Source organism: Theropithecus gelada, chromosome 7b, assembly GCF_003255815.1.
Source record: "Theropithecus gelada isolate Dixy chromosome 7b, Tgel_1.0, whole genome shotgun sequence".
NCBI classification, from domain to species: Eukaryota; Metazoa; Chordata; class Mammalia; order Primates; family Cercopithecidae; genus Theropithecus; species Theropithecus gelada.
Window position 1 is genome coordinate 56,389,833 of NC_037675.1, and position 144,179 is coordinate 56,534,011.

General features: G+C 42.0%; 3 protein-coding genes and 1 pseudogene across 9 annotated transcripts; 1 reads left to right on the top strand and 3 right to left on the bottom strand.

Moving 5' to 3' along the window:
* Positions 1-2,349: 2,349 nt before the first annotated feature.
* On the bottom strand, positions 2,350-2,443 carry LOC112629638 (annotated as a pseudogene).
* A 24,197-nt stretch (positions 2,444-26,640) lies between these two features.
* Positions 26,641-27,283, bottom strand: LOC112628719 (interferon-induced transmembrane protein 3). The gene has a single exon (XM_025391895.1). The coding sequence runs from the start codon at positions 27,202-27,204 to the stop codon at positions 26,806-26,808; it is 399 nt and encodes a 132-aa protein (XP_025247680.1). The 5' UTR covers positions 27,205-27,283; the 3' UTR covers positions 26,641-26,805.
* Positions 27,284-45,236: 17,953 nt separating this feature from the next.
* LGALS3 (galectin 3) lies at positions 45,237-61,854 on the top strand. Of its 4 annotated transcripts, none has more exons than XM_025391060.1 (6): positions 45,237-45,317; positions 53,894-53,915; positions 54,570-54,887; positions 56,783-56,871; positions 59,093-59,258; positions 61,553-61,850. In XM_025391060.1, the coding sequence occupies exons 2-6, from the start codon at positions 53,898-53,900 to the stop codon at positions 61,706-61,708; spliced, it is 747 nt and encodes a 248-aa protein (XP_025246845.1). In that variant the 5' UTR covers positions 45,237-45,317; positions 53,894-53,897; the 3' UTR covers positions 61,709-61,850. The 4 variants fall into 4 exon arrangements, with proteins under 4 accessions (XP_025246845.1, XP_025246846.1, XP_025246848.1 ...); XM_025391061.1 differs by having other exon boundaries at positions 45,294-45,362; positions 61,553-61,854; XM_025391063.1 differs by lacking the exon at positions 45,237-45,317 and adding an exon at positions 46,804-46,949 and having other exon boundaries at positions 61,553-61,854.
* Positions 61,855-64,613: 2,759 nt separating this feature from the next.
* DLGAP5 (DLG associated protein 5) lies at positions 64,614-107,917 on the bottom strand. 4 transcript variants are annotated; one of them, XM_025391057.1, is made up of 20 exons: positions 107,342-107,917; positions 106,946-107,053; positions 104,825-105,063; positions 99,063-99,256; positions 97,860-97,922; positions 96,722-96,806; positions 96,168-96,290; positions 95,139-95,212; positions 92,239-92,513; positions 91,082-91,209; positions 90,546-90,672; positions 87,077-87,162; positions 85,798-85,958; positions 79,512-79,616; positions 75,308-75,527; positions 71,752-71,941; positions 69,395-69,455; positions 68,506-68,752; positions 67,255-67,301; positions 64,614-64,951 (listed from the first exon to the last, which is right to left on the bottom strand). In XM_025391057.1, the coding sequence occupies exons 3-20, from the start codon at positions 105,060-105,062 to the stop codon at positions 64,832-64,834; spliced, it is 2,544 nt and encodes an 847-aa protein (XP_025246842.1). In that variant the 5' UTR covers position 105,063; positions 106,946-107,053; positions 107,342-107,917; the 3' UTR covers positions 64,614-64,831. The 4 variants fall into 4 exon arrangements, with proteins under 4 accessions (XP_025246842.1, XP_025246843.1, XP_025246841.1 ...); XM_025391058.1 differs by lacking the exon at positions 106,946-107,053 and adding an exon at positions 65,073-65,163 and having other exon boundaries at positions 107,342-107,557; XM_025391056.1 differs by lacking the exon at positions 106,946-107,053.
* Positions 107,918-144,179: the final 36,262 nt, after the last annotated feature.

Here is a 144,179-nt window from a genome sequence, read left to right on the forward strand (position 1 = left end):
TCGAAGATGGAGAAGTGGAACTAGATGTTGCTGTGGTTCCTCCTAGGTTTTACATGCTCTTTCATGCCTGTTTTTATGGTTTTCCTAAAGCATATAAACACTCTAATGGGCATCTATGAAATGTCTAGTAGGGTGACTATACTCTCTTAGCAGCTCTGCTGACTACAGGAAAAAGTACTGAGCTTACAAAGCAGCATCATTAAATAACTAAAAAGAAAATCATTATGTTTGGATGCCTTTATGTTAATAGCTACTTTTCTGATTATAAAAGTAGTATATGTTAATTACAGACATTTTAGAAAATACAGACTGTGAGGAAAGAGTTAACATAGCAGGTCAGGTTGCATAACCTTGCCGGTTTCCAAGGGATCCATGATTAGCCCTTGGCCAATCACTGGGAATATAATCCTTAGAGAGTTCTTTGTGTTATTGATTGGTGATTTTGTTATACACAGCTGGAGCAATGAACCATGCCATACTGGTTTGTCAGGTTGCTTTCCATAAACATCAAGATTGAGGTTTCATTGTTAGGGTCCTGAGTTTTGCTTGCCATGGCTAATTGCATAGCAGGATATACTTACATTACCAGCTCCTCATAAAAGCCTTAGACTCTGAGATTCAGACAGTCTTTCACAGGCAAAGACATTCCACACATGTCCCTGCCGTTAACTGCTCGAGACAGTGAGTATTCCTGTGAGGCCTCAGACAACAAAAGACATTGGAAACCTGTGTTGAACCTCTCTGGACCCTGCTGATGCATGTCTTTTTCCTACTGCTCTTGCTATGTATACGTTGCTATAATAAACCTTAGTAGTGAGTACCTAACCTGCCATTTATTCTTTTTTTAAATTTACTTTTTTGAAATAGGGTCTTGCTCTGCCACTCGGGCTGGAGTACAGTGGCAGGATCTTGGCTCACTGCAGCCTCAACCTCCCAGGTTCTCGTGAGCCTGTTACCTCAGCCTCCCGAGTAGCTGGGACCACAGGTGTGTGCCACCACGCCTAATTTTTTGTAGAGACAGGGTTTTGCCATGTTGCTCAGCCTGGTCTCCAACTTCTGGGCTCAAGCAATCCACCCTCCTTGGCTTCCTGAAGTACTGGGATTTCAGGCATGAGTCACCCACCACGCCTAGCCAACCAGTGAGTCTCCTCAGTCCTTCTGGTGCATTGCTGAACTAAACTCAAAGAAAAAAGAAAATATAAATGAACCCAAATCCCTCCATCTAGAAATAACTATTTGGTTAAACGTAAAAATAGGTTTTGACCAGCCAAATTTTCTTTAAGTCCTTCAAAATTGTTAGGAAGCAAACAAACCTGCCAATTTAATTGATTATAAAAAGTTGCATTGTGGAGTATGGATTAAGTTTTATGGAAATCCATTATTAAGACTTAAAAGCTGGGTGAGGTGGCTCACACCTGTAATCCCAGCACTTTGGGAAGCCGAGGCAGGTGGATTACAAGGTCAGGAGATCGAGACCATCCTGGCTTAACACGGTGAAACCCCCCTCTGTACTAAAAATACAAAAAATTAGCCGGGCATGGCGGCGGGCGCCTGTAGTCTCAGCTACTCCGGAGGCTGAGGCAGGAGAATGGCGTGAACCCAGTGTGTCCAAACTTGGTTCCTTCCCGTGGATTCTCGCTGCAGACCCTCACGATAAGTGTTACAGTTCTTAAAGATGGTGTGTCCAGAGTTTATTCCTTCAGATGTTCAGATATGTCTGGAATTTCTTCTTTCTAGTAGGTTTGTGGTCTTGCTGACTTCACGAGTCAAGCCTCAGACCTTCCCAGTGAGTGTTACAGCTCACAACGGTAGTGCAGACCCAGAGTGAGCAGCAGCAAAATTTATTGTGAAAAGTGAAAAGAACAAGCCACGCACGGCATCAAAAACAACCCAACCAGGTTGCCACTGCTGGCGGCGGTGGCCAGTTTTTATTCCCTGATTTGGCCACGTCCACATCCTGATGATTGGTCCATTTTACAGAGCGCTGACTGGTCCATTTACAGAGTGCTGATTGGTCCATTTTACAGAGTGCTGATTGGTCTGTCTTACAATCCTTTAGCTAGACACAGAGCACTGATTGGTGCATTTACAATCCTTTAGCTAGACACAAAAGTTCTACAAGTCTCCACCTGACACAGAAGCTCAACTGGCTTCACCTCTCACCAGGAGGCAGAGCTTGCTGTGAGCCGAGATGGCGCCACTGCAGTCCAGCCTGGGTGACAGAGTGAGACTCCGTCTCAAAAAAAAAAAAAAAAAAAGACTTAAAAAATAACTTTACTGTTTTAAATGACTACCAAGATGTACTGAAGTTGGCTTTGTGACGTAATAATGCTTTCACTGATGATTTTGTTCTCAATTTGGATTTGGAATCTTCTTGCTCTACACCTTCAGAGAAACTTCTCTAGTAACAAACTATAGAAATGATCCCTGAAAGTTTAGTCTTGGAACCCAGCTTTTAAATTTGATTGATTCCTATGGGAAGAGATAGGACACTTTAGAAGAAATGTATGATAATTTATAATATACGCCAGGAATAGGTTATAGTGAAATGTCTGTGCCTGAGAGTTTTGGGAGAGAAATGTTGGGGAGGAAAGGGAACTAAACTAGCTAGCTTTCCTCACTTTGTAAATTACCATTCTGTGACAGCTTCCCACAATAATTTTAGTAACTACTAACTTTTATTGAGTACTTACTCTGAGTGAGATACTATTTTAAGTGCACATGTTTTCTTGTCTAATCTTTACAACAGCCTATTCAGCAAATACTACTATTTTTTAAGACAGAGTCTCACTTTGTCTCCCAGGCTGGAGTGCTGTAGCACAAAAAATGGCTCACTGCAGCCTCCACCTCCTGATCTCAAGTGGTTCTCCCACCTCAGTCTCCTGAGTAGCTGGGACTACAGGCATGTGCCACCATGCCCGGCTAATTTTTGTAGAAACGGGGTTTCACCATGTTGCCCAGGCAGGTCTGGAACTCCTGAGCTCAAGCGATCTGCCTGCCTCAGCCTCCCAAAGTGTTGGGATTACAGGTGTGAGCCACTGCACTGGCCAAATACTACCATTTTCTCCCGTACGTAAATGAAGAAACCAAGACTAAGCATAATTAAATAAAAGCTCATGAAACTAGTAAGTGGGGTGGGGCCGGGACTTAAACTGGAACCCAGAAGGTGAACTACTATACTTCAGGTCCCTTGATAGTTATTTAAATATGATGTCACTGCCACAAAATAGGTTTTGGAGTTGTGTTTTGTATCAGGGTTCTCCAGAGAAACTGAACACATAGGGATACACACACACACACACACACACTCAGATTTATTTTAAGGAATTGACTAACCTAGTTGTGGAAACTGGTAAGTCTGGAATCTGCAGAGCAGGCCAGCTTGCCAGAAATTCAGGTGTAGCAGGACAAGCTGCAGACAAAACTCCTCCAACACCGGATTAAAGAAGGAAGAGGTTTTTTATTCGGCCGGGAGCTTGGCTCTTAAGACGCGAGTCTGCTGAGGCTCCCGGCCGAATAAAAACCTCTTCCTTCTTTAATCCGGTGTCTGAGGAGTTTTGTCTGTGGCTCATCCTGCTACACAGGGAAGAGTTAGTGTTGCCATCTTAAATTCAAAATCTGCCCTCTGGAAACTCAGGTAGGGTTTCTATATTACGGTCTTGAGGCAGAATGGATTTTTTTCCAGGAAACCTCAGTCTTTGTTCTTACGGCCTTCAACTGAGTGGATGAGGCCAACCCACGTTATGAAGGATAATTTGCTTTACTCAGAGTCTACTGATTTAAATATTCATCACATCTAAAACAATATCTTCAGCCAGGTACGGTGGCTCATGCCTGTAATCCCAGCACTTCGCGAGGCCAAGGCAGGTGTATCACAAGGTCAAGAGATCCAGACCATCCTGGCCAACAGGGCTAACCTGGGTGAAACCCTGTCTCTACTAAGAATACAAAAATTATCTGGATGTGGTGGTGCACGCCTGTAGTCCCAGCTACTTGGGAGGCTGAGGCAAGAGAATCTCTTGAATCCAGGAGGCCGAGGTTGCAGTGAGCCAAGATCACGCTGTTGTGCTCCAGCCTGGTGACAGAACGAGACTCCATCTCAAAACAAACAAACAACAACAACAACAAAAAACAAATAGGCCGGGATTGGTAGCTCACACCTGTAATCCCAGCACTTTGGGAGGCCAAGGTGGGCAGATCACGAGGTCAAGAGATTGAGACCATCCTGGCCAACATGGTGAAACCCCGTCTCTACTAAAAAAAAAAAGAAAAAAAAAAAGAAATTAGGCAGGCGTGATGGCACATCCTGTAGACCCAGCTACTCGGGAGGCTGAGGCAGGAGAATTGCTTGAACCAAGGAGGTGGAGGTTGCAGTGAGCCGAGATCGTGCCACTGCACCCCAACCTGGCGACAGAGCGAGACTCCGTCTCAAAAAAACAAACAAAAAACAGTCTTCCCAGCAACATCTAGACTACTGTTTGACCAAACGACTGGGTACCCTAGCCTAGCCACGTTGACGCATAAAATCAGTCATCACGGATTTCATTTTTTCTTGGAAGAGAAAGGGGAGGATGAATCCTCAAATGTGATTCACTCAAGACTGATGATAACCCCAAGATGAGCCTGCCACAAGTGAAAAACCAGTCTCATGAGTTGGCAATCCTTTAGCCACAGCCATGCAAGTGTAGCATTGGCCAGAAGAGGGCACTGCCTCATACTCGTATTACTATGTACATGGAAACCAATAGGATGGATGAGATTTGGACACTACTTTCAATTAATTACTTTTTTTTTTTTTTTTTTGAGATGGAGTTTCGTTCTTGTCGCCCAGGCTGGAGTGCAATGATGCAATCTTGGCTCACTGCAACCTCTGCCTCCCGGGTTCAAGCAGTTCTCCTGCTTCAGCCTCCCTAGTAGCTGGAATTACAGGCATGTACCACCATGCCCAGCTAATTTTGTATTTTTAGTAGAGACGGGGTTTCTCCATGTTAGTTAGGCTGGTCTCAAACTCCTGACCTCAGTTGATCCGCCTGCCTCGGCCTAATTATTTTTTACAGCCTCTGATTTAGCTTAGCACAACCTTTGATAGAATAAACGCCTGTGAAATTTTAGTATCACTGTGGGACCAAAGCACCTCATTGGCAGTACTTAATGTTTATGTTCAATAATGCAAGAAGGGCAGGGCGCAGTGGCTCACACCTGTAATCCATGCACTTTGGGAGGCCTAGGTGGAAGGACTGCTTGAGTCCAGGAGTTCGAGACCAGCCTGAGTAACATAGTGAGACCCCATCTTTTAAAAAAACTTAAACACAATAATAAGAAGACATGGGATGATTTTATCCTTTGGCTTTTCTAGTGTGTTATATCTGGTCCAAAAAGGCAGAGCCCAGTTTTTCCAGATCAGGCAAACACAGGCTGATGCTGGGGGAAGGAGGAAGTTGGGGTATTTAGAGATTGAGAGAAGAAACTGAGAGGAACCCTGGACCTCCAGATAGCTGAGGAATCTTATAACAAAATAGAGAGGACAGGTTTGGAAGGTTGCACTTCATGTGGTTTGAGAGAATAAATCTGCAGGCCCCTTTGGCAATACAATGCTGCCTACCAGAGCAGTTCATCTAATCTGTGGATTCTTAATTGGAGGTGGAAATTCACATAAGTATAGTTATTCTTTAGTTCTCATTAATCATTAAAATTTCCTTCCTCCTCTGCTTCTGTTTTAATGACAGCCTACATTTGTGCAGTGCGAGTCTTTGCGCAAAGTTGTCTCATCCCACAAGGAACAGAGCAGGTACTAATTATTTCCAATTTACAGTTGAGGAGACACAGAGGGTAGTGGTTTGCTTTGGCTTCCCTGTAAGCCAACCCTGGGAGGGGACCAGAAGCCTGGGGCCTGATTTTAGCCTTGTGTTCTTTCTCCTATCAAAAACATGTTCCTAACTCTCATACACTGCGATTTCCAGTGTCCACCAACTGACTGTATGCCTACACTGTGACACAGATATTCTACTTTTAGGAATCTGGCTGACATAAATGCATGCACACGGGCACCAAAAGATAGGTGCAAGATAGTTCATAATTTGTAATAGCCAAACTGAAGAAAACCTCAAATTCCATCCACATAGAATGGATAAATACATGGTATATTTATATAATGGAATGCCATATAGTAATGAGAGTAAATAACAAGATCTATGTGCAATGTGAATAAATTCCACAAAATTAATATAAAGTTTTAGAATTTACACTTTTGGAGGCCGAGGTGGGTGGATCACCTGAGGTCAGGAGTTCAAGACCAGCCCGGCCAACATGGCGAAATCCCGTCTCTACTAACAATACAAAACTTAGCTGGATGTGGTGGCATGTGCCAATAGTCCCAGCTACTTGGGAGGCTGAGGTAGGAGAATCGCTTGAACCCAGGAGGCAGAGGTTGCAGTGAGCCGAGATCGTGCCACTGCACTCCAGTCTGGGCGACAGAGCAAGACTTCGTCTTTTTAAGTGGGCAGGCCAGATGTGGCAAACATCTTACACAAATGGCAAAGCTCAGAACTCACTACAGTCTCAACCGCCTGCACTCTTGAATAGCTGGGACAACAGATGCTTGCCACCACACCTGGCTAAGTCATATATTTTTTTGTAGACACAAGGTTGCACTATGTTGCCCAGGCTGGTCTTGAATTTCTGGGCTCAAGCAGTCCTTCCGTGTCGGCCGCCCAAAGTGTTGGATTACAGGTGTGAGCCACCGCGCCTGGCCCATATCCCACTTTTTTTTTTTTTTTTTTTTTTTTTTTGAGACGGAGTCTCGCTCTGTCGCCCAGGCTGAAGTGCAGTGGCCGGATCTCAGCTCACTGCAAGCTCCGCCTCCCGGGTTTACGCCATTCTCCTGCCTCAGCCTCCCGAGTAGCTGGGACTACAGGCGCCCACCACCTCGCCCGGCTAGTTTCTTTGTATTTTTTAGTAGAGACGGGGTTTCACCGGGTTAGCCAGGATAGTCTCAATCTCCTGACCTCGTGATCCGCCCGTCTCGGCATCCCAAAGTGCTAGGATTACAGGCTTGAGCCACGCGCCCGGCCCCCATATCCCACTTTTAACAGCCAATGACACTAGTACTATTTTCAGGAAAAGCAAGAAACCCAACTCCTGCATCCTAACGGTACAGATGGTACCTCCAAAGAAGAGAGAGATGAGAAATGGAGCAGCAAAGTAAAGCTGCTCAAAACTCCATGGCAGGCCGCAGTGAAGTCATAAATGGAACCAGATTTCCTGTTTCCCCAAGTACACCTGCTCCTCATTAGCTCTTACTGCTTCTTGCAAGACCAGCAGGCTTGAAAATATTAAAGGACAAAAGTACAACATGTTCCTTCAGGGGCTGGCTGTCTCTGTTCATGGCTACACACTACACACACACACACACAAAAACACATACACACATATACACACACATGCACACACATATACACGTATACACACATGCACATGCACACATGCACATATACGTAGACATTCACACACACGCACACTCATGCACACATACACACATAATACACACACATGCACATATACACAAAACATACACACATTCACACACACACTCCCTTATTCCCTCTGCTGGCTTGGACTGCTACTGCCACTTGAGCTCCTCGTATCCTCCATCTCGCTGATTCTCTCCCATCCCACAAGCAGAAGAGTAAAAATCCTGAAAAACATTGCTAGAAATCCACTTGCACACTTTCTCCAGCTAGATTGCTTTCAGAGGAACTGACCCTCTTTCTTTCCTTCTAGTGGCCAGAGGGGCACGGGATATGTGTCTGTAATTCTTGCACCGCTCCATGATGGGGCAAGGGGCGGTTTTCAGAACTCTCTGCCAGGCTGTGCCACAGGTGCGTTTTCAACCACAAGTGCAGGTTCATAGTGTGGGAACTGAGGCAGGCTGCTGTTCTGCCAGAGTCTAAAGGAGTCCTGCGGGCAGCAGAGATACCTTGGGGTCTGCTTGCTTAATTGGGGCCCAACATCAGGAATTTTCTGGCGGTGGCAATACTCAAAGCCAGGTAGATGGCACAAAGACATATACAAAGGTGTTCATTATAGCATTGTCATCAAAGAGAAAAAGAGAAACAACGAAAACATCCAGCAACAGGAAGTGTTAAATTATATATAATGGGCTGGGTGTGGTGGCTCACGCCTGTAATCCCAGCACTTCAGGAGGCTGAGACAGGTGGATCACTTGAGGTCAGGAGTTCGAGACCAACCTGGCCAACATGGTGAAACCCTGTCTCTACTAAAATACAAAAATTAGCTGGGCATGGTGGCATGCACCTGTAGTCCCAACTACTCTGGAGGCTGAGGCAGGAGGAGAATCACTTGAACCTGGGAGGTGGAGGTTGCAGTGAGCCGAGATTGCACCACTGCACTCCAGCTTGGACAACAAAGTGAGACTCTGTCTCAAAAAAAAAAAAAAATTACACACACACACACACACATATACATATATATACAAAATCATATACCATGGATTATTACACAGCCATGAAAAGAAATGAAGCAGCTCTATATTAACCACAATGGAAAGAAGTTTATGCTATGTTGTTAATGATAAAGGCAAGTTGGAGAAAACTACATATAGCATGATCCCACGTATGGATTAAAACAATTTGTATGCACACACACATATACACTATTTCACATGTTAGACTTGATAAACTTATAGAAAAACGTCTAGGAAGAAGGAGGAGGAGGAGGGGGAGAAAGGTCTTGAAGGATACACACTAAACTATTATCAGGTTATTTCTGGGCAAGGGAGTGGAAGTGGGGGTCAGTGAGGGGAACTTTCCAATGTTGCCATATTTATTTCTGTTATTGAGGATGCACCAATAGTGCTTCCCCATAAAAATTATGGGGATGGAGTATGGAGGAGGCATGGAGGCACATTTGACGGGGATGTTAGCACAGCCAGCGGCTTCTGGGAGTCAGGGCCAAGGGCTGGGAAGCAGACTGCGAGCTGGGGTGGAAGATCTAAGCTCCTGACTATGCACTGCATGTCCTTTTCTTGTTTTGTTTTCCCTTTCCTGGGTCTCTTTCCAAACCCAGGCGGCTAGAGAAGAACCCCTTCCTAGTAAAACTCAGAGAGGATGACTTGGCTTGACCCTAGGCCTTAAGAAGAAACCTCTTGCCCCTGCACGGTGGCTCACGCCTATAATCCCAGCACTTTGAAAGGCCGAGGCGGGCGGATCACAAGGTCAGGAGATCAAGACCATCCTGGCTAACAAGGTGAAACCCTGTCTCTACTAAAAACACAAAAATTAGCCAGGCATGGCGGCGGGCGCCTGTAATCCTAGCTACTCAGGAGGCTGAGGCAGGAGAATGGCGTGAACCCAGGAGGCGGAGCTTGCAGTGAGTCGAGATCCTGCCACTGCATTCCAGCCTAGGTGACAGAGCAAGACTCCATCTCAAAAAAAAAAAAAAAAGAAACCTCATCTTTCCCTTAGTGCCCATTTCCTTGTTTTTGTTTTCTTTTTTCTTTTTTTTTTGAGATACTCACAGACTGAGTACAGTGGTGCAATCACGGCCCACTGCCGCCTCGACCTCCTGGGCTCAAGAGATCCTCCCACCTCAGTCTCCTGAGTAGCTGGCACTACGAGCACACAGTGAGACCCTATCTCTACAAAAAGTAAAAAATTAGCCAGGTGAAGTGGTACGTGGTAACGTGTTGTGCTACTATATTACAATAGCTATGATGTCACTAGGCAACATAGTGAGACCTCAGACTCCTGGATGCAAATGATCCTCCTTCCTCAGCCTCCCAAAATGTTGGGATTACAGGCGTATGCCACCTTGCCCAGCCTTCCTTGTGGTTCTTTTCCTGGGCCTTTTGCTATCAGAGCAAAAGGTCTCCAGCAGCTGAGGAAAAGAGGGTACAATAATTTGGCTGACTTCCAGTGAAGACCACTGTTGTTTTCTACCCGGACTCCTCCTTAGAATTGCCTGGGGAGCTTTTAAAGAATACGTAAGCCTCACGTATAGTCATGCATCACTTATAAGAGACAGGGATGTGTTTTGAGAAACGCATTGTTAGATGATTTTGTCATTAGATGAACATCACAGAGTTTATTTACACAAACTTAGATGATATAGCCTACTACACAGCTAGGATATACTATAAAGCCTATTCTTGCTCCTAAGCTATAAACCTATATGGCATGTTACTGTACTGAACACTGTAGGCAATCCTAACACAATGGTATTTGTGTATCTAAACACATCTAAACATAGAAAAGGTAATGTGCCGTGCTACTACATTACAATAACTATGATGACACTAGGCAATAGGAATTTTTCAGCTCCATTATAATCTTATGAGACAACCATCATATATGCAGTTCATTGTTAACTGAGATGTCATTTATGCTGCTTAGTGTATAGACATATACGCTGAAGTATAGAATAAATGTTTTGTTATTTTAGCAAATAATATCCAATGCTAGATAAATAGAACATTTCTTTTATCCTGGAATGAGTGTAAATTGGCTAAGAACCCTTTGAAAAGCAATTTGACAATACCAAAGTCTAAAATGTTTTTTAATTTTTTTTTTTTTTTTTTGAGATAGGGTCTAGCTCTGTCACTTGGGCTGATCATGGCTCACTGCAGCCTTGACCTCCCAGGGTCAAGCGACCCTCCCAACTCAGCCTCCTGAGTATCTGGGACTGCAGTCACACGCCATGATGCCCTGCTAATTTTTTTTTTTTTTTTTGTAGGGATGAGGTTCACCACATTGGGCCAGGCTGGTCTTGGACTCCCGGCCTCAAGCGATCCTTCCACCTCAACCTCCCAAAGTGCTGGGATTATAGGCATGAGCCCCTTGCCCAGCCAAAAATGTTTTCATACCATTTTGTTCAGCAATAAAACTTCAGAGAATTTTTCCTAAGGAAGTATTTTTTAAAGAAAATGTATGTGACAGTTGCTCTCATTATGATTTCTTTTATAATTGCTAAAAATTGGAAACAAACCTTCAACAAATGGCAGGTGCTTGCTACATTGGACATTTTGCAGCAATTAAAACTGTAATGGAAATTTGTAATCATATGTAAAACATACTGATAATGAACTTGTAACTGTTTTTTTTTTTTTGGACTTAAGTGCTTTTGTGCTTTTATGAAAGTTCATTTCAAAGGAAAGAATAGGCCAGGCGTGGTGGCTCACACCTGTAATCCCAGCACTTTGGGAGGCCGAGAGGGCAGATCACGAAGTCAGGAGTTTGAGACCAGCGAGGCCAACATAGTGAAATCCTGTCTCTACTAAAAATACAAAAATTAGCTGGGCATGGTGGCATGTGCCTGTAGTCCCAGCTACTCAGGAGGCAGAGGCAGGAGAATTGCTTGAAACCAGGAGGCAGAGGTTGCAGTGAGCCGAGATTGAGCCACTGCACTCCATCTTGGGCGACAGAGTGAGATTGTCTCAAAAAAAAAAAAAAAAAAGAATAAGCATGCTTAGACCTCATCCCAGTCTAATCTAATTAAGTCAAAACTTGGGGAGTAGGAGCTGGTCATTGGTATTTATTATTTATTTATTTTTTTAAATTTTATTGTTTTGAGATGGAGTCTCACTCTGTCACCCAGGCTGGAGGGCAATGGCATGATCTCAGCTCACTGCAACCTCCGCCTCCTGGGTTCAAGTGATTCTCGTGCCTCAGCCTCCAGAGTAGCTGGGATTACAGGTGCCCACCACCATGTCATGCTAATTTGTTTTGTATTTTTAGTAGAGATGGAGTTTCACCATGTTGGCCAGCTGGTCTCGAACTCCTGACCTCAAGTAATCTGCCTGCCTCGGCCTCTCAAAGTGCTGGGATTACAGGCGTGAGCCACCACACCCAGCCTATTTATTTTGTTTTTTAAAAGATTTGTTTTAACACAGCAACATTTCGTCATGAAACGTTGGTAGTTTGTAAATTTCCCCAGATGATTCTAATTGAAGCCAAGATTGCGAGACAACCATTAGCCTTGGATCCAAACAAGACCCCCCAACAAGTTCAGCTGTGGCCCAGTCTAGCTTGTTTGGATGAAGTTCTAAGTGGTCTGTTTCCGTAGACTTGTCACCTGCACATACCTCTCAAGGAGTAGTGGGCCAGTGGTGGCCCCAGTAGGAGGCTAATCGTAAATTTGGGTTCATGGCCGAATAGTTTTACATCTTACCACAGCCAGCAGCAGGTAGACTCATTAGGAAGTAGGTGTTAAAATAATCTAGGTAAGAGTCAGTGAGGGCTATACCAGGGTCAGGGCAGCAGAGGAAGGCAGGCAGAGGCAGAACTGGCACCACTGAGCACCTGAGCAAATCTAGGATCTACAGAGTTGGAACCAAATTCCAGAATGAATCTGGCCTGTGGTGGAGGGGACCCAGCCCTACAGAGGCCCTGGTTGCCTGTCTGCTAGTGTCTGCACAGTCTTGCTAGAGGGGATGAAAGCAGAACGCTTACAGGGTTTGCACTAGGAGATCCTGGCAAGAGATGCTGGAGTCTACAGCGCTCTTTAGAAGAAGGTGCTACAGCCAATTTGCTGTTGGACTAGAGGAAGTAAACTAAAATTGAATAGGAAAGAGAAGAGTCAGGAGAGCAAAGGAGGTCCATCAGAAAACGATAATGATCCCTTTATGGCCCAACATTCTGACGACCTCAGGGAAGAGTGACACAGGGGATGTGGCATGACTGGTGAGGCAGCAAGGAGCCCCTGCTCTTCAAAGTCCTTCTCCCCCCAGCTCCCTATTGCCTGTAATTCCACTTTGGGGTCAATTCTACCTGGATTACTAAGCATTGCCCATTCATTATTGTCATCTCCTAAAACACAGATTCCTGAAATGGCTAACAATTTGATTAGCCACCATTTAGTGGAATTGGTTTATGATGTATTCAGCCAGTGTGAGTGCCTACTCACTAGGAAGTCAGATACAATAGAAACAAGAACTTGTCAAGGTGACTAAGAAGACTCAATTCAATTCAGAAGTATCCACTAGACATTTCCTGGTCACCTGACAAGATAGGAAAACAGAAAAATGCATGACACTGTCACCTCCCTTGAGGAGCTTTTAGCCTTGTTGGGAGGAATTCAAGCACACCAAAGCCACAGACAGAACAAGCAACTGCTTATTAAACTGTTAACATAGTCAAGGGCCAACATGAGGAGCAGAGCTAAGTGCCTTCGTGTCAAAGAGCCTCTTCAGAAGCTCTCATGATTGAACCACACTGACTCTTTTCATTAGGGAGCCTGGAAAATAAGGTATTACAACCCCACTGTTATCTAAATATTAATCTGGGCCTAACTTCCTGGTTCTAAGGAACTTTAGTTTCTACCCTGCACCATAGAGGTCCTGCCTTTGCACTGCTGGGAGTCATTCGTAAGCATTTCAGGGTGCGTAGGAGCCCACCTACCTTCTCTCTGTCCTCCCAACTCTGGCCACATGCCACATCTTCTGGGTGGGCTGAGTGGTTTCACATTTAGTAATCACCCACAAGACACATGGTTCCTGTCTATCTCAGTCATGCTCACAAGGAACCCTTGTGAGGAACCCTCACCAGCTGCTGTCTCAGGCTCCTGTCTCCTCTGTCACTGGAAGAGAAGACTAACCATCATGAAATTGGAAAAGAAGAAGCAAGATGTAGGCAGAGCATAGTGGCTACTGCCTGTCACCCCAGCACTTTGGGAAGCTGAGGCAGGAAGGATTGCTTGAGTTTAGAAGTTCGAGACCAGCCTGGGCAACATAGCATGAACCCATCTCTACTAAAAAAAAAAAAAGAAAGAAAAGGAAGAAGGAAGAAGCAACAGAAGAAGCAGAAAAAGAAAGAGAAGAAGAAGCAGACTCAGAAGAAAGGAAAGAAGTATGGGCCAGGTATGATGGCTCATGTCTGTAGTCCCAGTACTTTGGGAGGCCAAGGCAGTCATACTGCTTAAGCCTAGGAGTTTGAAACCAGTCTGGGCAACGTGGTAAAACCCCATCTTTACAAAAAATACAAAAAAAAAAAAAAAATACAAAACTAGCTGGGTGTGGTGGTGTGCTCCTGTAGTCCTCGCTACTCAGGAGGCTGAGGTGAGAGGATCACTTGAGCCTAGAAGGTGGTGACCGCAGTGAGCCACGGTCAACCACTACACTCCAGCCTGGGCACAGAATGAGACCTTGTCTCAAAAAAGAAAAAAAAAGTATAAGTCACAAGGGTGTATCTATTTATAAAACATTGTTGAATTGTATACTTAGGACTTGTGCATTTCTATATATATAATTTTACCTTTAAAAATGTGAGCAGGTGGCCGGACACGGTGGCTCAAGCCTGTAATCCCAGCACTTTGGGAGGCCGAGACGGGCGGATCACGAGGTCAGGAGATCGAGACCATCCTGGTTAGCACGGTGAAACCCCGTCTCTACTAAAAATTACAAAAAGCTAGCCGGGCGAGGTGGTGGGGGCCTGTAGTCCCAGCTACTCGGGAGGCTGAGGCAGGAGAATGGCGTAAACCCGGGAGGCGGAGCTTGCAGTGAGCTGAGATCCGGCCACTGCACTTCAGCCTGGGCGACAGAGCGAGACTCCGTCTCAAAAAAAAAAAAAAAAAAGTGAGCAGGCCAGGCACGATGGCTCAGGCCTGTAGTCCCAGCACTTTGGGAGGCCAAGGCAGGCAGATCACCTGAGGTCAGGAGTTTGAGACCAGCCTAGCCAACATGGTGAAACCCCATCTGTACTAAAAATACAAAAAATTAGCCGGGCGTGGTGGCAGGCGCCTGTAATCCCAGCTACTCGGGAGGCTGAGGCAGGAGAATTGCTTGAACTCAGGAGGCAGAGGTTGCGGTGAACCGAGATCCCACCATTGCACTCCAGCCTGGGCGACAAGAGCGAGACTTCGTCTCAAAAAAAAAAAAAAAAAAAAAGTTAGCAAATTGAATTCTGGTTAGGTTTACTTTTAGCAGAGCTATGGACTAGCAATTCTGAAACTACATTCTGTGTATTCTTAAGGCTTAGGTGAACCAGATTTTTCATTGTTGGGGAAAGAAGTTACCAATATGGAAAGTTTATTGCATTGGAACTGGAGTTAGTCAGTAGGAATTCATGTTTTCTAATATACATCTATGTCTCTGTAGCTATTTCTGTGTGTATATATGTGTGTGTATAATCTATTGCCTAATCCTGTCTGCTGCCAGGGCCTACAAGCAATGACACACCAATAGGAATGAGCGTGTTAAGCAGCCAGGTCTTGGTTTCTAAAATACCATGCTTCACTAAAGGAACCAGGGATCTTTGAGAAATGGTTTATTCCAAAGCTGGAGCAGGAAAAGCTGGAGAGGATTAGCCTGAAACATCTTGTGCCAAAATGTAAGGAAGTGCTCCAAGAAAAATGGGATGTTGTAAGGACTCAGAAGCCAGTTTGGAGAGGCTCCTACTAGCCAAATCTGAAACAATTGGTAATGGGATAAATATTATTTGTAATGGGCCTTATCCCATTGAAGAAAATAAGAATCCATATAGATATAAATAAATGAATGCATTTTTTAAAAATGGAAGTGAGGGGAAATCTCTCTTTTTTTCTTTTCTTTTTTTTTTTTTTTTTTTTTGAGACGGAGTCTCGCTCTGTCGCCCAGGCTGGAGTGCAGTGGCGCAATCTCGGCTCACTGCAAGCTCCGACTCCCGGGTTCACGCCATTCTCCTGCCTCAGCCTCCCGAGTAGCTGGGACTACAGGCGCCCGCCACTGCGCCCAGCTAATTTTTTCTATTTTTAGTAGAGACGGGGTTTCACCATGGTCTCGATCTCCTGACCTTGTGATCCGCCCGCCTCGGCCTCCCAAAGTGCTGGGATTACAGGCGTGAGCCACCGCGCCCGGCCTCTTTTTTTTTTTTTTTTTTGAGACAGGGTCTCATTCTGTTGCCCAGGTTGGAGTGCAGTGGTGCAACCATAGCTCACTGCAGCATTGGTCTCCTGGGCTCAAGCATTCTTCCCACCTTAGCCTCCCGAGTAGCTGGGACTACTGGTATGTACCACCATGCTTGGCTAATTTTTGTTTTAAATTATTTGTAGAGATAGGGTCTCACTATGTTGCCTAGGCTGGTCTCAACATCCTGAGCTCAAGTGATCCTCCTGCCTTGGCCTCTCAAGGTGCTAGAATTACAGGTGTGAGCCACTATGCCTGGCGGAAATCTCTTCATTACAGTAGAATGCCAACTAATAAATATAGGAGGAATGATAAAGAGAGAAAATCATCAATGAATGCTAAACTGGAGAGTACATGTTTGATAAGAAATAGGATAATTATACAGTTGCAAAGTATGCTGCCACAAATTACTGATTTGTTACAAAGGAAAAATAATAACTCCACAGTGGCAGACACCACTTTAATCAAGTCATCAAACCTTACATCACTATATTGGCATAAACCAATATCCAATATCCAATATCATGTGCCTTCCACTAAGATGCTTGGAGAAGGAAAATAAATAGACCTGGCAACAAAATGCTATTGTGTGATCCTGGACACAGGAAAAAAAAGTAAGAGCTTTGTTAGGGCAATGGATGAGACAGATAGTGGTACTGTATTAATGCTTAATTTCCTGATTATGTTAACTGTACCCTGTAAGAAAATGTAAGGGAATATAAGAGAGTGTCTTTATTCTTGGAAAATACACACCGAAGGCCAAAGTGGGAGGATTGTTTAAGGCCAGGAGTTTGAGACCAGTTTGGGCAACATAATGAGACCCCATCTCTGGAAAAAAAATGTAAAACTTTACCAGGCACGGTGGTAAGTGCCTATAGTTCCAGCTACTTGGGAGGCAGAGGCAGGAGGATCACTTGAGCCCAGGAGTTTGAGGTTACAGTGAGCTAGGACTGTGTTACTACACTCCAGCCTGGGCAACAGAGTGAGACCCTGTCCCAGCACCCCCTTCCCTTTTTTTTTTTTTTTAGAGACAGGGTCTCTACAAAACAGTAGAAGGAATTCCTATAATCCTCTATCCAGAGTCATTGATGGTTTGCTTTTTTGTCTTTTTTGTCCCAGCACTTTGGGAGGCTGAGGAGGGCGGATCACGAGGTCAGGTGATCGAGACCATCCTGGCTAACACGGTGAAACCCTGTCTCAACTAAAAATACAAAAAATTAGCCGGGCATGGTGGCAAGTGCCTGTAATCCCAGCTGCTCGGGAGGCTGAGGTGGGAGAGTCACTCGAACCCGGGAAGCAGAGGTTGCAGTGAGCCGAGATTGCACCACTGTACTCCCGCCTGGGCAACAGAGTGAGACTCCATCTCAAAAAAAAAAAAAAAAGCACACTGAAATTTTCAAGTTACTCTTTCTTTTTTTTGAGACAGGTCTGGCTCCGTTGCCCAGGCTGGCGTACAGTGGCATGATCATGGCTCACTCTGCAATGCAACCTCAACCTCCTGGGCTTAAGTGATCCTCCCACCTCAGCCTCCTGAATAGCTGGGACCACAGGCACATGCCACCACATCCAGCTAACTTTTTTATTTTTGGTGGAGACGGGTCTCCCTATGTTGCCCAGGCTGGTCTCGAACTCATGACCTCAAGCAATCCTCCTGCCTTGGCCTCCCAAAGTGCTGGAATTACAGCCATGAGCCACTGCGCCCAACCAACAATTTAGTCTTAAATGGTTCAGTGAGTGAGATATATATATATATATATATATATATATATATATATAAACAAACATATATAATAAATATATATAAATATATAGTGTATATATATATACATATTTATGGATAGAGAATGATAAGACAAAAATGCAAACCATCAGTGACTGTGGATAAAGGATTGTAGGAATTCCTTCTATTGTTCTTGTAATTTTTCTGCAAGATTGAAATTATATCAAATTAAAAGGCCCTCCTCCAACAAAGCAAACAAACCTATGAGTGTGGCCAGGAATCAGGCAACACTTTGGCACTAGCAGCCAGGAGGCCTGTGCTTCCTGCTGGGGCCAGAGCCTGCCCAAAATATGTCCACTCCAGGGCCTGCAGGAGGGCATCAATAGCCACCCTGCAGGATAGGCCTGGTTGGCAACAGCACGTATTATGCAAATTCTGTCAGCAACTAGACCACAAGCTGGGTTGCAGTTCCTGGCAGAACTCATTATGTCCTTAGAGCAGAGAGGGCTTACAGCTGTTTCATGTTAGATGATTCACAGATAACGTGCAGCAAACCGAAGTATCATTGGTGAATGTGTGACTTGCACTTGCATTTCATCTCTTTTCATAAAAGTAATCATTGTTTAAGTCTGCTTTTGTTACAGCTCACTAATAAATGGAATGTATTTGCATTATTGCATCACTAATAAATGGAATGTATTTGGAGGCCTGAACTTTTAACATCTAATCATCTTTACCAAAGAGCAAGAATCGGTTAAAGTTTTCCCATTTAGTAAGAGTAGTAATTAAGACATACACCTTCCCTAAGCAATTCCTTTTCAAAGAGGAGCACATGTTTAAAGATAATTCATTAATGTCTCTTCTGAGGCTGTTTATCCAGTTTGGTCATGGCTCTAGAGCACAGGAATCTCTTTTTCTCCTCCATCTCTTGTTTAGCCAGTCTCTGAGAATCTCTGCATTGCTAAGTACTATTTATTTCTTCCATTTTATCCCCAGGAGCTTAACAATTTTTTATTTTTTGGCTTTGTTTTTCGAGCAACTTGAATGTCCCACACATCAAAGGCCAATTAGCTAAAAGACAGGCTTCTTCACACAACCCCTAGTTGATATCAACTGTCTTTTTCTCAAAGCAACAGGAAGCCAGGTGGCCAGCTCTAAAACCAATCCCACCACGTACGTTTTTCCTAACCTCTGACTTATACCTCTGGGTTGTGCCTTCTTGTTTTCCTCCTGGGGTCAAGAGGGAGCTGCTGAGGAATGAAACAGACAAAGATCCACGTTCCTCTCTGGCCTCCTATGGGGAGCAGTTTCCAAACTCCCAACCTGGCTCACGCAGGGGCAGGGCAGTGCTGGCCTGGGGAGCACCTGGCCGACATGACTGAAGAGGCCCTGCCCCAGAAAGGCCTGAAAAACACTCATGAAAGCTAGGGCTGAGTCATCTGGGTGTGGAGGCTGTTGGGTCACATTCTTGAAACATAACAGGCAAACAGGACAGGCAGAGAACATCTAGAGTGTGGATTCTGTAAAACTTTTTCCAGGCCGGTTCACAAAAGCATTCCCTACTCTGTGAGCGTGAAATAAAAGGTGAATGCAGCCCCAGTGCCAGAACAGAAGACCAGTCAGTGCTTTACATTTCAGCTTAGCCCTGGGCTGACCCTTAAGATCAGGAAAAGGTGATGGGGTGGTGACTTCTCAGCAAGTCTTTCCCAAGTTTCTGGTGTCTTCAAATTCCTAGTTGAACAGAATTTATCAAAGCAGAAGGTAGCCATTCATACCCCGGTTTACCCAGGCAAAGAGGAATGCTTTGGAATTGAGATATTTTCAGGGCATGAGTGGTTTAGACCTCTGAAACTAGAAGACGAAAGTCCAGGTTATTAGAGATCAGCAGTACCTGAGAGGCAAGGCTTCCTGGCACCTGAAGACTCACAGACAAGTCTTGGTAGCCTGGCTTGTTTTCCTTGCAGCTCAAAACCATTTCTTTGAGGTCATGATCTGAAGGGGGACGCTGGGCCCTGAGACCTAAATTCTAGTCCCTATGAGTAAATGCTTCTGATAGATCAAGTTGGGGAGCTTCTGCTGAAGAACACTGAGACTAACACCCTGGTGTGACGGCCACACCTGTCTCCAAAGTGTACACATCACCCCGCCAGGACATCACCAACCTGACATGTAAATAGCAATGAGACATTTGTTTTCACTCTTGTGGTCAAAGTATGGGGAAATAGATGCTTTCTGTCTTCTTGCCTTTGGTTATTTTTCTCCTGCTTCCTGAACTGGGCTGGGAGCGACAGAAAAGAGAAGGAAGGAGAAACCCAGCAAGGCAAGAGCAGCTCCTTCCATTCTTTGACACATTTATGTTCCGCTCCTACAGTGGTGGAAACAGGAAGTAGGGTAACTGGCTTGCTCCACTCACATTCTGATCATTTTCTCTACAAGGCAAGGATGGCTGGCACCTCCAGTTGTGTGGAATGTTACTATCAGGGGCCTGTGTACGGTATCATTGACATCTGGAATGTCTCATTCAAGCAAGGAGGGCCAGGTGTGGTTGTGGATGGTGAGACGAAAATTAATCTCTGCCTCTGGAAAACAGTCAGAAGGCATGCCTTCCTGAAGGCAGGCATATCCTCTCTAAATCCAGCATATTGTATAGCATTATGGAATAGAGCAGAAAAGAAACCTAACATTTGGCTGAGGGCTGGCTAACTGTACTGGACATTTTAGCTATCTTCTCAATCCGCCTCCAACTCTGAGGCAGATGGCCTTGTACCCGTTTTACAGACGAGGCAACTGGGGCTGTGAATTTGACAAGGCGCTAGTTGCAGGACCTCAGGTAACTGGTAGACTTAGGATGTGAACCTAGCCTGGTACCTACTCTTCAAGCCTGTGTGCTCTGGGACCAGGCATGCTGTGCTTGACTTTTCCACTGGTTTGACATTCAGGCCATTTGTTCATCCCTGGTCACCTACCACTTCTTCAGTTTTCCATGATTTCTTGAAGACTGCCAGGGGTGAATGTGAGGTCACTGGTGATTTGAATTTCATCTTTTATATATATTTGATTTGAATTTTATATTTAAATATACTTGGATTTCATTAAAAAAAAATTTTTAACTATAATTAAAAACAACCTGGGTATGGTGGCCCATGCCTATAATCCCAACACTTTGGGAGGCTGAGGTGAGAGGATCACTTGAGCCCAGGAGTTCAGGACCAGCCTGAGCAATGTAGGGAGTCCTTATCTCTATTATTTTTATTATTTTATTATTTTTATTTTTTAAAACTAGAGATGGGGGTCTTACTATATTGGCCAGGCTGATCTCGAACTCTTGGACTCAACTGATCCTCCTGCCTGAGTCTCCCAAAGTGCTGGGATTATAGGAGTGAGCCACTGCACCCAGTCTCCATTAAAAAAAAATTTTTTTTCTTTACCTGGTGATTCATGCCTATAATCCCAGTACTTGGGGACGCCAAGGTGGGTGGATCACTTGAGGTCAGGAGTTCGACACCAGCCTGCCAACATGGTGAAATCCCTCTCTACTAAAAACAAAATACAAAAATTAGCCAGGCATGGTGGCAGACACCTGTAATCCCAGCTACTTGGGAGGCTGAGGCAGGAGAATCACTTGAACCTGGGAGGCTGAAGAGACTCCGTCTCAAGAAAAAAACAAATAAAACAAAAATGAAAATAAAAAATGTAAAAACCTACAATTAAAAACACAATATGTAGCTGTGCTAGGTACTAAATAATAATAATGCTGGCACATAACTTTTGCTGGCAGTCTTTTGAGCAAATCTTGGATTGAAACTTTCTGGGCCCTTCCTTGTTTCCTCCCTGCCTCTCTCTCTGTCCCTCTCTCTTTCACTGACTCTTTCAGCTAATAGGACATTCAAGTATAATTAATCTACAGCAGAATGCACAATTCTTAAGTGTATAGCTCATGAATTTTCCCACATATATACTCCATATAATCACTACCCATATCAAGATATAGACAGTGTCCAGCACTCTGGAAAGTTTCCTCGTGTCCCTTCCAAGTCACAAGCATCGCCTCTTGTTACCATTCTGACTTCTATCACCAAAAATTACCGAGCTGTGCCACTGATTAGGAAGGTTATGGGTCTGCCCTGGTCTTTTCTATCTGTTCCTGCAACGATGTTCCCAAGAAGACAACTGCTGCACAAGGCTCAGGATTTTTGGTTCGTATTCTTGTCATGCCTCAGTTGTGCATTCACGAGCGATGCACCCGCCCTGAGGCTCTACCGCTTATGAAAAGTTTTGGGTATTTTGTGTCCAGCTTTTTATTTAGGACAGGAAATTCAATAGTCTTTTTTTTTTTTTTGAGACAAGGTCTTCCTTGGTCACCCAGGTTGGAATGCAGTGGCACGATCTAGGCTCACTGCAGCCTTGACCTCCCAGACTTAAGTGAGGTCAAGTACCTCACCCTCCCAAGTACCACATCCAGCTAATTTATAAACTTTTTGCACAGACAAAGTCTCACTACGTTGCCCAGGCTGATCTCAAACTTCTGGACTCAAGTGATTCTCTTGCCTTGGCCTCCCAAAGTGTTGGGATTATAGGCATAAGCCATGGCATCCAGCTTCAATAGTCTTAATAATTCACTTTCAAAGTTAAAAAATGTTCTGGTATTCCTTTTCCAAATTGAATCAGTTTAAAGATGAGACAGATGATAAGGCAAGCTGTTTTTAAATATTTGTTTATCTTTTGCAACTAAAACAATAGATGGAAGTAAATTAAATGCTGAGCTTGATAAAAGATTGCAATGATTATGCCTATATTATTTCAAATTTTCGTGTTCATCAAAATGGAATTTTTTTCATAGACTGACTTTATGAGAAGTGAATGCTAAATGAATTTTAATTTAAATGTAGATTCATAAATTATTTATTTCGTGTTTTTATCTTTTATTGATTTTTGAGATAGAGTCTCACTCTGTTGCCTAGGCTAGAGTGCAGTGGCTTGATCTTGGCTCACTACAACCTCTGCCTCCTAGTTCAAGTGATTCTCCTGTCTCAGCCTCCCCAGTAACTGGGATTACAAGCGTCCACTACTACACTCAGCTAATTCTTGTGTTTTTGTAAAGGTGGGGTCTTGCCATGTTGTCCAAGCTGGTCTCGAACTCCTTGCCTCAAGCAGTCTACCCGCCTCAGCCTCCCAAAGTGCTGGGATTACAGGCGTGAGCCACTGCGCCCGGCCTCTTTGGTATTTTTTCTTTTTTAGATGGAGTGCAGTGGCACGATCGGCTCATCGCAACCTCCGTCTTGCGGGTTCAAGCGATTCTCCTGCCTCAGCCTCCTGAGTAGCTGGGATTACAGACGTGCCTCACCATGCCCGGCTAAGTTTTGTATTTTTAGTAGAGACAGGGTTTCACCATGTTGGTCAGGCTGGTCTTGAACTCCCTACCTCAGGTCATCCACCCACCTCGGCCTCCCAAAGTGCTGGGATTACAGGCGTGAGCAACGGCGCCGGGCTGGCAATTTTTAATTAGAGTTCTTCTAAGATTTACATACTACTAAAAAATTTGCAACCCACACCCAAGGACAATTTGTCTGGGCATAGAGACTTGATGGTGCTTAAAGTAGCTGGATGAGCTTTTCTTAACATGCGATTTCTCTCAGGTTTACATACTTCTTGACTGCCCTTGTTCCTTTCCTATCCTATTTGAAGCAAAATGGTTAACAGTCTTCCACTTTCACCAGGACAGCCCTATTTGCCCCTTCCTTGTCCTTGTTAGCCTGGTTTTATAAAGCCTCTTTTGGAGGGGTGGGGGCAGTTAATAGCATTGGGGATTGTCGCTTGTTCCCTGTAGGTGAAAAGTATTTTTCTGTTGTTTAAAAAAAAAAAATCGAGACCATTCTTGAAAGTCATTTCCTGAAATAAAGCGTGGGAGGAAGTCATGGGCATGAGGGTGAGTCATCAGGCAGCATCACGGGGCTGCAGGCGTGAGCCGGGGAGGCCTGGCTCAATCCTCCACAGGCTTGGATTCCTGAGTGGAGCAGGCCACTGGGGCTGAGAGAAGAGACCTACTGAGAGGCGGGGGTGGGGGGGCGGGGGGTGAGGGGGGTGAGAGTGGTTGCTTCTGACCTATAGGGCGGTGGTCAGCGTGGGCGTGTGGACAGGCAAAGGCCTACAGGCCCTGGGTCCTAGGGCCACTCAGCTGCTGGAAAATGGGGTTCAGAGTTGTTTGGACTGTCTGAAGTAGGATAAAACCAGTCTTAGCCCTGGTTAGGTAACATATGCCAGAGGCACCTGAGCGGAGACGTGAGCTGGACCATGGGCTTCCTGGCAGGACTTCCACAGAGGAGGGCGAGGGGAGAGGAGCGAGGGAGCAGAGGGCAGCTTGCCATCCACGCAGTCTCCTGAGGCCCCAGATGAGTCACCAGACAGCAGCCTGTCTTTCCTTAAAGCAACTGCTGAGGAGAAGAGTCCCTAACCACGTGAACACTGGGGAGGAGGTTCTGAAAGAGGCTGCTGGGTGCAAGGTCCACAACTAGGGCAATCCAATTTCACTCCAGGCTAACATGAGAAATTACGACTCTAGCAGCCAATCCTGTGGGCAATGAGAGAGTGGGAGAGGGATTTTCCAGATATGAGTCCCACTAGAGTTTTTTTTTTTTCTTTTTTGTTTTTTGAGACGGAGTCTCATTCTGTTACCCATGCTGGAGTGCAGTGGCACCATCTCGGCTCACTGCAACCTCCACCTCCAGGGTTCAAGTGATTCTGTTGCCTCAGCCTCCTGAGCAGATGAGACTACAGGTGTGCGCCACCATGCCCAGCTAATTTTTGTATTTTTAGTAGAGACAGGGTTTCACTATATTGGCCAGGCGGCCTCGAATTCCTGACTTCATGATCTGCCCGCCTCGGCCTCCCAAAGTCTTGGGATTACAGGCATGAGCCACTGTGCCCAGTCCAATTTCGATTTCTTTATTTGTAAAGTTGTAATATTGACAGGAACAGCTCTTCGTCAGAAGCAGTGGCTCTTGCCTGTAATCCCAGCACTTTGGGAGGTTGAGGTGGATGGATCACTTGAGGCCAAGGTTTGAGATCAGCCTCAGCAACATGGCGAGACCCCCTTTCTCTACAAAAAAAATAAAAAATTATCCAGGTGTGGTGGCACACACCTGTGGTCCTAGCTACTTAGGATGCTGATATGGGAAGATCGCCTGAGCCCAGGAATTCAAGGCTGCAGTGAGCTATGATCACGCCACTGCACTCCAGCCTGGGTGAAAGAGCAAGATCCTGTCTCAAAAAAAAAAAAAAAAGATAGGACCAACTATATGGTAGACACATCTGTGTATGGGAGACACGCCTGACAGCAATAACCTAACCATTCCCTGAGAGTCAGCCTGTATGGCAGATGCACCTGAATGTGTGTTCTCAGTGCCAAATATGCCAACTCAGAGATTCATTCCTTATCTATAAGGAACATCTGAACTCTTGTCCTGCCCACAGAAGGCTGTAGAGGGAATCAAGGCCCTTTGTGTTGGTTTAAGTGAAGGTTGCCAGGTGGTGGTTGTTAGGGGGAGGGTGTTAAGTGAAAATGCTATAAACTGCATGCATTTTTACAAGCAGTGGCAATTCTCCTGTCCAGTTCACCTCCATCGGACCACTCTGTATGTAAGTGCCCTTCAATAAACATGTGCAGTGGCTCCTGCTTATAATCCCAGCACGCTGGGAGGCTGGGGCAGGAGGATCCCTTGAGCCCAGGAGATTGAAAGTAGCCTGGGCAATATAGCGAGGCCCATCTCTAGTGAAAAATGAAAAGAAAAAGAACAACAACAACAAAAATCTATGTCTCATTTGCTGGATCTCTTCTTTGGCCTTTCAGACATGGTACTACCCCTACCGGAAGTTTTTTTTTTTAAATTTTTAATAGATTTTAAATTTTTGTCTGGGCGCAGTGGCTCATGCCTGTAATCCCAGCACTTTGGGAGGCCGAGGTGGTTGGATCACCTGAGGTCGAGAGTTCAAGACCAGCCTGACCAACATAGAGAAACCCCGTCTCTACTAGAAATACAAAAAATTAGCCAGGCGTAGTGGCGGGCGCCTGTAATCCCAGCTGCTCGGGAGGCTGAGGTAGGACAATTGTGTGAACCCGGGAAGCGGAGGTTGTGGTGAGCCGAGATTGCACCACTGCACTCCAGCCTGGGTGACAGAGCGAGACTCTATCTCCAAAAAAAAAAAAGATTTTAAATTTTTAATTTTTTTCTAGTCCCAAAAGTAACATCCTGACCTACTGGAATTAATGGGGTCTAGCATGATAGTTGGTGGGCCCAGCAGGAGGTGGGAGAGAAGCCCCAGATGATGAGATTGGGAAAGGGCAGACCCGCGGGGAGAAGTCCCAGGTTAGCTGTCCGTGTCTATATGGGGCCCGAGAGTCGCTATGCTTGATGGATCGGGCCTGATGTGTGAGTACAGGGATGCCCTGAAAATGCTGAAAGGTCTGGAAGGGTAGTTGCAGGGGGTGGATCTGACTGAGCAAGGCTCAGATTCCTGAGCTGTGGCGGCTGTAGTTGGCTGGCCGCTTCTGACCATGCTCCAAGCAGCCCTAGAGGCTGAGCTCACAGCACAAGCAAGGGTCCAACTAGGCACAGATGGTGGCTTCTCTTCAGGACAAGATGGACTGTTGAGCCTACAAAGAGCCGCCCCTCTCCTCCACCAGGGGCCTGCTGTGTGGCACATCCAAGATGAGCTCCCAAGAACTTGGGAGAACCTTCTTTCGTATCCGTTGCTCTTTTTGTTGCGGTGGTTTGTGTTGCTGCTGCGCTGGTGCCAGTGCTCCTCTGTATACCTGGCCCCAGGGAATGTGATGAGACTATGAGAGCCATTCAAGGGTGTGCTGGGGTGGGGCGTATGGTAGATGCACCTGTGTGTGGCAGATGCACCTGACAGTAATATCTTAGGCCTACCCCGAGAATGACCCTGTATGGCAGATGTACCTGAATGTGTGTTCAGAGTTCCCAGTGCAGCCAACCCAAAGATTCATTGTATCTTCTTTTTTTTTTTTTTAACCAGAAACACGTGCACTTTATTGAATGCCATTGTAGAAAAGTGTGTGAGGATAAAGGGCTGATACAGGACTCCGCTCCGGGGGCAGGGTGAGGAATGGAAGGTGGAGCATGTGGGATACAGGTTATGGGCAGAGCTCCTGGCCTGCATGATGTCTCCTGATCTATCAATAGGCTTGGAAGATCAATACTGGGATGACGATGAGCAGAATGGTCATGAGGATGCCCAAAATCAGGGCCCAGATATTCAGGCACTTGGCGGTGGAGGCATAGGCCTGGGCCCCAGTCAGGTCGCCAACCGTCTTCCTGTCCCTAGACTTCACGGAGTAGGCAAACGCTATGAAGCCCAGGCAGCAGGGGTTCATGAAGAGGGTGTTGAATAGGGACCAGACGACATGGTCGGGCACGGAGGTCTCGCTGCGGATGTGGATTACGGTGGATGTCGGGGGAGCAGGGTTGTGGGGCGCCCCCAGCACAGCCACCTCATGCTCCTCCTTGAGCATCTCATAGTTGGGGGGCTGGCCGCTGTTGACAGGAGAGAAGAAGGTTTGGACCGTGTGGTTCATGGTATCCTGCGAAAGCCAGTGGTGGTCGGGTTAGTGGGATGGTTCTCAGTGGGCCCTCCCTTTCCCCAGTAGTTTCGATTTCTCCAAGATTCATTATATCTTTTCTTTTTTTTTTTTCTTTTTGAGACAGAGTCTTGCTCTGTCACCCAGGCTGTAACCTCTGCCTCCTGGGTTCAAGCCATTGTCCTGCCTCAGCCTCCTCAGTTGCTGGGGCTATAGGTGTGCACCGCCACGTCTGGCTAATTTTTGTATTTTTCGTAGAGACAGGGTTTCACCATGTTGGCCAGGCTGGTCTTGAACTCCTAACCTCAAGTGATCTGCCCACCTCGGCCTCCCAAAGTGCTGGGATTACAGGTGTGAACCACTGCGTCTGGCATCATTATATTTTATTTATGAGGAACATCTGAGAGCCTGCGTCATCCTGTGGAATGGGCTGTGCAGGGGATCAAGGCCCTTTGTTTTGGGCTAAATGAAGGTTGCCAGGTGGAGGTTGTTAGGGGAAGGGTACTAAATGAAAACACTATAGAAACTGCCTACTTTCTGTAGGTGCTGGTGCTTCTCTGGCCCAGCCTGCTGCCACCTGACCATCCTGTATAAGTTCCTCTCAATAAACCCCATGTTTCATCTGTTGGCTTTGGGTCTCTTCTTCAGCCTCTTGAACCTGATGCCATCCCTACTGGAGTTAATGGGGGTCTGGCATGACACCAACTCTTTTTTTTTTTTTTTGAGATGGAATCTCACTGTGTCACCCAGGTTGGAGTGCAGTGGCACCATCTTGGTTCACTGCAACCTCTGCCTCCCAGACAAGTGATTCTCCTGCCTCAGCCTCCGGAGTACCTGGGACCACAGGCATGCACCACAGCGCCTGGCTAACTTTTGTATTTTTGTAGGGATGGCGTTTCATCATGTTGGCCAGGCTGGTCTTGAACTCCTGACCTCAAGTGATCCACCTTCCTCGGCCTCCCAAAGTGCTGGGATTACAGGCATGAGCCACCACTCCCAGCCCAACACCAACTCTTGAGGTAAAAATGTTTAAATGAGAATGTGTATAAAGCCCTTGGCATGGGTAAGGGTGATGGTGAGGATAGAAATAATAGTAGCAAGAGAAACAGTGATAGTGACAAGCCAAATAGCAGTTGTGTACTGGTTTGGGGATGGGAGAGTGGACGGGAAGGGCTGTCCTGCAAGCTTGGGGCCCAAGGGAATCTGAGAGGAAGAGCTTCCTACTGTGGTTAACCTCTGAGGGCCTCATGATCCCAGGCTGGTTCCCTTCAACCTGCCTACAGCTCTGGAAATCCTCCCTTCACTCAGGACTCTTTTATTTTGTTTTGTTTTTTTTAAAAATTTTTATTTATTTATTTGTTTTTAGATGGAGTCTCGCTTTGTCGCCCAGGCTGGAGTGTAGTGGCGTGATCTCAGCTCACTGCAACCTCTGCCTCCCGGGTTCAAGCGATTCTCCTGCCTCAGCCTCCCAAGTAGCTGGGATTACAGGCACCCACCACCACGCCCGGCTAATTTTTGTATTTTTAGTAGAGGTGGGGTTTCACCATATTGGCCAGGCTGGTCTCGAACTCCTGACCTCAGGTGATGTGCCCACCTCAGCGTCCCAAAGTGCTGGGATTACAGGTGTGAGCCACCGTAATCTTCATTGAAGCCATCTGAGTGGATTCTGTTGGGACCTCAACTGATCTAATACTTGACGATTGCTGTGTGTCCTTCTGTCGGTCTTTTGAGATGGTCCTCAAATCCGCGCCTTCTCTTGGCTTCTTCCCTTGGCTGTAGACACTAACATTTCCTCAAGCACCCAGGTGTGACTTTTAGTCATGCCTGATTGATGCTTCCCTCTCCCTGAGCCCCCACATCCTGACACTCTTACCCCCGCCAATCCCTCATGCCCACTCCTTCCTTTCCCTTCCCCTGGCTTCTCCTTCCCATTCAGACCTTACTTCCTCCTGCTTGGGCTGTGACAGGAGTCTCCTTCTATACCCTCATTCAGATGAATCTCTCTAAAGCTGGGGCTTTCTTGTTTCTTTCTTTTTCTTTTTTGAGACTTTTTTAGACAAGGTCTCGCTCTGTCACCTGGGCTGGGGTGCAGTGGCACGGCTCACTGCAGCCTCGACCGCCCAGGCTCAAGCCATTCTCCAGACTCAGCCTCCCAAGTAGCTGGGACTACAGGCACATACCACCATGCCCGGCTAATTTTTTGTAGAGACAGGATTTCGCCATGTTGCTCAGGCTGTTCCGGAACTCCTGAGCTCAAGTGATCTGCCCACCTTGGCCTCCCAAAGTGCTGGGACTTATAGGCACGGACCACCATGCCTGGCTAAAACTGGAGCTGTCAAGCTTTTTTGACCATGACTCATAATAAGAAATATATACATATACTTGAGACAGGGTCTCGCTCTGTTGCCTTGGATGGAGTGCAGTGGCATGATCATGGCTCACAATCATAGCTCACTGCAGCCTTGACTTCCCAGGCTCAAGTGATCCCCCCAGTTGCTGGGACTACAGGTGTGTATCACCACACCTGGCTAATTTTTTATTTTTATTTTTAGTAGAGATGAGGTCTTGCTATGTTGCCCAGGCTGGTCTCAAACTCCTGAACTCAAGCGATCCTCCCAAAGTGCCGGGATTACAGACATGAGCCACTGTTCCCAGCCAAGAAGTATGTTTTACCTTACAACCCAATACACACACACAAAACTCACAAAGCAATACTGCATTCTGTTTTATTCATGATCCACTAAATTGACTTTGTGGCTCAATAATGGGTCATATCCCACAGTTTGAAAACACTGCCCCAAAGCATAGCTCCGATTATGTCACTGCTCCAGGGAAAGCTTTCAATTATCTCTAGCACCCACTGAATTGAGTACAAGTTTAACCTGGCATTAAAGGTCTTGTATAGGATGACTCCAAGCTGTCTGTCTAAACATTTCTCTCCCTACCTCCAATTATGCCATTTAAACTGTCGGGGTCTTAGTGGTCTAATATATTGCATGGGAATAAAAATACTTCCCTAGGCTGGAAGCTAGGGGTAGACCAGATGGTCCGTTTACTTTCCTTTATCTATAAGAGCTATGACTCTGGGATTGTAAGGACCCAATATCAATGACCAAGCACATCTCCTCTCTGTTGTCTGTGCATTCTCATGTCTTTATCTGTGTTCATGTCGTTCCCTTTAGTCACTGTCCTCCATCTCCCTCTATCTTCCTGTGTTGAAATCCCAACAAAGTCCAACAAGAGCAAAGGACACAGGAAGGAAAGGTAGGAACTTACCTGAGGAATGAAATTAGCACTGAGGCTGGAGACACGAAGGCTGGCATGTTACCTGAGATGGGCTGGGCTACATCACACCAAACCAAGAGCCTCAGGCTGAGATTTTATCTTAAATTGAAGTCATAGGGAGTCAGGGCTAGCTTCTGGGCAGGTGTGACATGTTCAAAGGTGAGGTTGAGCCAGGGTCGGTGGCTCATGCCTGTAATCCCAGCACTTTGGGAGGCTGAGGAGGGTGAATCATTTGAAGTCAGGAGTTTGAGACCAGCCTGGCCAATGTGGTGAAACCCTGTCTCTACTAAAAATACAAAAATTAGCTGGGTGTGGCAGTGGGCGCCTGTAATCCCAGTTACTCGGGAGGCTGAGGCAGGAGAATTGCTTGAACCGGGGAGGCAGAGGTTGCCGTGAGCCGAGATCACGCCACTGCACTGCAGCCTGGGCGACAGAGTGAGACCCTGTCTCAAAACAAAAACAAAAACAAGAAAACATGGTGAGGTTGAAGGCTGATTTACGTGGAGCTGGGGACATAAGAGTTTACTTCAATAGTACAATGGACACAGCCGGGATATAATTAGTATCAGGCCAGACCACGGATGAATCCTAGAAATCTAGGCAAGCAGCATCTGGGAGCTTTGGCTACAGATGAGCGTGCTGGAAAGCAGGAGGGACACTGTGTCAAGGTAAAAGAGACAGGCCTGAGCAGTGAGTGCCTGGCTGGAACATAGTGCAGGGACACAGGCGGGGACTGGGACTTGGGAGCAGGAGGCCATCCCTGGGAGGGCTGATGAGAGCTGAGCTTCTGACAGCAAATAAAATGTGTTCCTGCTGTGACAGGATACCTAGAAAGCACTCTAAGGGGGGCGGGGGAGGGGAGAGGGATAGCATTAGGAGAAATACCTAATGCAAATGATGAATTAATGGGTGCAGCAAACCAACATGGCACATGTATAAATATGTAACAAACCTGGATGTTGTGCACAGGTACCCTAGAACTTAAAGTATAATAAATTAAAAAAAAAAAAAAAGAAGAAAGTACTCTAGGGAACCCATTGCTTGTCATCCATCTGGCACCAAAACCTAAGCTCTGAATGATGCCAAATTACCACCAAAGTCTCTAAGGGACAGATGCAAATTCTCTCTCCTGGGACCTAGCACAGTGCTTGCACAGAGCAGGTCTTGACAGGTTTTTGTTGAGTAGAATTGCAAAGGGATTATCATCGTTATCATCCCATGGATAACACTGTTTGCTTCTTTGCCTTCATGGGTTGACTTTTTTTGTGTCCTGGGCCTGAGTTGTCTTCTAAATACTAGAGCTCTGTGGCTGATTATGTTAGCATTCTGATTTCATTAACCTAAATGCATTTCTAGATGAAAGCTTTGATATGCAGCTTCAACAACTGGTGCCGGTGTGAACTGGCAAGGCCCCAGCGTTACTGTGCTGTCGTCGTCTTTCATCCCAAAGCCCTTGAGGAGCAGTGAGAACTCAGCGCTGTGGTGAAACATTTCCTATGAATAGTCATGAGACTTGCTTCCTTCTGGTGCAGAAGAAACTGTTACCAAGCAAGGGCTGGAGAAGCCAATACTATGGCAATGGCTTCTGAGATAAGAAAAAACCTTATCACCAGTTGACTGGCAAAGACACAGGAGGCAACATTCAACTCGATTGCCAGGATCTGGGTGGTTGGGTCAAACTTTTGTGGCATTTCTAACTAGGCCCAGTCCCCCATGGCAGCCAGTCTGCTATGCTGGCAGTGCTAACAATGAGGAGGTTAAACTCATCCCATGGCACGTACCAGGGCAATTTTGTCTGTGTGACATAGTCAAAGGTGAGGCTGAACACCCTAACAGCTGTTCAGCTGAGGCTGTAACAACTTAGGCAATGGTTAATTGGTTTGAGCCGGTCCCATGGTTACAAAACCAGCACTATTATTTTTCTTTTCATATACTCTCTTCCAGATACGCCATAAACGTTCCGGTCCCTCTCACCAACGTGTCAAGGGGCTCAGTTGCTGAGTGCGTCCACTCAAGGAGCAGTGTCAGGAGGAAGCTGAGTCCTGCGCTGGAGCTGCTGCATCTGTGTGGCTCCCACTGTCATTTCAGCAGCCCCGACACAGGTGGGGGAAGCTGGCTGGGGTCTGTTTGGAGCAGCATACTCTTGGGGTGAACAGGGAACATTCGACTGCCAGGAAAAGGGTGTAAAACACTTTCCCTTGGTAATTTCTCCATGAGCACGGGTTAGTCAGAATCCATGAGTCCTGCTTATTCATTCACACTCGCTAGAAGCTCCTTTGCTAACACAGAAGCAGAGGGAAAGCTGGCCCATTCCGCTTTTGAGGCAAATAGTATACTAAAAAAAGAAAAAGTATAATTGGGCCAGGCACGGTAGCTCATGCCTGTACTGCCAGCACTTTGGGAGGCTGGGGCGGGTGGATCACTTGCAGTCAGGAGTTCAAGACCAGCCTGGTCAACGTGGTGAAATGCCATCTCTACTAAAAATAAAAATTAAAAAAAAATAGCCGGGCATGATGGCACATGCCTGCAATCCCCGCTACTCGGGAGGCTGAGGCAAGAGAATTGCTTGAACCTGGGAGGCGGAGGTTGCAGTGAGCCAAGATCACACCACTGTACTTCAGCCTGGGCCATCTCAAAAAAAGTTTTTTTAAAAAGTACAAATGACGAAACAACCTTTTTAAATTGTGGTACATTTTAACGTTTATTTTTAAAATTAAAACTGTATAATGAATATTGCCTTTCCCTCCTATAGGTATACCTCTGTGTCTGAGTTCATAACCTCACTTGCAGATAGCTCAAAAGCCCGTATTAGAGGCCCTTTATAAGTCTGGTGACTGGATCTATCCCCACCCATGGCTGGTCCCTTGTTCCCATCCCCATCATGTCCCCTGCCATGTCATGATGGTCAGAGGGCTGAACTGTGGCTTTTTACGTATGTCTTAGACTAATGCCAGACTATCCACTTCCTGCGCAACCACAGAGGAGACTCCCTTTGACTTCAAATTGAGCCTGGAGCTTTGATCTGCCCTGAGAGGCTCACACTCAGCTGCAGGACTCTGTTCTGGTCTGAAGCAACTCTTCCGGGTTGGGAAAGTCTTTCCTACCCAGCCGACAGTAAACCATGCTATTTGGCTTGAGTTATATCTATGGTTTCCCCACATGCGTTAGAATTGTGGGGAACACCCTCTATGTATATGCTTGGACATGCTCATCTGCAGCAATAGGGAAAGAAGGGATTCCCCAGGGAGCCTCTTTGGCTTGGACACGTGATAAACTCCTCTAAAGCCACAGAGTCAGGAGTAGGAGGTGCCGTGATGTCCAAACACAGAAGCACATGATTTGATTTTCATTGTGATAATATGAGGAACTGCCAGCGCCCTTTTTTTAAAACAACAGAGACCACAATACGAATACATTTACCAGATTTTGGTTTTAGAGAACAATGGACCTGAGGGACTCATTTCTTTGGAATCTGCTTCTTCTACAGCTTGGAGTTTTTGGGGGACCCAAACTGGGGCTTCCCATAAGGCCAACCGATGTCTGAGGCAAAACCTTGCTGGATTTCCTTTCTAAGACCTTTTCTCTAAGAATTTCAAATTTGTTTTGAGAGAGTTAAGGAGTTAGCACTTCCCTGACAACACTGAAGAAGAAAAGGGCTTCCATTTCTTCTGGAAGTGGAAGATCTTGAGCCCTGTGGCCTGTTCTGCATCCTTGGTGGTGGACTGATTCCTACCCCAGCGTTCACAGACAGCTGAAAATGTGAAGCGATGCTGAGGAACAGGGAGTGACGCAGTTAGAGCTCGCTAAAGAACTCGGTAACCCAGAAATTCTTCATGTGTAAAAATGCCTACCCGTTCAGAAACAGCAGATGAGAAGGAGCAGGCAAAATACCATAGAGTCTCTAATATTGCTAAAGGAATAAAAATACTTTTTTCACATCAATTTCATCTTAATTACAAAGATGCATGAATGTGATGATGTAGCTGTTGCTATTGTGTTTTCTGGCACTCAGCTATGTTATTTTGTTTCCTCATGGGCTTGTAGCAAAGGAAAAAAATTAAAAAAAAATTTTAAGTCTACAGGGGAAAAAAGACACAAGTGGAAGGAACATTTTTTTCTTCAGACCAGATCACACTTGCATTTGAAAAAGTAGCACATCTCTTAACATATTTATCTTAGGAAGCTTCCACCCCCCAGGAGAAATGCTAGAAATTATGGCGAGTTACTTTGTATTTATCTTGGGTGTTAGCTATTGAAAGAAGAGAAAATTATAATGGAAGTACCTGTCTGTTATTAATTACTGAGCTTCAGAAATCCTGTCACATGGCTTCTAGTGTCTCCTTCTAAAGGAAATAATGACCATGGCCTCCCCTTCCTTACTTTGCCTTTAAGAATGAAAATTCTGGTATAGCTTTTATATTAATTCTGGGGAAGTTGATCATGACTATAGCAGTCCCTTCACTGCTGTTCCCATCACCCTCTTTCTCACCAGCTAAGGTGATTTTCTCCATCTCCCACCATCAAGGACATTGGCAGACTGGGCAAAGTGGTGCACCCTGTAATCCCAGCACTTTGGGAGGCTGAGGCAGGAGGATCGCTTGAGCCCAGGAGTTTGAGGCTGCAGTGGGCTGTGATTGCACTCCAGCCCGGGCCACAGAGAAAGACCCTGTCTCTAAATAAATGGAACACTGGCCCTGGTGACTCCTTCATATCTAGGAAAAAGAGATGTTCTGGCATTTATTCACTTTATTTGGCATGTATAAATTCAGTGCCTGGTATTCTGCTAGGCACTGGGGATAAAAGAGTGACCAAAAAAGGACAGAGCCCTATTATTAAGTGGTAAGAATCATACCAATAAATATGACATGAAACTCTGACAAATCCTATTCTTTCCAAGGAGAAATCCTCCTTATTCTTAACTCATCCCTTCCTAACCCCCTTGTCCCTCTGCAACTGCAGTCTTAACCTGTTCACCTTTTCCTTCCTCCCAGTCAGCAACATGCTCCAGTTTCCCCTTTTAACCCTGCGTCCGAATAGTCTTACCTTCCTCACCTTTTTAGCCAATAAACCGTGTAAGTTGGTGCCCACTGGCTTTCTCCAACCTACTGGAAATGGCCACAAAGGCCTCCGCGTTACTGAATCCTCACCGCAGCCTTCATTATTGCTCCCGATCTCTCCGCAGTGTCTGACGCCCTGACTACCTCCACCTGGAAACGTTCTTCCCCCATCACACAAGCCTCTCTTCTTTCTCCTTACACCACATGTGGACTGGTGTTCCCCCACGTTCTAGTCTTGACCCTCTTCTATCTTCTGTCCATTCTGGGAGATGGCACTGAGTTTCAAGCCTTCAATGACACTCTCTCCTACACCTCCAATTTGAGTTTCTCCTGAACTCAGACCCATGTTTTCATGTCAGCCTTTACACTTGAATGCCCTGTTGGACTTCAGACCTGAAGACATGCAAAACAAGCCTCATGGTTTTCCCTCCCATCCCACTATTTCTCTGTTCTCCATCACCATCCATAGCATGGCTTTCCATTGAGGGACCCACGGCAGAAACCTCCAAGGTATCTGTGACTACATTTTTTTTCACCTTATTGGGACATTCTATCTGCCATCGTGTCCACCGAAAATGTCTGTCACAATGAGAGATGACAAATAGGTTTCATCTAATGTACCAGCTGTGACTGATTGGCAGTGGCTGCCCGGAGCACTGTGTTGAGAAAGATTCTGAGGCAGCATCCGACCTCAGCAAGAAAAAGTAGTGTGATTTGTTATCAACATCTGTCTTGGGTGGTAGAAGGCATGCCAGGTATTTGCCATCTGGCTGCGAACTTAACCAGTAAGCAAATAGAGATAAGCTCCTCTAGGTCCCATCTCCGCTGCCCTGGGTTCTCTCTTAGAGTGTTGCAATAACCTCTTTTGGTCTCCTCCTTTCTGTCTCTCTTCCCCTCCACCCATCCAGCCCTTGCATTATTCCTCTAGAGCAAATTTATCATACTAGGTTAAAGTACATGGCATTAAAGGCCATTGTGAATCTGACTACAGCACCCCTCCCTTCCTCCATGTGTCCCGTGTGCTCCTGGATCAGGTAGTAGAGCATCATGGCTCACATCATGGACTTGAGGCCTTCCTGCCTGGTTTCTTTTTTTTTTTTTTTCAGACGGAGTCTCGCTCTGTTGCCCGGGCTGGAGTGCAGTGGCCGGATCTCAGTTCACTGCAAGCTCCGCCTCCCGGGTTTACGCCATTCTCCTGCCTCAGCCTCCCAAGTAACTGGGACTACAGGCGCCCACCACCTCGCCCGGCTAGTGTTTTGTATTTTTTAGTAGAGACGGGGTTTCACCGTGTTAGCCAGGATGGTCTCGATCTCCTGACCTCGTGATCCGCCCGTCTCGGCCTCCCAAAGTGCTGGGATTACAGGCTTGAGCCACCGCGCCCGGCCCCTGCCTGGTTTCAAACCCCAAATCTTACACTTACCAGTTGTGTGACTCTGATTAAGTTATTTGACTCTCTGTGCCTCTGTTTTCTCAGCAGCAAAATGAAAATATCTACCTCATAGGGTTGTTGTGAGCATTAAATGAGTTAAAGTATAGAAAATGCCCAGAATATCTGCGGGCATATGATAACCCAATGTCAATGTTCAGTCTTATTGCTACCACACCCGCACCCTAATCCTCATTGGCTTTGTCAGGCTGTTTCCATGGGCCCTGCCCCACCTTTCCTCACACCTAGGAAGAATGAAGTGTTCCTTGTGTTGTCCTTCTATAGCAGGGGTCATATTCCTCTACTCCAGCAGTTACTGCATTGCACTGGGGTTAGTTGTTCATGTGTGTGTCTGATCCAACAGTTGGGGGATCCTCGAGGGCAGGGAACATGTCTTTCCTACTTTTGTGTCCTCTACTTCTTTTTTTTCTTTTTTGAGACGGAGTCTCACTCTGTTGCCAGGCTAGAGTGCAGTGGCACGGTCTTGGCTCACTGCAAACTCTGCCTCCCAGGTTCAAGGGATTCTCCTGCCTCAGTCTCCCTAGTAGCTGGGACTACAGGCACTTGTCACCACACCTGGCTATTTTTTTTTTTTTTTTTTTTTGTATTTTTAGTAGAGACAGGGTTTCACTATGTTGGCCAGGCTGGTCTCGAACTCCTGACATCGTGATCCGCCCGCCTCAGCCTCCCAAAATGCTGGGATTATAGGCGTAAGCCACCGCGCCCAGCCTGTGTCCTCTACTTCTACCAGAGTAGAAGTCTGGAGGACAGTAGACATGACAATGTGTGAATGATGACATGATAAATAACTGAATGAATGAATGAATGAATTGGCAGCAGAGGAAGAACGAGCACTGGGTGCTAATAATGATTATAGTGGACACTTGTTTATCTCTTAAGTGAGATAATAAACAAAAGTTTACTTCCTGGAATACTATCTCCATGGTAGATAAATTCTTTCTTGAATACCAGTACATCTCCAGTAATCAGTTACCCAGCTCTGACTTTTCCTTTGCCCCTAGAAAGGGCTTTCGTTAACTAAAATGTAATCGTGCTCATTCTCATCTCTATAAACATAAATTGTACTTTTTATGGCCTAGTTCCTCCCCCACCTGTAATTCTATGCTAGGTATAGAACAAACAGGAACTTCTAACTTGATTGTAAGATCTCTGCCCTTTACTCTCAATGGCACCACGGGCCAGTAGTGCTGAGGATTTCTTGATTGCTGCTAATGATAATGAGGCATTTGGAGAGCTCTGACTTGCAACCTGGATGAGAAAGAATTAGCTCTTTTCTGAAAACTACCTGCCACCGTTTGCTGCTCCATGCTCTTGATATGATTTAGATTGTGCATTTGTAGTCAATAGACTTCCACAGTTTATAGTAAACAGCCAGACTTAACTAAACATCTGACTTCTCTGTGAGGTTTGCAACCTTGGTTCTGCCCTTGGCAGAAGCACGTGGCACGCTCTTCAAAAGTGCAGAGAGGGGCAAATCCTCCTCCATGTTCCCTGATTTTCTGCACAAACCAGATCTCCCCAGCTCATTCCACAGAGATATTTATGGTTGCTGGCTAGCAGACATATTGAAAATATGCATGGCACGTTGCCAATGTGCAGATCTGGAAGAAACAGGAGCCTGTCAGTCCTGTTCCACCCCACCCTGCCACAGCCCTGGCAAGCCCCATGGGTCAGTTTGCGCTGTGAACCCTCCCACTCCATTGCAGGCGATGCTTATCAGTAGCGACCGTGGCCTCCTCCCTCTGCTCTCTGTAACATAACAGGCCGGCAGTGCCCAGAGAGGATTTTGACTATTCCAGTTTTAGTAAAAGTCTGGGGGAAACCCACATAAGCAAGTCTATTGTTCTTGAGGAGAAAAAGAGTATGACTTTGGTGTAGAGAAAAGAGGAGGACAGAATCTGCAGAGGGGTAGGAGGCAGGATGACAGTCTTGGAGAATGGCACAGGTGGAGGCCAGAATATGGTGGATCCAGGCAAATCTGAACTGACAGTGGGCCAGGATGCGCTGCCTCGCAGGGAAGGTGCAGTCCAACCCCAGCTTCCCAGGAAAGACTTCCCCCTGAGTTGTAAGCCGGCAGTGTGGGATTCAGTGGGTGGACAGTGTGGGATTCAGTGGGGAAATACTACAACATGAGTCAAACAGCAGTAACCATGGTGACAACACTGAAAACCAGCTCTCTCTGGCTCATGTCTCCACCAGCACACACACAGGACCCAGCCCTCCACATTTAGGTGGCCTGCAGTGAGGCCCCATTCGGGTCTATATTCTGTATGAGGGCTCCTTGGTGGCAAGTGACAGAGATCAGCGTCAGCAAGCCTGAGCAGAAAAAGGACGTGAAAAAGGGAGGTGGGCCGGGCGCGGTGGCTCACACCTGTAGTCCCAGTACTTTGGGAGCTGAGGTGGATGGATTGCTTGAGCCCAGGAGTTCAAGACCAGCCTGGACAACATGGCGAAACCTCATCTCTACAAAAAATACAAAAATTAACCCGGCAGGGTGGTACACGCCTGTAGTTCCAGCTACTTGGGAGGCAGAGATGGGAGATTCACTTGAGCCCAGGAGGTCAAGGCTGCAGTGAGCCATGATCGTGCCACTGCACTCCAGCCTGGGCAGCAGAGTGAGACCCTGTCTCAAAAAAAAAAAAAAAAAAAAAGTGTTGGGGGAAGTTGGGGTTGGATTCCTTGGATTTAGAATCTGAGGAAAAAAGAGGAAGGGTGTGGGGGCAAGAGCAATACACAAAATCCAAATGCAGACGTGAGACCAGGCCTCAGGAATTTAAATGCTACAGGACTCTCTCTGTCTTGTCCCTTCCCTCTGTACAGCTTCTCAACTTACCTCTGCAGACCGTCTTTCTCTACTCTTCCTTTCTCATGGCAGAATGTGCATGGCTCCCAGGCCGACACGCTGCAGATGCAGCCACACATACCAACTGACTCACAATCCGTCAGGGGCCCAGACTCAAGCTTTCAGGCGAGAGAAACCAAATACTCAGCTGCGTTCGGAGTTCCTTTTTATTCTTGTTGCAGGTGAGCCGTGACTATCAGGGGCCAGTGGCGTGAGGGTAAAAGGAATTTATCAAGACAGTTGTAGGTAAAGAAAGGCAGATTTATTAGAGAAAGTATAAAAATATGTTGCAAGGAAGCAATGGGCAGGCTGGCAAAAGAGAAGCTGAATGAAAGGAGACAAAGGCTTGGTGGGGATTTTATAGGATAGAGCTCGTGCTGTGTGCTGAAGAGGGTTTTGTGCAGTACTGATGATGTCAAGGTTGCAGTGAGCTAACTTGCATTCTTTCTATCAGCCGAGGATCTGGAGATAGCTGGGAGCAGGAAGATTGTGTGTTATTTACGCAAGAGGGCTATGTGTCCTGGACCATGAAGAGAGGTAGACTTATAGCTTATCTGCTTTTTTTTTTTTTTTTTCTTTTAGACAGAGTCTCACTCTGTTGCCCAGGCTGCAGTGCAGTAGCACAATCTTGGCTCACTGAAGCCTCTGCCTCCCTGGCACAAACGATTCTCCTGCCTCAGCCTCCCGAGTAGCTGGGACTACAGGCACCTGCCACCATGCCTGGTTAATTTTTGTATTTTTAGTAGAGATGAGGTTTCACCTTATCATCCAGGCTGTTCTCGAACTCCTGACCTCAAGTGATCCACCCATCTCCACCTCCCAAAGTGCCGGGATTACAGGTGTGAGCCACCGCGCCTTGTCTGCTTTCTCTTTTTGCTTTCCCTTGATCCCACCAACCCAATTCTCTACTTCCCTCAGCCCCCAGTTAGGACTCCACAATTCTCCCAACTCCATTTAAGGTGAGAGGTCATGAAGTACTAGCTTGGCTGCTGGGCCACTTTATGAGGATGGCAGGGAGGGGATTCTGAGGAGGTGCCCCATGGGTGTCTATGCTGGCACAGGTCCCTGTTGCCACTCACAGTGTTATTCTTGCCATTCCCACTTTCTCAGATCTCTACAAGCCTGCCCCTACTCCTTATTTAGGTCTCAGCTCAAATACCACCTCCTTGGAGAAATCTCTGCTGACCACAGTTGCTGAACTGACAATCGGCTCCTCCCCTGCCCTTTTCTGATATGGAATGAATTGTGTCCCTCTCTCTTTGCAAAAAAATTCATATCGGTACCATCCTAGCCCCGGGCACCCAGAATGTGACTGTATTTGGAGATAGGGCCTTTAAGGCGGCAATTAAGTTAAAAGGAGGTCTTAATGTAATACGAATGTGTCCTTCTAAGAAGAGGAGATTAGGACACAGACAGGCATGTAAGAAAGACCATGTGAAGATATAGAGAGACGTACAAGCCAAGGAGAGAGGCCTCAGAAGAAACCCACCCTCCCAACATCTGATCTTGGACTTCTGGCCTCCAAAATTGGGAGAAAATAAATTTCTGTTATTTAAGTCACTCAGTTCCTGGTGTTTTGTTACAGCAGCCTTAGCAAGCTCGCACACTCTCTATCCCTTTCCCTGGTTTTATATTTCCTCAAGAGGCAGGTGGTTCAGATCAGGCAGCATGGTTAAGATCATAGCCCTATAGCGTGGTTAAGAGCATAGCCCTGGGCGTGGCTGCAATAAGGGCAGTAGTAGTGGCAGCAGCCAATTCCTGTGTGTAGACAGGAGAAGTGACTGGTAGGAATGTGGGTGTGGTGGTGGCTAGTGCTGAAGACAGGCCTGGGTTAGGCTTGAGGGACAAACAAGGAAGGTTAGGCTGAGGTGGCCAGGGCTGAGCCTGGGCTGGAGAAGGGGCTTTGCACCTGCGGTGGCACCTGGGACACCTCTTCTCCCTGATGCTGTTGGCCTGCCCATCCAAGGCAGGAGGGGCTGCCTCCGTTCTAAGCAGGTTCTGGCTCTCACTGTTCCCAAGGGGCTCTAGTTGCAACCCAATTGGTAAGACCTCATAAACCATCATTGGGCACATTACTGCCACCGACCCTATTTCATTTGTTGACCAGGTTTTGGTGAGCCTGTTCATTCAGCGAGCTAGAAGGGGTGGATTTTGCAAAATAGTTGAGGCATATATTAGGCCCCCACTAAAGGCCTTGGATATGAGTAAGTACATTCAGATAACTGGGACTAGAAACAGCAGACAGCTACAATCATTTCGTTCTGGAATTGGAAATTGCTTTGTCTTCAAGGCATAAATGGTTCCCCAGAACACTCAGCCTCTCTTTCAGTCCCTAAGTCTGCCAGCCACCCAGAATCCAGTTGTTGACACCAGAAAGACCAAATGCCCTGAGGCCTGACCCAACTCTTCACTTGTCACCCAGATGCATTAACACCATGTAGACACAGAATTGCCAAACTTGCCTGGGCTCCCCGGGGTCCAAATGTGAAAACTGGAAAGCTGCTCTTTGCTCTTTTCTGGCTCTTCCTGTATTCTGCTGTCTACAAGACTTAATACCAACATTTTTGTTTACATTTCATAAGAACTTCAGCTTTTGTGAGACATTCTTTCCCTATTTGGCCCACTGTAGTGCTAATTTCTGGGAAATTTCTCTCCTCTTTTCTGGCTTGTTCCAGGTTCACTCACTTTTTATATTTTCATAGTTCTTCTATTCTCCTCTTTCTTTCCTTTCTCTCTGGTTCTATTTTCCTATTTAAAAGGTGACTTTAAAAAATTGGCTCTGCTGCCGGGCATGGTGGCTCACGCCTGCAATCCCAGCACTTTGGGAGGCTGAGGTGGGTGGATCACCTGAGATCGGGAGTTGGAGACCAGCCTGACCAATATGGAGAAACCCCGTCTCTACTGAAAATACAAAATTGGCCGGGTGTGGTGGTGCATGCCTGTAATCCCAGCTACTCAGGAGGTTGAGGCAGGAGAATCGTTTGAACCCAGGAGGCGGAGGTAGAGGTGAGTTGAGATTGCGCCATTGCACTCCAGCCTGAGCAACAAGAGCGAAACTGCGTCTCAAAAAAAAAAAAAAAAAAAAAAAAAAAATATATATATATATATATATATAGGCTCTGTTTTCTCCTCCAATTACTGTCTTTCTTTCTCTTTTCTGCTCATCCTTAAAGACTTTCCCTTTTTGTTCTCATCTTCATCTCCTACTCTTCTGGCTCTAACTGAAGTTCTTACCCAGTTTCCCTCCTGACCTTCTGGACCGCCACCTGCTTTCCCAAGGTTCCTCCTTTCCCTCCTGTGGAGATGCCTCTCTTAGAACCCTTGCTTTTATCAGGGGCCTACAATCTCTGCATCAGTAGAAACCAGCCAGCCTATTTGTTTGAGGGCTAACACTGCCTTGTGCCTTATTTCAAATAACACAGTGATCTGTACATAGAAGTTACTCAATGATATTTTAATTGATTTTATTAGGTTCCTTTTTACGCTTATCTTAGAAGAGGTATATGACTTTGGATTGGGTAATAAAGAGCTGTTTATTGCATGTGTACAAATTATAAATTTCCAGGCACACCTTGATCATATCAGGATCCTTTTGTTAGCTTTATGGGGCATGAAGTTGGCACCAAAGTATTCATGGGGATGCACAAGTAAGGAAGTGAAGCCAAAAGGATGTCTGATCATACAATCAGGTGTAAGCAAGCCCCCTAAGTAGCCAGGGCATGAACTTCGTCTATCTCCGAAATGAACAGAAGAAAAGGCAAGAGTGTGTTTCTTCCTTTGCCTCCACAGCGATTCATTTGGCTATCTACTTTTTTTTTTTTTTATTTATTACCAATGGCTAACCCTCTAAGGGTACCACGCCTGGCCATGAGACCTCATGACTCAAAGTCTTAAGATTTATAGCATTTTCCTTGGAGACCAAGGGCATTCCTGTGGGTGACACCTTTTTATTACCCAGAGGTTAGTCATTTACTATGGTGATCTATTCAAATAAATTGGTTGCCAGGCCACGTCTTCAGGTAAGAGTTCACACTTTCATTAAATAATCCCCAGCCACACTGTGACTTCTATGTGCAAGCCTAGAGGGGACAATGTTGCAGGAACAGTGCCAGCCACTAAGACACTTTCAAATTTATCCTAGAGAATGCCAAGACAGCTTCTCAATTCCATCAAGTGAGTCCCTTACAGGAACATATCCCTAAGCTGAAAAACTGCAGGAAATAATTTATCTTTATGTTATTAATTGGTTACTATAAGGGCTACAGGAATTATTTAGGAACCAGATGATAACTGGTTTTCTCCATAGGTTACATAAGCCGGTTCCTGCAAAGATTCTTCCCCTACCCCCCTTAATTTTTTTTTTTTCCTCAGAGATCCTTGTTTTGACCTGCAAGGATTCTTTGACCTGGTGCTTTTCCAGATAAAGTTTAAGAGTCAGGATTTCTGGATTTTGTTCCTAGACATGAGTGAGCTTGGATAAGTAAATCATTTTCTCATTTAGTCTGTTTGGGCTTCTGTAACAAAATATCATAAACTGGGTAGCTTATGGATAATATACATTTATTTCCCACAATTCTGAAGGTCGGGAAATCCCCAGGCCAGCAGATTTGGTGTCTGGTGAGGGCCTGCTTTCTGGTTCACAGAGGGCGCCTTCCGGCTGTGTCTTCACATGGTGGAAGTGGCAAGGGGTCTCTCTCCGGCCTCTTTTATTAGGGCACCGATCTCATTCATAAGGACCCTGCCCGTATGACCCAATCACTTCGCAAGGCCTCCACCTCCTAACACATCACCATGAGGGTTAGGATTTCAACATATGAACTTTGGCGGGATATAAACATTCAGACTATAGCACCCTGAGAGTAAAAATGAGTTAATAATACTTATCCCTTTCTTCCAACAAAAAGATAAGGTGAAGTTAAAAGGAGGGTATATAATAATGTGAATTTCCTGTGCAAAATGTGTTAAAGAGTTGTCTGATTAATTGCTTCATAAGAGAATTGCTTTAAGACTAGGCCTATTGATCTAGAATAAGTAGTCAATTTGTAGTCAGTTCCCTAGGCAATAGACATTGAAAAGGTTTTTGGTTTTGTATTCTACAAATAAAGCAACCTATTAATTGAATTCCCCTCAGTGAATTCTTCACTCAGGTGATTCTGGAGAGGGCGGGGGAGAGACGCGGCCGCAGCCCAGGCCCCCGGAGCGCCACGGAACCGAACGGTGGTGGCGGAGGGCGCGCCCCTCAGCCCGCGCTCTGCCTGTCGGGAGCTTCCTGGTCGCCCCTGCGGCGGCGGCTCGGGGTGTCAGGCGGACGCGGGGCTCCCCCAGCATGGTCCGGGGAGAGGCTGGGCTGGGCAGGGGAGCCGCCCCGCCTCGGGAGAGGCGGGCCGGGCGGCGCTGGGAGTATTTGAGGCTCGGAGCCACCGCCCCGCCGGCGCCCGCACCTCCTCGTTAGCAGCCGTCCGGAGCCAGCCAACGAGCGGTGAGCGGCGCCGGGCGCTGGGGACGCGGCTCCGGCCGGGCAGGGGTGAGGGCGCCCGGGTGCTGCTTGGGGCGCGGCTCGGAGGGGTTCGGCTCCCCGGGACCAGGCCGGGACGCGCGCGGAGAGCCCCACAGCCTGTGCTCTGCCCTCCGGGTGCGGGGCGGCGGGCCTGGGGCGGTCGCCTTTGATTCTTGAGGGCGCTGGCGCTCGGGAAAGGTTGGCAGCGCCTTCCGAGACCCACACACGTCCCCGCGGCGGCACGGGCCACCTTCTGCGGAGCCTCGGGGGCTTCACCGCCGTCGCACCTCCGCCGGCTGCGCTCTGCGGCCCCGGAGTAAGCCCCATCCGGTGAAGAGCCGCGGTCTGGTCACCCCAGTCCTGCCAGGTCCAGCCGCGAGGGGAGGCGGAGGGACTCGCTCAGCAAACCAGACGGCCGCTCCAGTTTCTCTAACTGGGATTGGGGCCGGGTCACCCTTCCCCAGAGCTCGGCCGCGGGGGAGCGAAGGGACTTCTGAGGACTGCATAGGGCGCCTCCCGGGACCCACAGCTTGGCTCGCCCGGCCCCTTTTGAGCATCAGCTGAGGCTGGACTCGGAGGAGATCTCTCTGTGGGGCGCGAATGAGTTCTTCCACGAGGACCAGCTGCGGCCGGGCTGCAGCCGCTCTCTGGTTGCTGATCCCACAGAAATGGTGCTTGCCCCATGGCCTGAGTGGGCATGACCCGGCTTAGCGAAGACTGCAAACTCTAAGCTTTTCCGAATCAAATGCCCCTCCCTGCCCAGACTGTCTGTGCCGAGGAAGTGTTGGGTGTGGCAGAATGTTGGTCCTAGTGTGCAGAGCCCTAGTGGGGGACTCCCAAAACATGTATGAGAGTTTATTCTGAATTATTGGGTGCTCAAATAGAAACACTAAAACGATTGCCCTCTGAGAAGTAGGCGCTAAGGGCCAGGGAATCGGGGACGCATGGTGGAGGCTGGGACTTAGGCTTCAGTCTTACCCTTCAAGTTAGCCATGCCGATTCCACAGACTGCGGAATGTTTGTAAAGTGACTCTGGGAGTTGGGTTGCTGCACAATGAGGACACCTGGACCTCAGTGACCCAGGCTGTTTCTAGGATTGTGGGAAAGGAATGGGAGAAGGCTCAGTTAATTCTGAAGAAAATGAGGCTGATACAATGAACCACTTGGGCACAGAGCTTGAGAAGAAAAAGCTGTCGTCAGCTTCCAAAGTTCTGATTTGTTTACTTCAAGGTTTTTGTTTTTTGTGTTTTTTGTTTGTTTTTTTGAGACTCAGTTTCACTCTTGTTGCCCAGGCTGGAGTGCAATGGCACGATCTCGGCTCACTGCAACCTCCGCCTACTGGATTCAAGCAATTCTCCTGCCTCAGCCTCCCGAGTAGCTGGGATTACAGGCATGCGCCACCATGCCTGGCTAATTTTGTATTTTTAGTGATGGTGGTGGTGGTGATGGGGGTGTCTCTCCATGTTGATCAGGCTGGTCTCGAACTCCTGACCTCAGGTGACCCACCCGCCTCGGCCTCCTAAAGTGCTGGGATTACAGGCCTGAGCCACTGCGCCTGGCCTACCTCAAGTTTATAAACATTTCATGCTAGGAAATTGTGTGTTTCCATGAAAGGTAAAGTTGAATAATGATCATTTACTTTTCTCCAACAATGGTCTCCCTTTTAGACATTGACTCTAAATCCTTAGGGTAGGGTCTCTCATTCTAGGGATGATCATACCCCATCCTTGATCTTTGGGGGATTTAAGCAGCTTCCTAAATTCATATTTAGAGGTGACATTTAAAATCAGCACTTAGTCCAGATTCTGGGGAGAAGTTTGATGATGGTCCTTGAATATTTAGCACTTAGAAGTGCTAGGAGGATGCCTCACTAAGTTACGTAAGAAGCAGAAGAGGACGAGTACCGCCTGATGGATTGACCCTGAAAACTAGTTGTGTCCAAGTAGAATAGGTGTCTTGCTCTGTTAAGGGGTCTTTAATCTATGATAGTTCGCTGTGCTACAAATATGCATAGGTGCTTTATAAAGACTTTTCACTTAGTGAGGTCAAGAGGCTAATGCTGGTCTCATGTATAATTTAGGTACATTTTTACATAGAACTTTCATTAGCCAGACTATAAACCTTAACTGCAGCCGAGACCTATGTTCATGTAGTATGCCTTCAGAATCTCGTGTTGACCTTAAATGCCAAGTGACTTGTAAACCTATGTACTTGATACTTGTGGTAACTGATCTCAAACATAGCTCTTCTTTCCTGTCGTTTGGGACACAGGCTCCCACTCAAGGGTAGCTCCTTGTGTCTGGTGCCTGAACTGATCTTCTCATTAAATTCTGAGTGGGTAACTTGAGAGCCAGGCTAGGCAGTGCTTGCTGTATACTTCCAGTTCGCTATTGACTAAGTGTCATGTGTTCTCTTTTGACCCCTGTTCAGCTTTTCCATAGTGGGAAAAAATCAGTCACTGAGAAGCAGAAAGTAACTCTACCTTCCTTGATGCCAGGGAGCTATGATGAGAAAGAAATCCTAGGAAAGGACCAGTTCCCTTTATTCCAGCTTAGCATCACTGAATTTGTCTTTGGAAAATGGGCTTTCCTCAAGTCCTGCTCTGTGTTTCAGCAAGGACAGAAAGTAGACTGCCTCTTGTGCTACTTGAGGAGCAGTGTGGGGCAGTGCCTAGGGGCTCAGGAAATCGTCTTCTTCTGTTACGGCTTGCGTACAGGTCAGGGACCTTTATGAGCAGAAATTTCAGAAGTGTTCCTGGGAACCCAGACAACCAGACTGATTGCTGGGTGGGCCTAGAATAGCATAGCGCGGCTACGCTTTGTTAAAGGGAAAAGCTACCAGTTAACAACCGATTAAAATGGTCTGTATTCTAACTCATGTTTAAATTCCTTATTCCAAAGGTACACTGAACTGCTTACTGTAGGTGTTTACAAATGTGGAGACCCAGCTAGTATTTCTCTACTTTTAGTTTATTTTTTGAAGTGTTGTTTTTTTTTTTTTTTTTCCCCTCTGACTCTTCAAAATTCTCTGATCCTGGAAACACCAGGATGGGGTTCACATATCTATAGTGTCTGTAGAGTGGGAGGATTGCTGACATTTGATTGTATGTCTCTCTCTGTAAACTACTCATCTGAAAAGAAAAATGAAAAAAATTTTCAGGCAAGTAAGGATGATATTTATCTGAATAGATGTCTTTTTTGTTTTCCTGGAAGTTTTGAGGTTAATAATCTTGATTTCAAAACAGCATCAGTTATAATGCTTTTTTTTTTTTTTTTTTTTTCCTTTTTTTCTTGAGATGGAGCCTTGCACTGTCTTCCAGGCTGGAGTGCAGTGGTGCCATCTTGGCTCACTGCAACCTCTGCCTCCCGGGTTCAAGCAATTCTCCTGCCTCAGCCTCCCTAGTAGCTGGGATTACAGGTGCCTGCCACCACAGCTGGCTAATTCTTTGTATTTTTAGTAGAGATGGTGTTTCACTATGTGGGCTAGGCTGGTCTCGAACTCCTGACCTCATGATCCTCCTGCCTTGGCCTCCCAAAGTGCTGGGATTACAGGTGTGAGCCACTGCGTCCGGCCTATAATGCTTTTCAAAAAAGAAATCTCATGGTTGGAAGTTGACATAATCAAAACCGTACATACCCAATTTTTGGAAAAGTACACTTTATTGGTTAAAATGTGGTTATAATTAGCAAAGTGACTACACAAAATGGCATTCTTGTATTAAATATTCAATATTATTTTGTGCTTGAATGAATCACCCAGTTAGTTTTCTGACCAAAACACAATCCTTTTAAAATTTTGTTTACAATTTCAGTGTGTTATGTAGTTACAGATGAGTCAGAGAATTAATTTCCCAATGAAGTAATTAACACTTTCAAAGGACTGTACTTTAAAATTTCAAAGTGTTATATTTTCTATTGGTGTAGAATGAGCCTAAATAAGGAGTAAAAAGACACGAGCCCTACTCCTTGATCTGCCAATGACAGATGACTTTGGGCCACCATGTTCTCTCTCTGAGCCTCAGTTTCCTTATGGTGAGAACACAGGAGTCTCCCCCTTATTTTCAGGGGATGCATTCCAAGACCCCCTGTGGATGCCTTCAACCATGGATAGTACCAAACCCTATATATACTGTTTTTTTGATCTGATAACCAAGCCTGCTACTAAGTAACTTGTGGGTGGGTAGCATCTGCAGTGTGGATAGGCTGGACAAAGGGATGATTCATGTCCCAGGCTGGACAGCGAGATGGCAGGACAGTACAAGATTTCACCACAAGGATTGTCATTATAACTAAAATAGATAAGGTATGTGAACATGCTTTATAAGCTGAAAAGCACCACACACATGCCAGGTTTTGTTCTAGTGGCCTTGTCTAATATGTCGAGACAGAATCTATACTGCTCTCCGAGGTGGTGTTGAAACAGTGGAAATGCAGTGAGAGCTACTTTGTTTCCCAAACTGGATTTGGTTAGATTGGAAAATAAACTAAACATGCTTGAGCGGAGGCTTTGAAAAGAATAAATATTAAATTATGGAAATGCCTTCTTTATTTGACTTTCTGGTTGGAATCAGCCTTTGAACACATCTTAATTTGAATAGAGTGATGTTAGGACCCTTTATAAAGCAAATTCAGGCTAGTTTGAACAATTGAAACTACCTTTTTGGTTTTGTGGAACCACGTGTGTACATTCATGTAGGGATACACTGCTAACTAGCTAGATTGGCGGTCCTCAACTAGCCATGATTTTGCTCCCAGGGGATATTGGCAATGTCTGAAGACATTTTTTTTTCCTTTTTTTGGTAGAAACTGGGGTTTCGCTATATTGCCCAGGCTGGTCTTGAACTCCTGGGCTCAAGCAGTATTCCCGCCTCAGCCTCCCAAATGACTGGGATTACAGGTGTGAGCCACCTCACCCGGCCTGAAGACACTTGGTTGTCACAAGTTGGAGTGTGGTGTGCTGGAGTTCTGGCAGCATATGTAATGAAGTCAGCAATGCTGCTGAACATCCTATAGCGCACGGGACAGCGCCCCACAGCAAAGCATCTGACCTGAAGTGTCAGTGGTCCTGAGGTTTACAATAAGCTCCTGTGCAATGAGGACATTTAAAAGAAATCAAAATGTTGATAACATTATTGCTGGGTCTTTGATATGTTGCCTTAGGCTGGAAGAAGTATGTGTAATTAAAGGAACTAAGCTTTCTGCCCACCTTGAAGTTCAAGATTGTTTCCTACTGGCATCCAAAATGAGGGAGACTTTCTTTTCCCGAATTAAAAATTTTCATTTATTTTCCTTTTCTGTAACAACTCTTCTCTCAAGTTCCCCCTCCTGTAGCAACACAGTTTCTTATACAATAGTGTGGCAGCCTTTTGGGGAAGGAGGCACATGCAGAGGAGCTCACAACTTTTGCTTTAAAAAGCCAAGCACTACAGGATGTAAAAAGTAAATGAAAGATGCAGTAACCGCTGGAGTCACTGTGACTTCCCTGTCAAGCTGCCAGCAGTTCTCTAGGTTGGAAAATGGGCATGGTCATAACCTAACCACTTCTGAATAGGTTTCAGAATGACCATGTTCAAAAAGAGATGTGTGGCTGGATGTGGTGGCTCATGCCTGTAATCCCAGCACGGTAGGAGGCTGAGGTGGGAAGATCACTTGAACCCAGGAGTTTGAGACCAGCCTGGGCAACATAGTGAGACCCGGTGTCTACGAAAATAATAACTCAGCTGGGTGTGGTGTTGTGTGCCTGTAGTCCCAGTTACTTGGGAGGCTGAGGTGGGAGGATCACATGAGCTTGGGAGGTGGAGGCTGCAGTGAGCCCTGAAATCATGTCACTGCACTCCAGCCTGTGCAACAGAACAAGACCCTGTCTCAAAAAAAAAGAGGTGCAAAAATATTTTAGTCAAAGGTAATGTCTGACTATAATATAAATAATAGCAGTATAGTACAGGATGAGCATCCCCAGAGCAGAAATCTGATATGCTCCAAAATCCCAAACTTTTTGCATGCCTGCATGATGCTCAGAGGTAATGCTCTAAAGAAACGCTCACTGGAGGTCTTGGATTTTGGCTCTTCAGATTAGGGATGCCTAACTGGGTATATGGACATATTCCAAAATCTAAAAAAAAAATGGAAATCAGAAACACTTCTGGTCCTATTTCAAATAAGGGATACTCAACCTGTATAAAATATCCAGTGTGTATAAATGAAGCATGTTAAGCTCTAGGAGGAGCTCTGCCTGTTTGAGTTTTACCACAAAAAATGTAATATTTTGTGCTTTTCTTTCTTTCTTTTTTTGAGACGGGGTCTCGCTTTGTCACCCAGGCTGGAGTGCAGTGGTGCAATCACAGCTCAGTGCAGCCTTGACCTCCTAGGCTGAAATGATCTTCTCACCTCAGCCCCTCAAGTAGCTGGGACCACAGGCTGCACCACCACACCTGGCTAATTTTTGTATTTTTCTTTTTTTTTTTTTTTTGAGACGGAGTCTCGCTCTGTCACCCAGGCTGGAGTGCAGTGGCCGGATCTCAGCTCACTGCAAGCTCCGCCTCCCGGGTTCACGCCATCTCCTGCCTCAGCCTCCCGAGTAGCTGGGACTACAGGCACCTGCCACCTCGCCCGGCTAAGTTTTTTTTGTATTTTTTAGTAGAGATGGGGTTTCACTGTGTTAGCCAGGATGGTCTCGATCTCCTGACCTCGTGATCCGCCCGTCTCGGCCTCCCAAAGTGCTGGGATTACAGGCTTGAGCCACCGCGCCCGGCCAATTTTTGTATTTTTCATAGAGACAGGGTTTTGCCATATTGTCCAGGCTAGTCTTGAACTCTTGGGCTCAAGCAATCCGCCCACCTTAGCCTCCCAACGTGCTGGGATTACAGGCATGAGCCATGCCCAGCCAATATCTTGCATTTGAATCAAGTAGTGGACATTTATTGAATCCCTTGGGGCAATGTCATTTCTAAAAGTGATTGAGTAAATATCACAGGTAGGCAATCAAGGATATTCTGGTTGTTTCAAGGTCTACGTAATTCAGGCCATGGCACAGGTGATCCTGAGCTTAGGAAGAACTCACTCATGCCTCAGGGGCCCAGCTGCCCTCCTCCCCTCACAGCTGGAGCACCTGCAACAGCTGTGAAGCATCTTGTGCTTTAGGAGCCTTGACATGGGAAGGAACAGGAGAAAGCAGGATTGATGTCTCCAGACCACCCCTTGTGGCAGCTTTGGGCAAGGCAAACCCTCTTTGGTAGCATCTTACACCCAAATATTTTTTTCTTTCACGTTGCCTGAATTTTTTCACCTTAGTTTGTTGTACTACCAAAGATTTTATTTGGAATAACAAGTACCTTTTAAAAAAGAAAGCACATACAAACTTCAGCTGCCCTTTGAGGCTTAGCTCCAACAGCACCTTTCCTTTCCTTCTTAGAAGTAAGCTTTCTGCGTTTGAATTCCTACAGCACACATTCTGACTCATAGCATTCGTGACTTGTTATTTCACATTTCCATGGATGCATCTCATCTGCCTTGCTGGACTGTGGGCCCTTTGGCTTTTTTTTAAATTCTTAATCTTTATGGGTACATAGCAGGTATATATATTTATGGGGTACATAAAGATGTTTTGACACAGGTATGTAGTGCATGATAATCACATCACGGAAAATGGGGTATTCATATTCTCATTTATTTGTGTTACAAACAATCCAAGTATACTTTTAGTTATTTTCAAATGTACAATGAAATTATTGACTATAGTCACCCTGTTGTGCTGTCAAATATCAGGCCTTATTCATTCATTGTAACTATTTTTGTCACGCATTAACTATCCTCACCTCCCTCCCACTCACCCACCCCCACTACCTTTCCCAGCCTCTGGTAACCATCCTTCTACTCTATACCTCTGTGGGCTCAATCGTTTTGAGTTTTAGATCCCATGGCCCCTTTGACCATGCAGATCATGGCCTATTCATCTTCGCACCTAGACAGGAGCCTGCGCAGTGCCTGACCAAGAGCAGGCATAAGTGTGTGCAAATAGAGGAATAAGTAACAGGGCAGCAACTATGTCTGGAGGTCATTGTCTTTCCTGTCTCAGTAGCAATCAATCACTGCTGATCTTCAAAAACCCAGAGGAGGGGATGGGGCAGTTAGTGGGGACAGAGGGCAGATGGGCAAGATGAACACACCAAACCCTTTATTAGGGGTAAGGAAGGAAGGTGAAGAAGAAACAAAGAGAAACCATGACCGTTTACATTTTTCACCTGGAAAAGGGACAGGACCTTTTCTTCCTCCCTGCCTCCTCCTCCCTCATGCATTGTATGGCCTCTTGGTCTCAGGATTCAGAGCACAGGCTAGTGTGATGGAAGTTTAAACTTGTGAGTTATATTTAACTCACAATCTAGCTGGAAAGCATCCCTGCCCCTTGAAGAGATGTTGTGTGGTCCCACACTACTGACTTAGGCATAATGCCTAGAGATTGACTAGAACTGCACAATGAACTAGTGGTGAGGTTCAATTTAATGGAAATCGGTAAAAGCTTTCAGGATCAAATGATAACCTTTGTCTCTTTCTTTCTCTCAGGAAAATGGCAGACAATTTTTCGGTAAGTGTTTTATGCCTGTTTCTTACCCTCGATCAACTCCACATGGTTGAGGGTTGGGGGTTTTGTTTTTACCATGACTTTCCCTTTTCACTCTCCCACTGTGTGGCTTCCCCTAGACTCATTTGTCCAACGAGGGCTTGTGAGCTGGAGCCTTGTTTTTCCAGCAGCAGATTTGGGAAGAAAGCCAGGCAGAGCAAGGCCTGGGACTAACTCACAGTAACCCTTTCACCAAAAGGCCCAGGGCGGAAGGGAGTGGACTCTGCTGGCAGGAGCTGAGAAATCCTCTGAGTAGCGGGAAGCGCGGTACAGTCTGGGCATTCTGATGTTTGTGATTGTTTTTCTCACAGTGATTAAAAAATATGTGCTGTAACTAGAGGCGCGCTAGCTCCTGACTTGGGCTAATTATGAAAATGCAGCCCTCCCTGATCTGAGACGTTGGGAGGCAAGAACAAAGTGAAAAAGCATATGTAACCCCAACGTCTAATTTTAGTCTTAGACACTCAAAACTATTAACAAGTGGAAAAAGTATAATGATATGCATGTAATGCCTTTGCCATATTCCTCTCCTTCTTAGATCACATATTCCTATTTCCCTGAAAATTCTGCTTTTGAGAATGCTTTCTGTCCTGTAATTGTTTATGTCTTTCTTTACAGCTCCATGATGCCTTATCTGGGTCTGGAAACCCAAACCCTCAAGGATGGCCTGGCCCATGGGGGAACCAGCCTGCTGGGGCAGGGGGCTACCCAGGGGCCTCCTATCCTGGGGCCTACCCTGGGCAGGCACCCCCAGGGGTTTATCCTGGACAGGCACCTCCAGGCGCCTACCCTGGAGCACCTGGAGCTTATTCCGGAGCATCTGGAGTCTACCCAGGGCCACCCAGTGGCGCTGGGGCCTACCCATCTCCTGGACAGCCAAGTGCTCCTGGAGCCTACCCTGCCACTGGCCCCTATGGCGCCCCTGCTGGGCCACTGGTGAGATGGCATTCCTCCTTTCATGTACTTGGCATGCAGAGGGCTTCAGGGAGACCCTGAGCTTTAAACTTGCTGTGACAGCCACTTCTCAAGGGCCAGCCATGGGCGTATGTTGGTAGAGTCGAAAAATTAAGTGTTCATGTTGAGCTTATTGTGTGTGGTTAGTATAAACAGAAGGTAATGAATATTTTGAAGGCACTGATAAAGCTGCTTATGAATATAAACCAAAATTGTAGTAATGGAGAACATTTTGGTTATTATTAACACTTACTGAGTACACGTCAATAATATGCATCTACCTGGATGATCTGATTTAACCCCATTACCACCCTATAAGATACTGTTAATAACCCCATTTCACATGTGGGGAAATGGGGCAATACAGAAGTGATATAATTTGTCCAGGGTCATTGAGCAAACAGGTAGAGGAAGCAGGGTAATCTGGTTTTGAAAAACCTTCTAAAGATAATTTTGTGATCTAAGGGTTGAATTTTCATGCAAATTAAAATATGTCTTAGCAAGTGAATTCTAAATGTAAAACATAACTCCGTGGGGGATCCAGATACATCTCAGCCACAGGATCCTTCCTTTCCAGATTTATAGTCTAGTTAGATGATAAAACATATAATAAATATGAGGAAAGAGCTAAGTACCAGTGTGGGATTAGACCATTTCAGAACTATGCAGAAGATGGCACAAGATAGCATTGTTTCCTTTTAGGTCAGTTCAGAGTAGAAAGACTTGGGGGAGTGGGTGGCATTGAGATGGGCCTATACCAGAGATGGTTAGTCTGTTGCAGAGAGAGGGGGACATGAAGGCTGTGGAAAGGAACAGGCAGATGTAAGAGAGATGACAGAGGAAGAACCCCCAGAACCTACTGATTATGTCTTAGAAGACATAGAAGACTCTGACTTTTCAAGGCTGAGCAATTAGAGCCATCAGCAAAGCTTTAGCCCAAACTGGGAACTCATGAAGGGGAACTGATGGGGGAGGGGGAGGGAAGACCATTCTAGTTCACACTTGTTGAATTTGAGGCACTAGCAGCAAATCCAGGTGGGAAGAAGTACAGGACTAATACACATCAGGACTAGAAAGAAAAGATTTGGATAGGCTGGCTGTGGTGGCTCATGCCTATAATCCCACCACTGTGGGAGGCTGAGGCAGGAGGATCACTTGAGTCCAAGAGGTCGGGGCTGCAGTGAGCTATGATCACACCACTGCACTCCATCCTCAACAACAGAGACCTGGATTTTTGAAACCTTGTCTCAAAAAATGAAAAGGTTGGGGTGATAGTTAAACCCAGAGGGAAGCCTTAAAAAGGGAAAGAAAAGAGGCCATAAATAAATAGAGCTTTGGGGATATTCACAGTACCTTGAATGTAGATGGTCAATAAACATTTGTAGAATGAACCTCAGTTTTAACAGTGTTCATTCTATAAATATTGAGTATCTGCCACGTGCAAAGCACTCTGCTGGAGCCATATGAGTACAGACCATATGAGAACCCACAAGCCCAGTATGTGATATGCTGCTTGCCCCCAGGAAGCAGAATAACCACAGTGAAGCAAGTTACATGACAGGGCCTTAAGAGTGATACAAAAATGTTAATGTTGATCACAAGATCTAGCTTAAGCCTTTCCAAAAAATAGCCAACATGAATGAGTAGATTGGGATGGCCATAGTAATAAGACTTACTGATGGCTTTCTTTTCAATTATTTGTACATGTAAGGAACCTTATCTCTTTGGCCCCTGGGCAAAGTGGCCTGAGAGTCTGGACAGATGGCATATACTAGAGTTATGTGTTTTTCACACATATTAATAGTAATGGAACTTCAGCAACATCGTTTTCTTTCCCTAAAGAAACATGACTCTCATATGTACTTGTTCATTCCCAGTCTGTGCCTTATAACCTGCCTTTGCCTGGAGGAGTGGTGCCTCGCATGCTGATAACAATTCTGGGCACGGTGAAGCCTAATGCAAATAGGTAAGGAGAGCAAAATTAACAAGCCTACCCTATTTGTAGACTGGTTTTTGAATAAAGAATGGCCTATTTTGATTTTTTTTTTCTTGCCCTGTCTTATGGTGCTATTTTGAATTTTAATAAAATTTTAAAAAACTACATATTTAGAATCTTGGCTATACCATCATATAGGATTATCCCATAAATCTGTACATATTCCCATATAATTTTGCTAAGCATCAGGGCACTCATAGTAAATGGTAACACACCTTATTCTATACTTTGATATGTATTATGTCAGCTAATCTCCATGGTTGAAGGCAGGATAAGGAATATTGCTTTCCCCTTTTTATAGACAAAACTGAGGCTCAGGTTCTACAGATGATCAGTGGCAGGCCTGGGAACCTGTCTTTTGATTAGATACTATTTGCTTATGGGTTTGAAGAGATTCTTCAAGTTAAAAACTTCATCATAATAAATCAACCTTTGCTATTGGAAGTGGTTTGATTGATGAGGTGGGCTAGGATGGGGTAAGGCTTTATTTAGGAAAATACATGCTAATTATGGCTGTCCTGGGCCACTTGGCCCTGGTTGTCACCACTGGTTATGTAGTATTTGCATATTATACAAAGAAGCTGGCCATGTCCTGAAACCATCCGGGATGCTTGCGCCTGAGTTTAGTGGAAGAATCTCTAGGTCTTATGAACAGTACCTAAATGGTACAGATTCAAGCCATGTAAACAGGTTTATGCAAGAATCCATAAACAGTCTCAGTGTCTGTCACCTTGCTCCACATCCTGCCATCAAGAGATGGACTTCACTTCTGATCTGATAATTTCACATTGAAATGCTCATTCGCTCCACCTCAGCCAGCCTCCCCTGTTTCTGCAATGGTAGTCACTATCCTAAGCCAACCCATCTTTCCACACAGCCTAGACAATTTCTGTAAGCACAGAACTTCCCCATACAATAATGCCCGTCTCATAGCAAATTACAAAATATATATATCCTCTATGTCCTTATCCGTATTTCCTCCCAACATCACATAGAACCCAGCACACCTTATTCTGTGCACACAGCACTCATGATTTATTAAATATCTGCTCTCCTCCTCCCACAACCCCTAATGCACACTGAATACCCAGTGTGGTATCCTTGTCTTGTTAGAGTCATTTCACTGGAAAGTTTAGTTCTAATAATGCTAGAGATGTAGATTGAGACTGGCAGATCAAAACTAATTCTGGTTGAAATGGTTAATGGTAGTAAACTAAAAAAACTTGCTTAGTCCTGCAAATTCTATATGACGAACTGCATAGAAAAAAAAAGTGCTTAAGGTGACAGAGATGACAACATTGTATATTTAGTCAAATGCAAATTCTATTGCTTTTTTTCCTTACAAATTTAATCACTGGAAGATCATTTGTGGTTGAATGTGACTTTTACTGGGTGAATCAAAATACAGAGAATCTTTGTTAGTTGGTCTCGAGTGCAGACCTGGCTTTAAAATAAGAATACCTACTGATGATTCTGGTGTTACTGCTCTATAGAGCACACTTTGAGAAACTCAGGGATGGGGTTAGTCAAAGAGGACTTGTGTTTGCATTAACATCCAGGGAGAAGGAACAGGGTCAAAAAGCTAAACTAGCAATTTCATTGGTTCCAGCTCACATCATAGAATGTTTACTACATTTACTATCATGACTTTACAACTTAGCAACAAGATACTGAATATTAACTACCTTATCTCATCCTTGCTGTTTTAGAGGAACTAGGGCTTCTGGTTAATTACGAGGAAGCCAGGCATTTGATGGCTGTTAACTATATAGCTGGCTTGCCTTTACCAGGGATTGAAAGCAAACTGGAAGAGCAGGAAAGAGATAACCATTATCTATAGTAAGGGATAAAGTATCCTCAGAGTGGCTCTAAACCTCTGTAAGAAAACCTCGAAGGGTTTTCATGAGTCTGTAAAGGAGGCATTACAGATGAATGGAAATATGATCGAAGACAATGAGGCAAAAAAATTCAACATATATTGTCTTGCTTACCTTTAGATTTTATGATAGTACATAGAATATCAGGCGTAGGATACTTTCCAGTTTGAACCCATTCTGATTTGCTTTCTGTTCAGAAAAATTTCCTAGGTACTGTATTATGAAATTATTTGCTTTTTAGAAAATTGTATTCTTTACTTCGTGTAGATATACAGTTTTAATCATTTTAATAACTGGTCTTTGGTTTAAAACAGAATTGCTTTAGATTTCAAGAGAAGGAATGATGTTGCCTTCCACTTTAACCCACGCTTCAATGAGAACAACAGGAGAGTCATTGTTTGCAATACAAAGCTGGATAATAACTGGGGAAGGGAAGAAAGACAGTCGGTTTTCCCATTTGAAAGTGGGAAACCATTCAAAGTAAGTTATTGCTACTATTATATATTGATAATGTGCATTTCTCATGAGGAATCACTCTAAAACCACAAAGCACTTGAAGTGAGTTTTTATCACCTGTCCTAAGGTGCCTAACCAGTGTATCTTCTCCCTGCCCAGGGGACCAGGCTCAGCAGGCTGAGAACATGGCCAGGAGTGGCACACTGCGCACTTCTTTCAGGCACCTCACCAGCATCACTGCTGCCACCCTTCTGAGTTTAAGCCTTTCTAGAGATGAAAAGAATATAATCTTTAACAAAAAAGGCAAAAGTCTTTATGGTACAGTTGTACTGCAACTTTGTTGCTTAAAACAACACAGTTGGGCTGGGTGCTGTGGCTCACGCCTATAATCCCAGCACTTTGGGAGGCTGAGGTGGGCGGATCACAAGGTCAGGAGATCGAGACCATCCTGGCTAACACGGTGACATCCCGTCTCTACTGAGAATACAAAAAATTAGCCGGGCGTGGTGGCGGGCACCTGTGGTCCCAGCTACTCGGGAAGCTGAGTCAGGAGAATGGCGCAAACCCGGGAAGCGGAGCTTACAGTGAGCTGAGATCAGATCGTGCCACTGCACTCCAGCCTGGGTGACAGAGCGAGACTCCATCTCAAAAAAAAAAAAAAAAAAGTTGGCATAGAGATCAAAACTAAATGTTTTTTATTCTAAAATTAAAGTTTTATGAAAAGTTTATAAATTTTAAAATTAACAAGGTTTCCTTTCCTTTACTCCTTCCCCCATCCTCACAAAGATTGCAATTTGATGAGTATCTTCCTAGTGTTTTCTGACATACAGCACGCTTTTTATTTGTAAGCACTGCTTCAACAAATATTAGATCCACAGCATTGAGTTAGGGTTGACTATAGAGTGGTAAATAAAACAGCTGGACTGTAAACTCTTCAACAACAGGGACAAATAAGGACCATAGTCTACATTTGGTGGACATCTTTTCATATCAGCATATTGTTACTTAATAGCTTTTTTTTTTTTTTTGAGATGGAGTCTCGCTCTGTCGCCAGGCTAGAGTACAGTGGCACGATCTTAGCTCACTGCAACCTCTGCCTCTCGGGTTCAAGTGATTCTCCTGACTCAGCCTCCCGAGTAGTTGGGATTATAGGCGTGTGCTACCATGCCCAGCTAACTTTTGTATTTTTAGTAGCGATGGAGTTTCACCGTGTTGGCCAGGATGGTCTCGACCTCTTGACCTCCTGATCCACCCACCTCGGCTTCCCAAAGTGCTGGGATTACGGGCATGAGCCACCACGCCCGGCCAATAGTATTTCATTTTTAGATGTGATAATTTAACTAGTACCCTACTGATATAAATTTACAGAATAGAAACCCTCCAACCTGGAAATGTTTTACTAAAATACTGTAATAACTATCCTTACAAATATTTTCTTCCTAGAAGCAAATCTTCTAGAAATCTTTGCTTTAAATATATATGTTTACAATTTAGATATTATCAAATTGCTGCTTCCAAAAAGATGTAGGAATGAACATCCACTAACTATTGGAAGAGTAGATTTCTCCTACCCTTGCCAAAACTGATTATCACCAATCTTTACAATATTTGCCAAAAGAATCCTACTTTTGTGTTTTTCTTTCAGGTGTTTTAGGCCATACCAGAACTTTTGGTTGTTTTGAGACAGAGTCTCACACTGCCACTCAGTCTGGAGTACAGTGGCACGATCACAGTTCATTGCAGCCTGTCAACCTCCCAGGCTCAAACGATACTCCCACTTGAGCCTCCTTAGTAGCTGAGACCACAGATGTATGCCACCCACACCTGGCTAATTTTTTAATTTTTTTTTGTAGAGATGGGATTTCACCATGTTGCCTAGGCTGGTCTCAAACTCCTGGGCTCAAGAGATCTGCCCGCGCCTTTGCCTCCCAAAGTGTTGGGATTACGGGCGTGAGCCACCACACCCAGGCTCTTTTAAGTTTTTATGCAGGCAAATCCTTACCCTTCACCTTTATGGCTTCACTTATATATCCTTGTAATAAATTTGTTGCTTTTAAAAAAAATCTGAATAACTTGGAATTTTTGCTGTAAAGTTACTTTCCCTGGATCTTAACTGGTCCCACGAATGATAAGGATGAAATGTTGGACATCCTGAGTTCAGGCCAGACTGGTTTGAAATTAATGGACTTTTTTTTCCCTTTCAGTTGACAAAAAATTGTTTCTATCATGTACATGAAACATGTATATATTGTGGAACGGCTAAATCCAGCTGACATATGCATTACCTCATGTAATAGTTTATGTATATGCCATTTCAGATACAAGTACTGGTTGAATCTGACCACTTCAAGGTTGCGGTGAATGATGCTCACTTGTTGCAGTACAATCATCGGGTTAAACAGCTCAATGAAATCAGCCAACTGGGAATTTCTGGTGACATAGACCTCACCAACGCTTCATACACCATGATATAATCTGAAAGGGGCAGACTAAAAAAAAAATCTAAACCTTACATGTGTAAAGGCTTTATGTTCACTGTGAGTGAAAATTTTTACATTCATCAATATCCTTCTTGTAAGTCATCTACTTAATAAATATTATAGTGAATTACCTGTCTCAATACGTCATTTAATTGGAGTGGTTTATTCTCGATAATGCACAATGGAAAAAATATGCAGCAATATTAATACTGCATTGGGGCCTCAAGGTTTCCTATACTTGTTAAAATCTTTTTCTTAAGGAGAGGAAGTAAATACTACCTCAAGATTCTCTCTTCCAGAATTTCATAAAAATCAGGAGATGTTCCAAGGAAATTATTCTCTCATTTTCCAGGAAATATGTTCAGGAAATGAGAATAGCATTAAGAAAAAGTTTACCTATAGATGACCTATAGACAATTATTGTTAGGATTCTGGTATATTTCTTGACTGCTTTTTAATCCCATTTCTCCTTCTAAACTCTAGTTTGCTGCTTTCAGATCAGTAATTTGATATCAATAAAGGAACATCTCCCTGGTTTTTATGAAATCTCTTACAGAGAAAAAAGGTATCTTATATAGTCAGCTTTCAAAATTTAATTGTTCCCATCGTCAACATTCTTACCCATGCCTTTCTACCCTTATTAGCAGCAAGCCCAAAGATTAATAAAATTCCAAAACTAGAATGTGGCAAAACCACTTCATCTTATAGAAGACCAAATTTTTTTTTTTTTTTTTTTTGAGATTGAGTCTCGCTGTCACCCAGGCTGGAGTGTAGTGGCGTGATCTCAGCTCACTGCAACCTCCGCCTCCTGAGTTCAAGCAATTCTCTGCCTCAGCCTCCTGAGTAGCTGGGATTACAGGTGCCCGCCACCATGCCCCGCTAAGTTTTGTATTTTTAGTAGAGACGAGGTTTCACCATTTTGGCCAGGCTGATCTTGAACTCCTGACATCATGATCCACCTGCCTTGGCCTCCCAAAGTGCTGGGATTACAGGCGTGAGCCACCACACCAGGCCCAAAATATTTTATACAATACTACCTTTTCACATCTGTTAAATTAGTAATTGTCACAGGTTGGGTTTCCCAGGAAGCAGAGAGATTAGATCTCAAGAGGCTTGTGAGGGAGTGTACTTGCAATCAGTACATGCGGGGATGGGAAAGACATGATTGGGTTGAGGGAGAAGTTGAGCAGCAATAACTTAGCCTACCCTATGGGAGTTCTGAAACTGGGATTCTTCAGAGCTGCAAGGGGGCCAGGCCTTTTTATACCCCCACTTTGATCAGTCACTGACTATAGGACAGCTGGGAAAGAGAATGTGACCTGAGATAACATGGCTCTCTTCAGCTGACACAGCACAGTCCTCACAAGGGATGTCAGCTGAGGGCTGCTGCCAGCAGCACTTCCTGCAGCTCAAGGAGTAAGTCCTCTATTGCTAAAGAGGGATGTGGGCAGCATATCATAGCATATTTCAAAAAATTCCTTACCCTAACATTTGGGTCTTGACTTCTACTCTTATTAAATAAATGGAAGAACATAGCTTTGGAGAAAAGAGAGAACTTGGTTTACACAAAATTACTTAAATCCTCTGAGCCTTGGTTCCTTTGTCTATCAAATGCACAGCTCTCATAGAGTTACTGTAACATTAAGTAAAATATTGTTTGCAAAGGGACTGTCAAATAGTAGGTCCTCAATAAATAGCAATTCCCATTCTATTTTGGTAGAAAAGAACTTTTTTTTTCCTCTGACAATACACTGCATTAAGAACTCTTGCTCTGTCCAAAACAGTTTTCTTTCATTTTGTCTCTAAAAATTTTCCTAATACCTCATAATTCTAGACTCCAATAGCCAAGCACGTTATGTAGTAGGGGACACTGATGGTTGCCTACCCAAATATCTATTCCTTGTTTCCTAAGAGCCAAGGTTTTATTCAGGTGTGATCCCAGATTCAACAGGGAATTCTGATTCATTTAAGTCAATCCCCTGCTGGCTTACTGATCTGCAGATGGGGATGTGGCATTAGTTGGTCTAATCAGGCCAAAGGGAAGGACATAACTCTAATTGCCAATAGCAGCCATCTTATGACCCCAAAAAGACCCAGCTGTAGAGGAGAAGCCGACATCAAGGATAACAGAATGAACTAGGAATAGAAAGTTGGACCTTGATGTGATCACTGAGCTATTGATTATAAAGTACCTGGAATCACTTTGATAACTTGTGAAATAATAAATTTCCTTACTGTTAAGCCAGTTCGAGTCCATTCCTTGTTTGAGTAATTCAAACAAGCCATGTAGGAAAAAGAAATATACATAAACTAGGGTTTTCTAATGGCCCAGGGCCATGAACAGCTGAAAGCTTTCTAAACAACTCAGTGATACATCTTATTAAAGATCACATTTACTGACATTGTCTTATTCTGATCTGCTTTATTTTTGAGAGCAAAATATTGTTGTGTCGCATATTGCTTTGTATTAACTGTAAATCTTGGGTTTCTTTGTACCAGTTTTTTAAATGTTCATGTGACTGATATGTTATATGATTGATACGATTTTTTTCAAAAGTAAAAAGCATCTCCTCAATGTCTCTTGGGCATGCCAATGGGAAAATGAAAACAAAAACGCAAGGACTTAATGGGTACCTCTAATGATTGAACTGTTTGAAACCGCAGCATGTCAAACTGACTTCGGAATCCAGAAAGCTCATGTAAAGAAACTCAGAATACTATGGAAAAATGTAATACCCAAAGCTGTTCAATGTCAACAAATTTAGGATTTCAAACTAAGAATAAAGTGTAAAAAGATGCAAATACTTCTGGCACAGGTTAATATTTCAATTAAACTAAAGAATGTTTATAAGTGCTAAGTATACTTAGCCTTAAGCTTATTCCTTTCAAACAAGAGAGGCAAGGCACAGTATATTTTTTATTCTGTGTTGAAAATGTACAAAATATCCCCACTTCCCTTGAGAAAGAGTATATCTAAAATACACTTTGATGAACAGAGTATTAAAACATTATATGATACTATAGAAGTGAACACAAATACATTTTCTCCAAAATTTCAATAGTCTAAAGAATATATAAGCATTGATAATGTGAAGGAAAATGGATTTATTTTTAAATTCAAAATTCTCCTTGTAGAGGTGAAAAAGTAATCAGGTTACCACCAAAAGAAATGTGTCTGGCATGCTCTTGATGTCTCCTCTCCAGCTGAGTAAATGGATTACTGCACTGTAGACCTGGCTGGAGAACAAATCCAGAGAAGTCAGTAAAGTATCCATCACGAGTTTCACCAAGTAATTCTTCAACATTGCTATAGTAAATTAATAAATAACATAAATAAACCGGGTGCGGTGGTGCACACCTGTAGTCCCAGCTACTCGGGAGGCTGAGGTGGTAGGATCACTTGAACCCAGGACTTCAAGACCAGCCCGAGCAACATAGCAAGATCCCATCTCAAAAACAAACAAAAAGAAACATGTAAATATTTTCCCTATATAACAATAAAATTATAAACAACAATGATTATGCTACTTTCCAGCAGATCTTATTTCAAATGTATATTAGTTTTTTTTTAAATTGGAAAGGTATATTCAGAATATATGTATAAAAATGTGAATAATATGTAAATGGACTCAACCAGTGTATGCAGAATGAATAAAACTGAGGCCATATCTTAAGGCACTTACACAGATTCCATAAATCCTAAACCATATAATAGCACTTAATAGCCCTTTTACTACTGTGTGATCCTGCTGGGATCTTTTTACTCCCTCAAGCCCTGCTTCAAGTTCAAATTATGCTACTGGGGCAAGCAATAATTTGGGTCTAAAATAGACATCTAAATATTAATATTTACAGAAGTGAAAAAAATCAGACTAAATGATAAGGTACTAAGATCTATCAATGAGAAAACATAATTGTGATGTACTTTTAATCACATTACTAATATATTAAAATATTATGATTTGGTAATCTCTGGATTTACTTATAACAACATATATTCTCAGAATCAATCATTCAGAGTTTGATCTGGGAACAGGGTTAAATCAGGTTTACATAAGTTGGCCTTATTCTAAAAGCCCTGATCCTCTAGGTCTCAGTGTATGATTAAAGAAGGCTAAAACCAAGAAAGAATGGTATGCAGGTCACAGTAACACATTTTATTCTGCTCCTGAGACACAGGACAGCCCAGGGCCTGACCACAAAAAAGGCAGCTTTGAAAAATAATGAAAGCCAAGATACACAAGGGTCTTTAAGGAATTCATGGCTTATGGAAGCTAAGTATTTGCCAGGTTTCATGACGTTAACAAAAACTGTGGTTGTTTGATCCTATATTTGCTTTATGAATGAATTTCTTACATTCTGAGATTAAAGAAGATAAAACCAAGGCCATTTTCTGATCTACTGTAGTAGTTAGTCCTGGAAAATTCCAAGGTAAGGCTGTAAACCAGAGGTGTAAACCATAAGAATCACTGATGAAGAAAAAAATGACAAATCCCTACTCCAGATCTTTGAAATAAAAATATCGGCCAGGCACAGTGGCTCACCTGAGGTCAGGAGTTCAAGACAAGCCTGGCCAACATGGTGAAACCCCGCATCTCTACTAAAAAATACAAAAATTAGCCAGGCATGGTAGCAGGCACCTGTAATCCCAGCTACTCGGGAGGCTGAGGCAGGAGAACTGCTTGAACCTGGGAGGCAGAGGTTGCAGTGAGCCAAGATCACACCATTGCACTCCAGACTGGGTGCAAGAGTGAAACTCTGTCTGCAAACAACAAAACAAAACAAAACAAAACAAAACAAAACAAAACAAAACAAAAAAATGTCTGGGATGGGGCTGAAACCAATGCTATATATAAACAGCAGGAAAGAGAGCACTTTTAATTCGTGCCATATCAAAGGTATGAATCGGACAGCTCTACTTAATGTGGAATTTACAGTTAATAAGGAATTAGATTCCTGAAGTTATATTTTTGGAATGCATTCATATTATACCCTGAATAAGAGATGAAATGTAAACACTGTATGCCTATGTGCATCTGTAGCTATATATAAATTAACATGGGAGAGATAAGAGCTTTTACAGAATGCTTCACAAAAGGACTGTCTGAACTAGATTTAGAGGCAAGAGGTCACCAGAAGTAAAAGCAGGGAAGTAGTCACTTAAAATAGCAGGACATAAATAACCAATGACGACTGAAGGTGGGATAGACATGATTTCCCCAGAAGGGCAGAAACTGCCTTATATTTTTCTTGAATCACCTAGAAATATATTTAGACATTCAAGTATCCAGTTTATCAGAGCAAATTTGATAGAAAAACCACATAGAGAAACATATCTTCAGGGTTTAATATTAAAACATATTATATTTTAAAGTATATAAACACCAAATTTTTTCTTCATTCTGTGAAAAATAGTGAGTAAGCAAAACAATGACAAGATATACATTTTAAGCCTTGTACACAAATAGAAAAGCAATATTCATTTTATAAAACAAATCTAGAGTATAAAGGGACTTGTCAAATTAAGTTGGAAAACTTACCGAATCAAGAAGGTGGCATTCAGTAGTGAGACTTTTATCAAATAGTACTGAAAAACAACAAAAAAAATTAACTTTTTAAAGAATATTCTCACGTTCGAGGGTCTTAGAAATGGACAAAACCTTGAAAAATATGAAAAGTTCCACATATCAAATGCTAAGACAAAAATATAGACCATTTTATGCTATACTTTTTGAAAGTAGTTACATTTCTTGGTTAAATTCTTATCCTTAACTTTGGTATAAAAGGAGTCTTCTGTAAACAAATCTCATACTTGTAATATTAAAAGTACCCAGAAGATGCTGATGAAGAACAGCTGGAAGACATTAAATGTCTGGCCAAGGTTATAACCTTTTGTTTTACCATAGGCCCCAGTTAGATCAGCTACAGAGTAACTGATGAAGATAGCAGGTGGAACTGGCACACATTATAACAAAAATACAGGAGCCATTTCCTATTGCAGAACCATCACAACAATATAGGTAGAACTAGGCAGTAGGGAAGAAAAATAGGATATTTTGAAGAAAGACTTGGGGATATGTGTTGAAAAGAAGGAGAACTGAAAAAAAGCCCAGCCTGACCAATGTGGTGAAACTCTGTCTCTACTAAAAATACAAAAATTAGCCAGGTGCAGTGGCACGTGGGGAGGCTGAGGCAGGAGAATCGCTTCAACCTAGGAGGCGGAGGTTACAGTGAGCTGAGATCACGCGACTGCACTCCAGGTCTGGGCGACAGAGTGAGATTTTGTCTCAAAAAAAAAAAGCTTGGCCGGGCGCGGTGGCTCAAGCCTGTAATCCCAGCACTTTGGGAGGCCGAGACGGGCGGATCACGAGGTCAGGAGATCGAGACCATCCTGGCTAACACGGTGAAACCCCGTCTCTACTAAAAAATTAAAAAAAAAAATTAGCCGGGCGAGGTGGCGGGCGCCTGTAGTCCCAGCTACTCGGGAGGCTGAGGCAGGAGAATGGCGGGAACCTGGGAGGCGGAGCTTGCAGTGAGCTGAGATCCGGCCACTGCACTCCAGCCCGGGCGACAGAGAGAGACTCCGTCTCAAAAAAAAAAAAAAAAAAAAAAAAAAAAAAAAAAAAAAAAAAAAGCTTGAGGGAATTTTTCTAATTCATGGTCTTCACTAACAGTGAAAGTTCCTAAATAGTTAGCTCTAATGTAAAATGGACCTTATAGGATAATTTATACCTTAATCCAAGTTCATTTCTTTAATAAAGGCTCATTTAAATATATTTTAAATATCTCACCTGACTGAGAAATTTTAGTTTCCCCTTCTTCTAAGATGCTATTTTGTGAAGCTGTATTTTTTTCAGGGCTACTCATCAAAACATCCTGTGATGTAATCGAAGAATTCAGTTCCATTCCTTCCACAACATCTGAAATTCCTTCTTTTTTGTTAGTATTAATATCATCTGCTACTCCACCAGCAAGAAGAGGCAAACTCATTCCCTCACTGGGTAAACAATCCACCTTCAAGTTTGTCTTATTTACATCCTAGAAGTAAAAATGGCATTAAATTTAATTATCAATTACTTGGAACAAATTTTAAAAGTCTTGTTGCTATTAAATGTAAGAAAAACAGAAGGATGACATCCTGGACACAGGCTTAAGAACATTATAAATCCTACTATCCTGCTTCTTCAACAATTAGTTCAGATAATATAGAAATAGTATGATTGAAGGCAAGTTTCTCAGCAAGTACCTATACTCTAGCTCAGGGACTGGCAAACATTTTCTGTAAAGGACCAAATAGTAAATATTTTAGGTTTGTGAGCCACAGGGTCTCTGTGATAAGTACTCAACTCTACCACTGTATTGCAAAAGCAGCCAGATAGAATACATAAACAAATATGTAGTTATGGCAATAAAATATGATTTGTAAAAATAGGGGCCAAAGTTTGCTGATTTCTGCTCCAGTTCACTGGTTCCATATTCATCCTGATATGAGTTGAAGAATACAAAATGACACTATGGTTTTAAATGACCCAAATGTCATTGAAACAAGAACCACCATTCTATATGACTGATTTAGATTTCCAATGGAAATTTTGGGGATGGTTTATGAAGTTACATTCTATAATGATATAAACATATGACATACTGGGGGCTATCTAACCACACTGGAATTGTACTTACATGGTTTTCTTCAATTAAATCTGGTAATCCAGGACACTGAGCATCTTCCACTATGCTGTTCCTAAAGAAGAAAAAAAAAACAGCATTACACTCATAATTAAACATATTATTGTTTCACTTGTGTTTTGAGTCCATCCTTTATAATGGCAATTAATTTAGGGAATGGATCAAACATGGAGCCTGGCACAAGATCAGGCCTGATCCAGATAGATTAGTTTTGGACTACAGCTACTGTGGGATGGCCTTATAAACTAAATGCATTCTTCTGCAGAAAGCTCACAAGTCTGTTACCATGGTGGTCAGTCAGGCTCAGGTGGCTCTACCAGCAATACTCTGAATCTCAGCCAAATCCAGAGCTATATACTAAAAAAAAGTCAAAAGGAAGGTGACTTCTGGAGACAGAAGCAACAACTCAATTATTGTCTAGCTGGAGTTAGCTACATTTACTGGTTACTTGTTAATCCATGAGCTGGAGTAAAGGTACCTGCTAAGAAACTTGCCTTCAATCATACTATTTCTATAATTTTATCTGAACTAATTGTTCAAAAAGCAGAACAGGAGTTACAATATTCTTAAGTCTGTTGCTTGTTAACAAGTAAATGTAGCTAACTCCAGCTAGGCAATAATTGAGTTAGAATACAAGGTATTCTAATCCTGAAGTTACTAGCTTGTATCTTATTAGAAAGACCTGTCTTGGCCAGGCGCCTTGGCTCACGCCTGTAATCCCAGCACTTTGGAAGGCCGCGGCAGGTGGATCATGAGGTCAGGAGATTGAGACCATCCTGGCTAACATGGTGAAACCCCGTCTCTACTAAAACTACAAAAAATTAGCTGAGCGTGGTGACACGTGCATGTAGTCCCAGCTACTTGGGAGGCTGAGGCAGGAGAATCACTTGAACCTGGGAGGTGGAGGTTGCAGCGAGCCGAGATCGTGCCACTGCACTCCAGCCTTGGCAACAGAGTGACACTCTGTCTCCAAAAAAAAAAAAAAAAAAATCTATCTCCGTTTCTTCCAAGTTACTTTTTAAAAAAGATATGCTCTATTTTTCTAGTGTCCAGCTTTACTTTGCCTTTATTGCACAAAGTTGCTTATTTGTATGATGCCCTTTGAGGGCGTTTTGGCGAATCCAAAACATTTTTAAAGAGTACTTATGGCCGGACGCAGTGGCTCAAGCCTGTAATCCCAGCACTTTGGGAGGCCGAGACGGGCGGATCACGAGTCAGGAGATCGAGACTATCCTGGCTAACACGGCGAAACCCCCATCTCTACTAAAAAAAAAAAATACAAAAAACTAGCCGGGCGAGGTGGTGGGCGCCTATAGTCCCAGCTACTCGGGAGGCTGAGGCAGGAGAATGGCGTAAACCCGGGAGGCGGAGCTTGCAGTGAGCTGAGATCCGGCCACTGCACTCCAGCCTGGGCGACAGAGCGAGACTCTGTCTCAAAAAAAAAAGGGGGGGGTACTTATAATATGACTCAAATGCAATTATGAAGCTTATTAGCAAACAATAGTAAACTACAAGATATACAAAGTAGGCCGGGCGTGGTGGCTCATGCCTGTAATTCCAGCACTTTGGGAGGCCAAGGCTGGTGGATCATAAGGTCAAGAGATCGACACCATCCTGGCTAACATGGTGAAACCCTGTCTCTACTAAAAATAGAAAAATTAGCTGGGCATGGTGGCACGTGCCTGTAGTCCTAGCTACTTGGGAGGCTGAGGCAGAAGAATCGCTTGATCCTGGAAGGCAGAAGTTGCAGTGAGCCGAGATCGTAGCACTGCACTCCAGCCTAGGTAACAGAGTGACACGCAGCCTCCAAAAAACAAACAAAACCTAGAATCATATCTAGCCAATAATAATTGTTCAGTACACATTAACTCCCCTTTCAACATGCTCTGCCATCTGTCAAGACAACAATCTCAAGGTACTTTCTACAAAGGCAGGTAAAAAGTGTCTATCTCTCAACCACCTTGGGGAGGCATTAGCATTGCTGCTTTGTAGATGATGAAAGTGAAGCTAAAGAGAATTGATTATTCGCCCCAAAGTTGCATAGCTAGTAAGTCACAGAGCTCTTCTCAGCTCAGAACTGTTGAGCAGTACGTTTAGCACCAAAGGATACCATATTGCTTCTTTTCTTCTTAGTGCCACAGAATTTACCGATCTAAATGTAACCATTTAGTATCCTGAAATCTTAAGCTTTAGTTTTCTCATTTATAAAAAGGGAGTACTGCCTATATGTTGCAGAGTCATTATGAAATTTATTAACAATATATGTCTGGCACCTTTTACCATCTTAACAATCTGAAATGGCATTTAATATCAGCAACTGTTAAACTCTTATTAACATGTTAAAGAAATACCTGCTTTCAGGAATATTCAAAAACAAAGTCTTCTTCACAGGTTCACTTTTAGTATTCTGAGGACCGGCACTTTCTGGTGACGTAGTTTGTTGTGGAAGGCCCATCTCACTTCTACTCTGAGATACAGCTTTGCTGACAGACTTAGGTGTTCTAAGTCTTTGAGAAGGGCCTTCAGAAGAGACAGAAATTCCTAGAAGATGAGAGAAATCGCCTCAATACCAAATAGTTATTTTACTTTTCATAACTAGGAATACACTGAAAATCCTATCAGCCTCTTTCTCCTGTCAAATAATGTCTGTTAAAGACAAATGCCTGGGACTTTCTGTTTAAGACAGTATTGAAATGCATATCAGATGCTGCTTCCATTTGACATCCCACTACTTTTACATGAACAGAGATAATTTTGTTGTTGTTGTTGTTGAGATAGAGTCTCACTCTGTCACCCCGGCTGGACAGGCTAGAGTGCAGTGGTGTGATCTCTCGGCTCACTGCAACCTCTGCCTCCCAGCGTCAAGTGATTCTCCTGTCTCAGTCTCCCCAGTAGCTGGGACTACAGATGCATGCCACCACGACTGGCTAATTTTTGTATTTTTAGTAGAGATGAGGTTTCGCCATGTTGGCCAGGCTGATCTCGAACTCCTGACCTCAGGTGATCCACCTGCCTCGGACTCCCAAAGTGCTGGGATTATAGGTGTGACCCACTGCGCCGGGCCTGAACAGAGATAATTTTTTTTTTTTTTTTTTTGGAGATAGAGTTTCATTCCTGTCGCCCAGGCTGGAGTGCAATGGCACGATCTTGGCTCACTGCAACCTCTGCCTCCTGGGTTCAAGCAATTCTCCTGTCTCCGCCTCCCGAGTAGCTGGGATTACAGGCATCTGCCACCACGCCTGGCTAATTTTTTGTATTTTTAGTAGAGATGAGGTTTCATTCACCATGTTGGTCAGGCTCGTCTCGAACTCCTGACCTCAGGTGATCCATCCGCCTCAGCCTCCCAAAGTACTGGGATTACAGGCGTGAGCCACCGTGCCTGGCCAGAGATAACCTTAAAAAGCAGAACTCTACAAGGACAAAGGAAACTAAAGAAGAGACAGCAACAATAACAACATTTTGGAAGCTATAATGTAGATTGTTGAGTGGGACTTAGACTCAAGAAAACAAATTCTAAGCCACCAATCAAGAAAAAAGAGAATCAATCCAATTTCTAGCACATAACCCCTCAAAATAACTGGTGGCTCTAAGTACCTTTGCAAGTGGAGATGAAAATGGAGCTAAACACAGAAGGAATGGCTCAAAGTCAGTTTAAACAAGGAGAGCTCAGAATCCTTTCCTCATTCTGCACAGCAAAGCAACTGTCATTACCCACCCCCATCACCAAAAACAGAAGGGTCTCTAGTTTAGAGGATACCAGATACAGTTGAGAGACAGGGTACTGCATGGAAAATAAGGGAAATAAGTGAATATTTACACATAAAATGTTGAGACACTTAGCTTTCTTCCCCCACATGGCCCCTGAAAGACTGGCAGCCAGAATGATACCTTCCAGGAAGCAGATGGAAAGCATCTTCTCTGGGGAATCTGAGTAGACTATGAGAAAAGTCTTAAATGCAGTGACGTGTAGGTTCCCAGCATAATGGCCCCGCTAACAGTAGGGCCCCCACAGTAAAGGTCCTACCCATGTGCAGAGAGTTTCCAGTCAGCTTTTTAGTGCCCTATTCTTAACCATGTGCAGGCAGTGAGAGATCACCAGATTCCTGAGGAAAGCCTCTAATACAAGAGACAGAAACCAAAAACAACTAGACGAAAGTACCCTGAAACAAACACTGTCTATAGTGGATGAAGAACACATAAAAGCTATCATTAATATCCTTGGAAAGATAAAACAATGCACTTATGAAACAAGTGCAGAATGCTATAAAATGAACATTTGGAGAGTAAGAAAGGGCTCTTGGGAATTAAAAACATGATAGCCAGCATGAAAATTGAGGAAATCTCCAGGAAATAGAAGAAAACAGTAAGTACATGAAAGAAAGATTAAAAAGTCTACCAGAAGAAAACTGTGTTTTCAAAAAAGATCAAACCTTGTGAAGAGAGATGGTGGTTAACAACAAAACACTCCAGTAAGAATTGAAAGTAGTTGCTTCTAGGGGCTGGCAAATGGAATGAAAAGGGCTTCCTCAGGGACTACTGTTTTGTAATTAGCCTCATATAAACTATGTGTTCTGTAACAATTTTAAAAGACCAATTTTTGCCATAAACCTTAATCTCCCTATCTATAAGGACTGAGTTGAGTATGCAAAAGAACAGAATGATGAGCTCATGGCTGTAAAAACCACGAAGATCCTTGACAGGTAGTAGAATGGGGCCACGTTATTAGCAGCAGTGAGAGATTCCTGGGTATCCAGGGAGTATAGCTGCTTAAGGAAACAAACAAAAGTGCAACAGATTTGATACCTAAACCAACAAGAAAGTTATAATATACTTGAGGATCACTGTAAATATCAGATAGCAGGTATTAGAGAACAATTTAGGTTTATTTTGAAAAAACTTCCTGGTGGACATCTATGGCTTATAAATAATTTCAATTGAGATAAATTCAATTCAAGAAAAATAGTCTGTGAAAAAAAAGCTATTGACAAATACAATTAGAAAGTCATAAAAAATGATTTCCTAAAGTATTAAAAACTGCTTTTACTGGAATATTTTTAAATTAGAAAATTAGTACATTTATTGCCTCTCAAAAAGATTTGAGCAAAAGTTTTAATACAAATGCAAACAAAACCAAACCCACTTTGCATAAACTCCTTCTGTTTTTAGAGATAGACTCTTGCTCTGTCACCGAGGCTAGAGTGCAGGGGCACAATCATAACTCGCTGTAACCTTGAACTCCTGGGCTCAAGTGATCCTCCTGCCCCCGCCTCCCGAGTATGTGGGACTACAGGCATGTACCGCCAGGCTCGGTTAATTTTTTATTTTTTTGTAGAGAGGGGCTCTCACTAAATTGTCCAGGCTGGTCTCAAACTCTTAGCTTCAAATGATCCTCCTGCCTTGGTCTCCCAAAGTACTAGGATTATAGGCATGAACCAACACACACAGCACATAAGCTTCATTTTAAAGCACAGCTAGAGAATTGTGATAGCTGGATGCTCAAGTTTCCTTTGCAGTTTAAACTCTAACCAAACTTCTAACTGACCTGAAGGAAATCACTTTACTTCTTCATGCTTCTGTCACTTCTCTTACCTCTTGGGATCCTGTGACCTTTCTCATAGACTGTAGGGTTACATGATAATTACATTACAGATGTGAAATTACTTAGAAAGTAGAAAAGCAATCTTAGAAGACATCACACTTAAACTAATCTGATCATACCCATCAAAATGTGATTTACATGTGTTTGTGAGTGAGCGTAGTCTATTTTCTAAAAATCACAGAAAAACTTACGTCTCTTAATGTAAAAACTATTTTTCACCTTACACAAGCCCCCATCTATCCCAAATATTTATCTTAAGTAGTCTCAGGAAAAAACAACAACAACAAAAACCAAAAACAACAACTAACCTGAGAATGCTTTAATAGGACTTTCAACTCTGAAAAATCCAGCATCAAATACTATTTTATCAACTTCCTTTGGTATCACAGAGGCTGCTGTTTCAGCATGTTCTTCCTGCTTAATTCTCTCTCTCATTGCATTTTTTATGGCAGCTAGGCGATTTCTCGCTGCAATTCTTCCAGCATCATCCTGTTTTGGTTTACTCGCTATACCTGAGACAACTTTTTTCTGCAAAGAGAAACTGACATATAGTAAAGCTGCCCATTACCATCTTATAAGAAAAACACACAACAAACACAAATTATCACTTACAAATTTAATTTTTAAAAATAAAGTATACATAAAATATTTCACATTCATCATGTATTTATCAAGTTCCTAGTATGTGCTAAAAGGGTGAAAAGGTAAAGGACACAGTGGCTGCCCTCAAGGAGTTTGCAGCTTAGTGGAAGATCTGGGAAGTAAAGTAAGAAGGATAAATGTCCCGTTAGAAATAAATGTAGGGGCATCCTTCAGATTATAACCATGACAGCCCCCTCCAAAAAAAAAAAAGTAAAGAAAGAAAAAAAGTAAAACATTAAAAGAAAATAAATAAGGATGACATCTAAACCAATCTTCAGACATCAGGAAAGGTTGTAGGAAGTAGCACCTATGCTGAAACCACATTTCATCAAACTAAAAGATGGGGTGAGGCAAGGGCTAGAGAGATGTTTCCAAAGCCAGAAATGAAAGAAAGCAAAGTGGAGTTAAACAATAGCTAAATTATAAAATCACCTGCATGTAAGTTTTAAGAAAATCACATTTACACAAAGGACAAAGGAATAGAGAGTTATTAGTGATTTTTAAGCAGAAGATTAACATTATCAAGCTGGTGTTTTAGAAAGATCACTCAGACTAAGGAGTAAGAGATGAAAAAAGTGGATAGATTCAACAGATATTTGAAAGGTAGAATTGAGAGGACTTACTCATCTATTGGATGTCTGTGGGGTGGAGATGGTGAAATAAAGAAAGCAAAGGACCAAAAGAGATACTGAGACTTCTATCTTGAACACCTGGTGGGATGGTAACAGCATTATGAGACAGGGCAACATTGGTGTGTGTGGAGATGCTGTCAGTTTGGAATATATTGATTTTTAAGGTATATTGAGTCATGATATACAGAATTAGAGCTTAGTAAGTATGGTCTGCAATACAGACTTGGGAATCATTACAGGTTGGGTAAGATTGCACAGAAAAATTATGGAAGGAAAGAAGAGAGTAGAGGTAGGAATTCTAAGTATCAAAAACATTTAAGGGATAAATGGAAAACGAATATGCAAACATGACTGAAGAATAGACAAAGAAGTAGAAAGGAAATATAATTTCAAAAACAAGGAAGTAGGTCAGGTGTGGTGACTCATGCCTGTAATCCCAGCACTTTGGGAGGCTGAGGCGGGTGGATCACTTGAGGACAGGAGTTCCAGACCAGCCTGGCCAACATAGAGAAACACCAGCTCCACTAAAAATACAAAAAATTAGCTGGGCATGGTGGCACATGCCTGTAGTCCCAGCTACTCAGGAGGCTTGAGATGGGAGATCGCTTGAACCTGGGAGGCAGAGGTTGCAGTGAGTCGAGATGGCGCTACTGTACTCCAGCCTGGGCAACACAGCAAGACTATCTCAAAAAAGTAGACCATATTTAATACTGCAGAAAGGTTAGATTTATTTATTTACTTATTTATTTTATTTTTGAGACAGAGTCTTGATCTGTCGCCCAGGCTGAAGTGCAGTGGCATGATCTCGGTTCACCATAACCTGTGCCTCCTGGGTTCAAGTGATTCTCCTACCTCAAACTCCTGAGTAGCTGGGATTATTGGTGCCCGCCACCATGCCTGGCTAATTTTTTATTTTTAGTAGAGACAGGGTTTCACCATGTTGGCCAGGCTAATCTCGAACTGACCTCAGGTGATCTGCCTCCCTCAGCCTCCCAAAGTGCTGGGATTACAGGCTTGAGCCACCACGCCTGGCCTAGAAAGGTTAGATTTTAAAATTAAGTACCTAATAACTTAAGCAACTAGTGGATTAATAATTTAGATAACTATTCTAAAGTTATAGAGGGGGTAAAACTGAACTGCAATGAGTTGGAGAAATAAAGGAACAAAAATAATTGAGTATAGACAACAGTCAGCTTGTCAGTGACTGGGAAGAAAGAAAAATGGGGGTATACAAGCAATTAAAGGGAGAAGCAGACACCACAGGTTTCTTTGTTTTAATGTAAACAATGATAAGACACTTAAACATGTTTAAAAACTGATGGAAAAAAGGGGGTAGGGAAAACAAGACTAACTGATGGAATGAGGGATTAATAAATAAGAGGTAGTAGGGAGTGGTATCCAAGTATAGTATAAAAGATTAGCTTTACTTTGTTTGATTATCTTAACAGTAGCCTATAAAATAAAGTAGGAGAGAGACACCTGGTGATAACAGGCAGAATTACAAATCTCTCTAGGACACAGCCATGATCTGCATCACTGATGATATTAATATTTCCAGGACTAAATCCTTAATAAGAAATGCCCACAGTAGCTTTAATAATGAAGTAGCATCCTTCACTATTTATAGTTTTGAAATCCATTCCATCAATTTAGTTACTGTCCTCAGGGTCCTTGTCGTGAGACTTTATTAGTAAAAAAAATTTTTTTTGAGACGGAGTTTTGCTCGTTGCCCAGGCTGGAGTGCAACGGTGTGATCTCAGCTCACCACAACCTCCGCCTCCCAGGGTCAAGCGATTCTCCTGCCTCAGCCTCCCGAGTTGCTGGGATTATAGGCATGAGCCACCTTGCCCAGCTAATTTTTGTATTTTTGGTAGAGACAGGGTTTCTCCGTGATGGTCAAGCTGGTCTTGAACTCCAAACCTCAGGTGATCTGCCCACCTCAGCTGCCCAAAGTGCTGGGATTACAGATGTAAGCCACTGCGCCTGGCCTAGTAAAATATTTTTTAAGGCCGAGCACAGTGGCTTATGCCTGTAATCCCAGCACTTTGGAGGCTGAGGCAGGAGAATCACTTGAACTCAGGAGGTGGAGGTTGTGGTGAACCAAGGTCATGCCACTGCACTACAGCCTGTGCAACAAGAGCGAAACTGTCTCAAAAAAAAAAAAAAAAAAAAAGCTTAAACATAAGGTTTAAAAAAAAAAAAAACACTTTAACAAGTTAAACTCCTAAGATAGGATTCAAGAGAGTTTTTATTTGGATTACACAGTATAATAAAATACCAATCTAGACAAGCTGAATTTATAACTACAAGCATTTTTCTCATATCACAAAAAAAAACTGAACGCTTAGTTTGAAAAGTGTCCACCCAAACCAAAAACTTTGAATTCAAAAACATTACTAGAAAGATAATTACTAGAAACAAATAAGAACAAAATCTATCATGTTAACAAAGCAACAAGGATAACAGCTTCCATTTCATATAACTGTTGTAAGAATTAAGTTAATATATATAAAGTACTTGGAATATTTGGCACATACTAAGCATTATATAAATTACCTACTACTACTATAACAAAATGTGTAAGTACAGTTTAAAGAATAAAACCAACACTCATATATCACTATGTGGTAACTTAGAAGCCCTCTGGGTACCCCAATTCAATCACAGCCCCTCCTTCTCTCTAGACATAACTATCCTAAATTTTTTTTTTTTTTTTTTTTTTTGAGACGGAGTCTGGCTCTGTCGCCCGGGCTGGAGTGCAGTGGCCAGATCTCAGCTCACTGCAAGCTCCGCCTCCCGGGTTTACGCCATTCTCCTGCCTCAGCCTCCCGAGTAGCTGGGACTACAGGCGCCCGCCGCCTCGCCCGGCTAGTTTTTTTTGTATTTTTTAGTAGAGACGGGGTTTCACCGTGTTCGCCAGGATGGTCTCGATCTCCTGACCTCGTGATCCGCCCGTCTCGGCCTCCCAAAGTGCTGGGATTACAGGCTTGAGCCACCGCGCCCGGCCAACTATCCTAAATTTTATGTTGATCGATTTGCTTGCTCTTTCTTCAACGGCAATCAATACACTGTAAGCAATATACAGACTTAACTTTGTAAAATGATGAGAAATCTGAAGTTAAATGTTTTTAAAACTTAAAAACAACAAATAGAAGAATCTATATTAGAAATCTGGATGTATGTAGAACAGTTCCTTAACTAGAAAAAAAAAATTTGGATATAAAACCCACAAACTTACCCTAAAGACATTTTTGTTCATATTATTATTCATGTTATTATTGACTTGCCACCCAGATTCCTCAAGTTTGATCAGATTGTTGAATTTGTGGATTACATCTTCTATCTGTTAATAAATAAAGCACAAATTTAACAGATTAATGATAGCCATATTAAAGTTATAAACTAATGAGTTGAAGACTAAAAAATAAAAATGGCGATTCAGAAATCGCCAGTTATTAAGTCCAGTTATTAAAACTGGACTGAGTCATTCTCAATTTAGTGTTCAAATCAAGAATTTTTATGGTAAAGTTTTTCATTATCTTTCGTCTTACAAACCTCCAAAATCTACATAAAGAATATCATATATGAATAACTCTCCTAGATTATTTTTTACTAAAATGCTAAAATGGTAGAAAATACATCCTAAATGTTTTTGTTTCTTAATTACACAATGTGAACACAATCCAATTTCTTTTTATTTATCCATTCCTCCACTGAAGGACATCTTGGTTGCTTCCATGTTTTGGCAATTATGAATAAAGCTGCTATACTGCTAAAAACATCCGTGTGCAGGTTTTTATATGGACATAAGTTTTCAACTCATTTGGAGCGCAATTGCTGGATCGTATGGTAGGAGTATGTTTAGTTTTGCAAGTGACTGCCAAACTGTCTTCTAAAGTGGATATAACATTTTGCATTCCCATAGGCAATGAATGGAAAGTTCGTATTGCTCCATACCCTCCCCAGCATTTGCTGTTGGCAGTGTTTTAAATTTTCACTGTTCCCTAGTAGGTATGTGGTAGTATCTGTTGTTTTGATTTGTAGTTCCCTAATGACATATGATGTTGAGCATCTTTTCATATGCGTATTTGCCATCTGTATATCTTCTATGGTGAGTTAACAGTTCAGGTCTTTTGCCCATTTTTAATTGAGTTGTTCATTTCCTTATTCCTGGGTTTTAAGAGCTCTTTGTATCTTTTGAATAATAGTCTTATCAGATACATCTTTTGCAAATATTTTCTCCCAATCTGTGCCATTTCCCATTTTCTTGACATAATCTCATTTTAAAAGATACAAATATATTTAATAGGATGGAAATATAATCTCCATCTTTCTGATACTTCCAGTCTCCTACAAAGAGTTAGTTACTGTCAACAGTTTGGTAACCATGCTTTGAGTTTCCACGTCATGCACTTATACACACACATCCTCTCAGCTTTGCTCTCCCTTAAAAATATGTAAATGTTTGTAGGCGCTGTGGCACATGCCTATAATCCAAGCTACTTGGGAGGGTGAGGCAGGGGGATTGCTTGAACCCAGAAGGTCAAGACTAGCCTGGGCAACAAGTGAGACCCCATCTCAAAGGGGGAAAAAAAAAAAGTAAATGTCAAAATGACTCAGATTTACACTCATGACCAACTGATTTTCAATAAAGATGCCAATACAATTCAATGGGGAAAAGACAGTCTTTTCAACCAGCAGTGCTTGGAAAATTGGTTATCCACAAGCAAAAAGACGAATTTAGACTCACAATCTCGTACCATATACAAAAACTAACCAAATGGATCATAGACTGAACTGTAAGTACTAAAATCATAAGACTGTTAGAAAAAAACATAGGAGAAAATCTTTATGACTCGTGGTTAGGTAAGAGTTCTTAGACATGGTGTCAAAATCACAACATAAAAGAAAAAAAAAATCTGGCCGGATGCAGTGGCGCACCCCTGTAATCCCAGCACTTTGGGAGGCCAAGGCAGGTGGATCAGTTGAGGTCAAGAGTTCAAGACCAGCTTGGCCAACATGGTGAAATCCCATTTCTACTAAAAATATAAAAATTAGCCGGGCATGGTGGCATATGCCTGTAATCCCAGCTACCTGGGAGGCTGAGGCATGAGAATTGCTTGAACCTGGAAGGCAGAGGCTGCAGTGAGCCGAGATCACACCACTGCACTCCAGCCTGGGTGACAGAGTAAGACTCCACCTCAAAAAAAAAAAAAAAAAGAAAAGAAAAGAAAAAATTCGAAAAAGTTAACTTTAACAAAAAAAAAAATGGCACTTCAAAAGATACCATTAAGAGGATTAAAAGTCGAGCTATAAACTCAAAGAATATTTGCAAATAATATTTCTCGGCCGGGCGCGGTGGCTCAAGCCTGTAATCCCAGCACTTTGGGAGGCCGAGACGGGCGGATCACGAGGTCAGGCGATTGAGACCATCCTGGCTAACAGGGTGAAACCCTGTCTCTACTAAAAAAAAAAAAAAAAAAAAAAAAAAAAATATTTCTCATAAGGCACTTGTATCCAGAATATATAAAGAATACTTAAAACTCAATAATAAAGACAATCAAATTTAAAAATGGGTGCAAAAGATTTACACAGACATTTCAGTAGAAGATACATGAATGGTGAATAAGCTCACAAAAAGATACTTAATATCATTACTCATTAGAGAAATTCAAATCAAAACTACAATGAGGTCAGGCATGGTGACACCTGTAATCCGAGCACTTTGGGAGGCAGAGGAGGGTGGATTGCTTGAGCTCAGGAGTAAGACCTGGGCACCTGGGTAACATGGTGAGACCCTACCTCTACAAAAAAATACAAAAATTAGCCAATCATGGTGGCACATGCCTGTAGTCTCAGCTACTTGGGAGGCTGAAGCAGGAGGGTTGTTTGAGCCCAGGAATTGGAGGTCACAGTGAGGTGAGATTGTGCCAATGCACTCCTGCCTAGGTGACAGAGTGAGACCGACTCAAAAAACAAACAAAAAACAAAAAACCCTACAATGAGATACCTCATACCCACTAGGATGGCTATGCAACAGTTCCCCCTTATCTTCAAGGAATCTGTTCCGAGGGGATGCCTGAAATGCAGATAGTACTGAACCCTATATATACTATGTTTTTTCTATACATACATACCTATGATAAAGTTTCATTTCTAAATTAGGCATAGAGATTAGCAATGATAATCAACAATAAAATAGAACAATTATAACAATATTCCGTAATAAGTTATGTGAATGTGGTCTCTCCTCCCTGCCAAATATCTTATTGTACTATACCTCAGGTAACTAAAACCACAGAAAGCAAGACTGCTGATAAGAGGGGACTACTATAATAAAAAAGACTGACAATAACAAGTATTAGTGAGGATATAGAAAAACAGAACACTCATACATTGTTGGTGGGACTGAAAATGGTATAATCACTTTGGAAAATAGTTTGGGCAGTTTCTTAAAAAGTTAAACATAAATTTACAATATGACCTAGCAATATCTAGGTATCTGCCCAAGAGAAATTTAAAAAGATATGTCTACACTAAGATTTGTGTGGAAATATTCACAGATTCTTAATAATCACCAAAAAGTGGAAGCGATCTAAATGTCCATCAACTGATAAATAGTGATATATCCATACAATGGAATACTACTCAGCAATAAAAAGGCATGAAGAACACAGGGCAAGCTACAATATGGATAAAACTCAAAAACATGGTAAGTGAAAGAAGCCAGATGCAAAAGACGACATAATGTATGATTCTATTTATATGAAATATCCCAAAAAAGGCAAATCTACAGAGACAGTAAATAGATTAGTGGTTGCCTGGGTCTAGGAATAGAAATGGGGATTGACTGCAAACAGGCAGGAGGGATCTTTTTATACTGATGAAAATGTTCTGACTGGGTGTGGTGGCTCACATCTGTAATCCCAGCACTTTGGGAGGCCAAGGCGGGTGGATCACTTGAGGTCACGAGTTCAAGACCAGCCTGACCAACATGGTGAAACCCCGTCTCTACTAAAAATACAAAATTAGCCAGGCGCAGTGGCACATTACTGTAATCCCAACTACTTGGGAGACTGAGGCAGGAGAATCGCTTGAACCTGGGAGGCGGAGGTTGCAGTAAACTGAGATCGCGCCATTGTGCTCCAGTCTGGGCAACAAGAGTGAAGCTCCATCTCAGAAAAAAAAAAAGTTCTACATTTGGATTGTGGTGATGGTTGCACAACTCTGTAAATTTACTAAAAATGATTGAACTGTACATTTCAAATGAATAAATTTTATATGTAAATTATACCTTAATATAGTTCCTTTGTGTTTAAAAAAAAAAAAAAAAAGTGCCCCAACTTGAAGTGGCTCCCACTAAGCCAAAGCTGGGAAATGAGCATCGATCAAGATAATGACTATAGGCTGGTGTGGTGGCTCACACCTGTAATCCCAGCACTTTGGAGGCCGAGGCAGGCAGATCACTTGAGGTTAGGAGTTTGAGACAAGCCTGACCAACATGGTGAACCCCATCTCTACTAAAAATACAAAAATTAGCCCGGCGTGGTGGTGGGCACCTGTAATCCCAGTTACTCGGGAGGCTGAGGCAGGAGAACTGCTTGAACCTGGGAGGCAGAGGTTACAGTGAGCCAAGATCACGCCACCGCTCTCCAGCCCGGGTGACAAAGTGAGACTCTATCTCAAAAAAAAAAAGACTATAAACAATGAAAACACATCATACTTTTAAATCCACAACTAATAATGATACAAAAATCACCACAGAATCATATAATCAGAATTGAAGGGTGCTAGTGAACCAACTATTATGAAAACTGGTGAATACATAAAAACTGATCATAAAGTAATGCTTAATTATAACTACATAAACACTATTCATGTCTGGGCCATACAGTTGCTGAGATTCCGTTTCTTTCCTCACAACGTTTTCTTTAGACTTAATAAATGTTTTGCCTTTTGTTTGCTCAGGGTTTTCATTTGGTTTTTTTGAGACAGGGTCTTGCCTCTTTCTAGGAATGGAGCCCACTCCTCTTTTCTTGGGTAACTCCCTCATCTTTGTGAGGGACATTCTCAGTTTCCTGAGAAAGGGTACATGGAAGGAGGTGAACTTTGAGATCTTGCGTGTCTGAAAAGTGCCTTTCCACCCTCATACTTGATTGGTTCAGAATATAACTCCAGGCTAGAAGTTAATTTCCCTCAGAATTTTCAGAGTATTGTTCTAGCTCATAATATTGCTGTTGAGAGATCAATGCTACTCTAACCCTTGATGCTTTGTATAAAATTTGTTTTCTTTCCCTGGATGCTTTAGCCTACCCTCTTTATCCCAAGAGTTATATAACGGTATTTAATGATGTAAGTTGCTGTGGGTCTACTCTGATTCTCAGTGCTAAACACTCAACGGGCTCCTTCATTGTTCACTTCCTCCCTAGTTTTTTTTTTTTCTGTTCTCTTTTTCTGGACTTTCTATAATTTGGCTATATTTCCTGGACTGGTCCATGTAATTTTCTTATCTAAGCTCTTCTGTCTTACAGCTTATACTACAGGCATGTGCAAACATACCTGGCTAAATTTATTTTCTGTAGAGATGGGCTCTCACTATGTTGCGCAGGTTGGTCGTGAACTCCTGGGCTCAAGTGATCCTCCCACCTCAGCCTCCCAAAGTACTAGGATTACAGGCTTGAGCCACCGTGCCTGGCTGAAATTTCCTTAACTTCATATTCTACCTATTGTATCTGACATTTCTGTTCTCATATTGCTTAACTTCAAAAAGCTATTTATTCTCTGAATGTTCTTTAACAGGTATTTTTACTTGACAGATGAAATGTCTGGTCTCTTTGAGAATATGAATACTTGCATTTAAAAGTCCATCCAAATAGCTTTCTTCCTAGATGTTTGCTTTGGCCTTTTTCTTTTAGCTTTGAAGCTTGGTTCGATGTCTATTGTTGACTGTTGGTTCTTGAAATGCTATTTTATATGCTTATTTCTAAAATAAGTTCAAAAAGCTAGAGTCATCTTCCCCCATACCTTTATGGATCTTCCTAGTAATTTCTTTTATCACAGCACTTTCTACATTAGAATTATATTTTGTATCTCAGTCACTAATCAAATTACAAACTCCTCTGGGATAGGGAATGAACTCTTTTATCAACTCCTAATACAATACTCCTAATACAATAACAGATTAATACAATATGGGCACACAACAGGAACTCAGTAACTGCTAGCTGAACTCAACTACCAAAGGCCAGTTGACTCATTTCTCACGGGTGGAATCATTACAGACTATTCAAGAATTGAAAATAACTTCAGTTTTCAACCTATATAGAAATTATCCTGAGAATACATGGGAGAAGAGTACATCAGTCATAAAATTTAGATGTTTTACAGTTTATAAAGGTGCTTTATAACATCTCATTTCATATTACAGGTACCTAAGCAGCGACTATTACCCCATTTCACTCCTGCTACTTAAAAAAAAAAAAAAAAGTCCAAAGTTAATATATTAAAAATATTGAACCACATACCTGAAAACTAATCATATCCCAAAATCCATCCAGATCTGAACAGGTAGTCTCCTTTACACCTCGTTTATATTCACAATCACCAACCAGTCCTTCAAACTGTTTGAACCTTTCCTTCATAAGGAGTCTTGTTTGACCAACTGCTGTGCGAATAAGATCTTTAGCTGAAGGAAATAAGAGGTTTTTCAAAATTAAAAGACAAAACAGAACATTCATTGCAAATCAGCCCAGTGATAAGACTTCACTCCAAACATCCTAAGGCTTACAGGTTGTTAAAGCAAAACAAAAAATATCTACCACAAAACTTTGTCATACAAATAACTGAGTATTAACTATTTGCTTCAATTCCCGCTCAAAATTAACAATATATTCTCATACCTATTGCTATATACTAAATAGCATTCTACTTTTTCTTGTACTTTATAAGAAGTCAATGTCAGCCGGGCACGATGGCTCACACCTGTGGGCACGGTGGCTCATGCCTATAATCCCAGCACTTTGGGAGGCCGAGGTGGGTGGCTCACCTGAGGTCAGGAGTTCGAGACCAGCCTGGCCAATGTGGTGAAACCCCATCCCTACTAAAAATACAAAAATTAGCTGGACGTGGTGGCAGGCACCTATAATCCCAGCCAACTGGGAGGCTGAGGCAGGAGAATCACTTGAATCCAGGAGGCAGAGGTTGCAGGGAACCGAAATGGCGCCACTACACTCCAGCCTGGGCAACAAGAGCAACGCTCATTTTAAATTAATTAATTAAAAAAAAAAAAAAGTCAAACAACTCACTGCAAATAATTATCTAAGAAGGACTTCATACTGAGAGCACATAATTTTTTCTAAACAGCTTCCCCAAATAAATCAGATTAAGGAACTCTTCAGAAAATCTTTCCCATATTGATTTAGGTAATTTTCATTCAGAATATATTTTTGTGTAAACAGTATCAGATATTGATATCACCCATAAAGTCTTATTAAAAAAGCTAATAATATTCACTGTTACTTGCTTGGTTAGAAAAATGTCTAAGTCAAAGGAATGATAGTCAATATTCTAATTTCTTAAATCTTTTAAGTTATATACCATTTCAGCACGGATGTTAGGGAACATATGTTGAGATATGAAAAACACTTGCTACTTTATTGTAGACATCAGGTTAAAGAAGAAAAATTCTTGCTACTTTGAATAATAATGAAACTATAAAGTTAGGCAATGCTATATTTTTATGCTTCAGATAAACATAACCATAGTAAAAGAAAGCAAACACAAAAAATATAAATGTTGCCTCACCATCATCTGGAATGTCCAATTCAAGCTTCCTGTCCCACTCGAGGCAATGTGAAGTTAATTTCTCAGTTTCTGATTGGAGGATATTTCTAAAATGATGACATACATTTCAGTTCTACAAGTAGTTTTTACACTACTGTCTAAGTATTAGCATAACATCATGATACATCATATTAGGAAGTTATAAAAGGGAGCCATGATATTTTCCCATAGTTGATACTGAATATTTATAAACTGTGATATATTAAAATCCATAAATACAAGTCGATACCCTGTGTATGTACATCCTTTTACACCTAAAACTTATGTGGAAGGATAATACCAAGAACCTACTTTTTAAGCTAACATTTCTAGTTTGTTCTGTTCTTTTTCAGAGGCTGATCAAAGTCAGACATTTCTAAATGTGCATCAGATTCTCTGCACTGTCTATGAAACTAAAGCCAACTCAACTGTCAAGAGTAAATTAAAGCTAAAACTGTTAATTCCAGGATTACAGTGATAGGGCCTCACAGATCCTAATTATTAGGCTTTGCTTATTTAAAGGCAGTGGTTCTCAACTGGGTCAATTTTGCCCCACTCTAGGGAACATTTGGTGATGTTTGGAAATATTTTTGATTGTCATGACTGGAGGAGTGCTACTGGCCAGGGATGCTACAAAACAGCCTATGATGTATAGGATATATACCCACAACAAGTATACAATCTAAAATGTCAATAGGGCCAAGGTTGAGAAACCCAGGCCTAAAAGAAGTTTAACTTGTGTCTACGTAAAAAGTATCCAAGCATGTAGAGGGAAACTGGAACCCTTGTAAGCTGTTGGTGGGAATGTAAAATGGCAAAGCCACTATAGAAAACAGTATGGCAGCTCCTCAAAAAATTAAAAATAGACTTACCATATGACCCAGCAATTCTGCTTCTGGATATACTCCCAAAAGAATTTAGAGCAGGGTCTCAAAGGGATATTTGTACACCCATGTTCATAGCTGTTCACAACAGTTAAAATATGGAAGCAACCCAAGTGTCCATTGACAGACAAATGGATAAGCAAAATGTGTTATATACATACAATGAAATATTATTCGGCCTTAAAAAGGAAAGTCTGACACATGCTACAATGAATGAACCTCAAGGATATTATGCTAAATGAAGTAAGCCAGTAACAAAAAGACAAATACTACATAATTCTACTCAAATAAGATACTTAGCTGAGTTAAAATCATAGAAACAGAAAGTAGAATGGTATTTACCAGGGGCTGGGAGGGAATGGCTGAGGAATGGGGAGTTACTGTTTAGTAGGTACAGAGTTTCAGGCACCTACCACCACTCCCAGCTAATTTTTGTATTTTTGGTAGAGATGAGGTTTTACCATGTTGGCCAGGCTGGTCTTGAACTCCTGACCTCAGGTGATCTGCCTGCCTCAGCCTCCCAAAGTGCTGAGTTATAGGCGGGAGCCACCGTACCTGGCAGGTTTTGTTTCTTAAAAAAAAAAAAAAAAAAAAAATTAGGGCCAGGCTCAGTGGCTCATGCCTGTAATTCCAGCCAGCACTTTGTGAGGCAGAGGCAGAGGCAGGCAGATCACTTGAGCCTAAGAGTTCCAGATCAGCCTGGGAAACATGGTGGAAACCAATCTCTACTTTAAAAAATTTAGCCAGGCATGGTGGTACTCTCCTGTTATTAAAAAAAAAAAAAATTAAATTTAAAAGATAAATGAAAATCACCTAACATCAGTTTCCCTCCACTATATTAAGGTTATAAATATTTTAGTTTGGGTTTTAAATGTCTAGATATTAATACAAAATTCTTACACTAGAAACAGACATAGTCCCAGCTCCTCAGGAGGCTGAGGTGGGAGGTCGGGAGGTCAAGGTTGCAGTGAGCCAAGATCGAGACTGCACTCCAGATTGGGTGACAGAGTGAGACCCTGTCTCAAAAAAACCGAAACCAAAAAATTTGAGTTGTTTATATTCCATGACACACATGATGATTAATGAGGAAGCAGAGGGTCGGGCATGGTGGCTCTTGCCTGTAATCCCAGCACTTTGGAAGACTGAGGCAGGTGGATCACGTGGTCAGGAATTCGAGACCAGCCTGACCAACATGGTGAAATCCTGTCTCTACTAAAAATACAAACATCAGCCAGGTGTGGTGACACGCGCCTGTAATCCCGGCTACTCAGGAGGCTGAGGCAGGAGAACTGCTTGAACCCGGGAGGCAGAGGTTGCACACAGCCAAGATCAAGCCATTGCACTCCAGCCTGGGCGACAGAGCGAGACTCCGTCTCAAAAAAAAAAAAAAAAAAAAAAAAAAAAAAAAAAAAGAGATAGCAAAAATGATTTAGCCCTCACATTGTCTAGTTAGGTAGACTGCTTAATATTTCAATAACTCAGTGGAACGACAATGGATTAGCTACCTCTAAAATCCCTTATAATTCTAAAACCTAGTGCTCTGAAAAAGAAATCAAGCCAGACATAGTGGCTCATGCCTGTAATCCTAACAGTATGGGAGGCCGAGGCAAAAGGATCGCTTGAGCTTGCGAGTTCGAGACCAGCTTGGGCAGTATCGTAAGACCCTGTCCTACAAAAAAAAAACAAAAAACCACCAAAATTAGCCACCCACTGGTAGGAGGATGGCTTGAGCTCAGGACAGAGAGGCTGCAATGAGCTGAGATCACGTCATTCTACTCCAGCCTGGGCAACAGAGTGCGACCATTTCAAAACAAAAAAAGAAATGAAGTCACTCAAAAAAAATATTCATAATAGAACAAATGAATAGTAAAACTATAGTGAGATACCTATCTATTTTGATTTGTAAACAGAATAGTGTATATTGTATGATATTGTCTAGATATATATATATATTTTATTTTTTTTGAGATGGAGTCTCACTCTGTTGCCAGGCTGGAGTGCAGTGTGCTATCTCGGCTCACTGCAACCCCCACCTCCCGGGTTCACGCCATTCTCCTGCCTCAGCCTCCCCAGTAGCTGTGACTACAGGCGTGTGCCATTATATTTTTAGTAGAGATGGGGTTTCACCACGTTGGTCAGGATGGTCTCGATATCTTGACCTTGTGATCCTCCCACCTCGGCCTCCCAAAGTGCTGGGATTACAGGTGTGAGCCACCGTGCCCAGCCTATTGTATTTTTTAAAAAAGAAAAAAATGTGTATGCCTATATTTGTCTACATAAGCATTAACTATCCATGGAAGTATTCACAAGAAATGAGTAACACTTGCCTTCATGAAATGTTCAGACTATGCAGTTGGGTCACAGTGCTGAGAAGACTTCTCACTTGTACCTTTTCCTACCCTTTGAATTAGGAACCACATGAATGTACAAAAGAAACTAAAATTTAAACGTGAAAATCACCTAATATCAGTTTCCCCCCACTATATTAAGGTTAAAACTTTTTAGTTTGGGTTTTAAATGTCTAGATATTAATACAACATTCTTACACTAGAAACACACAGACATACCTGAAATATGGCACATCATGGTGGGGCTGAGTTATTTGACCTTCATTTCTTTCAAGTGGTGGGACTTCTTTTATCAGAAGGCCATTTGAATTTTTAGTAGTAGCTTCGTTTTTATTTAAAACATGTTCTATAAATTAAAGAAAATCTTACATGTAAATTTCAAAGCGACAATTCCTAAAATGACAGCCCCTAAAAAGACATTTTAAATATCCTTCAATTCTTTCCAATGTTTAAAATTTTATTTCCTCTAAAGTAGCTCTCAATATTTTTTTATTTAAATTTACATTTATTTCCCCTCTTCTGTCTGTATTCTTCATTCCAAAGATCTCTTCAGGTATCTTTACCCATGCTTTACTGTCTTTTCTGACCCTGAGTTCATATCTCCAAATGATATGGTGAAAAAGAGCTCCAAACAAATCTGACAAGTAATAATCCAGAAAAGTAAAAATTTAATTACTATACCTGAAAGCAAAATATTTTTTGTATTATTGATAAACATTATTCTAAAAAATGAATAAATTAATTAAATACTATACCTTCATGCCAAACTGTTAGAGGACCCAAAGGACATTGCAATTTATTTGAATCTTGCTGTATTGTCTTGGTAGAGTAAGTTTTACATTTTTGTGCCAATATTTCTTTTGTTGCTTCTTGAGACTCATCACTAAAAACAATAGCAAAAATATACTTCATGAAACGTGAACTCCATATATCTAATATAAAGGGTTTCAAAATTGTGTCACTTTTTATAGATCTGGGCTAAAATAGAAATGTTTCTATTTTTTAAAAATGTGTATTCTGGAGGGGAGAAAATGTAAACACCTATAGTGTGAATGTCCATCTTTAGTAATTAATTGTAATGAGATTCAAAGATTTTGAAGATTTCTTAACAGAACATAAACACTTAATAGTCTTAGATGATGCTGAGTAGTTTTTAGTATATTTGCTGCCAGCCAGTCTTTGCAAAATGATCTTGCTTTTTCTTTTAAAGGTTCCAACTGATTTTTCCATTGTTTTGCAAATTAATCATGTTTGTTTTCAGAGGCAGTTTCTCTAAATACTAAGCCAGAATAAGGAAAAAGTCGTATCTGAGTTAAATTAGTATAGCAATTTTCTTCTTTTGAAAAATGTATTTGTGTTATAATTAAGTCACTTATTAAAAACAAAAAAACCCAAATTGTATAGTGAAAATAACAATGCATAAGAAATATAAAAACTGTCAATTACATTATTGTACCTTCTGAAGAATTTTTTTTAAAGAAAAAATTTCATGATTCCTAATTAACATAGTTCACTAATAACTTTTTAAGAGCATAGACCAAATATAAGAAAGGCATTTATGGCCAGGCACGGTGGCTCATGCCTGTAATCCCAGCACTTTGGGAGGCCAAGGTGGGCGATCACGAGATCCGGTGATCCAGATCATCCTGGCTAACACGGTGAAACCCCGTCTCTACTGAAAATACAAAAAATTAGCCAGGCGTGGTGGCAGGCGCCTGTAGTCCCAGCTACTCGGGAGGCTGAGGCAGGAGAACGGCATAAACCCGGGAGGCGGAGCTTGCAGTGAGCAGAGATCGCGCCACTGCACTCCAGCCTGGGCGACAGAGCAAGATTCCGTCTCAAAAAGAAAAAAACAGAAAGGCATTTATTACCCATCTTATCAAGGGACTTATCATTAAGATCATAGTCTTACACTTCTGTTTTTAAAGGAGTCCAGGTGTAACTGGGTGTCAAAAAAGCATTAGCACTTCCGGGAGTCATAGGTGTTACTTGATAGGTCTTCAGACCATCCAGTGGCTGAAACATAAAATCTTTAGGTGCGAAGGAATTCTTCCCTTTTATTTTTGCAGTATTCATCTCAGGTAGGTTTTCCATTTTTGATAAGACTCCATCTGGATCCATTCCACTTGTTGCACTAGTTTGTGAATTCAAAGTATTTTCTTCACTATCGACTTTACAAGAAATACCCTAGGATGTGAGTTAACAAAGTAGAGTAAGATTTCTCTCTTGTGAGGATATATTCAACCAATTTTTATAGGTCTGAAAATATGACAACAGAAATATATGTCCTATGTACATAATTTGAGAGATAAAAACAGATACAATTAAGTGTATACATGGAATCAGAAGACCAGTTATGCTAAACCCATTGCTATTCCCTGGGAATATAATCAATTATTTCTTTTTTTTTTTTTTTTTTTTTTTTTAGAGGGAGTCTCCCCTCTGTTGCCCAGGCTAGAGTGCAGTGGCGCCATCTTGGCTCACTGCAAGCTCTGCCTCCTGGGTTCACACCATTCTCCTGCCTCAGCCTCCCAGAGTGGGTGGGACTACAGGTGCCTGCCACCATGCCCAGCTAAGTTTTTGTATTTTTAGTAGAGACGGGGTTTCACTGTGTTATCTAGGATGGTCTCGATCTCCTGACCTCATGATCCGCCCGCCTCAGCCTCCCAAAGTGCTGGGATTATAGGCGTGAGTCACCGCGCCAAGCCCAAATCAATTCTTATTAAAAGACTAACTAATACCTTTCAGGTATTACAAGAAATTAAAAGATAATGGAAAATTAATATGGAAAAACTTATTCAACAAATATGTATCTTTTTACTTAAATTGATAATCATGGCCGACACAGAGGCTCATGCCTGTAATCCCAGCACTGAGAGGCCAAGGCGGGTGGATCACGAGGTTAGGAGATCGAGACCACCCTGGCTAATACAGTGAAACCCCGTCTCTACTAAAAATACAAAAAATTAGTGGCAGGAGCCTGTAGTCCCAGCTACTTGGGAGGCTGAGGAAGGAGAATGGTGTGAACCCAGGAGGTGGAGCTTGCAGTGAGCCAAGATCGTGCCATTGCACTCCAGCCTGGGTGACAGAGCAAGACTCTGTCTCAAAAAAAAAAAAAAAAAAAAAAAAAAAAAAAAAAAAATTATGTTGATATTTACAATGGTTTAAAATCAGAAATCTAACATTATGGAATGACTATTAAGGACCAAATCCTTAAATAACCTTAGATTATAAATAGTCTTATCACAACAGCAATACTTTCAATGTGACACAGAAGATTAACCATATAAAATACAAAGCATATTTACTATTTCAAGTCAATGTGTTACTTGGTATTTAAATAATTTCTAGAGATTTCTAGGTTTCTGATTTTTAGTAAGATATGAACTCAAACTCAGGTATTTCAACCTGGACAAGAGTTTAAGTGGTAACACTGTTGAAGCCAGCATGGCAGTCAAAGCAAAAACTAGTGATAATCCTTAAGGGTTAATCTTAAGGGAGGACCTATAAGGTCCAGCTGCTTTATCTGTGAAGATTCACTGTATATGTCCTTTCTCAATCTGTGTTTGATTTTTTACTAAGAATCTAGCCAGGTTACTTAATCTTTGATTCTTTTTTTAAATTAAGAAATTATTCTGGCCAGGTGCAGTGGCTCACGCCTGTAATCCCAGCACTTTGGGAGGCCGAGGCAGGTGGATCACCTGAGGTCAGGAGTTCAAGACCAGCCTGGCCAACATGGTGAAACCTCATCTCTACTAAAAATACAAAAATCAGATGGGTGTGGTGGCGTGTGCCTATAATCCCAACTACTCAAGAGGCTGAGGCAGGAGAATCACTTGAACCTGGGAAGTGGAAGGTGCAGTGAGCCAAGATTGCGCCATTGCACTTGAGCCTGGGCGACAGAGTAAGACTGTCTCAAAAAAAAAAAACAAAAAAACAGAAATAAATTATACCATAGATTATAAGCCAAGGGGTTGGGTCCTCAAATGGGGCATCTTTTTTGAAGACCTTATTAGAAACCATGCTAGATGCAGGCAGAAATTTTAGTTTATTTAATTCTTACAACTACTCTATGTAGGTATTCCATGTTAGGAATAAGAAAACAACCTCATAAATTACATAACTTGCCCAGGGTTATGCAGCTAATTGGAAGCAGAGGGAGTATTCAAACCCAGGCCTAAATGAATCCAAAGTCAATGCATTTCACCCCACTTCACCCTATGTCTTGGCTAATTCCCACATACAGGTTTCTCTCAGCTGTGTTTTTATTATTTTTCTCCATCTTCTAACCAAATTATGCTCTCTCTACCTATAAAGCTCTGAAAATAAGATACCTGAAAAACAACAAGAGTAGGCCGGGCGCGGTGGCTCAAGCCTGTAATCCCAGCACTTTGGGAGGCCGAGACGGGCGGATCACGAGGTCAGGAGATCGAGACCATCCTGGTTAATACGGTGAAACCCCGTCTCTACTAAAAAGTACAAAAAAAACTAGCCGGGCGAGGTGGCGGGCGCCTGTAGTCCCAGCTACTTGGGAGGCTGAGGCAGGAGAATGGCGTGAACCCGGGAGGCGGAGCTTGCAGTGAGCTGAGATCCGGCCACTGCACTCCAGCCTGGGCGACAGAGCGAGACTCCGTCTCAAAAAAAAAAAAACAACAAGAGTAAATCCTCTTGATGCTTTCTTATGGTTCAGGAAGTTTTAACACACATGTAGGTTAACCTCTTGAAGCAGTTCTTTATGTTTAATTTCAACTTTATGAAAGCAGCAATGAGATTTTCAAAGCATCTAGAAGTAAAAACATGTTTATTCTCTACCTTGTCAGGTTTTGTTCCTACATTTTTGGCAGGTCTTCCTTTATTACTTGGCACCTTTCTTTCTGGTTCGTTTTCTAAAACAACAAAATTATTTATTTTACTAGATAGAAATGCTACATTAAAATACTAGGTAACTTGGGAAAGGAAAAGAAGCAACAGTGGGAATATATGTCTTGAAGGATTTTTATGATTAAAAGCCATATTATAAAAGGGGTTATGGAATTTCCTGCCAAATACAAACCATCTGTTTTCAAAACCAGAGTGTTTTATCTTTTTCCTCTGAATACCAAATACAGATTGAGTATCCCTTATCCAAAATGCTTGAGATCAGAGATATTTTAGATTCCAGATTTTGGAATATTTACATTATACTTATAGGTTCAGCATACCTGATACAAAAATCTGAAATGCTTCAGTGAGCATTTCCTTTGAGCATATGACCTTTGAATGTCATGTCATGTTGGTGTTCAGGATTTTGGATGTTTTGATTAGGGTTGCTCAGCCTGTACATATTTATTACAGACAATTAGAAAAATACAGAAAACTACAAACAACAACAATGACAAATCACCCAGGATTCCATTACTCAGTTGTCACTTCGGGGTATGGTTTTCCAGTCCTATGTCCACATATTCACAAACTGCTTTTTAGAATTGCGATCCTACTGTTCAGAGTTTGACATGCTCTTCTTTGCCCACATAATATATCATGAACCACGTCACTGAGTGTTCTTTAATAATACTGTTCTTAATGGCTACATTATATTGCACCAAATAAATGAACTGTGATTTATTGGGAGCATTAATTTTTCACTTTGAAACACTGCTTATACTAATTAAGTTCTTCAATGTTTGGGCACCCATTGTGTGCCAACCAGAAGTCAGGGCACAGAATCTATTTTCAGGTATTAGAATTTCCCGTTTCCTTCTCTCCTACTCAAAGAAGTACTTGTTGATTTTTGAAATGGAACACAAAAACCTCAAGGACCAAATATTCTAGTTCAGTCACTGATCAAGGAATAGTTTTTACCATTAGCAGCTCTTGTGACTGGCTTTCTTGCTGTGGTAGATGAGACCGTTCTGGGAACCTGCTTTGCCGCTTGAGTAGCTGATCGAGTCATTCTCAACGACATGGGCATTACAGGCTGCACGACTGTGGGGAAAAAAAAAATAACCAAACTGAATGTCCCTTGTAGTTATTAAATTACGGCTGTGAAGCCAGGCACGGTAGTGCATGCCTGTAGTCCCAGCTAATCAGGAGGCAGGAGGATCACTTCAGCCCAGCAGTTCGAAACCAGCCTGGGTAACATAGTGAAACCCCGTCTCTACAAAAAATATAAAAATCAGCTGGGCATGGTGGCAAACCTGTAGTTTCAGCTACTCAGGAAGCTGAGGTGGGAGGATCACTTGAGCCCAGGAGGTGGAGGCTCCAGTGAGCTATGATTGCGCCACTGCACTCCAACCTCGGCGACAAAGCAAGACTCTGTCGCAAACAAATAAATTCCAGTTGACCTTCTGGACACTTAAAAAAAATTATGGCCATGGTAGCCTCAGAGGATTTATAGTAATTGCTAATATTCCTACCTTTTTTCTCTTTGTTTGACACTTTCTTTTCAGAAGTTTGTCTTTGACCAGGTTGGATTGCTCGAACATCACTCTCATTATCAATCTATTTAAGAGATTAGGTGCTACATGATTTAATTGCATAATGAATCAAACCATCATATTTTTAATCTGTAAATTGATTCCTCATCTGAAATCTGATCACTGTAAATAACCCAACAACAAAAAACTACCCCAAATAAAATGAGAAAGAAAAGCTTTCCCTTAAGCTTCCAAAAAAGGTTACATCCTTTTTCAGAATCACAGAACTAAGAAAATGCGAATAACCCAAGCTTTTAAAAACAGCTAACTATAACTTGCCTTCTGAAGGTCCTTAAACACTCCTAGACATGTTTTCACTTCAAGACCTTCTAATTTTGCCTAGGAAATGCTTCTCCTGGATAAAAAGCTCTTTCCCATGGTCTCTCCTCCACTATCCATGACTTCACTCAAAAGGCTTTCATCTCAGGGAGGCCTTCCTTAACTGCCCAATCAAAATTCTACCCCACACCTACTTCTAGTACACCCCATCTCCCCATCTCTTCCATAATACTTATCATCTTCTGACATATTATGTATTTATTTTTTCTTAAAGCCTTACATGTAAGTTCCACAAAGGGAATTTAGTTTATTATATCCAAAAGCCTACAACACCAGGTACATCATAGCAATGCAAAATATATATGCATATATGGAACTTAGCTTCCTCATCTGATAAAGAAGTATACTATTTCCCTTCTTGCCCACTTCACTTTGTTTTAGTAACCCTCCTAATATCTCTATTACAGTATTTTGAAGACCCATAAGTTTATAACACCTACCCTGTGTGCTTTCCTCCCCATCTGCATTTCATGCAGGTAACTTGGAATGCATAATAGGAGCCCAGTAAACAAGAGTGTGACACAAAGACAGTTTGCCATGGATCTCATAAGGAATGTTGGAGCAAATATTTTAAGTGAAATTGCTCTACGTCACCATACCAAGAACAGTGACTTTGGTACCTGTTAACTCTAGTAAATTAATCATTATGTTTGATTCTGATACTAGATTGAAAATGAATTTACTTACTAAAAAAGTACACTTTATCATTTTAGTAACAATTATCTGCTATCAACTATACCTTAGTCTGCTCCATTTGGTCTTTGGCCTTTGACCTTGTAATCCGTACAGAAGATGGAATAGCCTTAGAATAGTCAAAAGAAGATAAACTTAAAAAAAAAAAATGAACTGGTAAAGGTTTACTTGCATAACTTATTACAAAATAAAGTTCCCATTTTAAAGTTAAATTTTATCCTTAATCTCTTATAGCAAAAAGATACTTAAATTCCTTTTTCTGGTTCTAGCTTGATTTAAATTAAGTTAGTAACTTCAAAAATTACTCATATTTCCCAGTGAGAAAGAAATTTCAAACCATATTTTCCAGGTATTGGAATCATCATTAATATGAGCTTCTATCCTCTCTTTTAGTTCTCCTGCCTCTCTGACCAGTCCTCAGCCTGGTACCGGACTTCTGCCTACCTAAAGGTGCTCTCTAGAGCCCACTTTTTCATAATTTTATATATCCTTATTGGAATGGTCTCACTTAGTCCTACAGCTTAAACACCCATCCATACTCCCAATATTATATCCTAAATCAACATCTTAGCACCGATTTCCATTCTGCTTTCCAAATGTTTGCTAATATCTAGGTGGCCCACACAAGTTTAAGATTTTTTAAAAGGTTATTAACATGCACCCACTTAAGCCTGTTCCTTTTCTTATCTTATCTCTTTTAGCAGCAGAGCTTCTCTCTGCTTTTTCAATTTCCTTTACCCCTCACCATCTACTTGGCCACCAGTCCTGTCAAATGCCTTTATTTAGATGTCTTACACCTATTGTTTCCTTTTAAAACCCACTGCCCCTTTCCATCTATTCTATTACAATAGTCTCACAATTGGTCTCCCTATCTATAAATGTTTCTCTTTCCAGACCAAAATCTTTAGGGCTATGGTATTTTCCTGAATTATTAATTTGACAATGGCACTACCCTCATTTATAAACTTCTCCTGATTCTGCATAACCTACAGGATAAACACCAAATCCTTTGCACAACATTGTTTTAGCCTGGTTCTACCCATTTTCCTAGTTTTATCCTATCTCAGCTTACCTACAGCTATCTTAAGGGACCTGATTTTCATTCTTGTGAGCTACTATTATGTCATTCCCACCTTTTACCAACCAGTTAATAAAGAGACTAAGGGAAAGGGGTTATTTTAGTCACTTAATGTCTTGAAGAAAATTCCAAATAAAAAACTATTCCTTTATATTAAGACACTAAATTTACCTTTTTTGGCTCAGCTTTCACAGCATTCTGGTTTGATAAAAGAAAACAAGGCATATCAGGTCTATAACGACCCACTTTAAATATTCCTCGTTTAGCTTTCTCTCTCTGCTCTTTCAATTTTTGAAGCTGCTTTTCTTCTTTGTATTTTTGGAGCATCTGTTTTCGTTGATCACCTAGAATAGTTTTCATTGCCCCTAGGCAGAAAAAAACCAAAACCACACAGTATATAACACATTTCAGATGAAAAGTTATGCAAACGTATAAACAATTATTTTTGTGTCATTTCAACTGCTGCTAAAAAATGCTTTCAGGCCGGGCGCAGTGGCTCACGCCTGTAATCCCAGCACTTTGGGAGGCCAAGGAGGGCGGATCACCTGAGGTCAGGAGATCGAGACCAGCCTGGTCAACGTAGTGAAGCCTCATCTCTACTAAAAATGCAAAAATTAGCTGGGCGTGGTGGCAGGCACCTGGAATCCCAGCTACTTGGGAGGTTGAGGTAGGAGAATTGATTGAACCCAGGAGATGGAGGTTGCAGTGAGCCAAGATCGCGCCTTTGCATTCTAACCTCGGCGACAGAGCAAGACTCCATCTCAAAAAAAAAAAATGTTTTCAATAAGCCAGGCACAGTGACACATCTGTAGTCCCATCTACTGGGGAGGCTGAGGCGGAAGGATCATTTGAGCCCAGGAGTTCAAGTTCAACTTCAGTAACACAGCAAGACCTCTCCGCACAAAAGGAAATGCTTTTAATATTTCTTGTTAATTCTTTAGCACTCTAACCACAAGTTTTTTCAACCCCTAGTCTTTTAAAATTTGTATTCATTTTGCCTTCATGTGTTCAAATATTAACTGCTTGCTATGCTTCACTTTTAAATTAACTAACTTGTATGATAGCCAGCAACCAAGCTGCCCTCTACTGATCCTCACTTCCTGGTAGTCTTGCCCTGTGTCATCCCCTCTCACACTGAATAGGGCTGACTTGTGTGACCAAGACAGTATCACAGGAATAATGGAATATGACTTCTAAAACCAGGTAGTGTTTGCCTTGCTCTCTCTTGAAGAGTCGCTTGCTCTGGGAGAAGCCAGGTGCCATGTGGGGCCTTACGAAGACTCAAGTAGTCCTATGGAGGTGTCCACATGACAAAGAACTACAGCCTCCTGCCAAAAGCCAGCATCAACTTGCTGTTCATGTGAGTCAGTCATCTTGGAGGCACATCCTCCAGTCTCAGTTAAGGCTTCAGATATATCTCTGGATGACATCTTGGTTGTTACCTTCAGAATCACCCAGCTCAGCCATACCCAAGTTCCTGACCCACAAAAATTGTATGAAATAATCAATGTTTATTCTTTTAAGCTGCTAAGTTTTGGGATAACTAATACAATTATAGGTGCTATTTATTATAATATATGTACTCCATTCCTTCTCACCTATTCAAGGACATTCTTCCAGTAACTTATCCTCTCACGCATTTATTTTTTCCTCTACTGAATTGTTGCCATTATGAAGTTACAAACATGCAATAATTTCTCCCAACCTACATCCTCATCTAGCACTTATTTCTCTAGTCCCATTTAAGGCAAAATTCTTCAAGAGAGTTACCTGTATCTCTACTATCAACACTTTTATTTATTTATTTGAGACAGAGTCTCGCACTGTTGCCTGAGCTGGAATGCAGCGGCATGATCTCAGCTCACTGCATCCTCGGCCTCCCAGGTTCAAGTGATTCTCCTGCCTCAGCCTCCCGAGTAGCTGGGATTACAGGCACCCACCACCATGCCCAGCTAATTTTTTGTATTTTTAGTAGAGACGGGGTTTCACCATTTTGGCCAGGCTAGTCTCGAACTCCTGACCTCATGATTCACCCGCCTCAGCCTCCCAAAGTGCTGGGATTACAGGCATGAGCCACTGCGCCTGGCCTGTTTTGAGACAGAGTCTCACTCTGTTGTCCAGGCTGGAGTGCAGTGGTGCAATCTTGGCTCACTGCAACCTCCACCTCCCGGGTTCAAGCAATTCTCCTGCCTCAGCCTCCCTAGTAGCTAGGATTACAGGCATGCGCCACTGCGTCTGGCTAATTTTTGTATTTTGAGTAGAGATGGGGTTTCATCATGTTGGCCAGGCTGGTCTTGAACTCCTGACTTCAGGTGATTCACCCACCTTGGCCTCCCAAAGTGCTGGAATTACAGGTGTGAGCCACCACGCCCAGCCTATTTCTAACACTCTTTATGTTCCCTCTCTTAATTTTTCAAAATTATGAAAAACCTCTAATATACACACAAACAGAATTCTGATGAACCCCATATACCTATTACCCAGATTCAATATTTATGAACATTTTGCTGCAGTTGTTTAAAACAAATTATGCTTAGAAGATTTCATCTCTAAATACTTTAGTATATACTTCTAAAAAACAAAGACATTTCCGGCTAGCGGTAGCTCACGCCTGAAATCCTGGCACTTCGGGAGACCGAGGTGGGTGGATCACCTGAGGTCGGGAGTTCAACACCAGCCTGACCAACATGGAGAAACCCTGTCTCTACTAAAACTACAAAATTAGCCAAGCGTGATGGTGCATGCCTGTAATCCCAGCTACTCGGGAAGGCTGAGGCAGGAGAATCACTTGAAACCGGGAGGCAGAGGTTGCGGTGAGCTGAAATCACACCACTGCACTCCAGCCTGAGCAAGAAGAGCAAAACTCCGTCTCAAAAAATAAAACAAATAAAAAAATAAAATGAAGACATTTCCTTTCACAGCCACAATATCATCATCACACTTAACAAAATCAGCAGTAATTCCTTGTTATCTATTACAGGATCCAGATTTAAACTTCTCTGTTTCAAAGAGGTCTTTTAAACCATCTATTTATTTAAATCAAGAACCAAGTAAGATCAACGCATTTTATGTGGATGTCTTTTTAAATCTCTTCATCTAAAACAGATCTGTCTGACAAAACAGATTCTGTCTTACTGACAAAAGGTAGTCAGTTTTCCTACTGAATGTCCTTGGAAGCTATATTTGTTTATTTACTCATTCCTCTAGGCCCCATGTTTTCTATAGACTATAAATTATATCTAAAGGTTTGATTATACTCACCCATTCCAATCTGACTTTCACTCCCTGAATCTCACTCCACCAAAACTATTCAAGATCACCAGTGACCTCCACAGTGGTGAAGTCCAAATTCTCATCTCTATTATACTTGATCTAACAAGCAGTACTGACTAACATAGTTAATTAGTCTCTCCTTGATATGCACTTTTCTATTCGGTTTCTAGGATAGCACGCTCTCCTGGTTATCGCCTTACATTACTTTGCACTGTTCCTTGGTTCTTTACTAGTTTTCCCTTCTTTTTTTTTTTCGAGACAGAGTCTTCCTCCGTCACCAAACTGGAGTGCAGTGGCATGATCTCGGCTCACTGCAACCTCCACCTCCTGGGTTCAGGTGATTCTCCTGCCTTAGCCTCCCAAGTAGCTGAGACTACAGGTGCGCACCACCATGCCCAGCTGATTTTTGTATTTTTAGTAGAGATGAGGTTTCACCATGTTGGCCAGGATGGTGTTGATATCTTGACCGCATGATCCATGGGCCTCAGCCTCCCAAAGAACTGGGATTACAGGTATGAGCCACCACGACCAGCCCCTTGTCTTTTAATACTTAATATCAACTAAATTATTGCAGTAGTCTACTTACTACTCTCCCTGATGTCATACATACTACCCTACAATCTATTCTCAACACAGCAGCCAAAGTGATCCTTTTTTTTTTGAGATGGAGTCTCACTCTGTCACCCAGGCTGGAGTACAATAGTGTGATCTCAGTTCACTGCAACCTCCACCTCCCGGGTTCAAGCGATTCTCCCGCCTCAGCCTCCTGAGTAGCTAGGATTACAGGTGCATGTCACCACACCCAGCTAATTTTTGTATTTTTAGTAGAGACAGGCTTTCACCATGTTGGTCAGGCTGGTCTCGAACTCCTGACCTCATGATCCACCCGCCTCGGCCTCCCAAAGTGCTGGGATTACAGGCATGAGCCACTGCGCCCGACCTGATCCTTTTTTTTCTTATTTTTATTTTTTTAGGGGACAGGATCTCCATGTGTTGCCCAGGCCAGAGTGCAGTGGCCTTTCACAGGCACCATCGTAGCACACTAAGCTTCAAACTCCTGAGCTCCAGATTTCCTGCCTCAGCCTCTGGAGTAGCTAGGGCTACAGGCCTGACTCCAAAGTGATCCTTTTAAAATATAAATCAGATTACATAAACACTCATTAATGGCTTCTCATTTCAGAGTAAAAGTCAATGTCCTTATAATGATGGTCCTTAGGATTCTATGCAATCTATCACCCTTGCTCATTCTTTTATACCCAGTTACCTACTTGCATTCACTAAAACATATCAGGCACACTCCTACCTCTAAGCCTTTGCAAATGGGAAATAAAGGATATTTTAATAGCATACTGACATAGTTCATAGCATACTGACAGTAGTCATACTGACAAAAGTCATACTGAGGCCGGGCGCAGTGGCTCACGCCTGTAATCCCAGCACTTTGGGAGGCCGAGGTGGGTGGATCACCTGAGGTCAGGAGTTCGAGACCAGCCTGACCAACATGGAGAAACCTCGTCTCTACTAAAAATACAAAATTAGCTGGGCGTGGTGGCGCATGCCTATAATCCCAGCTACTAGGGAGGCTGAGGGAGGAGAATTGCTTGAGCCTGGGAGGCGGAGGTTGTGGTGAGCCGAGATCGTGCCATTGCACTCCAGCCTGGGCAACAAGAGTGAAACTCCGCCTCAAAAAAAAAAAAACAAAATCAAAAAAAAAAAAAAAAAAAAAAAGTCATACTGACTGACTTTTATTTGAAATATTTTTGATTAAGAAATGGAGCATTTGAGAGGACAAGAGTAAAGGCAAGGAGATGACTTAGGAGGTAACACTACTACCCTTTCTCAAATAAAAAATGTTTGGTTCTTTCTGCCATTCCCCATTTATCCTAGCATTATTCAATGCCATCTAGCTCCTAATGCCTGCTATATGAACACAACAAATAGGAGTAGGGTGACTCCTGACTAAACACAAGTCATTTTTCAGTTCCCTTTCTCTTCTCTGTAGCATCCTTTGCCTTCTAAGATGCTCTATTTTCATCTTTTTCTGAGATTATTCCTTTCTTCTTTAGTTGGTTCCCTCCATCCTAATGGTCCCAATCCTTCTGGGCAAACTGCAAGGATGGATTCTTTGCTCTTCTTAGTAATGTTTCCATTGACAAAGTACTCTCATTTCATGGATACTTTAATTATTCTATTTTTACATTGCTTATCAGTTTATCTTATTAACACTTACCCTACCCAAGCTCCATAAGAACTTTAGGATTTCTATGAGGCAATATAAAGTGTTATAATACTCCATAGGTAAATGGCTTTGCCTTAAAGACAGTAGTTAGTTGTAGAAAACAGGTTAAGGGGCCAGGCGTGGTGGTTCATACCTGTAATCCCTACGCTTTGGGAGGCTGAGGCAAGAGAATTCCTTGAGCCCAGGTATTTGAGGTTACAGTGAGTACACTACTGCATTCCTGCCCAGGTGACAGTGAGACCCTGCCTCTTGTAATTAAAAAAAGAAAGAAAGAAAAAAAGGAAAAAGACCAAAAAAGAAAAGTTATTTATAGAATGATATTTCAAAATTCTTCTGGCCAGGGTTTTTTACTCACACAGGCATTAAACCAACTATTATTCACTCTTCAAAGTACTTAAAATTACAACAGACTTTTACTTACTTGGCTTAACGATGGCCTTTTCTGGAATAAGCTCTTGAGAAGTCTCATCTAATTCAACAAGAATTCTACCTTCCAAGGTTGGAATGTTTACATCTTTCAAACCAAAGTGTCTATTTCGTTCGTATTCCTTATGTCTGTTTTCTTTCTGAGACAGTGATTTCCTATGAGCAATTTTAGTTCTAATCATTTCAGTACTTAAATCCTTCCTGTGTCGACTGGCAAAATGTGATGAAGACATCCTGTCAAGGAAAAGGACAAAACCCAACTTACATGAATTTTCATTATTTAAAAAATTAAGATTATAGTTCATCTCCTGTCCCACTTCAGGGCCTTCTGAAATAAAAATATAAAATGTGCAATGAAAGAAATATGTAACACTGAAAAGTGGGAAGAAGATTATCAGAGCATAAGAAGCTACCTATTTGGGGGGTTTTAAATAGGAACTTGCTTGACCGATGAAGAGAAAGCCAGGAAGCTATAGTCCAGAATAAAAGAGGCTCTGGGCTTAGAGAACACTGCAAAAAGAAAAGCGTGAACTAAAGGTGAAAATAGGTTAAGTGAAGGACCATGTACAGAACTGTTTCCTTACCCATGATGACGAATGCAGGTAGTCTAACATTTCCTCTAAAGCCAAAAAAAAAAAAAAAAACAAACAAAAACCCCACACCAGGTACCTATTAGTCATGTAGAGATAATCAATAGGCAGCCAGATACAGATAGAGTTGGATAGAGAGGCACAGGGCAAAGTATGTGGAAAGGAACAAGGAGCTTCCATGCTCTCTCAGGTAGCACCACCGTTTAGGAACCTTCATGTGTTCACCTAAGAAGCTCTCCAAACACAGGTGTTTTTTTTTTTGTTTTTTATGGCAGCTTCATTACATAAGCATGAGTGATTAAATCACTGGCCACTGGTGATCAAGTCAACCTTCAGCTCCTCTCCCCTCCCCAGAGGTTGTGAGGTGGGGCTGAAAATCCCAACTCTCTAATCCTGCCTTGGTCTGTCTAGTGACCAGCCTCAATCCAGAAGCTACTGAGAGGCATCCAGCTATCAGTCAATCATTAGCATACAAAAAGATACCACTTCGAAGACTCCAAGGATTTTAGTAGTAGTTTACCAGAAAACAGAACAAGACCAAATATATAGTTCACAATAACCCTATCAGTTTCCTCCATTATTTTCATCCATACAAGAAATCATACAGTTTAGGCTGGCAGGGTGGCTTAGGCCTATAATCCTACCACTTTGGGAGGCCAAGGCAGGAGGATTGCTTGAGCCCAGGAGTTTGAGACCAGCCTGGGCAACATAACACGACTCCATCTCTATAAATTTTAAGAAAGAAAAGCCATACACACATACACACACACACACGCACGAAATCATATAGTTTACTTGGCACATGCCTTTTTCTTGGAAAGATCTTTGAGAATGTATTCAAGCAAAACAAAAGAGGACAATAAAGACGATGCCAGTGGGTCCAGCTGGGGAGAACAAAGAAAACTGGAAAGTTTGAGGGGGTCATCTGGGTAGCTGGTATAGAGAACTACCAAGCCAAACTGGAGAAAGGATACTGATTCTCAGAAGTCTTGGCAGTTAAAAAACAAAAAACAAAAAAAAGGTAAGGGGGGAGGCTCTGTGATAGGCACACTATGGTATACTCTTCAACAAGAATTAACTAAATCCACTAGAAAACTCCAGACAATAGGAAAATTGGCACAAGTAATGTAACAAATTGTTACATCATTCTAAGCAATCGACAAAATATAAAAAATGAGAATCTGACCTGCACGCTAATAACATTCTCCTCTAAGACCCAAGGAAAGTGACAATGGACTGTGCTTTTCATAAAGAACTCTTTTCCACTATTTATCTCCTGCAGTATTAATTCGCTGAAGATTGAAGAAAAATTAAGACTTATGTATTAAATACAGGACAGCACTATCCACAGCAAGAGAAAGAGCGAGCGAGGACAACATTAAAGGTATAATTATCAGAATAACCCTGAAAGATAGTTACTATTATCGCTCTGATACAGATGAGGTCAATTAACAGCTCACATCAGCATATCTAAAAGGTGGTGAAGCCGGGATCCCAAGCCAGGCACCCCGACTCTTCACACACACCTAAATTTTGTTTGGCTGAGTGGCGTTTCCTCCAGCTTGAAAGTCTAGAATGCGTTAATCTTGCTTGACTAGAGGTTCTCAACCGGGCGTTTTTAGTTGCCATGGGACCTGGGAAGCGCTACGGAAATTTAATGTCGGAGCTAGTGAAGAACAGTTTCACCCCAAAGGCCAATTACGCCCCGGTGGTGAAACACTGACTTCTACAGAGGTCACGACAAACATACGGACTCTTCTAAAGGTTCGCGTTATCAGCTTCAGGAAGAGCAGGCAACACCCTCCTAAAGGAGCCTGCCTCTGACTGGCTCCGACGCTCGCAGTCCCCGGTCCTCAGACCCTTCTAGACCTTCAACGGAAGCGGGCCAGCGCTCTCCGTCCAGCTCTTCAGCACCCACCTACCTGAGGCACCTTCTAGCGTGAAACCTCAACCAAACAAAAAGTAAAAAACACTCGTTCTGGACGACCACCGCCGACTCCGAAGCAGGAACCCTCACAACCCGAGCCTCCACGAAATTCAAACTTTCCGCACGGAGCCGCTGATTGGAGGGGCTTTAACCAACACTTCCGTGGAAGATCCCGCCCCTTCCACTCAACTAGGCTTGCGATTGGTTTGCTCCTTGCGATATTTGAATTGATTGAAAGGTGAAGGGACGGTTCAAAAGATGGGTGTGAGAGGGAAAATAGGCGGGACGGCGACGCGAGATGAGAAGGGGTGGAGCGGTGGGGGCGCTCACCTCAGGTGAAGGGCAGAAGTGGGCGGCGGAGCCCAGGGGGTGATGCTGGGCCCCTGGCGATACTGGGCTGCGGGAAATCTCCCCCAGAACTCCTGCGGCTTTTTTTGGTTTTGTTTTTGTTTTTTGAGACAAGGTATCAGTCTCGCTCAGGCTGGAGTGCAGTGGGCACCGACCGCTGCTCACTGCTCACTGCTGCTTCGACCTACTGGGTTCAAACCATCCTCCCACCTCAGCCTCCCGAGTAGCTGGGACTATAGGCGCGCACCACCACGCCTGGCTAACTTTAAAAAAATTCTGTAGAGACAGGGCTTCACTACGTTGCCCAAACTGGATTCAGGGCTTTTTAATATCTTTGTTTAGTCACGGAACCCAGCAGACCTTCTTGAAATGTTTTCTTTACTATACGTTTTTAAAAAAAGGCTTACCCCAATTATTAAAAACTTACATCGTTTAGTGTTACTTTTCAACGTCGCTAGCCCCTCCCCCCTTTTTTAATTTTTCTAGTTTGTTTTTTGTTGAGGCGAAGTTTTCGTACAGTGAAAATAATAGTTTTTTGCCCGGCGCAGTGGCTCACGCCTGCAATCCCAGCACTTTGAGAGGCCGAGGCTGACAGATCACAAGGTCAGGAGATCGAGACCATCCTGGCTAACACGGTGAAACCCCGTCTCTACTAAAAATACAAAAAATTAGCCGGGCGTGGTGGCGGGCGCCTGTAGTCCCTGCTACTCGGGAGGCTGAGGCAGGAGAATGGCGTGACCCTGGGAGGCAGAGCTTGCAGTGAGCGGTTCCAGCCTGGGCGACAGAGTGAGACTCTGTCTCAAAAAAATAAATAAATAAAAAATAATAGTTTTTTTCCCCCCAGTGGACAATTTGATGAGTTTTGGTAAATGTACACAGCTGTGTAACTACCACCCAATCAGGACGTAGAGCATTTCCATCACTCAGAAGAGTGGCCTGTTTCTTTCCAGTCCCTCTCCCACCGAATCAGCAACCACTCCTCTTACTTCTGACACTATAAAAATGAAGGTGATAGGTACTCTGTTGGGTCTGCGTGAACCAGAAGTTAGTAGTGTTTGTCATTGAGAGGCATTCCATTGAATAGTTTATGCATTCGCCAGTTGATTGATATGTATTGCTTTCAATTTTTGGCTATTATGAGCAAAGTTGCTATAACCATTCTTGTACAAGTCCTTGTGGGCATGTTTTATTTCCCTTGAGGAAATACAGGATTGGAATTTCTGGGTCGTTCTGGGTATGTTTAACTTAATTTTTTTTTTTTTTTTAGAAGCAAGGTCTCTCTGTCCCCCAGGCTATGCAGTGGCACAATCATAGCTCACTGCAGCCTTGGCCTCTTGAATAGCTGGGACTATAAGCGGGTGCTGTCACCCTTGGCTATGGGTATGTCTAACTTTATAAGGAGTTGCCAAGCAGTTTTCCAAAGTGGTTGTACCATTTTACAATTCCCACCAGTCAGGTATAAGAGTTCCACTTGTTTCACATGCTTTCCAGCATGTGGGGTTGTCAGTCTTTAATGTTCACCCTTCTAGTCAGGCACTGTGGCTCACGCTTGTAATCCCAGCACTTTGGGAGGTTGAGGCGGGTGGATCACAAGGTCAAGAGATCAAGACCAGCCTGGCCACTATGGTGAAACCCCGTCTCTGCTAAAAATACAAAAATTAGCCGGGCGTGGTGGCACACACCTGTAGTCCCAGCTACTGAGAGGCTGAGGCAGGAGAATCAGTTGAATCCAGGAGGTGGAGGTTGCAGTGAGCTGAGATCGCACCATTCCACTCTGGCCTGGCCTGGGTGACAGAGCAAGACTCAGTCTCAAAAAACAAAATAAGAGGCTGAGAATGGTGGCTCATAATTTCAGCACTTTGGGAGACCAAGATGGGAGGAGAATCACTTGAGTCCAGGAGTTCAAGTCCAGCACTGGCAACATAGCAAGACCCTATCTCTACCTAATAATAATAATAATAATAATAATAAAATATTAGCTGGGCATGGTGGCACACATCTCTAGTCTCACTACTTGGGAGGCTGAAGTGGGAACATCACTGGAGCCCAGGAGTTTGAGGTTACAGTGAGCTATGATGGCACCACTGTACCCTAGCCTGGACAAAAAAGTGGGACCCTGTCTCAAAAAACAACAACAACAACAACAACAAAACAGAAACAAAACTATTCTGCTATTAAGAAACTTGGATGCGGCCGGGCGCGGTGGCTCAAGCCTGTAATCCCAGCACTTTGGGAGGCCGAGACGGGCGGATCACGAGGTCAGGAGATCGAGACCATCCTGGCTAACACAGTGAAACCTCGTCTCTACTAAAAATACAAAAAAAAAAAATTAGCCGGGCGAGGTGGTGGGCGCCTGTAGTCCCAGCTACTCGGGAGGCTGAGGCAGGAGAATGGCGTGAACCCGGGAGGCGGAGCTTGCAGTGAGCTGAGATCCGGCCACTGCACTCCAGCCTGGGTGACAGAGCGAGACTCTGTCTCAAAAAAAAAAAAAAAAAAAAAAAAAAGAAACTTGGATGCATTCTTCAGCATGTCAGTTATATTTTTTGACCCTAGAATTTCTGCTGCTTTTAAATTATTTCAGCTTCTTTGTTAAATTTATCTGACAGAATTCTGAATTCCTTCTCTGTGTTATATTGAATTTCTTTGAGTTTCCTCAAAACAGCTGCTTTGAATTCTCTGCCTGAAAGTTCATATATCTATGAACTTTCATAGATATATGAAATAGGATAGAAAGTTCATATACCTATGTTTCTCCAGGGTTGGTCCCTGGTTCCTTATTTAGTTCATTTCGTGAGATCATGTTTCCTGGATGGTGTTAATGCTTGTAGATGTTCATTGGTAATGCTTGTAGGTGTTCATTGGTGTCTGAGCATTGAAAAATTATTTATTGTAGTCTTCACAATCTGGGCTTTCCAATCTCTTACTTCCTTTCCCCTCATTACTTATTTATTTAATCATTTGCCTATATCAGGATGGAGTCTTAGAATATTTATTTTATACTTTGGGTTATACTCCCATACTACTTTATTTTATTGCTCAAATTGTTCCAGCTACAGCCATTGGCAGCTCTTTCTGTTTGTTCCTCTATCACTTTGACATATTCCCATCATTGTACAGGTTTTTTGTCTCTGTTTATTTGTTTTAGCACTTCCTTACTCTTTGATACCACAAGATGCTCATAACTCATCTTTTATATGTTTTCCTGCCACAGTACTAAAATCAGCATTTTTCCAAGTAGCATTAATTTGTATTTTATTTACTTGTATTTTTAAAATTAGAGAACCTGTGAAACTTAGATAAGTGGTTAAATCATTTAAATCATTCTATAGAGCTTAATTCAACATGCATTGAGCCCTACTATGTACCAAATGCTGTATTTAAGCACAATTGAAGAAGATACAGTTCCTGCCCTCACACAGTTCTAATGGTGAAGTTGTAAGCAATTTTTTTGTTTTAAGTCCAGAGGAGCCATGATAACCCCATTCACTGTTAATCAACTCTGTTACCTGAGCAGTCGCATGATCAGCCAACTAGCAACTGCTTATTGAATGCCTAATATTAATGACAAACATAAAATTAGTGACATTTTAACGAACACTGATAATCTCTGAACAATGTACAATTTTAAATCTTTCAAATCTTAGCAGTCTTTTATACTGTATACTAAACATTTAAAAAATGAGTACAGTTTCATTAGGATGCCAGTGAATTGTATGCTCCATAAAAATCCCCAAATAATTATTCCCAGAAGAGGATTCTGCTGCTGTCTGGAATGGTGGCAGTATTCACAAGTCATTTATTTATTTATTTATATTTTATTTATTTATTGTTTGAGACAGAGTCTTGCTCTGTCACCCAGGCTGCAGTGTAGTGGCATGATCTCGGCTCACTGCAACCTCCCCCTCCTGGGTTCAAGTGATTCTCCTGCCTCGGCCTCCAGAGTAGCTGGGACTACAGGTGCACACCACCAAGCCTGGCAAGTAACTTGCCTTAAAGTAACCTACTCAAGATCACACAAGGAAAGTAGACAAATAAAAAATATTGGATTAATTCTTAGATCCAGAGAGTATAATTTTATCATTTATATTTTCCTCTTCTTATGATTACATATTTTCCTAGTTTTTCCATATGCGCCTAATATATTTTGCAGTTATAGCATTGTTTAACAACACAACATCCAAGTTTTATGACCAGTAATATTGCTCAATAAAATAGGAGTAAATGGAGTGCTGTGTGCCAGCATATTTCAATACGAGCATACAGTTCTTTACTGTTGAGCATGCAAAGAGCATTTGTATTGACTATTTGATGACATTTTCTTGCAGCTTTGAATAGGGAAATGAAATGACTTAGGAGGCACATTGATAAAGTTAGAATGCTCCTTTTTGAGTGTGAAAATCCTTGGGCTTGTGTTTTTTTTCTCCCCGTGGGAATACATGCTATATAAAAAAAAGTAACTTTACACAAAAGTTCTACAGAATGAATCTAATATATACATATTAATCCAATCATAATCTAATGAAACAGGGCATTGATGAGTCAGCAGTGCTGCTATAGTAACTGGTTTTTAACTGCAGCTCCCACTTTAAACAGTGGCCCTAGCTACATCTTGGCATCTTGACTACTTGGCTCCTAATTTGAATCCACATTTCTCTGAGGAGAGATAACTCTTCAGTGTTTATGCTCTTTCTAGAACAACAAGCTCTCTTTTAAAATGATTATATCACTTTGCTTCTCATTGATTTTTTTTATTCTTTAAAAAAAAATTTTTTTTTGAGACAGAGTCTTGCTCTGTTGCCCAGGTTGGAGTGCAGTGGTGCAATCCTGCCTCACTGAAACTTGTATCTCCCGGGCTCAAGCAATCCTCCCACCTCAGCCTCCCAAGTAGCTGGGACTATATGCCACCATGCTCGGCTGATTTTTTTTTTTTTTTGAGAAGGAGTCTGGCTCTGTTGCCCAGGCTGGAGTGCAGTGGCCGGATCTCAGCTCACTCTAAGCCCTGCCTCCCAGGTTCACGCCATTCTCCTGCCTCAGCCTCCCGAGTAGCTGGGACTACAGGCGCCCGCCACCTCGCCTGGCTAATTTTTTTTTTGTATTTTAGTAGAGACGTGGTTTCACCGTGTTAGCCAGGATGGTCTCGATCTCCTGACCTCGTGATCCGCCCGTCTCGGCCTCCCAAAGTGCTGGGATTACAGGCTTGAGCCACCACGCCCGGCCGGCTGATTTTTTTTAAAACTTTTTTTTTTAGAGATGAGGTCCCACTACATTACCCAGGCTGGTCTCAAACTCTTGGGCTCAAGCAATCCTCCTGCCTTGGCCTCCCAAAGTGCTGGGATTACAGGAGTGAGCCACCATGGCTGGCCAGATTTCTTTTACTCTATAGTTTAAAAATGCTCTCACAATACTGAAGCAAGTATCATTGTACACCTTGGAAAACTTACTAATTTAAATTATTTACCCATTGATTCATAATTAGTTAATGGCAGAACTGAATCGTGAATATGGGTACACTTTTCCCTTTATTAGATCATCATTGGGCACAAACATGTTTTGTCTCTGGAACTAGGCACATAGAACCCTATTTTAAAGTATTGATGCAGGCAGGAACATTATCTGCAGTCTGCCAAAGTTCTTTACTATTAACTCGAGGAACCTCATTATTTTTATATCAAGAAACTTGTAATGTATCTTACTTGTCATGGCATCTGATTTCAGGAAAGAGCTCTAAAAAACTCTATAATTCCTTTGTGCCATTATGTATATACTTGGAAGTCATAGAACATTATATCCTTGTTTCACAATGATGATACAATCCCTTGACGGGGGAGTGGACAGGGCTGGACAGTAACGCTAAGCTTCAAGCTGAAAAGAAAAAAATGAAATATAATAAAATTGAGAATTCATGTAATGTGGCAGAGAATTTATGGCTACAAAAAAGGTAAGGTAGGAGAAAAATAACTAAAGATAGTATGGACATGCAAAGTCTGGTTTTCAGACATCAAGGGCAGTTGATGAGAAAACTTGTTCTCTAAAATCATAGACCTGAGCCATCCAACATGGTTGTCACCAGCCACATAGCTATTGAGCACCTGAATTGTGCCTAGAGTGACTGAGGAACTGAATTTTAAATTTTACTGTCAGTACAGTTGACCTTGAACAATACGAAGATGAGAGGCGTTTCAGGCAGTAGAAAATTCGAGTATAACTCACGACTTCCCTAAAACTTAACTACTAATTGCCTACTGTTGACCAGAAGCCTTACTGATAACATAAACAGTGAATTGACACATATTTCCTATGTTTTATTTCTTTATTTATTTATTTTAGAGACAGGGTCTTGCTCCATAGTCCAGCCTGCCATGCAGTGATGTGATCATAGCTTGCTGCAGCCTCAATCTCCTAGGCTTAACCAATCGTGCTGCCTTAACCTCCCCTGTTACATGTATTATTTGCTGTATTCTTGCAGTTAAGTAAGCTAGAGAAAGAAAATGTTATTAAGAAAATATATTTAGTATTCATTAAGTGGAAGTGGATCATCGTAAAGATCTTCATCCTTTTCATCTTCGCATTGAGTAGGCTGAAAAGGAGGGGTTGGTCTCGCTGTTCAGGGGTGCCAAAGCAGAAGACAATCCATATATAAGGGGATGGGGCAGTTCAAACCCATGTTATCTGAGGGTCGGCTGTTATTTAAATTTAAATATAAAACTGGTATGTGTTTTAAATTCAGTTATTGGAAAACTCTTGAGTATGCTGGAACAGCTGGAGTATGTAAATCTACATTTCCAACTGTAAATTCACTTTTTCTTTTTTTCTTTTTTCTTTGAGACGGAGTCTCCCTCTGTCGCCCAGGCTGGAGTGCAGTGGTGCGATCGCAGCTCACTGTAAGCTCCGCCTCCCAGGTTCATGCTATTCTCCTGCTTCAGCCTCCCGAGTAGCTGGGACTACGGGTGCCTGCCACCAAGCCCGGCTAATTTTTTTTTTTTTTTTTTTTTTGGTATTTTTAGTAGAGACAGGGTTTCACTGTGTTAGCCACGATGGTCTTGATCTCCTGACTTCATCATCTGCCCACCTCGGCCTCCCAAAGTGCTGGGACTGCAGGCGTGATCCACCGTGCCGGCCCTTGTAAATTCACTTTTTCAACTACAAATATTTTAAATACAAAGCAAGTATTTCCAGTGAAAATCTAAAGCCCAAATTGATATCTACTATATTGGATTTATTTTTTTTCTTTTTCTTTCTTTTTTTCTGTTTTTAGAAACAAAGTCATGCTAACCAAAGTCAGCCCAGGCTGGTCTTGAACTCCTAGCCTCGATCCTCCTGCTTCAGCTTCCCAAAGTGCTAAGATTACAAGCATGAGCCACTGTGCCTAGCTGTATACTGGATATCTGAGACTTGGTACAAAAAAAAAAGAAAGTAATTTAATATTTTCATATTGATTTCAGGTTGAATATTGTGAATATATTGAGTTAAAATGTATTACTAAAATTAGTTTCACCTGTTTCTATTTACTTTTTAATGTGACTATTAGAAACATTTAAATTACGTGGATAGTTCACATTGCATTTCTATTGGAAAATATCATAATTTATGAGAAACTTTCCTGTTTGAAATTATATCAATGAGAATGGAATGTCTCACTCCTACTTGAAAGATCTGAGCCATGTGTGTCACTTTGACATAGGAGAGCTGCCTCAGTTTCCAACCCAGAGCTTCAGATAAAAGATTTTTAAATTGTAGTTTCTAAGGAAACCGGTAATCAGACTAGTGTGTTCCTAACAGAACCTTAAAAAGAAAATGTTTCTAATGAGAGGCGGCTAAGGCCATGTAAACAGTGTTTCTTCTTGTGCTATACAGCCCCTCTCCTTTTGAGTGATTACTGCTCTTTTACCAGTGACATCCCCAGTGCTGCTTTGTTCCTGTCAGCTCCAAAACAAAGATTATTGAGAACTCTCAATTGCTAAACTGCCCCTGCTTCCTGACAGCACCATTCCAGAGCTGATCCCTGCTTCTCCCGGTCCCTCCTCAGAATCATTCGGCACAAGCCCAAACCCTGTGATAAGCCTCTCCCAAGTCTCTCTTGCCCAGAAACCCCAGGACAGCAAATAAACAAACCAAACGTTAACTACAAGTGTGTTCCTGGTGGTGTTCATCTGATGGGTTCTATCTGTAAACATACTGAAATGGACTAAAACTGGTACTTGTCTTAAAATCTTGAAGTTGGAGCCAAAAGTATAACCGAGTACCCCCATTTGCTAAGAGATACAGAACGAGTTATTTTTAAATTATTTTTTTCTTTTTTTTTTTTTTGAGACGGAGTCTTGCTCTGTCACCCAGGCTGGAGTACAGTGGCCGGATCTCAGCTCACTGCAAGCTCTGTCTCCCAGGTTTATGCCATTCTCCTGCCTCAGCCTCCCGAGTAGCTGGGACTACAGGCGCCCGCCACCTCGCCCGGCTAGTTTTTTTGTATTTTTAGTAGAGACGGGGTTTCACCGTGTTAGCCAGGATGGTTTCGATCTCCTGACTTCGTGATCCACCCGTCTCGGCCTCCCAAAGTGCTGGGATTACAGGCTTGAGCCACCGCACCTGGCCTTAATTATTTTTTTCTTTTTCCTTCTTTTCCTCTGTGCCCCACTTCCTACATAGCTCTTTATAAATGTAATTATAATTTTTTACCTCCCCTGCACCAGATGCTCCCTACAGGGCAAGGTCATCTAATTATGTCCTTAGAAGCTTCAGAGCAGAACTCTTTCCCACCAGGAGATTTTCCCTCAAGAGACAACAGTCAATCTACAATCCAAAGTATGCCTACTATGAAACTCTCTCCCACCTGGAGAGTTTCAGCCATTTTTACAACCTAGTTCTGCCCACAAAAGGCACCAGCTCCACTGCCCATAGATAAGGCACCAAATCAAGTTATGCAGGTTCCCATCTGCGTTTTCCTCTCTGCATGCCATTCATGCCAAGTCCCCCTTTAAAAGTGCCTGCTTTCGGCTGGGCGCAGTGGCTCAAGCCTGTAATCCCAGCATTTTGGCAGGCCAAGGCAGGCAGATCACCTGAGGTCAGGAGTTCAAGACCAGCCTGACCAATATGGTGAAACCCCGTCTGTACTAAAAATACAATAATTTGCTGGGCGTGGTGGTGGGTGCCTGTAGTCCCAGCTACTCGGGAGGCGGAGACAGAAGATGCTTGAACCCGGGTGGCAGAGGTTGCAGTGAGCTGAGATCGTGCGTTGCACTCCAGCCTTGTCGACAAAAGCAAGACTCCATCTCAAAAAAAAAAAAAAAAAAGTGCCTGCTTTCCGCTCCACAAGCAAATTGGTACCCTTAAAAGCAAGAGCCTGTGCTGCTTCCACTAAGCTAGCTTTGGAACAAAAGTCACTTCCTTTATACCAGGCCTCACTTTTAATAGTACTCTGCAAGTGGTGAGTGACTGAATCTGTCTTTTGGTTATAAAAGGAGCAAAAGGAATCATTCGTTCATTCAAGAAATACTGATAACATAAAGGTTGAAAGTGGAGTTTAAGTTTGTCCACCCTGAGCTATAGTCGTGGAGCTGCTCAAATCCTGTTCTCAAACCTCATCTGTAAGGTGCAGATTATATCAACATCTACTTTGTCAGATTGTTGTGAAAATTAGTGTGGAGAGGGTGTGGGCTTGGGCCCCACAGACTGGTTCAAATATCAATCTTGCCACTTTTTAATCTATGTGGCCTTGGGCAGGTAACTTAATCTTTCCTGAGCTTTGGTTTCCTCATCTGGAAAATAAAGATTTTCAACAACAACAGTAACAACAATGTCCTTGAATTGTTACCAACAGAAACTCTGTGTTGTTTTGTGAGTTAACAGGAGAGTAGGAAAAAATAAAAAATAAAGAAGACGAAAGAAATAAAGAAAAAGAAAAGAAACCATATGCGTTTTTAATTAAAATGTTGAAAGATAAAGAGAAGTTTTGCTGTCAATAATTAGTAAGAATGGCTGGGCATGGTGGTGCATCCCTGTAATCCCAGCACTTTGGGAGGCCAAGGCAGGAGGATCACTTGAGCTCAGGGGTTCAAGACCAGCCTGGGCAACATGGCAAAATGCCATCTACACACACACAGGCGCGCGCGCGCGTGCACACACACACACACACACACACACACACTTAGTATGAATGAAAAATTTTAATGTTAGCTGATCACAACTATAAACTGGTGGAGTCTATCTAGAAAACAAAAGATGTTTCCCACCAGGCATGGCGGCTCATGCCTATAATCCCAGCACTTTGGGAGCTCAAGGCGGCAGACTGCTTGAGCCAAGAGTTCAAGACCAGTCTGGGCAACATGGCGAAACCTCGTCTCTACAAAAAAAATTGCAAAAAACTTAGTCAGTCTTGTCGGTGTGCATCTATAGTCCCAGCTACTCAGGAGGCTGAGGTGGGAGGATGGCTTGAGCCCAGGAGGTTGAGGGTGCAGAGAGCCATGATTACACCACTGCACCCCAGCCTGGGTGACAGAGTGAGATCCTGTCTCAAAAAAAAAAAAAAAGAAAAAGATGTTTCCTGATCAGTACCACTTGTTTAAAACATGGATAAGATTTGACTTAATTCACAACATTGTGAGAAATTGCTTTGGATCAGCTTTTCCCCTCTACATGTTCATTTTGAGATTTTAACAAAGTGGAACTCTTCCAAACTTCTTTATTCATCCACTTATTGCTGCTTTCTTCTACCAATCATCAAAGGCTGTTAATAATTCTTCCCTTAGGAACCATCTGAGAAAGCATAGCAGAAATGCAATAAATATACTGATTGATATTTTTATTATGTAGATGTTTTACATAAAGTGACATATTTTTATGATGCTGTAAACTCGTAATATGATTGAAAACACTTCTTAATTGAAAATCTCTAAAATTTAGGCACACACCTCCTAAAACACCTCTGAAAATATGTAAGCACAAAGTTGTCAAGTGACAATTATTTAAAAGTTATGTGCACGTGTTGACAAAGCCTGGCACTTACCATGTGATGTGGCAAGACTGTGTGAACCTTTCTTGCATTTTAATTTCTACTTTGTGTTTTAATAATGGTTTTTGTACAATAAATAATAGCTTTAAAATGACTGCGAATAGCTGAATCTAATTATAAGTCCCTGATGAGCAAATTAAATATTACATTTTCCAGTTATTAAAAATATATATTTTTAAATTATTTTCTTTAACAACTGTCCAATTTGTTGTTTTAAACATATTATATATTACAAATCAATCTCTTTTTGTTAGCTATTTAAAATTTTCCTATTATAAATAAACCTCTAATTAACATATTTTAAAATGTTGATTTTTGTTCAGGCTTCTTTTTTATATCTCTAAAATATTTCCTCATTTTAAAGTCTTTATAACAAGGGAGGGAAGTAGTGTAATTTTTTTAAAAACTATTTTTAGGCTGGGCATGGTGGCTTTCCCCTATAATCCCAGCACTTTGGGAGGCCAAGGTGAGAAGATTGCTTGAGTCTTGGAGTTCGAGACTAGCCTGGGCAACATGGCAAAATCTTCTGTCTACAAAAAATACAAAAATTAGCGAGACATGGTGGCATGCACCTGTAGTCCCAGCTACTCAGGAGGCTGAGGTGGGAGGATCACTTGAGCCAGGAAGTTGAGGCTGCAGTGAGCTGTGATTAAGCCACTGCACTCCAGCCTGAGTGATGGGAGTGAGACCCTGTCTCAAAAAAAACCCAAAAAACAAAAAACAATTTTTTAAACCTGAAAGAAGCAAAAATACCTGTCAATGCAAAATGTATGCTTTAGAAAGTAAATCCCCACTTCCCACCTCACCACTACCATCTCCACCTAACTGTGATCCCTTTCAAGGTGTCCAAGTTTCTAATCATTTTTCAAGAGGGAATCCCAGATGGGCAATTATTGAGTAATAAGGAATCAGATAATTTAGAAATTATAAAAACATTAAAGAAAATCATTGATGACAAAATAGAAAAAAATCAAACTGTATATACATTTATATAAAATAAGAAAAATGGCTGGGCATGGTGGCTCATGCCTGTAATCCCAGCACTTTGGGAGGCTGAGGTGGGAGGATCACTTGAGGTCAGGAGTTCGAGACCATCCTGGCCAACATGGTGAAAACCCATCTCTACAAAAAACACAAAAATTAGGTGTGTTGGCACACACCTGTAATCCCAGCTATTCCAGAGGCTGAGGCAGGAGAATCACTTGAACCCAGGAGGCAGAGATTGCAATATGCTGAGATCATGCCACTGCACTCCAGCCTGGGCAATGGAGTGAGACTCTGTCTCAAAAAAAAAAAAAAAAAAAAAAAAAGAGGGAAACATTTGCAGAAAAGAAAGATAAAAAAGAACACCAATGGAGTGGGGAAATGAGAGAGCGCAGTTAATATTCCGGACGGAAGTTTGGTATCTAATAAAGATAACTGATGATACATTTCTTTGGAACATAACTAGTATTCAATGGATAAGTAAATATTTTACAAGGGAGAAGAATGAGCGCTAGGGATGAAATGTATCCTGCCATGAGTCTGCTAGGCCTATGTGGTTAATGATTATAGTATCTTATATATTCTTTTATTCAAGATTTATGATTTATGCAAATTTGCTACATAAAGTTCAGATTGCATGTAATATACATGGATAGAGATTACATATAGGAATCATGATTTCTTTTAGCAAAATGTTGGAATATATTATTATTGTTATTATTTTCAAGACAGGGTCTCACTCTGTCATCCGGGCTGTGTGCAGTGGTGCAATCATAGCTCACTGCAGCCTCAAACCTCTGGGCTCAAGTGATCCTCCCACCTCAGCCTACTGAGTAGTGGAAACTATAGGCAAGTGCCACCACTCCTGGCTAATTAAAAAAAAAAATCTATAGAGATGGGATCTCACTATGTTGCCCAGACTGGTCTGAAACTCCCGGGCTCAAGTGATCTTCCCACCTTAACATCCAAAAATGGTGGGATTATAGGTGTGAACCACTGTGCCCAGCCTGGAATATATTCCTAAAAATAGTTTTACTAGATCAAATGACATGATTATTTTTGTGATTCTGATAATGAAAGGTTTGAATAATTTCCTTTTCTGAAAAAATTCATGCTCGTTACTATTGCTTCTTCAGGCCAAGTACAGTGGCTCATACTTGTAATCACAGAACCTTGGGAGGCTGAGGCAGGAGGATCACTTGAGCCCAGGAGTTCAAGACCAGCCTGGGCAATGTTGTGAGACTCCATCTCTATGAAAATTAAAATTTAGCCAGGTGTGGTGGTGGGAGAATCACTTGAGCCCAGGAGATGGAGGCTGCAGTGATCCAGCACGAATGACAGAGTGAGACCTGTCTCAAAAAAAAAAAAAAAAAAAAAAACAAAACGAAGTGACATAACAATATATATATTGCTTTGTCACTAGTTATTTTTTGTTACTGTTTCCTTCTAGTTATTTTGCAAGTGTTTCTTCTTGGGTAAATTACTTGTTCATCTGTATAAAGCTAAGGATTTGTTTAAAATGCGAACATTTTAGCAGATGCTTATAATATGGAAAGGAATTTAATAACAAATTTTAAAATTGTAAAATTAAGACAAGTCAGACCCTTAAAGAGTTAAAGTCAGTTTTATTCAGAAGTCTTACTGAGGATTACAACCCGGGAGAGTTTCCTAGAGAATGTCTGTCATACTACTCCAATACAGCATTTCAGTTCAGTTTTTATACAAGCAGTGAAGATACAGTGTAAAAAAAAATTGCAGTAAAGCTTGAGTGCAAGAGTACCTTTGGTTCCAGTTTGCAGGGGCATAATCTTGCAACACCTTGGCAGGCTTTGTCTTATGTGTCAGAAAAGGCAAGGACCAAGGTCATTTATCTTTGAAGGAGTGTAGTATCTCAGGCGAGAGACTGGGGAGCTATGTGCTCTATCCTGTTTATCATCTTAAAGGCATTCTTTGGAGAGCTGCAAAATGATGCTGGCAAGCAAACATGGCTTCTTATGTTTGCTACTCTGTTTCACAAAAGCCAAGATCTAGTGCCCACGGGCATATTTTAACATGAAATCTTTATTAACTATATCTTATAAATATTTATGAGGTAGTGTGTTGGAAAGGAGGTAGTGTTGTTTATTTTTAATTAAACTAATTTTTGTTAGAAAAGGATTACATTTGCATAATATAAAGATAAGGATAAAAAACTCGAAGTGAAAAATAAAATCTTCCTCCTCTGCTCAACCATGTCCTCCCCAATCCTGAATTCACTTCCCAGAAATCACCCCTGTTAAGTTTCTGCTTTTAGTTTAACCATACTTATCTACTTCAAGTTTTATCAAGTTTACACAAAATCTATTGATTTTCTACTATGAAAGATTAAGAATTTATCATGAGCTACCTACCCCTCCACCTCTGGACTTATTTATAGTTTATATTTTTCTTCTTCTTCTTCTTTTTTTTTTTTTTTTTTTTTAGAGACAGGTCTAGCTTTGTCACCCAGGCTGAAGTGCAGTGGCACAGTCATGGCTCACTGCAGCCTCAAACTCCTGGGCTCAAGTGATCCTTCCAACTCAGCCTCCTAAGTAGCTGGGACTACAGGTACGTACCACCACACCCAGCTAATTTGTAATTTTTTTGTTAAGACAGAGTCTTACTATGTTGCCTGGGCTGGTCTTGAACTCCTGGCCCCAGCAATCCTGCCTCAGCCTCCCAAAGCACTGAGATTACAGGTGTGAGCCACTGTGTGTGGCTTTATTCACTTTAAACAATGTGTTTAAATGTTGCTTTATTCACTTTAAACAATGTATTTAAATGTTTAATTCTTCATTTATCAAATTTAACATGGATTGAATAACCACAATGAAAGATAAGAATACTATCCTTCTTTCTACTTCTCTTCCATCTGCTTCTCAATTTTTCTTAGTTATATTAATATGTGTCTGAATAATATTTATGATATTTGTATTTCTCCCTTTCCATTTCTCCACTGAAGCAAGTAACAGCCTCTGAATTTTATCATATCAGGGAGGTATGGGACACGGAGGAAAGCAGAATTAGTCTGTACAATTTTTCCTGGATTTTGTTTTCTGTAAAACTAAATTCACTGAGGAGTGCAGGATTGAAGGGAGGCAGCATGGTGACTGGGAGATACAGGAGGTGGGGAGAAGCTTCTCCCCTAGAGATTCCATGAGGGTGGGTGGTGGTGAAAAGGTATGCAGGATTCAAACATTGCTCCATGGTGGAGCTCCAAGGAGGAGGCTCAGAAGGGTTAGATGTGTCAGATATCTGGGGAAGGAAGGACCCTAGCACAGGGTTCCCCAGCTTAGCTAAGACTCTCATGCCTCACATAGGGCCCCAAAAGTCCCAAAAGAGCAGAGACTTGCAGCATGGGAAACAATCATTCATCAAGGCTCTGTTACCTGGGTATAGAGATCACTCATGATGGGAGGGTCTCCCTTTTCTCTGATGCTTTTGTAACTGTGTGCCATTGACCAGACCAAAGGAGGGCAGAGTAACCCCAGAAATGTCTGTGATTACATTTCCCATCAAGCCGGACCTATGAGGGAGGTATGGGGAGAAAGACGATATTTCCTAGATACAGAAATTAAGTTGCCGGGCGCGGTGGCTCAAGCCTGTAATCCCAGCACTTTGGGAGGCCGAGACGGGCGGATCACGAGGTCAGGAGATCGAGACCATCCTGGCTAACACGGTGAAACCCCGTCTCTACTAAAAAATACAAAAAACTAGCCGGGCGCGGTGGCGGGCGCCTGTAGTCCCAGCTACTCGGGAGGCTGAGGCAGGAGAATGGCGTGAACCCGGGAGGCGGAGCTTGCAGTGAGCTGAGATCCGGCCACTGCACTCCAGTCTGGGCGGCAGAGCGAGACTCCGTCTCAAAAAAAAAAAAAAAAAAGAAATTAAGTTGAAGTGTAAAAAATAAGGTGATATTTCTTGCATACTTGAATTCGTTGAGATTTTTCATGCAATTCTTTAATATAATTATTAAATATACTGTGATTTGGGTATTGTTATACCTGAAATTGAAAAATCAATAGCTAGCACTTATGATAATATGATTGCATAAGTATTATTCACTATAAACAAATCTTGTGACTGGACTAAGCTAGAAGGAAACTTAATCTTACGACATTAAAACTTTGCTGCTGAAATCTTTCCTTCATTTGTTTCTGGTTCTACTTAGCTGCCACCATAATCGCATAACCTGATACCTTAGATTCCTTCTTTTGTGCTGAAGAACTTCCTCAAGTCATGCTTTTTCATATAGGGAGCTTGAATGGTAATTTTTTTTACTTCCCAAATGTCTTTGTTTTGTCCTCATGCTTAGTTAATAATAATGCTGACTTCCAAAAATTTTTTCCTTAGACCTTTGAAGATATTACTCTTTTTTTTTTTCCTATATTCTCACTTACTTTTTGTCCACTGCTGTAACATTGATTAAGGGGGGTTAATTGAAGTCTACCTCTAGGGTATTTCTAGTTCTCCTTGTAACTCCTACAGTTTTTGCTTTGAGTGTTGATGCTATGTTATTTGGTGTATAGATGCTACAACTTCATTATGACTATCTAGTTTAATGCTTTTTTCTTTTCTTTTCTTTCTTTCTTTTCTTTTCTTTTCTTTTCTTTCTTTCTTTTCTTTTCTTTCTTTCTTTTCTTTTCTTTCTTTTTTTTTTTTTTCCTGAGATAGAGTCTCCTTCTGTTGCCCAGGCTGGAGTGCAGTGGCGCAATCTCAGCTCACTGCAACCTCCGCCTCGTGGATTCAAGCGATTCTCATGCCTCAGCCTCCTGAGTAGCTGGGACTACAGGCCCACACCACCACACCTGGCTAATTTCTTGTATTTTTAGTAGAGACGGGGTTTCACCATGTTGGCCGAGCTGGTCTTGGATTCCTGACCTCAAATGATCTGCCTGCCTTGGCCTCCCAAAGTGCTGGGATTACAGGTGTGAGCCACTGTGCCTGGCCTCTAGTTTAATTAGTTTAATTCTTTTTTTTTTTTTTTTTTGGCCCAGATTCTGTGATTATTCCAAGTCTGGCTTTCATTTTTCTCTCAGGCCCCAATTCTCTCACCAGGAAGCATCTTTAGTGAACTACTCTGATGGTTGCTCCACAGCCCATTCCTCTCTTTGAATTTGCTGATGCTGAACCTGGAGCTTATCTGAGGCTTTCTTGGAAAGAACCTGGCTTGTCTTTGGTGTTCTGAGATGCAATTTTCTCTCTGTTGATTTTTCTGGAAATTCAAACCTATCTGTGTTTTACTTTCCACATAGTTATCAACATTTCTGATATATTGATTATACTCTAATTGTTTTCCACTGTTATGTGTCTGTGCTTTTAAAAAAAAAAAAAACTGTCTTGGTTACTTAATGTGATTTTTAACCCTTAAAAAAGTGGAGATGTATACATTCGTTAAAAATACCGTGAAAACATTTTCTTTCTCCTGAGGAAAAGTGAATTTCTTGTCAGAATATCTGACTGATCCTGTAATTTAAATTAAAAGGAAATTTTGGAGAAACAGCAAAACAAACAAACAAACAAAAACTGTCTTGAAGTTGCTGTGGGAGGTATAGAATTAATCGTGTGCATATAGTCTATTGCAGCTTGACCTAGAACCTTTCCTATGAGAGATTCTTAATAATAAGCTCTGCATCCATAAGAATAAAACTTCATTTAGTGGCCCATCCATTTATTTCTTCCCTCTCTGGGTCTTCAACATGCATCGTATGTGCACACTAAATCATTTAATCATTTTTACACTTCTCCTTAATATTCATTAAGCTGGCTGGGCGTAGTCGTGGGCGCCTGTAGTCCCAGCTACTCGGAGGCTGAGGCAGGAGAATCTCTTGAACTGGGGAGGCAGACGTTGCAGTGAGCCAAGATCGCGCCATTGCACTCCAGCCTATGTAAAATAGCGAGAGTCCATCTCAAAGAAAAAAAAAAAAATATATATATATATATATATATATATATATATTCATTAAGCTATCAATGCTTGGGTTCTCTTTTTTCCCTATCCTGAAAATGTAAAATACTGGAAAGACCTATTTGAATAATGTGTCCCTAATGAGCATTAAAAAATTTCAGTGTACAATTTAAGATATACTGTTATTGTTATGTAGCTGTTATAGGTCGCCATAATTCTAAAGGGAATTATAGTAATTTACAGTCGGGATACAGTTTAAAATAAAAATATATCAATAAGTTCGAAGATTTGAATAAACTAGTTGCATGTAATTTTCTTCCCCTCCCTTCCTCCCTCCCTCCCTCCCTTCTTTCCTTCCTTCCTTCCTTCCTTCCTTCCTTCCTTCCTTCCTTCCTTCCTTCCTTCCTCCCTTCCTTCCTTCCTTCCTTTCTTTTTTTGAGTTGGGGTTTCACCATGTTGTCCAGGCTGATCTTGAACTCCTGAGCTCAGGCAATCCACTCACCTTGGCCTCCCAAAGTGATGGGGCTACAGGCGTGAGCCAGCCCATCCGGCCTATTCTCATACTTTCTATACATTACCAGCCTCAAGACATTTTACAGCTAGTGGCTGATAATACTTGAAATATCTGCCAACCTAAAATGCAAGGAAAATTAACATAGGCTGTTGTATAGTAGACCATGATATATAAATGGAGACGCAAACCCAGTGCTGAAGCTGTGTCTAAAACAGAATAATAAGATACTCCTGGATTTCTGAAGCTATTTAACTATCCCATTCTCTTCACAAAGCAAAAAGGAAGATAATAGTGACAGATGGTAGCCAGTGCTACAAAAGACAACAATACTGTCTATTCTAAACACATAAAAAGTAGTGATTTTGCATTTTTAAAACACCAAGAACAGTTTTCTCCATTGCTTTTGACCAACTCCTTCTTAAGTCAAAGGACCCCCCTTGTCTGCCCTTCAGGATGATACCCAAATTCCAGCTCATGGAAGGGCAGTAGTAATCTGGACTCCATCTTCCTCTTAAGCTTTATTTCCTAGTAGTTACTCTCCTGTTGGCCACATTCTAACCACATTGAGCTGCTTTCTCTCTGCTTATGGACAAGTCAAGTTTCCATTCCCCATACCTTTGTCATTATGTTCCTTCTGCTTGAAGAGTCATTCCTCGCTCTTACTGCCTTATACGCACTTATTCTTTTTTCAAGACTGAATCCAAATAATATCTTTTTGGGGAAAGTCTTACGCAAAGAATCAACATTGACCTTTCTAGTGTTTATGAAATATGTTGTGCCTTTATTACCATTGGATTGTACCATATTTCAGAGATTAAAGTTGGCCTGCTGGGCTTGAACACCATGACTTTTACAAAAATCCAGTGTTTAAATAAAATTCATATTGATACAGGATTTTTTACTCCTTAGCTCAGCTAGATCCAAGTTATTGTCTCATGACCAGGAAAAATTAGGCATGGGAACATCAAAGAGTGAGTGGAATAGAATTTATTAAGCGAAAAGGAGAGCTCTCAGCAAAAAGAGGGGTCCTGAAAGCAGGTTGCTGGTTGTCTTCCTTCACAGTTGAGTATAGTTGCTTCTATATCCGCTGATGGGGCTGGGTTCCCTATTTGCATAGGGCACCAATTCCTGGTGGCTCCACCCCATCCTTCCAGTGTGCATGCTGGTCCTTAGTCTGAGCTGCTCCACATTGATTTATTTCCTTTCTACGGATGTGTTAACGGATGGAATTTTTCATTGCGGGCTGTGGGGAAAAGAAAGATCAGACTGTTACTGTGTCTATATAGAAAGAAGTAGACATGAGAGACTCCATTTTGTTCTGTATTTGAGATGCTGTTAATCTGTGACCCTACCCCCAACCTTGTCCTTGCAAGAGACATGTGCTGTGGTGACTCAAGGTTTAAAGGATTTTGGGCTGTGCAGGGTGTGCTTTGTTAAAGAAGTGCCTGAAGGCAGCTTGCTGGTTAAAAGTCGTCACCATTCTCTTAATCTCAAGTACCCAGGGATGAGTACACTGCCAAAGGTTGCAGGGACCTCTGCCTAGGAAAGCTAGGTATTGTCCAAGGTTTCTCCCCATGTGATAGTCTGAACTATGGCCTCGTGGAAAGGGAAAGACCTAATCGTCCCCCAGCCTGACACCCGTGAAGGGTCTGTGCTGAGGAGGACTAGTATTAGAGAAAAGAAGGCCTCTTGGCAGTTGAGATAGAGAAAAGCATCTGTCTCCTGCCCGTCCCTGGGCAATGGAACATCTCGGTGTAAAACCCGATTGTATGTTCTGTTTACTGAGAAAGGAGAAAACCGCCATAGGGTGAAAGGTGGGACTTGCTAGCGCAGTGCTGCTCTTTATGCACTAAAAAGGTTTATGGAGATGTTTACATATGCATATCAAGGTACAGCACTTTTCCTTAAACTTACGTCACAGAGATCTTTATTCACATGTCTTACTGCTGACCTTCTCCCTATGATGATCCTATTATCCTGCCCTTTCCCTTTTTCTAAGATGGTAAAGATAATGATCAATAAATACTGAGGGAACTCAGAGACAGGTGCCAGCGTGGGTCCTCTGTATGCTAAGCACCAGTCCCCTGGGCCCACTTTTTCTTCTCTATACTTTGTCTCTGTGTCTCATTTCTTTTCTCAAGTCTCTCGTTCCACCTGACGAGAAACGCCCACAGGTGTGGCGGGGCAGGCCAACCCTTCAGCGGGCATGTTTAAGCAAAGCCCCCTGTGCACAATGACCTTGGCAGGTCAGGGGTTCTCCAGGGACCCTCCCCTATCTGCCTAGGAGAGTTCTCTGCCTCCTGCCTCTATCAGTATTCTCTTGTCAATGCCAGGCTGCAATCTTTTTTTCTTTATACGCTAAATATACAAGTAGAAAGTTATATGATCAATTTAACTGTGAACATGTAATGTCATTATGTACATGATCTTAAATTATCCTTTTGGAAGATAAGTCTTTTTCTTTTTTAGTGGAAATATTAGGTCCTCTGTTTTCATTGTTAACCACATCAGAATCTGTATTATTAGTTTTTAGTTTGGAAATCTGTTGCAGTACAGCAGGCTTACCATATGGTGGCACCCAAAAGCCCAGAAACCAACATCCTGCGGCCCAGTATTAGACATGTGTTCAAAAATGGGGGCAGTCAGCTTTCTAGTAGGTAGCAACAGGAAATAAAGAGTCGTAAGACAGTCATCTTAAAAGGGTGCTGGAAATGTTCTATATTGCATAGGTGTATATGTAAAAATTCATAAAGCTATATTCTTAAGATTTGTTCTTTTTATTCTTTGTATGTTGCACAACAATAAAAAATTTAGGCCAGGCGCAGTGGTTCACACCTGCAATCCCAGTACTTTGGGAGGCCAAGGTGGGCGGAACACTTGAGTCAGGAGTTTGAGACCAGCCTGGCCAACATGGTGAAACCCCGTCTCCACTAAAAATACAAAAATTAGCCAGGCGTGGTGGCACCTGCCTGTAATCCCAGCTAGTCGGTAGGCTGAGGCACTAGAATCGCTTCAACCCGGGAGGCGGAAGTTGCAGTGAGCCAAGATCCTGCCACTGCAATCCAGCCTAGGCGACAGAGCAAGACTCTGTCTCAAAAAAAAAAAAAAAAAAAAAAAAATTTAATGACTATAAATGAGAACCATTTTATATAAGCCATCTTAAATATTTCCCTATTATTGAAAACAATAACAACAAATTTTAGAGAGTACTAAATATTAGCAATTTTCCTGCATAGTATGAAACTATTTTATGATAGTTATTTTATTTTATTTTTTCTTTTATTATTCCCATTTTACACATGATATAGTTATTTGGGCTTATTTCTATACATTTAAAACATTTTAAAAATTGTCTGTTTAAGTTAAAACTGTACCATCAGCAGCACAATAGTACGATGGATGAATAAATTATGGGCACAATCACATATTGGAACAATATACAAAAGAAGAATTAAAGAACCACAACTGCATGCATTGACATGGATAAACTCCCAGGCACGGTGGCCCATGCATGTAATCCAAACACTTTGGGTGGCTGAGATGGGAGGATTGCTTGAGCCTGGAAGTTCAAGACCACCCTGGGCAACCTAGTGAGACCCTGTCTCTAAAAGAAAAAAAATTAGCCAGATGTGGTGGCATGTGCCTGTGGTTCCAGCTACTCTGTAGGTTGAGATGGTAGGATCACTTGAGCCTGGGAGGTTGAGGCTGCAGTAAATGGTAATCATACCGCAGTACTCTAGCCTGGGCGACAGAGTGAAACCACATCTCAAAAAAAAAAAAAAAAAAAAAAAAGGATACATTTTATAAACACAGTGAAAGAAACAAGTCACAAAGATCACTTACATAGAAACTTTTGTATAAAGTTCAAAAACAGTCAAAATAAACTATATTGTTTATGGATGCATACATAGGTGGCAAACCTAAGAAACACCAGACAGAATGATTATCATAAAAGTCAGGATAGTGGTTACTCATTGAGGGAAAGGAGAAGGATGCCACCCGAGGAGAGGAACACAGATAGCTTCTAAGGTACTGGCATAGTCCTACTATTGCTATATTTCTGACTGGGTGCAGCGGCTTATGCCTGTAATCCCAGCACTTTGGGAGGCCAAGGCAGGTGGATCACGAGGTCAGGAGTTTGAGAACAGCCTGCCCAATATGGTGAAACCCCGTCTCTACTAAAAATACAAAAATTAGCTGGGCATGGCAGTGCGTGCCTGTACTCCCAACTACTCGGGAGGCGGAAGCAGAAGACTCACTTGAACCCAGGAGGTGGAGGTTGCAGTGAGCCAAGATCATGCCACTGCACTCCAGCCTGGGTGACAGAGCGAGACCCTGTCTCAAAAAAATAAATAAAAATAAAATAAAAGTGTATATATATTTCTTAACCTGAGTGGTGGTTACACAGGGTCTTACTTTATAAAAGAGGCAGATCTAAAAGTAAAATTCCAACAATCAGGTATTTTGTAGTCCAGAAAGTCCATGGTTTTACCCTTTAGCAAACTAAAAATTGTCACTGTGAGAGGTGAAGCCAGCTGGGCTTCTGGGTTGGGTGGGGACTTGGAGAACTTTTCTGTCTAGCTAAAGAATTGTAAATGCACCAATCAGCACTCTGTAAAAACGCACCAATCAGCACTCTGTGTCTAGCTAAAGGATTGTAAACGCACCAATCAGCACTCTGTAAAAACGGACAAATCAGAACTCTGTAAAATGGACCAATCAGCAGGATGTGGGTGGGGCCAAATAAGGGAATAAAAGCTGGCCACCTGAGCCAGCAGGGGCAACCCGCTGGGGTGCACTTCTATGCTGTGGAAGCTCTGTTCTTTTGCCATCATAATAAATCTTGCTGCTGCTCACTTTTTGGGTCGGCACTACCTTTATGAGCCATAACACTCACTGCAAAGGTCTGCGGCTTCACTCCTGGAATCAGCAAGACCACGAACCTACCAGAAGGAAGAAACTCCAGACACATCTGAACATCTGAAGGAACAAACTCCAGACACACCATCTTTAAGAACTGTAATACTCACTGCGAGGGTCTGTGGCTTCATTCTTGAAGTTGGTGAGACTAAGAACCCACCGGAAGGAACCAATTCCAGACACAACAGGCCGTTAGAATTACGTGTAAGGTTGCCAGATTTAGCAAATAAAAATACAGAACTACAGCTAATAAATATTCAAGGCTGTGAGTAGAATGTTAACTTCAGATAAATAAGTTTCTAGTATAAGCATATCCCCATGCAATATCTGAGACATACTTATGATAAAAAACAAATCATTGTTTATCTGAAATTCACATGTAACTGGGTATCCTGTATTTTATCTGGCGACACTATTTGTATGGCCCGTTGCACAAGCAGAAGCAGTTCACAGTGGCCCAGGGTAAGGAGTACCCAGAGGAGGCTGAAGGAAAGGGAAGAGGAGGAAGAAGAAAAATCTTAAAGTAAGTTAGCCTGATCCTAAGTTCCTATTTGAATAACGGTGTAAATGAATTTGCTGACCAGACGTGGTGGCTCACGCCTGTAATCCCAGCACTTTGGGAGGCCCAGGCAGGTAGATCACCTGAGGTCGGGAGTTCGAGACCAGCCTGACCAACATGGAGAAACCCTGTCTCTACTAAAAATACAAAATTAGCGGGGTGTGGTGGTGCACGCCTGTAATCCCAGCTACTTGGGAGGCTGAGGCAGGAGAATCGCTTGAACTCGGGGGGCGGAGGTTGCAGTGAGCTGAGATTGTGCCATTGCACTCCAGCCTGGGCAAAGAGTGAAACTCTGTCTCAAAAAAAAAAAAAAAAATGTACTGAGTTCAACCATTATTGCAATAGTTTATGGGAATGAATCTCCATAATGCATTGAATAATTTCTATCAACAAAAAGCAAATGTTTAAAAGAGCCATCATTGTTTCTCCTTAAAAAAATATCTCTCTCTTTCACTGCATCAGCCTCTCTTCTATTTACTTTGGATGAAGATAGTATAGATGATAGTCTTGACGATACTCTTCTATAACTAATTTTTTTTCTAATTTGTAGCCAATGCTTAGAAGTGAAGTTTCAAGGTAGGTTGTTTTGTTTTTCTTCTACTAATACATGTATTCTCCTGACCATGTACAGGATCTGACTTAGGCCCAAAGGACAGGACAATGTATGATACCGACACAGTCCCTTCCTATGGAGCTCAGATTCTAGGCCCTAGAAGACTGTAACGTGTGTGTGTGTGTGTATGTGTGGGTGTGGGTATGATGCACTTGGTAAAGCATTATCTAGCAACAGTGAATATCTGTTGTTCGTTGCATAGCATCCCACCTTCTTTTGGGAAACCATCCAGACCCCATTCTATTACTTGGTTTGGGTGAAATTGACCCCAAATCAGTCACTACCATTGATGATAATTGATTCAACAATGGTCATATAATCCAGTAAGAACTGATGAACACCTGGGAGCCAATAAATAGAGACTTCTGGAAAAGAGAGACATTCGTTCTTGCCTTTGAGCTTTGCAAGGTGGTAAAGCTTGGTAACAGTCACCATATAGCTAACTTGAGTGGAGTCATCCAGATAACCAGGGCTGTCAGATACCCCCAGAGAGAACCATTCATATGTGCAAAGGATGAACTCAACACCCAGAAGAAGCATCCTAGTGACACACTGGGCAGCCCTGATTCAAGAGGAACCTGAAAGTACTCACAGATTTCATTTAAATTGAGCCAATAAATTAATTCATTTCTTAGGGCAGTTTCAGTTTTCTGTCATTTGAAGCATAAAGATCTGGTGTAATAAAAGTCTAGGAGGAAATCAAAGATTTCTTTCCTATTCTCAACCTCCAGTATCATCTCCTAGAGATGATCACTGTTTCTTACAGACATACATTTGCAAACATGTATCTAATGTATGTCTTTTAATGCAAATAGGATTGTATTAAATATATAGTTCCACCACTTGCTTTTTTAAAACTTATGTTGTATTATCGACATCTTCCTTTGTCAACATATAGATCTACCACTTTTTCTTCATAGTTGCATAAAATTCTATAAATTAGATGTATCATCATCAATTTAATCTCTTCCATTGATAGAAATTTAGTTTTTCCTCAATTTTTTACTTTGACGAACATTACCTTTGTACATATATCTTTGTGCATTTGTGTAGCTATAAAAGGAAAAAAAAATCCTAAAAGTGAAAGTGCTCAAAGAGAATGTGCACTTAAAATTTTTGGCCTCCAGAATTATTACAGCAATTTACACTCTTTTCAGAAACATGAAGCTATGTTTCCTCAGCACTGATAAAACTGATAAACTTTAGAAAAGTTTGCCAGTGCGATAATGAAAAGCAGTATTGTTTTCTTGATTTGCATTTGTTTAGTGAGTGCATATACACACACACACACACACACACATACACATGCAGACATACATGGAGAGACACATACATATTTAGGCTATTTTATAACTTCATTAACTATTTTAATGTAAATTTTTTATTCATATCCTTAGCTGATTTTTCTATTGGGTCATTTATCTTTTCCTTATTGATTTGTCTTTACATATTAAGAAAATAGATTCTTTTCTCCTACATGTTTTGAATACTCTTCAGTTTTGTTGTTTGTCCTTTTGGTAATTTATTTCTGAATTTCTTTTTCTATTAAATGTTCTAAGTAGAGAGAAAACAGGAGAGGATTATATAATGAGCGCTCATACAGCTACTACCTAGTTTTAACATGTTGTCATTTTGTAATATTTGCTTCAGCCTTTTTTTTTTTTAAAGAAAAACTGTTACAGATACAACTGAAGTTCTTTCATACCCTCTGCAATTCCATTCCTTTCCACCCCTCACCAGAATAACTAGCATCCTGAAGGAAATGTGCCTGTGTTTTTGGAGACCCTTTATACCTCTCAAACCCCCATCACATGAAACAAATATTTAAATATTTTTCCTTGTCTTTCAGGAAAAAAAAAAAAGAAAATGTTAAAAAGACAGAAATAACAATTGGGGCCAGGCGCAGTGGCTTACACCTGTAATCCCAGCACTTTAGGGGGCCAAGGCGGGAGGATCACCTAAGGTCAGGAGTTCAAGACCAGCCTGACCAACATGGCGAAATCCTATCTTTATTAAAAAATACAAAAATTAGCCAGGTGTGGTGGCGGGTACCTGTAATCCCAGCTACTCGGGAGACTAAGACAGAGAGAATGGCTTGAACCTAGGAGGTGGAGGTTGCAGTGAGCCAAGATTGTGCTACTGCACTCCAGTCTGGGTGACAGAGTGAGACTCCATTGCAAGAAAAAAAAAAAAAAAGAAAAAGAAAGAAAGAACAAATGGATTGTTAACAGTTGTTCTTCAGTAAGTTACAACAGGATCTTCAAGTATCTTTCTAAGAGAGATTAATTTCACAGTATTGCAATAGTAACACTTGCATAGTTCCCATGAGAAGCTATTCTCAAACTGTGCTAGCCCCTTGACAGATGTTGCTAATGAAGAACAGAGAAGGATCTGCCCATGAAACTTGGCTCAAATGAGGTCACTGAGTTATGATCAGATGGCATCATTATAATTTATTTCAACCTCAGGGGAGATTATTTTTTTAAGGTCGTAATATCTGTTTCTGTCCACTTTGAAGCACATATTAGTTGGCATCAAAGCCCTCCATGTCTGCTTCTGCAAAAGGTCATGGTTGAGAGAGTTGGGGGTGTTCAGGCTTGCTTGGACATATGAAAAATGAAGAAACTTCATAAGCACTGTAGTGCTTATGAAACCAATGTGGTCATGTCTGAACATTTTTGAAGAATGAATTTTAAAACAGCTTAAAAAAACCCACAAACCTTTTGAATGGTCTCCAGTTATTTGGTGTACTGAAACTTCTACCTCATTGCTTTATTTTTCTATTAAAGTTTTGTTTGTTTGTTTATTTTTAGAACTAGGGTCTCACCCTGATGCCCAGGCTGATCTCAAACTCCTGGGCTCAAGCAATCCTCCTCCCAAAGTACTTGGATTACAGGCATGAGCCACCATGCCCGGCTGCTTTTTTTTTTTTTTTTTTTTTTTAAGGACCCAAATTAGGCCTAGCCTAAACAAGTGAGTCACCTCCAATTTTGACAAGTACCTTAAGCATTATAGCAAGGGCCTTCAAAAAGATTTTGGAAAGTGCCTTTTATGAAAAAAACTAAGAATGGATTTCAAAATTTTTTGGCACCAAAGGAAACTCGCATTATCTTGTCATAACATGTCTGAACAGAATCTAGTTTGAGACACTAAGAAGAATAAGACATCAGTTTGAAAAGAGCCCCTCTTGGAGCAACATAAATTCTGCTAAAATTGAAGCAAAAGCCAACATCATATTTATGGTGCAGCTTGAGTGGAAGAATGATTAAATCACTGATGCTTTATGAAAAGTTTATGGGGACAATGTGCCAAAGAAATCAGCAGTTTACAAATGGATAGTTCATTTTAAGAAAGGACAAGATGGTGTTGAATATGAAGCTTGCAGTGGCAGACCATCCACATCAATTTGCAAGGAAAACATTATACTTTAAGAGCACCAGTGATGAACAACAGAAACAAAAACCAACACCACAGACATCTCAATTGGTTCAGTATACACAATGCTGACTGAAAAATTAAAGTTGAGCAGTCTTTCCACTTGATGGGTGCTCATACAATTGCTCCCAGATCAGCTGCAGACAAGAACAGAGCTTTCAGTGGAGATTTTAAGTAAATGGGATCAAGATCCTGATGCCTTTCTTTGAAGAATTGTAACGGGAGATGAAACATGGCTTTAGCAGTATGATCCTGACAACAAAGCACAATCAAAACAATGGATACCAAGAGGTGGAAGTAGTCCAGTCAAAGCAAAAGTGAACTGGTCAAGAGCAAAGGTCACAGTAACAGTTTGGGGGAATACTTAAAGGCATTTTACTGGTTGAGTTTCTGCTGACCGTGAGAGTATTTTGAGAAAGTTAGCAATGCTTTAGCAGAAAAATGGCTGGGAAAGCTTCACCAGAGAGTCTTTCTCCGCCATGACAATGCTCCTGCTCATTCCTGTTTCAGACAAGGCAATCTTGTCACTGTTTCCGTGGGAAACCATTAGACATCCACTTCACAGTCCTCACTTGGCTCTTTCTGACTTTTTTTGTTTCCTAATCTTAAAAAATATCTTTAATGGGCCGCCATTTTTCTTCAGTTAATAATGTAAAAAAGACTGCACACATTTCCAGAATGCTCAGTTCTTTAGGGATGGACTAAATGACTAGTATTATCTCTTACAGAAGTGTTTTGAACTTGATGGAACTTATGTTGAAAAATAAGCTTTATATTTTTTATTTTTATGTTTTAATTCCATTGTTTTCATGAACTATTTGAAATCCTCCAATACTTCTGTGGTTTTATGCTTCTTCCACAGAGCCATGTTTTTTAAATTTTGAATTATTTATTACTTGAGACAAGGTCTTGCTCTGTCCACCCAAGCTGGAGTGCAGTGGCACCATCATGACTCACCGCAGCCTCGACCTCCCAGGCTCAAGGGATCCTCCCACCTCAGCCTCCCAAGTAGCTGGGATGACAGATGCACACCACCACACCCAGCTAATTATTTTTATTTTTGTAGATATGGAGTCTCACCATGTTGCCCAGGCTGGTCTCAAATGTCTAGGCTCAAGTGATCCTCCTGCTTCGACTTCCCAAAGTGCTGGGGTTCCAGGTGTGAGTCATGATGGCTGACCCTAACATTTTTAAATAATATATTTTTGTAAAATGTTAACATTTATATAAATTGCATCTACTTTGCCTATCATTCTGGAATTCACCATTGTTATTCAACATGACCTCAAAACTTATTTATGATGAAACATGTAGATGGAGTTTATTTATTTTAAATAATGAATAGTATTACATTTTATGAATTTGTCTTTCTATTCTAAAATTAATAAACATTTAGATTATTTCTCCTTTTTTTCACTAGTAAAAACAATGCTACTTTGAACATACCTCCTTATGCAAATGTCTGATTTCTCTAGGTTATCTATTTACAAATGAAACTGATGGGTTATAAGGTTTGCACACCTCTTTACTGGATATTGCCAAATTGCTCTTCAAAACAGTTACATCAGGCCTGGCACGGTGGCTCATGCCTGTAATCCCAGGACTTTGAAAGGTCAGGGTGGGCAGATCACTTGAGGTCAGGAGTTGGAGACCAGCCTGGCCAACGTGGTGAAAACCTGTCTCTACTAAAAATAAAAAAATTAGCCGGGCATGATGTTGTGCGCCTGTGATCCCAGCTCCTCAGGAGGCTGAGGCACGAGAGTTGCTTGAACCCGGGAGACAGAGGTTGCAGATCACAATAGCCTGGCTGACAGAAGGAAACTGTTTCAAAAAAAAAAAAAGGCTACATCATATAATTCTTGCTCAGTCAGCAGTGAAGATCACTGTTTACTCACATCCTTTCTGCCTCTGGTATTTTTGTTTTGAGGTTGTGTTTTTGATAGTAGTTTAATTTATCAAACTTTGCTTTATGACTCCTAGCCTGTGTGTGTTGTAGTGGGGAGGGGTGTGTGTGTGCGTGTGTGTGTGTGTGTGTGGTCATATTTAGAGATTATTTTTGTCTTGTTTAGTTTTGGTAGCATATTTACTAATGGCATTTGGTAGCCAGCTACTAATGGCTATTCCAGTTTAAGTTGCAAGTACAGTTTGTTTCACAATGATGAAATAAAAAAAGAATAGCGCTAATAGTCCAGAAATCTGGTAATCCTACAACAGGATTTTATTTATATTGTACTTTGTCTGCCAAGTATTAAGAGGGGCCAAAAGCTAAATCAAATTCAGAAAACTGTGTTTGGGAAACTGCACTAAATACTGTATGTAATAGCCAGACATTTTTCATTGACAGTTTTTGCTCATTGCACAGAACTGGGTTATCTAATGCAGCATTAATTATTGTATCAGGTCCAGGGTACACAGATAATCTGGTAGGTCCAAAACTGTTGTTTCTTTCCCCCATCTTCCTCCTCCTCCTTTTGAAATAGTATTGACTTTTTCTTCCTTATCAGGTCAGTCTTAAAGTCTCAGGAAAATCTTAGATGTAACATAGTTCAGGCTAAAAATGTTTGCAGTGTAAGCTTATCCAAGGCATTAAACTCTGTCATGCCATCCAGCTAAAAACAAACTAAAACTCCAATCTGTAGGATTCCCAGATGTGACGTCTGCTGAACCATCCTGTATTTAAAAAAAAAATAAATTACAGAGTGAGGAAGGAATGTAGCAGGTGTGGTAAATCAGGAATGGCTTCTTGACATAAACTGATGATGTGCTTACTTCTGAAACAAAGAGGTGTTTTATCTTACACATTCAACCCTTTTTGTAAAAGATATTTCATAACAGTATAAGATCTAACAGTAGTTTTCTATACTATTCCTGACTATGAGGGTAAGGATTACTTTACTTCATCATGTATATGTACCTAAATGGAGAATTTTTGCCTTGAGTATTTCCCCAATTTATGTGTGAATTTTTTTCTTCTTCTTTTTTCTAAAAGAAAAAAGAAGAAGAAAAAAAGAAGTTTGTCCTGCATAGGAATAGTGATTTTGTTTTTCAGTTTTCACAATTTTTAGAAGATAGGAAAATCTTTAAACCCTTTTGGCCAGACCTCAGTTTTTAAATAAAATGCATTTAAAGAAAACACATAAGTCTTCACTCAAGACACATGGAAAGACATTCCTAGTTGATGAAGCCTTCTCAGACCCTTATGATAAAGTATTCATATCCTATTCTTTCCAAGGAAACTCCAGGGCACTCTTGGTTGCAACTTGTGCTGCAACATCTCTCATTTGTGTTTTGTTCTTTAATTATTGGCACTCAGTGTTCCAGAAATCGGTGTGTGCCATTTAGCCTCTACCTGACTCCCTGATCCCTGATTCCTGCCTTCCGCCAACTTCAGCTCTCAGGCAAAATGGGTAAACTCAGGTGTGAAGCAGGAAATGACCACTGATCTTGATGATGGAGATGTCGGATTTAAAGCAGCTGCTTGGGAAGCAGACATTTGTGCTAGACAAGAAGGCTAAGGTTCTTCAAGGCCGTTACTATCTTGGCCTAGAAATAACATTCTACAGGACATTTGGTTTGTTTCAGGATTGACTTCACAAGCTTTTTTTCTTACTATTTATGTCTCGTCATTAATGGTCCATTGTTTTTTGTCTCTTTTATTATATTCTGACATAGAACTGGTTAAAGCTTTGCAAATCTTTTCAGAGGATATGAAGCTACATGTAATTTTTCATTCAATTGCTGAGTTTGACTATTATAATAGGATATCACCTGTAAGTAGTGAGACCTAAGACCAAAGATCTAGATACAAAGAGTAATACTTAGTATTACTATTAATATACCTTGTTTGTATTTCCTACAAGATATTTAGTGGTAAATTTATTCGCTTAAGAAAAATACTTCATTGTATTATAATTGTCAAGGAGTGAAAATCTTTGCTAAAAGCATTGGCAAAGTTATACTTTGCAAAATCTTTTATGTATGAAATGTAAACATACACCATATCCCAATAGGCATAGGCCTTTTAGGAAATCATAAGTGATCTAAGGACAAAAAAAATTTAATTAATTAATTAATGTATTTATTTATTTAGAGATGGGGTCTTGCTCTGTTGCCCAGGCTGGAGTGTAGTGGTACAATCGCAGCTCACTGCAGCCTTGACCTCTCAGGTTCAAGCAATCCTCCCACCTCAGTATCCTAAGTAGCTGGGACTACAGGCACACACCAGCGCACCTGGCTAATTAAAAAAAAAAAAAAAAAAAGAATTGTAGATATAAGGTCTCACTATGTTGCCTAGGCTGGTCTCAAATTCCTGGGCTCAAGTAATTCTTCTGCCTTGGCCTTTTAAAGTGCTGGGATTCCAGGTGTGAGCCACTGCATCTGGCCAAAAGTCATTTAATTTTACAATAGATGTATTAACAAGATTCAAGTATTAGTTAATTATTCATCCCTGTTTCAGATGTTATCCTGGTAAAAAAATTTTTCTCAGCACCTATTGACTATATTTTGAATGAAAAGGAAGATAATAAAAGCTTTCAGTCCTGCAAAGAGCAATTTCAGTCAATGAATTTAATAGCATAAATTATTTTTACTATCGTCTTTGATGGTATATGGAAAAAACTTAATAGATCCTCTCTTTTCACATCTGGAACTTATAAATCAATCCTTGTTAGTAGCATGCTTTCTCCATGCTTGATGATAACTCATAGCAGCTGGGGGTTGGTGTTAATCTCTTCCTTATTAGAGAAGCACATGCCACAAATTCATCATTCTGCATGAGAGCAAAGGTGTTAAATCCATTCCTCTGATTCTTCTCACCTTATTCTCCATGAAGTAATCCATAATGACTCTACTGTTCATCATACAAAGTACGGGTTGATAGAAGAATGAAAGTTTGAGGTGGAGAGCCTGGATTTGAATCCAGCCTCTAACTAGCTGTGTGATCCTAGCCATGTAACTTAATCTCTCTGAGCCTTAGATTATTAGTCTGCACATAGTCATTCTAGTTACCTCACAAGACAGTGGTGATGATTAAATGATGTAATGCATGAGAAAAGCATCACTCAAATGCCTTTTGAAAAAAACTTTTAATTATTGAAAATTTTAATTCTTAGGTCAAGAGAAAATTATTTTGTACCATCATGTGCCCATCACCCAGCCTCAACAATCATCCATTCATGGCCAATCCTGTTACATCTATACTCCACCCAGTTTCCCTTCCTTCCTCTAAAGGAATATAAAACAAATTCCAGACATCATGTCATTTCCCTGCTTAAATATTTTAGTATGTGTTTCTAAAAGGTAAAGTCTTTTTTTAGGCATAACTATGAAACCATTATCACACTTTAAAAATTCAACAAATATCCACTAAGTATCTATTTCCCTAATTGTGTCATTAAAAAAGGTTTAATAATTATTTTACTTCCAGCCTGGGCAACATATGAGACCCAGTCTCCACAGATTTTTTTTTTTTTTTAAATTCACCACAGGTGAGGCACTGTGGCTCATGCCTGTAGTCCCAGCAACTTGGGAGGCCAAGGCAGAAAGATCGCTTGAGCTCAGGAGTTTGAAACCAGCCTGGGTAATACAGCGAGACCTCATCTCTACTAATAAACAATTTTAAAAAATTAGCCAAGGGTGGTGGCATGCACCTGTAGTTCCAGCTACTCAGGAGACTGAGGTGGGAGAATTGCTGGAGCCCAGGAGGTTGAGGCTGCAGTGAGCTGTGATCATGCCACTGCACTGCAGCCTGGGTGAGACAGCAAGATCCTGTCTCAAAAAAAAAATAAATAAATAAAAATTATCTGGGCATGGTGGTGTGTTCCTGTAGTCCCAGCTACTCTGGAGGCTGAGGCAGGAGGATCACTTGAGCCTAGGAGTTGAGGCTGCAGTGAGCTATGATTACGCCACTGCATTCCAGCCTGGGCAACAGAGTCAGACCCTGCCTCAAAAAAAAAAAAAAAAAGAAAAAAAGAAAAACATTATTTTGTGTGACTCAGGATTTAAATAAGGTCTACATGGAGCTTTTGGCCGATCTGTCTTTTTAGTTTAATCTGTAACTGCACTGTCCAACATTGTAGCCACTAGCCACCTATAACTATTTAAATTCAAACATTAATTAAAATTAAATCAAATTAAATATTCCATTTCTCAGTTGCAGTAGCCATGTTTCCAGTGCCAAATAGCCACATGGATAGTACGGATACAGAACATCTCTATCATTGTAGAAAGCACTGTAGGACAGTGCTAATCTACAAGTCTCTCCCTTCTTCTATTTTATTCCTTTCAATTCAATTGTTGAAAAAAACCAAGTCATTTGTCTTATAGAATTTCCAACATTCTGGATTTTACTGATTGATTCCTGTGGTGTCATTAAACATGTTCTTCTGCCCCATGCATTTTCTATAAACTGGTGGTTAGAGTTAGAGACTAAAAAGCTTTACCCTTTTTATGATCTCAAGTTCAACCATGTGATCTTGAGCGTGTAACTTGGATTATCAGTTCTCTCATATGTAAAATGGGAATAATAGCATACCTATTTGTTGTAAAAAACAAATTATATAATTGATACAAGTGGTTAGCTTTGCACATAGATTCAGTGTATATTAGTTATCATTTGCATCATTATAATTGTTATTAGGCAGTGATTCTTAAATCCCAGTTCAATTATATTTTCTGGATACATAAAAAAATTAAGTTTTCTGGAGACTCTAATTCAGTAGGTTTGTGGCCCCCCCAAAATCTACCTACCAGGTGAGGTAGCATGAGTTGTAGCTACTCAGGAGCCTGAGGTAGGAGGATGGCTTGAACCTAGGAGTTGAAAGCCAGCTTGGGTAACACAGAGAGAATCTCTTAAAAAAAATAATTCTCAGATGATTCTAATGCATTTGTGGGTTTGGAAATTGATGGCTTTGTGATGTATAAACTTGACTAGGCTGAACTACAGTCCCCAGAAGTCCCTTTCTAGTATATTTCCCGTTTGAGTGAATGGCAACAGATCTCTTGCAAAAGTTGGAAGATGAAAGGGAGGCAGCAGATGTTTTGTCCTATTATAGTATACACATACTTTCTTTCAGTTATTCAATCAAACATAATCTGAGTGCTATCATGAAGGGATTTTGCAGTTGTAGTTAAAGTCCCTAATTAGTTGACTTTAAGTTGATAAAAGGGAGATTATCCAGGGTGGTTAATTCAATCAGTTAGAAGGCTTTTAAAATAGGGCTCTTCCCAGGCCAGGGCTTGCTAGTGAATTCTGTCAAACACTTAAAGAAGAACCAATTCTTCACGAATTCTTCCAAAATGTAAAAGAGGAGAAAACACTTCCCAAATTATTCTATAAGGCCCGATGCCAAAATCAAAGACAGCACAAGAAAAAAAACTAAACACTAATATCTGTTTTGAATATAGATGCAACAATTCTCAATAAAATATTAGCAAACTGGATCTAGCAGCATATAAAAAAGAATTATACACCATGACTAACTAAAATTTATCCCAGGAATGCAAGGCTGGTTTAACACCTGAAATCAATTAATGTAATAAACTATATAGTAGAATAAGGGACAAAAACCACATGATCATTTCAATAGATGAAGAAAAAGTATTTGACAAAATTCAGCAACTCTTCATAATAAAATAAATCAACAAATAAGGAATAGAAGGAAACTTCCTCAACCTAATAAAAGGCATTTATGAAAAACCATGTCGGGTGCAGTGGCTCATGCCTATAATCCCAGCACTCTGGGAGGCTGAGGCAGGCAGATCACGAGGTCAAGAGATCGAGCCCATCCTGGCCAACATGGTGAAACCCTGTCTCTACTAAAAAAAAAATACAAAAATTAGCTGGGTGTGGTGGTGCACACTTGTAGTCCCAGCTACTTGGGGGTCTGAGGCAGGAGAATTGCTTGAATCTGGGATGCGAAGGTTGCAAGTGAGCCAAGATCGTGCCACTGAACTCTAGCCTGGTGACAGAGTGAGACTCAGTCAAAAAAAAAAAAAAGAAAGAAAGGAAAGAAAAACCAACAGCTAACATCATACTTAGTGGTCAAAGGTTGAATATTTTCTTCCTAAGATTAGGAACAAGACAAAAATGTCTTGTCTCACCACTTCTAATCAACATTTTACTGGAAGTTATATCCAGGGCAACTGGACAAGAACATTAAATAAAAGACATCCAGATTGAGTAGAAACAAGTAAAAATTGGCCAGGCGTGGCGGCTCACGCCTGTAATCCCAGCACTTTGGGAGATTCAGGCAAGCAGATCACCTGAGGTCAGGAGTTCAAGACCAGCCTGGCCAACATGGCGAAACCCTATCTCTACTAAAACTACAAAAATTAGCTGGGCATGGTGGTGTGCACCTGTAATCCCAGCTACTTGGGAGGCTGAGGCAGGAGAATTGCTTGAGCCTGGGAGGCAGAGGTTGCAGTGAGCTGAGATCGTGCTATTGCACTCCAGCCTGGGCGACAAGAGCGAGACTCTGTCTAAAAAAAAAAAAAAATTCTAGCTGCCTTTGTTACAGAAATTAACAAGCTAGT

Coding starts and splice junctions, on each gene's coding strand:
- LOC112628719 (XM_025391895.1), bottom strand. CDS start 27,204: ATGAACCACACGGTCCAAACCTTCTTCTCTCCTGTCAACAGCGGCCAG.
- LGALS3 (XM_025391059.1), top strand. CDS start 49,403: ATGCATTCCAAGACCCCCTGTGGATGCCTTCAACCAT. Junction 49,440..53,892: donor CTGTGGATGCCTTCAACCAT/GGATAGTACCAA, acceptor TTCTTTCTCTCA/GGAAAATGGCAGACAATTTT. Junction 56,872..59,092: donor GTGAAGCCTAATGCAAATAG/GTAAGGAGAGCA, acceptor GGTTTAAAACAG/AATTGCTTTAGATTTCAAGA.
- DLGAP5 (XM_025391055.1), bottom strand. CDS start 105,134: ATGAACTATAATCTTAATTTTTTAAATAATGAAAATTCATGTAAGTTG. Junction 96,807..97,859: donor ACCAAATGGAGCAGACTAAG/GTATAGTTGATA, acceptor TCTCTTAAATAG/ATTGATAATGAGAGTGATGT. Junction 95,213..96,167: donor AGTCACAAGAGCTGCTAATG/GTAAAAACTATT, acceptor TTGTTGTTTTAG/AAAACGAACCAGAAAGAAAG.